Source organism: Schistocerca nitens, chromosome 1 (genome assembly GCF_023898315.1).
Source record: "Schistocerca nitens isolate TAMUIC-IGC-003100 chromosome 1, iqSchNite1.1, whole genome shotgun sequence".
Taxonomy (NCBI): domain Eukaryota; kingdom Metazoa; phylum Arthropoda; class Insecta; order Orthoptera; family Acrididae; genus Schistocerca; species Schistocerca nitens.
This window is the reverse complement of record NC_064614.1, coordinates 73,339,451-73,483,629: the sequence shown is the minus strand read 5'-3', so window position 1 is coordinate 73,483,629 and position 144,179 is coordinate 73,339,451.

The following is a 144,179-nucleotide window of genomic DNA, read 5'->3' as shown; positions in this document are numbered from 1 at the left end:
TGACCCTCAATTATCTTGAATTACTTATCTAACTTGTAAATTACAGTGGCTGATGTGGCTTCCCAATAACTATATAACAGAAAAATCATTGCGTTTCAGATTTTTACTTCAAGTGGCAAATGTGAAAACCATGAGCTTTAATTGACGATCGACACTAGTATTACGCAAAAAGGGGTGTAACAGACGAGACTTCTGCAGTTCTGAGTGAAGCTTTATGTGCTGTTATGCGGCATTGCGTGCGTTCATTACCATGTCAGTGTTCGTCAGGGGGCGGCGGACAGCACAGCTCCGCTCACCTCGCAGTCTCGGAAGTAACTCTCTCCTAACTTCTCCTTACTACAATTTACCGAAGTTGGTTTAAAAAAAAACTATGTGGCTGTGTTTTCATCTGACCAATCAGGGTCTCAATGTTAATCTTAAGCTCCGCCTACAAAAATTCCGTCTATCCAACGAGAAACGTTATACTTTTCGTGGTGGGGCAATGTTTTTGAAGTTTGCAACGTAACAGAGACGCGAAAAAGTATCACGCTAAACCTTGCAGCTGGTGTGGTCCTTTTAGTGTTATCGTAAGATCTATACTGTTCTTCTGGAGGGCTCTATCTTTCAACATGGGCTGAGGGGTGGTCCTGACGTAACAGAGACGCGAAAAAGTTTCACAGTAAAGCTTGCGGCTGGGGTAGCCCCTTTTTGTGTTATCGTAAGATCTATACTGTTCTTCTGGTGGGCTCCAGCTTTTAACATGGGCTGGGGGTGGTCCTAGCGGTTAGCTGGCGAAGTGGGTGTCCGTCCCCTACCGTAGGGACTTCAGCTTAACACGGTTCTGCTCTCGGCTTCTCGTTTCTCCCCTCGGAACTGTGTCTGTCTCACGGTGGGAAGGTATGACATGCATTTAGGCATTCTTGTGTTAGTCTGTGGTACTCCATTTGCTCACTCTTTACTCGTATTACTTTGGTTAAGTTAATGTCACGATTTATTCGGAGCTATGTGACATACTACTGGATTTGCTTATCATGTCAGGCTTTTCATGGAAGGTGTTGGATTTGCCTGACACCTTTCAGTGAGACGGGCGTCCTACAACCAGCATTAACGTTCTATCGCACTCTCACTTGAAAGAACTTTTGCGGGGTTTAACTGTCAGTGCAATATGACAATGGAGGTTTAAGAGAATATCGTACCAGCGGAACACGCTAGCCGCCCCAGAAAACACTCGGGCATGTCATGCCATACTTTCACGGCACAGCAAGCTTCTCGGTCGCGCAAGACCACCAACCAGGCTCCAGTTCCTCCCACCGCCAGCCTTTGATGAATCTACACCCGGCGCACGAGCGTCCCACAACCAGCACTAACGTTCTATCTTACTCTCACTTGAAAGAACTTTTGCGGCGTTTAACTGTCAGTGGAATATGGCTATGGAGGCTTAAGAAAATTCCGTACGAGTGAAACACACTAGCCTCCCCAGAAAACACTCGGGCACGTCGTGCCATACCTCCACGGCACAGCAGGCTTTTCGGCCGCGCAAGATCACCAATCTGTCTCCAGTTGTTCCCACCGCCAACCTTTGAGGAATCTACACCCGGTGCCGACCCAAAGAAGGAAGTGCCCGCTGCTCGAGAGAGTCAGTTCGTCAACCTTTGCGACTTAGAGCCATTCCTCCCAGATACACGAGTAGACCAGCAGACGTCGCTGCGTCCTAAACCTAGCACGAAACGGGAAAGTAGCGCGAATTACCTCTACTGAAATATTGCTGCCGAGCTACACGGCTCAATAAAAAATGTGCAGGTTCCCCACAGAATCAGTGAGGAGAGAAACATGTGGAAAATACGGGTATGAAGAAGGGGCTCGATAATAGGTCACGTGTTGAGATAGCAAGGACTAATTTCCATGATACAAGATGAAATGGAACGATCGTGTGGCGTTTATGACCGAGAGTCCCAACCCATGGAGATCAGGCAACCTGGTGCAAGTTTTATTTCACGTGACGCCACATTTGGTGACTTTTTGCACTGGTGTTGAGGACTGCACAACACTTAGTACACAAATGAAGAAAATTATCCACCCCCCACTGGGAATCGAAGACTGGCCTATTGTATGGTAGACAAACACGTTACCCCTCAGCTAAGCACGTGGAAGTGGCGTTGCAGACGCTGTAGATGGTAAAATTTATAGCGGAAGACGGAAACTTGTTAGGTCCTCGGACTACCGGTTTTGGTCAGCAATGATCATCTTCAGATCTATTTTAAAAACATGTCCTAGTACAACGGATACATAGTGGTATCGGCAAGCAGAAAACAGCTCAGCATTTTCACACATTCATTCCATTTTATTTATGTGTGACGATGCTGTGCTGATTTTGCGTTTACCTTTTGACGGTGGCGCTATGACTCTATTATACTAGGACATGCTTTTAAAACAGATCTGAATAGTATCACTGTGACCTAAACCGTTGGTCTGAGGACTTAACAAGTTTATGATCATAGACGGAAATAAAGGAATTTATTGTATTAGATATTTTGCTTTAGGTATCCTCTAATTGTCTTCTGCACGCATTCATATGTTGCATGCGTTTCGTCTCTCTTTCCTTCCTCTGGAGCTTTTGCACCAATTATAGTGACCAACATCCCAGATATCTTTAACTTAATATTTCTTTTAGGGACTTATACGATAGCAACTATTTCCTATGTCTACCTTTGATCATAACTGCAACTCCAGCTTTTGCTAGTCCAGTTCTACTTACTTCGCTGTACATCGTAATATAAGCATTATTTCTTTATGGCCTTGTACGTTTTTCTTTGTTTCTGTTATTACAGCTATACCAATTCTTGCAGTGCTCAATTCCCTTGCTAGTTGTTGTTCTGTAGAGGTCATTCCATTAACATTCCATGTGGCTTTTTTCAACATTTTCAAACTCATTTTATTCTTAACTTCTTTTCCTAATTTTGGTTGTCATTAAACAGCAGTCTGTTTTTCTTCTTGTTTTTTTGTGAGTAATGTTGTAACTCCTCCGTTACAAGATTCCGACCTGTAGCTAGGTAGCGGGACTGCCACCTTCAGGTGTCCCACAATAATCGCTTTTCTTTAGAGATCGTCTCCCCTTAGATGGTTGCCTTCACTACGGCTAAGGATCCATCTCTTCAGGCTTTGCAGAGTGACCTTCCCTGTTTTTAATCAAGTTTGTCTCCTATAGGAGGGTCGGTTTCCCTACAGCCTAAGAGCCCCTCTTGCCCTCCCGCCCCCCTCCGCCGCCCCCCCTCTACGTTTTGGACTGCTCTTCATCTGCCGAAAGGCCCTGTCTGGCTACTGTAGACCTGCCAAAAGATTTTTCAAAAATATGTTCATTTTGCAGCACACATCTTAATGAAGAGTTTGATATATAAAACATATATGTTCGAGGAAATGTAAGACACGTGAATTGGCCTTAAGCGTGCCAAATTGCAGTGCAACACCCATTCACACAGCATTCTTCTGTCGCACGTCGCTGTGGAATTCAAACGCGTATATTTTGTAATGGAATCCATCAAACCTACATCCAGGACAGTGGAAAGTAAAATGTCCTTGGTGCCTCTCTTGCTCCCAGTTGGCCAGTTTGACATCCTACGATTTCTGGTAACCAGGAGTATAAGAACTCTTCAGAAAATTGGCACTCTTTATTGCCTAGTAGCTAATAACGTTCGCTTTTGGTGAAATAAAATTAAATATAGGAAACATAAAAACTTCGAAGACAAGAGAAAAGCATGACAATACACATTTCTTCAAACCTTAAGTCCCAGCAGGTTTTTCTCTCTAATCTTGATACAGCTTTCCACAGGGTACTTTCCTTCCTGCGAAAGAATATATTACTTCATCAAAGTTAGTCAAACGTTTTGCTACGTGAAAAATCAAAAAGCTGTTAATACGAATAGTACTCAAGACTGGTGTGGTTTCTCGATTTGATTACATATATTTTGTCACTGTCTGCTAGATAAAACGAAACAGGCCTCCCTAATGTAGCAATTGTAAAACTCACCAAATTAGTGATCCTCTTTTGGCACAAATAGTCATTTTTATAACACAACAGAATATAATTTACGAAGTTGCAATATCAAATGCCTGTTACGCTACCACAAGCAAAACGTTTTGTGTTAGGAAATGGTTTCTCATTTCATTCGTACGCTCCAAGAGATCGAAGAGTAGTAATGCGAAATTTTTATATAAATTAGGAATCGTCGTATTCTTCCATATTATTTGTGAGATGTCCACGATTCTTCTCCATCCTCGTCCTGACAAACAGCTTCGTCATCACTAATTCTGTAACTATTCCCGCCATTGTCAACACTTGTTCTTGTGATCTTCAGTCCAGAGACTGGTTGTATGCAGCTCTCCATGCTGCCCTATTCTGTGCAAGCTTCTTCATCTCCGAATAACTACTGCACCTTCATCATTCTGAAAATGTTTAGGGTATTCATGCCTTGGTCTCCTTCTACGATTTTTACCCTCCGTGCTTCCCTCCAATACTAAATTGATGATCCCTTTCTGGCCAGCAGGTGTGGCCGAGCGGCTCTAGGCGCTTCAGTCTTCAACAGCGCGACCTCTACGGTCGCAGGTTCGAATCCTGCCTCGGGCATGGATGTGTGTGATGTCCTTAGGTTAGTTCGGTTTAAGTAGTTTTAAGTTCTAGGGGCCTGAGGACCTCAGATGTTAAGTCCCATAGTGCTCAGACCCATTTGAACCATTTTATCCCCTTCTGCCTCAGAACGTGTCCTACCAACCGATCTCTTCTTCTAGTAAACGTGTGCCACAAATTCCTCTTCTTCCGAATTCTAGTCAATACCTCCTCATTAGTTACGTGACCTACAAATCTAATCTTCAGCATTCTTCTATAGCATCACATTTCGAAAGCTTCTATTCTCTTCTTGTCTAAACCATTTATCGTCTATGTTTCACTTCCATATATGACTACACTCTATACAAACACTTCCAGAAAAGACTTCCTGACACTTAAATCTATAATCGATGTTAACAAATTTCTCTTCTTCAGAATCATTTTCCTTGCCATTGCCAGTCTACATTTTATATCCTTTCTACTTCGACCATCATCAGTTATTTTTCTCCACAAATAGCAAAACTCCTCTACTACTTTAAATGCCTCATGTCCCAATCTAATTCCTTCAGATTCACCCGATTTAATTCGACTACATTCCATTATCCTCGTTTTGCTTTTGTTGATGTTCGCCTTATATCCTCCTTTCAACGCACTGCCCATTCCGTTCAACTGCTCTTCTAGGCCTTTGCTGTCTCCAAATTTTTTATTTCTTCTCCTGGATTTTAATTCCTACTCCATATTTTTCTTTTGTTTCCTTTAGTGCTTGCTCAGAATACAGATTGAATAACATCGGAGATAGGCTACAATCCTGGCTCACTCCCTTCTCAACCACTGCTTCCCTTTCATGTCCATCGATTCTTATAACTGTCATTTGTTTTCTGTACAAATTTTAAACAGCCTATCGTTCCCTCTATTTGACTCCTGCCGCCTTCAGAATTGGAAAGAGAAAATTGTCAAAAGCTAAGTCTACAAATGCTGGAAACGTAGGTTTTCCTTTCCTTAATCTATCTTCTAAGATATGTCATAGGTTCAGTATTACCTCACGTGTTCCATTTCTACAGAATCCAATCTGATCTTCCCCGATGTCGGCTTCTACATTCTACCTTTTCACACCTGTCAACACTTTCTTTCTTTGGGATTGGAATTATTATATTCTTCTTGAAGCCTAAGGCTATTTCGCCTGTCTTATACATCTTGCTCAAAAGATGGCAGAGTTTTGTCAGGCCAGGCTCATCCAAGGCTATCAATAGCTCTCATGGAATGTTGCCTAATCCTGGAGCCTTGTTTCGTCTTAGGTCTTTCAGTGCTCTGTCATACTCTTCATGTAATATCATTTCCCGTTTCATCTTCATCTAAGTCCTCTTCCATCTACATAATATTTCCCTCAGGTACATCGCCCTACTATAGACCGTGTAACCACCCCACAGAAATTTAATAATGAAACCACGAACCATGAACCAAGCGTAACCTCCCCACAGAATTAACAAATAAATGAATTTTTCTAATATTATAACCTCTGAACAAAATTGGCTCCCATTTATAATCTGTGTGCAGAAATGCATTCACATTTAATGTAACCTCAAAATTCTTTTCTCATTTAATGTTAAGTTCGAAACAGAAAAATTCCTAAACATCAAAATAAAAAAAAATTTAGTAACCTGATAAATTTTATGAGGACAGCAGCGCTGTCCTTCGGCCCTGTATTCTAAATAAAAAAAGCAAAAATTCTTACCTCAATAAAAAACAGCAAATATATCTGCTCTTATGTAGAAATTTTTTGACACAGCTTCGTGCAATGCTGGCGTATATTTTTTTTTATTCTTGGAAGGAATGATCACGCATTTGAAATATTCTTTAAATTGAAATGAATGCTTTTCTTTAAAAAAGTTACTTTATATTGTAAAAATTATTATTGGGGCATTTTTTGGAACAAATTAAATGACAATTAACATACATTATTAGATATGCGCAAGGCTGCTTCTTTACCTTCTACAATAATACCCATCCTGCAGAGTCCTGACCAGAGTCGAGCAGAGCACACAGCCGACACGCGCCGACTCCCGCCGACTCACGCAGACTACTCAAGACTACTGTCGACTCGCACAGACAAGCGCAGACTAGCGACAAGCAACAACTAACGACATATTACTCTCTGGTCAGACACTCTGTCATGCCTCGCCCATCACCGGCAACGCATACGTCTTACATAACCCTCCACTGGGGGGGCAAAAATTTGGCAGCGATGGTGAGTCAATTGGACTTGCCATGAGCAAAAAATTTTTCTTAATTAACTAACTTTACAATCACAGAATATATACATATATATAGGTGCAGAACATGAAATAAAATATAGTGTACATGCACTGAGTACAGAACGTATCAGGCAATGACAAAATGTATACACAATGAGTACAAAACATATTAACAAATGGCAAAAGTGCACACGCACTGTAGTAGTGAACATATCAGGAAATCACAAGTATATAGGCAATGAGTACCAATCATATTAACAAATGGCATAAAGTGCACACGCACTGTAAAACTCTTTAGCATTTTTACAACAAATAAACGTATCAAGGAGTGAAATAAAGTGCACACGCACTGTATAAGTCTTTAGCATATTTAGGACAACTGATCTTGTTAACAAATGAAATGAAGTGCACACGCACTGTATATATCTATATCATTTTACAAGAATTTAAACGAATTGTATAAGTGTTTACCATTTTACAAGAACTAGGAAAGGAATGGGAAGGATTGCGTCATGGTTGTAGCACTTTAGGTTGCACGCAGCTGCACTGAAAGTCCATATCTTTCTACAGAAGCACAACACCAAGTGAGACAATCTGAAGTTTTTTTCCTTGAAGTATTAATCAGTGTAGCCAAGACACTGAAATGTCGTAATAATATTCCATGCTATCATTTTGGTAGTACACTAGGCACACCAAACAGTGGGACCATAATAGCATCTCCATCGCTCAAGGTGGTGGACAGCATGTCGTGTCAACACCACGTTCTTGTAAAGTACACCAACGTAGAATTAGTGCAAAAACCAAATATAGTGCTCCATGATCATGAGGATAGACAGGACAAACGGATATTGCAGTAATTTCTGGTAATTAGGTCAGAAGGTGAAGGACATTAAGTTACAGACTAGTCTTCATTGCGAATTACACTAGTCTAACAACTGATTTGAGTAATTGGTGGCACTCATCGCCCAGTTACTGAACATTTCTGTACCATGTATGAAGTATTACAGAATAATGTTCATAAATTATCTGTTTACAGAGAACATTGGCACTCATTGGCCAATTACAAACCATCAGAGGTCATCATTCAAAACAGGAGCTAATGAATGGCATAGTATTAACATAATTCACTTAGTTATAGTAATCATTGGCACTCATTGTCCAGTTACAATACATATAGCAAGTATTGAATAGTACGAAACATTTTTCATCATTCAAGTGACATATGACATATTTAAAATAATTATTGGCACTCATTGACCAGTTACAAACCATCAGAAGTCATCATTCAAAACAGGAGCTAATGAATGGCATAGCATTTATAGAGTATAACAAAAAATATTATTTACAGAAATTATGGGCATAGTATTTATGCATTATTACAAAGCATCATTCAGTATTACTCAGAACTGATCATTCCAGTGACATAGGGCATATTGAAAATGTAACATACTGTAACTATTATTCAATGTCTGTGATTAGAAATCATTATTCAGTATTACTCAGAATTCATCATTCAAATGAGATATTACTCAGAACTGATCATTCCAGTGACATAGGACATACTGAAAATGTAACATACTGTAACTATTATTCAAGATCTGTGACTAGAAAACATTACTCAGAATTACTCAGAACTCCCTTTTTTTTGTGCCAGCAATGCAATGAGTTGAGATCGATAATTAATTACTGGGGCATAACAATATTTGCTTTTGAGTTATTGCTGCAAATGAAGATGTGTAACGTCATTCGTCATGAGTCAGCTGTAGCAAGGTTATGAAACAATTAGAGTATATGTGATCACATTCATAAATGACACAGGTTTAATGACCAACTGCTTATAGCACATTAATTTCATGAATGATTTCTCCTGCAAAAAATACAAAATGGATTATTAAACTGAAAGAAGAAACACATATTATGCTGAAAAGTAGTGAACTTCGAATTAACAGGTAGTGAAATGTGTATAAAATATATTTGTTCTCTAGCTGTCCTTTCCAAAACCTTCAGTCATCATACCATGCGACATAAGACACACTGTCAAAACGAACTGCAACAAATACTTAAAAAACTACATAGTATAAATACATAAACTTCAACATCATCCTCATCTGCAAAGAAAAAACTTCATTATCCATATTATCATAACTCCATTATTATCATCACCTATAAAGAAAAACTTCATTATCCATATTAGCATATTCTTCATCATTATTCATCACCATTCATTGTCATCTGCAAAAAAGTCACTTCATTATTCATTATAAAACTATTCCTTATTTCTAGCATATTTCATTAGTAAAACTAAGATGTGTAGTTCTGTCTGACAGCCTGCATCAATCGCCTCGTATTCTGAAAGAAAAAATTAGTTAAAACTGCTATTCTACTATGTGTATAGCATATTCTTGTTAATGCTTGTTAATTCTGATCCATTTACTCTTCGTGACGAGGTATTGCATCTTCTTTCGTTCATTCCGAAGGTGAAATTCCCATTTATGTTTAATTTATTTCTTTTACACGTTATTGCTTTCTGAAAATGATGAACAAAAATTAATGTCTTGCATTTAAATCATATACCCACTAAATAAAAACTGGTTTATAGTAACATAATTGAGCATACAGCCTAGCATGACAGAAAACGTAATATGTCAAAAAACATAGACAGTGTGCAGGTGCAAAAAATGTACACAGAGTATAACAATGTAGCAGCAAAAAAAAAAAAGTAAAATAGTCACGATGTTGAGATATCATAAGGCAAAAATGTCAAAGTCAACTGGTGTTTGTTATATCTTAAATATTTCATAGTGCATACAAACAAAACAGGAAAACAATCATTCATACATGAAAAATGGAAAATATGCACGGTCTGATATATGACGACAAGAAATGTGACCTTCTTTGTGTTCAGCTTGTATGTTGTGTAGTTAATAGAGGCGAGAATTGTAGACTTTAATGTACAGAGAATTTAATAAAATTAATATGTCACTAGATAGAATTGCATAATTATTCATAAGATACGTAAGTTTATCTGGAAAAATGTGCACGGTCTGATGTGTAACGACAAGAAAAGCGACCTGCTAACCTTACCTTGCCGGGCACTTGCCAAGAAAAAATACGATAATCATCAGTAAGTAGTCACATAAATATAATTGCATAAGTGGTCATAAAATGTGTAAGTTCATCTGGAAAAATATGCACGGTCTGATGTGTAACGACAAGAAGAGCTACCTGCTAATCTTACCTTGCCGGGCACTTGCCAAGAAGAAATACGATAATCATCAGTAAGTGTTCATGTGAATATAATTGCATAAGTGGTCATAAAAAAATTAGGAAATGGCATTACAGTGTGATAAATCATAAAGTATGTTCATTCAATAAAAGCTTTGATGTTGGAGACGTGGTGGTTCCCTTTGGTTTTTCTGGTTCTCAAAGTTTCGACGTGTACTACATTGGGGTGAGGAATGCTGCGAATTCGATATGGACCTGCGTATAGAAGCTCAAATTTACTGCATCTACTCTTTCCTCTGTTGGATAAATAGTGTGACGTATAATATCTTCTGTCCAATGTGAAAGTCACGGCGTGTACAAACCTGTTTTTGCTGTCTTCTCCGGCGCTCTGCGGCACGTTTGAAGTTGTTCAGCGCAATGTCAATTATTTCATGGTGTCGTAGTCGACAAGATGTAGGAAAGGTTACTTATTCTTTAATTTTGTTAGGTGGTTCAACATTTTTCAGTGTAACAGACGGAGATAGCATAGTAGATTCATTTGGTATGGAATTAATGACATCCTGGAATGAGTGTATATATGTGTCCCAATCAATATGTTTTTTATGGCAGTATATTCTACACAGTTTGCCAATTTCTTTCATTAATCGTTCGCAAGGGTTCGAAGAAGCATGGTACCTGGATATATAGATCGGAGAAATGTTTCTAGCTCGCAACATACGTGTCCATATAGCAGATCGAAACTGTGATCCATTGTCGGAAATTACTTTCAACACATGCCCTACATGAAATAAAAAATGTTTTACAAATGCTTTCGAGACAGTTTTAGCAGTAGCTTTGCGTAACGGAGTGAGGGTAACAAATTTTGAAGTGAGTTCAACAGCGACAAAGATGTAGCAAAAACCTCTATTAGTTCTGGGAATCGGACCAAAAATGTCTACAGCGGCCATATGTCTCAATTTCATCTGTACAATAGGATGTAACGGAGGAACATGTGAAGTCGTGTCTGATTTAGCTTTCTGGCAGATTCCACATGACGCTAAAACTCGTCGTATACGTTTCTCCATGTTGGCAAAATAACAGTTCTGTCTCAATATAAGAAAACATTTTCTGGCTCCGTAATGAGCGTAACTTAAATGAGTATACCAGACTAATTTGTTAACAAGTTCGTCAGGAATGCATAATAACCAGTTTTTGCTGTCAGGATGAGAGCGGCGAAACAGAATGTTATTGCGTACAGTGTAATGGTTTCTAATGGTAACATTGTTCCTATCTTGCCTAAGGTGTTTAATTTCTTTCCACACGTTGTCTTTACTCTGCTCTTGTGCTATGTCTTGTAATGACGACGAAATGAAATTTTCAAATGCAACTTGTTGAATGTACATGACGCTGAAATTTGCTTTGCAGAAGTTGGTTGCGATGTCTTGCTGATTGTTGTTAAGAGAACGGAATAGTGCGTCTGCTACAATATTTTGTGTGCCGGTAATGTGAACAATTGAAAAATTAAATTCCTGCAAATAAAGTTTCCATCTACTTAATCTGTCGTGTGTAAATTTAGCCGAAAGTAAAAATTGTATCGCTCTGTGGTCTGTGTAAACGGTAGTATGTCTTCCATAAAGAAAATGCCTAAATCTGGTAAAAGCCCATACAGCACATAATGTTTCAAGTTCTGTAACGGAATAATTGCGTTCAGCAGGTGACAGAATGCGACTTGCAAAAGCGATGTTTTTAATTACTGTACAACCATCTTCTTCAATTTCCTGAAAAATATGTACGCCTAAAGCGGTGTTAGAACTGTCGGTGGCAATGGAAAAATTTCTAGTAAGATCTGAGTGCGATAAAAGTGGTGCATTCAACAAAGCATATTTCAAATAACATTTTCCTGAACTAGATTCTGTGTATCTGAAGTATTGCTTACGTTGCTGGAAGATGCAACCTGTACTGTATCTAGTCAAATTCTATCTGACGTGCTATTATTTTCAGGAGGATGCTGCGGCATTTCCACTATTTGAACTGTTCTGTTATTTCTTCCTGACGTATTACTTTCGGGATGATACCTACTGTCTGGTTCATTCATGATAATATGTTGTTGTGGATAATTCTGCTGATGATAAGACCGACTGTTATTAAACGTACGCTGAAAATTGTGCTCATTATTTTTACGTCTGTCATGATAGTCATTTCTATATGGTGCATAGAGCTAGGAGTTAAAATGACGTGTTTTCTGTACGTACTGATTCCCTTGTTGCTGTGCGTTACTATTTCTTGGGGCCGACGCAATACGTGCACGTGGCGGAACATTAAAGCTTGGTTGACCTTGTGCACTACATTGTTGGTTACGTATGCTAACCGGTTGGTTTTGTTGCTGTTGCGGAGAAAAACCTCTAAAATGTGGTTCCTGTTGCTGATAATTTTACACATACTGATGATTAAATTTTTGTCTGGTATTAAAGTTCTCATGGTTGTCATTTCTGGAGCGTCTAATGATAAATGTCACTTTCGGTAGAACTTGTCGTATCAGGTTTTCTTTACACTTTTCTTAATTCTAGGTAGAGCGATAGTTAAAGAGCTATTCAGATAGATATAAAGGATAGTAGAAGAGAAGGCAGCAGTGCAGAAAACTAAAGATGAAATAGTACTCCTACGGCTCAGAGCCCTGTGCACGATACGGCACATATTCATTAAAGCGTAATGAATCCCCTGAGGTCTCTTACGCGCTACAAACAAATCTTAGCTTCTGCGTTACAGGCAATGCCGGTGAAAATTCGAAAGAAAATTGTAGTATCCAGTCCAAAGCTAGTTTCTGCATTACAGGTAATGGCGGTGAAAGTACAAAAATAAATCGACGTATCCAGTTCAAAGCGTGTACCTGTGCTCTGTCATTTTCAAATACCTTAGATTTTCTCACTGATAGAAAATGTTTGTAATCAAAATTGTCGTCTCTGTATGTCTGAACAGGTTCAGGATTGTGTGAGAATCTATTTGTCTGTGATTGTTCGGAATCTAACTCACGTACTCTCTGTAAATTACCTAAATTATACTGGCTGTGCGAGTCTGACAAATGTTCGCAAAGTCGCGCCTGCTGTGATGTGTTAAACGCTGAAACATTTTTCATCTCTGTTACCTCTTGCTGTAAAGTTGACAATTTTCTACGTAATGTATTATTAGACGAATCTATCTCACTGATCGTCTGCTGTAAATTTTGGAATTCAGGTGTTTGATTAAACGAAATCGGTGAAGTATCGTCTGATTTGCTGTCATTATTACTTTTGGTAACATCAATACGACTGGCCAATTCATCGTATTTTTCAGTCAGTATTTTTACCTGATCATCGTTTTTAGTGTCACAAGCATTAATTTGTTTTTGTATTTTACTTGTGGTTTCGTTCAATTTTTTAATGTCAGCTTTGATGACATCGGGATCCTGAATTAGTTCTAATTGTTCAAGTCTGTCGGTCACTGTCTGAAAGTCTACTGTGTGTCTATCTGTTTTTGATTTAAGATCGGAAATTTCATCACGCAATTCGGTGTTCAACTGTTTGATAGTATTAATTTCGTCTGATACTGTAGCAATATTGTTGTCTACGTATGTTTTTGCTTTCGTAAACAATTTACGTTTATCTTCCTGTCTCTGTGCGGTAATTGTTTCCATGACTTGTCGCTTTACTTTACTTTGTTCCTGTATGAATGTACGGTAACGCATTTCACTATTTTGTAGGTGGTGATTAAAACGTTCGTCAATTTGGCTGTTCTGTTGGTCGAATTTCGCATCTATTTTTGCATCCAGTGTGCGCGAAATTTCTGCTGACATTAATTTAAACTCGTCGCGTAACTGTGTTGTGTTCTCAGAGCATTGTTTAGCGACTGTACTAATTTCGTGTCTAAGTGATTCTGTTGTGGCTGCTTGTATATTACTTAATTCTTGTGCAACAGATCTAATTTGTTCACTACTTTTCCTAGCACAAGCATTAATTTCCTCACGTAATTGTTCTTTAGTATCATCACATTGCGCGGCAACGGCTGTAATCTGTTCACTAAGCTGTCTAGAACTGTTGTCTAGTTTTCCATTAATTTCATTAATTTGTTGGTTGAGATTTTCACAAAGTTGTTGGTGATTGCTGTCTTGCTTGTCATTCGATTGTTTAAGACTTTCAAGAAATTGTTTGTTCTGCTCACTAAGTTGTTTGAAATTGTTGTATTATTTTTCATTAAGTTGTTTGAAATTTTCATTCTGTTGTAGCAATATTGCCATAATTTGATCCAAGCCAATATTACCTACTCTATTCTCTGTGCTGTTTAATGGCGTACCTGCAATTGTCACGTTTTGTGTAACCATTCGGTCATTTTGTGATTCTTGAAAATGTTTGCTAGTCGGATGTGCACTGTTGGTCATTACCTCGGAATCAAATAAATCTGCCGTACTTTGAGTACACTGTTCACTTTCGTTAGAGAAATTTATCTGTTCACAATTCAAACTTTGCAAACCGGGTGTGTTAAGCTGGGCAGCGTTCATTGTAACAGAACGTGCCGCGTCATCAATTGTCGTTAAATTAACAGACGACACAATCGAATTTGTTTGCTCATCGCTAGGATAAAAATCATTACTAGTGGTCAGTACGCACTGATTGTCTGTAAATGGATGACTATCATTAAGACACTGAGTGTCGCAAGTATTATCGGTCAAATTATTCGAGTCGGCTATTTCACTCATTGTACATCGCGATGTACTGTTAACAGTTTTTCGCGGCATTTTTACACAGATCAAAATTATTCACAAATGAAACGAAGACAATGCAAAAATGCAACAAACACAATTACAAGAAAGAGCAATAAATTGCCGATGATCTGTGAAAGAAAAAGTGACAAATTAGTAAATGCGTTGCGCCAGATGCAAACTACATTTAAGTAAATAAGAGCAGATATATGACTACTTCTCAGAAGATTCACAAAGAAATACGATCCTGGCCGGATGTCGCCAAGTGTAACCTCCCCACAGAAAAATAATAATGAAAATAGACCATGAACCATGAACCGAGTGTAACCTTCCCACAAAATTATTTAATTAAATGAATTTTTCTAATATTATAACCTCTGAACAAAATTGGCTCCCATTTATAATCTGTGTGCAGAAATGCATTCACATTTAATGTAACCTCAAAATTCTTTTCTCATTTAATGTTAAGTTCGAAACAGAAAAATTCCTAAACATCAAAATAATAAAAAATTTAGTAACCTGATAAATTTTATGAGGACAGCAGCGCTGCCCTTCGGCCCTGTATTCTGAATAAAAAAAAGCAAAAATTCTTACCTCAATAAAAAAACTGCAAATATATCTGCCCTCATGTGGAAATTTTTTGACACAGCTTCGTGCAATGCTGGCGTATATTTTTTTTTTATTCTTGGAAGGAATGATCATGCATTGGAAATATTCTTTAAATTGAAATGAATGCTTTTCTTTAAAAAAGTTACTTTATATTGTAAAAATTATTATTGGGGCATTTTTTGGAACAAATTAAATGACAATTAACATACATTATTAGATATGCGCAAAGCTGCTTCTTTACCTTCTACAATAATACCCATCCTGCAGAGTCCTGACCAGAGTCCCGAGCAGAGCACACAGCCGACACGCGCCGACTCCCGCCGACTCACGCAAACTACACCAGACTACTGTCGACTCGCGCAGACAAGCGCAGACTAGCGACAAGCAACAACTAACGACATACTACTCTCTGGTCAGAGACTCTGTCATGACTCGCCCATCGTCGGCAACGCATACGTCTTACAATCCTCGATATACTCCTTCTACCTTTGTGCATTCCCTTCTTTGCTTAGGACTGGTTTTCCATCTGAGCTCTTGATATTCATAAAGGTGGTGCTCTTTTCTGCAAATTTCTCTTTAATTTTCCTGTACGCAGTATCTATCTTAGTCGTATATGCCTCTATATCCCTATATTTGTCCTCTTCCCATCCCTGCCTAACTATTCTGCACTTCCTGTCGATCTCATTTTTGAGACATTTGTATTCGTTTTTCCCAGCTGCATTTGCTGCGTTTTTATATCTTCTCATTTCATCAATTAAATTCAATATATCTTTTGTTACGCAAGGATTTCTACTAGCCCTCGTCTGTTTACCTACTTGATCCTCTGATGCCCTCGCTATTTCATCGGTGGTGGTGGTAAGTTCCTACGGGACAAAACCTGCTGATGTCATCGGTTACTAGGCTTACACACTACTTGATCTAACTTAAACTTACGCTAAGGACAACAGACGCATCCATGCCCGAGGGAGGACTCGAGCCTCCAACAGGAGAAGGCCGCGCGAACTGTGGCAAGGGGCCAAGACCACGCGGTTCGTACTCTATGCACGCATTTAAAAATCAACTTAGGATTACAAATCTTTAACATGGAGCAGCTCATCAGCAACTGTGCATTCTTCATGAATTTAGAAAATCAGCCTTGAGTATCCTGTGACATGGCCAACGTTTGGCCCTCAAAACAATTTAATTTTTGTTCTGAAGTAGATACAATTTTTGGCGTCGAAACCTAGGTAAATTAATAAAATTTTACCTTGCAACTGAAGACTGAATATCTTAAATTTTGAAATTATGATTAGTTCAGAAGTCAACTTAGAATGTGTTCAAAAATGTTTTCAAAATCGTATGAATAATCGATAGACCATCGTGTGCTGGATGCAAGCGGCTTCGTGAAAGAAGATTTACTTCCTTCAAGAATATCAATTTGGCGCCCCCTCAAATTCCCGCCCGGGCATATACCCCGTTTACCCCACCACACCCTCCCTCCTTTACATAAGGGCCTGAACGTTAGGTAAAGCAAATAATGTTAAAAAACAACTTGTCGCTGGCTGCTGTTGCTCTGCGGTTCTAGGCGCTTCAGTCTGGAACTGCGCTGCTCCTACGGTCGCAGGTTCGAATCCTGCCTCGGGCATGGATGTGTATGATGTCCTTAGGTAAGTTAGGTTGAAGTAGTTCTAAGTCCTAGGGTACTGATGACCTCAGATGTTAAGTCCCATAGTGCTTAGAACCATTTGAACAACTTGTCACCAAACATCATGGTGTTTTTACGACGTTTGTTGACAAGTGGTTTCACGCATGAAGGTGAAAGACATTGGCATTGATTCAAACAGAGCTTGGATGGCGTGTACAGGTACAGCTGCCCATGCACCTTCAACACGATACCACAGTCCATTAAGAGTAGTGACTGGCGTATTGTGACGAGCCAGTTGCTCGGCCACCATTCACCAGACGTTTTCAGTTGGTAAGAGATCTGGAGAATGTGCTGGCCAGGGCAGCAGTCGAACATTTTCTGTATCCAGAAAGGCCCACACAGGACCTGCAACATGCGGTCGTGCATTAACCTGCTGAAATGTATGGTTTCGCAGGGATCGAATGAAGGGTAGGGCCACGGGTCGTAATATATCTGAAATGTAGCGTCCAATGTTCAAAGTGCCGTCAATGCGAACAAGAGGTGACCGAGACAAGTAACCAATGGCACCCCATACCATGACGCCGGGCGATACGCCAGTGTGGCGATGACGAATACACGCTTCCAATGTGCGTTCACCGCGATGTCGCCAAACACGGATGCGACCATCATGATGCTGTAAACAGAACCTGGATTCATCCGAAAAAATGACGTTTTGCCATTCGTGCACCCAGGTTCGTCGTTGAGTACATCATCGCAGGCGCTCCTGTCTGTGATGCAGCGTCAAGGGTAACCGCAGCCATGGTCTCCGAGCTGATAGTCCCTGCTGCTGCAAACGTCGTCGAAATGTTCGTGCAGATGGTAGTTGTCTTGCAAACGTCCCCATCTGTTGACTCAGGCATCGAGACGTGGCTGCACGATCCGTTACAGCCATGCGGGGTGCCTGTCATCTCGACTGTTACTGATCCGAGGCCGTCGGGATCCAGCACGGAGTTCCGTATTACCCTCATGAACCCACCGATTCCATATTCTGCTGACAGTCAATGGATCTCGACCAACGCGGAGCAGCAATGTCGCGATACGATAAACCGCAATCGCGATAGGTTACAATCCGACCTTTATCAAAGTTGGAAACGTGATGGTACGCATTTCTCTTCCTTACACGAGGCATCACAACAACGTTTCGCCAGCCAACGCCGGTCCACTGCTGTTTGTGTATGAGCAATCGGTTGGAAACTTCCCTCATGTCAGTACGTTGCCACCGGCGCCAACCTGGTGTGAATGCTCTGAAAAGCTAATGATTTGCATATCACAGCATCTTCTTCCTGTCGGTTAAATTTCGCGTCTGTAGCGCGTCATTTTCGTGGTGTAGCAATTTTAATGGTCAGTATATATCCACTTTGCATGTGCGCAAGTCTGCCTGTGTGTGTTTTTGTGTGTTTAGAAACGATGTAACTTCAAACCTACATACTGAAAAACCGGGAAAGAAATGGGACTACAAACGTTGGAATCAGCAGAATGGGAGCATACAGCACGTTTAAAAGAGCAGATATATGGGAACGAGTAGGGGAAAAGAGCAGGACAGCGACACTCACAGGTCTCCCCACGGTGCCGCGACACCTCACCTGTGAAGTGTAAATATGACTACGCCGGACGAAATAATGAGGCACACTCTCGCGAATGGCTACACGCGCATAAAAGAGCAGCAGTCAGCGTCCGCATATAATCTCGTTGTCGGCGGCTGCCGCGGACCCCCCTCCCCCCTCTTCGCCACCCCTGACACACACACACAGTTACGTCATCCGCAAGGGCCGGCGGTAATGACACGCCGTATCGATTGCCCTCGGCGGCTGGTGGCCCGCCGCTGCCACCAGCAGAGCGGCATCAGCAGTCAGCTGCAGCAGCGCCACCGCGGCCGCCGCCCCCACTGAGCGCGCGACTGGCGCCACTGAAATCCGCGGGGGCGTGCTGTGCTAGAGTGTGGCGTGGCGTGGCTGGAGAGTGGCGTGGTGTGGGAAGCAGCGCCACCTGCCGCCGCGGCTCCCCACACCAGCCGTGTTAAATGGCCCGGCCCGATGGCAAATCAGAGCGAGATACGCCCTGCGGTGGCTGCGGCTTCACTGCTTAGCGTGCCATCGACATTAAAGTCAACGGGCCGCAGCGGCACAGTGGTTAAGCAGCGCCACGCGCACTGACGAAAGCCTCGATTCTCATCCTCGCCTTCGTTCCCAGATTGATATCAACTGACAGTATGCTCTTCCTTTCACAGATACACTTCGCGTTTTGGCATCAAAGAACGAACCGTGCTATTAATTCCCCAAACGACCTCTCGCGTAAAAAGTGTAACGGTCTGGTTACATTTGCATTTGTTTATTCCCCCCTCCCCCTAAGATACGAGGGTCGTTCAATAAGTAGTGCCCCACATTTCTTTTTAAAAAGCCATTAATATATACAGGGTGTGGTCCATTGATAGTGAGTGAGCCAAATATCTCACGAAATAAGCGTCAAATGAAAAAGCTACAAAGAACGAAACTTGTCTAGCTTGAAGGGGGAAACCAGATGGCGCTATGATTGGCCCGCTAGATGGCGCTGCCATAGGTCAAACGGTTATCAACTGCGTTTTTTAAAATAGGAACTCCCATTTTTTATTATGTATTGGTGTAGTACGTAAAGAAATATGAATGTTTTAGCTTGACGGTATTTGTTTCGTGATACATTACCCATGTTAAAATGGACCGTTTACCAATTGCGGTAAAGGTCGATATCGTGTTGATGTATGGCTATTGTGATCAAAATGCCCAACGGGCGTGTGCTATGTATGCTGCTCGATACCTTGGACAGCATCATCCAAGTGTCCGGACCGTTCGCCGGATAGTTACGTTATTTAAGGAAACAGAATGTGTTCCGCCACATGTGAAACGTCATTTTATCGATGTCAATTTAAATGGTGCAATGTATGTGTGGTGTGCGTACTGTAAGACCTTCACTACACACACCGAGCGAGGTGGCGCAGTGGTTAGACACTGGACTCGCATTCGGGAGGACGACGGTTCAATCCCGCGTCCGACCATCCTGATTTAGGTTTTCCGTGATTTCCCTAAATCGCTCCAGGCTAATGCCGGGATGGTTCCTTTGAAAGGGCACGGCCGACTTCCTTCCCCATCCTTCCCTAATCCGATGAGACCGATGACCTCGCTGTCTGGTCTCCTTCCCCAAACAACCAATTCACTACACACACCATCAGATTATTTGACTTGTCGCTCTAACGCAGTAGGCAAGTGTCACCAATAGGTCCCGTGGTCTTATCGGGCGTGTTTATCTTCTGCCATTAGGTCAGACGATAGAAATGCCACTTGCACGCTTAGAGTAGCAGATTGACGGTGACCAACTTTAAACAGAACTTGATTAGTTTTCACACACATTTATTAAAATAATAACAAGCATAAAAATTACTTAACTTGGTTCTGGATGCTATTTACAATTGACAATCTGAAGTTCCTTTGGTATTGGTACGTTAATCTTACTCTCACATATATCTCTGATACTTGACAAAAGTGTCTATACATTTATCTTCATGGCTATGTACAGGAATATGGTAATCTTATTGGGCGCAGACTGAAACTTGACTATAGACTGGTACAGACAAATGTAGAACTCGTACAGACTGGTACAGACTGGTGCAGACTGACTAATCGGAGGTCTGTACACTCGTTATAATACCTCGCGCGTTCATGTATCACTGCGCGAGTGTTATGCACGAGGGGAAAGGGTTCTATGTTAGCAGCAATCTCATTGGCTGCGTTACATATCAATATGTGGATCGGCGGAAGCAGAATTTGGTCCGTCTCTATGGCAGCGCCATCTTGTAGTGCGGAGACGGACGAGCGCTGCGCCTGCACTGCTGTGCTTAGCGGCGCGCGCTCTAGTGGGAAGTTGTGTACACGCTGACTACGCGAAACTATGTACACAACATTATGCTGATTTCCTACATAATGTTCCACCGTTGTTACTACAAGATGTTTCACTGCATGACAGAATGGCAATGAACTTCCAACATGATGTATGTCCGGCATATAGCTCGCGTGCGGTTGAAGTGGTATTGAATAGCATATTTCATGACAGGTGGATTGGTCGTCAAAGCACCACACCATGGCCCGCACGTTCCCCGGATTTCTTTCCTTGGGGAAAGTTGAAGGATATTTGCTATCGTTATCCAACATCAACGCCTGACAACATGCGTCAGCGCATTGTCAATGCATGTGCGAACATTACAGAAGGAGAACTACTCGCTGTTGAGAGGAATTGTCGTTACACGTATTGCCAAATGCATTGAGGTTGACGAACATCATCTTGAGCATTTATTGCATTAATGTGGTATTTACAGGTAATCACGCTGTAACAGCATGCGTTCTCAGAAATGATAAGTTCACAAAGGTACATGTATCACATTGGAACAACCGAAATAAAATGTTAAAACGTACCTGCGTTCTGTATTTTCATTTAAAAAACCTACCTGTTACCAACAGTTCAAAAAAAATGGTTCAAATGGCTCGGAGCACTATGGGACTCAACATCTTAGGTCATACGTCCCCTAGAACTTAGAACTACTTAAACCTAACTAACCTAAGGACATCACACACACCCATGCCCGAGGCAGGATTCGAACCTGCGACCGTAGCAGTCCCGCCCCACAGTCATATAAAATTGCGAGCCACATGTTTGTGACTATTACAGGCCATCTATCACAAAGCGAAAAAAGTGGTCCAACTAAAAGATTCATATTTCCTTACGTATTACATGAAAATATAATAAAAATGGGGGTTCCTATTTTTAAAAAATGCAGTTGATATCCGTTTGACCTATAGCAGCGCCATCTAGCGGGCCAACCATAGCGCCATCTGGTTTCCCACTTCAAGATAGACAAGTTTCTCCCACGCCCGGGTTCCCGGGTTCGATTCCCGGCGGGGTCAGGGATTTTCTCTGCCTCGTGATGGCTGGGTGTTGTGTGATGTCCTTAGGTTAATTAGGTTTAAGTAGATCTAAGTTCTAGGGGACTGATGACCATAGATGTTAAGTCCCATAGTGCTCAGAGCCATTTTCTTTTACAAGTTTCGTGCTTTGTAGTTTTTTCATTTGATGCTTATTTTGTGAGATATTTGGCCCGGTCACGATCAATGGACCACCCCGTATAGACAAACGTCTTTGTTAGTGCTTCACATTTGATGTTTGTTTTGTGCGCTATTGAAGTTTCGAACTGTTCTGGTAGATTGTACAGCCGTAGTACAGCGTCAGAATGGCGTCTACATGCGGCACAAGTTACAAGCAGCGTGTTGTTATTGAATTCTCATGTGCAGTAAAAGAAACCATGGGGAACATCCATAAACTTTTGTGTGCAGTGTATGGCGATGCTGCAGTTGACAGGATTACTGTTGGCCGATGGGTAAAGGAAGTAACGGCCTCAGGAAATGCAGAAACAGAGCTCCATGATCAGCCACGCTCGGGACACACAGCCACTGCTTCAGACATGCTGAATCTTGTGGATGCCATTATTCGTGCCGATCGACGCATCACAACCCGCCAATTAGGTCTAAAGTTGTCGGTCAGCATTGGAAGTGAGTCTGCAATGATCGTGAGGTGCCCACGATGGGTTCCACGAATGCTCATAGCGGACCACAAGATTCAAAGAAAGGCCATTTCATCTGAATTGTTGGACCGCTTTGAGACCGACGGAGAGGCATTTCTCTCACGGATCGCTACGGGGGAAGATAGCTGGGTGCACCACTTTGCGCCGGAAACGAAAAGGCAGTCCGTAGAGTGGCATCATCCACATTCCCCACAAAAGAAGAAACTCAAGACAACTCCGTCTGCCAGAAAAGTCATGGTGAAAGTCTTCTGGGATTGTGATGGCGTTATTCTAGTGTATATGATGTCAAGAGTGGCAACCATCAATTCAGAAACATACGTGAAGACTCTGAATAAACTCAAGAACTGTTTCCGACGTGGTCGATCGGACAAGAATCCAGCAGAAATCTTGCTCCAACACTAGTCTGAAAACCCGGAAACACAGCGCCAAATTGGGTTGAACATCATTGCTTCATTCATCCTGCAGTCCAGACATTTCACCCTCCGACTTCCATCTCTTTGGGTCGCTTTAAGGGTTTCTACTGGGAATACACTTTGAAGATGACGAGAGTGTCAGTCATGCAGTGAAAGCATGGCTACGCCTACAGGACAAGGGCTTTTACCAGCAGGAGCAGGGAATGCATGCTCTTCCACAACGTTGGCGTACGGCCTTAGAACGTGATGGAGACTATGAATAAAAATAGGACATGGACAAGACATGTTGGTGTATATTGTCACCAAATTCTGACTCTTAACAAAAACTACGTTCTGAGAAAAAAAAGTGAGGCATTACTTATTAAACGACCCTCGTACCAATTCAGTTCGTGGAACTACACTGGAGTGCGAAACTTAAGGATGAAAGTAACATGTGCTTGGTTTCACTGCGATCTTCGTATCTCGGTGAGATTTGAACCAGACACAGAAACTGCTACAGTGTAGTACAGTAAAGTACAGCACAGTACAGAAGGAAACTGAAAGAAATACGCAATTAGTCGAACAGAAGTTGTAACTTCCCCACTATATTTGTAACCTCCCCACCACATATATGAAATTTATCCCAGATTTACCTCCCATTCTGTAAAAGTCTGAGTATCACCAAAACTGTGTCCCCACAGATTGTTATCCAACTTAAACACATTTGCTAACATCAAAACAGAACGAATTTGAACTGAACTGTAACTGATCTGAATGAAACTTGTCTTTATATTAAATGCACAACTGAGGTAAAACAATTATCTGGCGCTAATCAAAATTTCCACTTACCTCGTATCTTGACAACATTGTTGCAGATTTCTCAAAGCACAACAGCGAACAGCAATGAGGCAGCGCTTAAGCTAGATTTCTGTTTCTAAACAAGATGTCCAAGGTATATTCGAACTGTGAAATGAGATAATGCGTAATGATAAACAGTGGACTAGGTAGAGTAATTATTCCCAAGAAATTATATTCCAAGACAACGATTTTGGAATGAAGTATGTGTTCAAAAAGACAGAGTAAAACTTCAGGTGATCTTTACACAAAACATAAGTCTGAACGATAGTATACTTAACAAAGTGAACAGTGATTTAAAAAGGGTAAAATGTTAACAGAGAATTTCTATAAAAATCAAATAGCTTAATCAGTTAATATGTTAATGCATGACTCAGGGAAGTGGGGTGGCCTTTCTCTCAGCTCTGAGCAAGTGAACAAAGTTAAATTGCTGACAATAATCATTCTGACAAACTAGCTGCGCATTGCTGCAGTCTTACCTCATGCTTCTTCTCTTTAAAAAATAATTACATTATTCAAAATTTATATTCTCTTCTCTTTCTAGTATATACATCTCATTTATCCTTGCTGTTATTTACAATCAGTCTTTCTTCATCTAACAGAATCACAAGTCCACACAGCACTATTAAATACGTCCATCACCTGCCATACACCAACTAAGAATGCATCAGACTGCGCAAAGGCAAAGACTGTCGCACAACATGACCAGATGTCTTCAAATAACAGCCACGGTCTCTATCATGTCATCATATGACAGAATTGCATGACCAGAGATTGCTCAACAATAACGTAACTTGTTCTCTCTTGACGTGCACATTGACAACATACAAAAATCAAAATGACATGCCCACCTTAAAAAGTGACACATTTATTCGAAGACAATAATTACAATAGCTAAAAGTTAAAATAGGTAAAAAGACACTGCCTAGTAGAAACCCTTGCATACAGCAGGAGATAACGAATTTAATTGATGAAACGAATAAATATAAAAATGAAGCACTCAAGAAGAAATACAAAAGTCTGTAAAATGAGATTGATAAAAAGTGGAAAACGGCTAGAGGATAAATGTAGGGATTTAGATACATATTTCACTAGGGGAACGACAGATATCGCCTACAGGAAAATTAAAGTGTCCTTTGGAGGAAAGAGAAGCAGCTCTATGAATATTAAGAGCTCCGATGGAAAACCTGTTCTAAGCAAAGAAGGGAAAGCTGAAAAGTGGACGAATTATATAGAGCGTCAACACAATCGAGATGAAATTGAAGGCAATATTATACAAAGGTAAGGGGACGTAGATGAAGATGGGGGTATCTGATACTGCGACAAGAATTTGAAAGAGCACAGAAAAAGCTGTGTCGAAACATGGACAATGTGGTATACGACATTCTGTCACAACTACTGGGCCTTGGGAGGACTGTCCACGAATAAACTATTCCGTCTGGTGTGCAATATTTTCAAGAAGAATGTAATAATCCTAAATCCAAAGAAATCAGGTGCTGACAGGTGTGAACGCTACTCAGTTATCTGTTAAATAAATCACGGTTGTAAATTTATTACTAAAAATTCTTCAGAGAAGAATGGAAAAGCAGGCAGAAGCGGGTCTCTGAGAAGATCAGTTAAGTTCCAGAGAAATGTAGGAATTCGCAAGGTAGTGTTGACTGTACGACTTCTCATAGAAAATAGGTCAAGGGAAGGCAAAACTACGTTCATAGCATCTTAACACTCAGCAGAAGTTTTGACAGTGTTGACTGGAATACTGTAATTGGAATTATGAAGGCAGCAAGGTAAAAATGTAGGAATCGAAAGGCGATTTACAACTTGCGCAGAAACCAGACAGCAGTTCCAAGAGTTGAGTCACATGAATAGGATGCAGTGGTTGAGAAGGGAGTCATACAGCGTTGAAGCCCTTCCGCAGTGTTACTCAGTCTGTACATTCAGCAAGCAGCAAAGGAAACCAAAGTAAAATTTGGAGTAGGAGTTAACGTTTAGGAAGAGGAAACGAGAACTTTGAGATTTGCGGATGACATTGTACTTTTGTCAGAGAGTGCAAAAGACTTGAGAGAGATGTTGAATGGAATGGAAAGTGTCTTTAAAGGAGGATGTAAGATGAACATTAACCAAAGCAAAGCAGGGGTTATTTAACATAATCAAATAAAATAAGGTTATGCTGAGGGAATTAGATTAGGTAACGAGACAGTAAAAGCAGTAGATGACTTTTGCTATTTGGGCACCACAACAGTTGATGATGGTCAAAGTATAGTGCATATAAAACGTTGATTGGCAACAGTAAGAAAACTGTTTCCGAAGAAGAGAAATTTGCCAACAATGAATTAAGTCTCACCAAGTCTTTTCTACAAGTATTTGTACGAAGTGTAGCCATGTATGGAAGTGAAACATGGACGATAACAGTTGAAAGGAGTATACTAGGGCGCACTTGTATGTGGCACCAGAATAAGTTAAGAATATTAATAAATTAAAATGAAGCTAGTATACTATAACCGATGAATGTCTGTGATGGGCTCGATAATGCGGATCGCTGACAGTGCACAACCGCAGAGCCGAAGATCTCTGATCTGAGATTATCATAGTGTTGGAGTAAGAGAGCGCTGGGGGCACATTTGTAGGTAGCTGTCTGTGAGGGAAAGACGATGGAGTAGAATCTGAGAAGAAAATTTTACGACATTTATTCTATGAAATTTCTATGTAACCAGCTACTTAATTTACGCTACAGATATGTACCAATATTGATGACATAAATTATTTCTTCAGTTTGACATGTTGCATTTCCAAAGTTATACTTAGATCAAAAGTGTTAAAAAATATATATTAACAGCAGTCTATCAGTAAACATTTTTTAACACTTTTCAGCTAAGTATAATTTTTTTTCTACTTTTCAGGAAATATGATACTTGACATTTGTCTTGCAGAAGTCGTTATTTGCATTACCAGTAAATCTCAAGTTACGCTTATTTTGTTTCTACCTACGAGTCCACATACCTACAAAACTCACCAGACCTTTTACTTGTGAGTTAACGAGCATTTCGCTCTCATTTAAGTATATGGCCGAAAGAGTCAGCCTACAGGACTTGTGAAACGAACCCTGTCGTCCAGGACCTCGTACGACGAAGGGTGCAGATTCGCTACGAGATGGGGAGACAAACAGGCGCCTATTGTCTATTGAGACCTAAGCGCTGTAGTGTGCGAGTGAGGCAGACGAGAACCTAGGTCATAGGGAAACACAGTAGAAGCAACTTCTGGCCAAGGAGACGTAGCAGTGTTAAATACGGCGGACGTTAGATCGGCACAAAAGGAAACATTTATGAAAACTATTTAATTCCGTAATAGTACAGGGAATCAAGCCACAGTAAATTTAACTGCCATCCTCCATAAATTTTCGTGGTGATCCCAATACAACTAGAACACTCATCATGTCTATAATACACTCCTGGAAATTGAAATACGAACACCGTGAATTCATTGTCCCAGGAAGGGGAAACTTTATTGACACATTCCTGGGGTCAGATACATCACATGATCACACTGACAGAACCACAGGCACATAGACACAGCCAACAGAGCATGCACAATGTCGGCACTAGTACAGTGTATATCCACCTTTCGCAGCAATGCAGGCTGCTATTCTCCCGTGGAGACTATCGTAGAGATGCTGGATGTAGTCCTGTGGAACGGCTTGCCATGCCATTTCCACCTGGCGCCTCAGTTGGACCAGCGTTCGTGCTGGACGTGCAGACCGCGTGAGACGACGCTTCATCCAGTCCCAAACATGCTCAATGGGGGACAGATCCGGAGATCTTGCTGGCCAGGGTAGTTGACTTACACCTTCTAGAGCACGTTGGGTGGCACGGGATACATGCGGACGTGCATTGTCCTGTTGGAACAGCAAGTTCCCTTGCCGGTCTAGGAATGGTAGAACGATGGGTTCGATAACGGTTTGGATGTACCGTGCATTATTCAGTGTCCCCTCGACGATCACCAGTGGTGTACGGCCAGTGTAGGAGATCGCTCCCCACACCATGATGCCGGGTGTTGGCCCTGTGTGCCTCGGTCGTATGCAGTCCTGATTGTGGCGCTCACCTGCACGGCGCCAAACACGCATACGACCATCATTGGCACCAAGGCAGAAGCGACTCTCATCGCTGAAGACGACACGTCTCCATTCGTCCCTCCATTCACGCCTGTCGCGACACCACTGGAGGCGGGCTGCACGATGTTGGGGCGTGAGCGGAAGACGGCCTAACGGTGTGCGGGACCGTAGCCCAGCTTCATGGAGACGGTTGCGAATGGTCCTCGCCGATACCCCAGGAGCAACAGTGTCCCTAATTTGCTGGGAAGTGGCGGTGCGGTCCCCTACGGCACTGCGTAGGATCCTACGGTCTTGGCGTGCATCCGTGCGTCGCTGGCCATTAGCTGTTATTATGCGCAGTATTAATCGAATCTGAATTTCACAATTGGCGACCTCCCCTCGTTAGTCTCTGCGCGGTGGACAGCCGCGCGCCTGGTGTGAATTCTAACTTTTCGCATAGCTAACGAGGTGCGGTATCGAACTTGTAATTGACGATGAGACTGTGAATGATCGTACTGTGTCAAATAGGTATGCGCTCGAGTGTAACAGTAACTCTAAAAACGACCACTTTCTGAATAAATATCATTCTAACCAAAGCGCAACTGTGTGGCCTACACCATTCATGGGTCGTTAATTTAGTTCCCGATGTGGTTATTACTGTTATTATTTGTTACATTAACTTCGTATTTCGCAAACTTGCCTTTAGCCAGACAATTTAACCAAAGGGTCACAAGTGTCTGATTTAGAGCGTGTAATGCGACACGTGCGGTTCAACCCCTAGATGAGTTTGAGCCAAGACATTTCGACGAAGAGGAACCGCATGTGAGATGTGAGCTGGAACATCTTTGGAATGTTAGCTCGCAATTGGGGGCTCGTTCAGGATAGGAACTTGGAAAGTGTTAAAAAAAATATATTTTTAAAATTCAGTCGTAATGGCACCACGTATGCTACAAGAACATAGGTGACCGATTTCGGTCGTATCTCATGACCATCATCAGACCCATGGCATCCTTCGAAGATGGTAGGTGGAGCACTCTTCTCAGCTGCTGTGACGTCAACCAGGTGACCCAACGAAAACGCAGGAACTGTGTGTAATAATATGCAGATATTCAAAAACCTAACTGCCGTAGCACTCACGTGAAACTAAATAATTCGCCCCTCATCAGGAACTTATAATATTTCACAAATCGGTTTACTTTCCGACGCAAATGGAAACGCGAGAACTGTGGCTATTATACTTTAAATTTGCACGGAGAAACTCAAGAAACTAAACTATTAAAGCACACAGATGACATAATAAAATTCGCTCCTGATTAGGAACTCGTAAATGTCACAAAAGCGGTGACTTCCCTGTTGCTGCATCTGTGTCGGTCCGCTACTACTGCCTGACTCTTTAACTTTAGCATCAATCTGTGAAAACAGCATGGAAAAGCTTCTTGCCCTGTTCCTCCCGCTTTACAAAGCTCTTCATTAATCAAAGTTTTATGTGTGGAGGGGCAAAATATTTTTGCTACTCTCTACCAGAGTACGAGGTGCGGCTAGAAAAAGACCGGACTGATGCTGGAAAAAACATTTATTTACAATTTCATGTTATCTCCTTCAATGTACTCTCCTCCTCGGTCTCTACACCGCTCCATACGAATTTTCCACTGTTCATACCAATGCTGCAGATCATTTTCGGTAAGTCCATACATTACTTCCGTCGCTTTTTCTTTTACTGCTTCAACAGTCTCAAATCTAGTTCCTTTCAAAGCTGACTTGACTTTAGGGATAAGAAAAAAGTCGTGAGTAGGGTGGATGATCTAAGATGGGAATGTTGTGTTTTGCCAAAAACGTCTTCACTGACAACGCACTGTGAGCTGGGGCATTGTCTTGGTGAAGGATCCATGACTTTTTTCTCCACAAATCGTTCCGTTTTCTCCGTACTCGCTCACGTAGGGTAGCCAGGACGCTAATGCAGGAATGCTGATTCACTGTTTGTCCCTCTGGTACCCAATCAATGTGCACAATCCCTTTGATGTCAAAAAAAGAATCATCATTGCCATGAATTTCGATTTTGACATTCGTGCTTTTTTTTGTCGTGGAGAACCAGGAGTTTTCCAATGCATCGATTGGCGTTTAGTTTCGGGATCGTAAGTAAAAAACCACTATTCATCGCAAGTAATAACATTTTGTAAGAAGGTGGGACCACTTTCAATGTTTTCCAGGATGTCAGAACAAATCATTCTTCGGCGTTCCTTCTGTTCAATTGTGAGACACTTTGGAACCATTTTTGTTCATGTTGAAACTTTCATGAAGAATCTGCCTAACACTTTCCTTGTCAACTCCTGTTAACTCAGACACTGCTCTGATTGTGAAACGGCGATCTTGTCGAACAAGTTTACCGATTTTTTCAATGTTTGCATCAGCTTTTGCTGACAATGGTCTGCCAGTGCGAGTGTCATCACTGGTGTCTTCGCGGCCATTTTTAAATCGTTTAAACCACTCAAACACTTGTGTTCGCGATAAACAATCATCGCCGTACACTTGTTGTAACATTACAAACGTTTCACTTGCAGATTTTCCTAGTTTGAAACAAAATTTGATGTTAACACGCTGTTCTTTCTGTACACTCAACATTTTCCGACGCACAGACAAAACGTCAACTACTTAAAACAGACGCCACGGGCAGACTGAGTGCAGGAGGCAGATGAAACTCGAGCAGTAGGCGGAGCGAGAGTCACGTGACAGGCCACGCGACTTTCAGCCTTATTGCATTCGTTTTATTGTTTCACCAGTACTAGTCCGGTTTTTTTCTAGCCACATCTCGTATGATGCTGAACATTTTTCTCCCCACGTCAGAGAGTTTCCCTTGGGCCCCGTAGTGAGGTGGCCTAGACCGACTACATCATTGATGAATGAAACATCATTGCTTTGTGTAGAGCAACTGCATGCCCAGGAATTTTACAGTGACCTTCGAGTCTCACAGGAACGCCACTGAGGTCGGCATACTTAACTGCTATCAGGAGTGATTTTATATTTTCATAGCTTTCTTTCTCGTGGACAGTATACTCTATGGGAACTGAAAGAAGGAAACTCACATTTTGTAATGGTACAGCTTTTAATCTTAGCTTAGAAAAGTCTATGAACGGTCTCATATTCATTGGATTGTACTCGAAATATAAAGCTACCATCAAACCAGTTTTTTTGCAACAGGTAACAAGAGTACTTTACTTTCTAAACTACTGACTCAAATCATTTGCTGAGTCATGTTCACAGACGCTTAGACATTACGCTGTAGATGATTCCGTCCTTGAAGCGTTGATGCCTGAAGCTCTTTCTTAAGGATAAGTCCGAGTTTCTAACTAAATCACTTAGTTCAGCCTGGCTAAACCTTTGCGGCTCACTAGTTTGTTCAGTTTCAGCAAAAGAAAAAAAAAGAAAAAAAACAATATAGTGTGGAGATGAAGAATGATGCGATTTCCACACACAGTCTTCTTCTACATCTGACTGCTTAGTGTACTCTTTTAGATGGAGTGGTAGAGGCAGACCGCCTCCTTGTTTAACTGGTGGTCGAATGATTGATGGGACGTTGGGATATTGTACAGTCTGCTTCGTTCATCTTGACATTTCATGCTAGATATTACACATAGGTTTCCAGCACACGTATGTAGGTGGCCGTGTTGTGACTTGGCCACGTACAACAGCATGAAGCTCGCCCACAGTACCATAAAAACTGTAATTTAATTTACAGTTTCTACTTAAATAGAGATCACAATATCCTGTTTCCATGTGCCATGAACGTGGTTGCTGCCAACGCAGAAACATTTAATAAGCCCTTGTGTGAATCAGCGTGCAAATGGACGTCGACTAGCTCTCTCCGTACCCAAGCGCCTGAGACACTGCTATTGCTAGCTAACTCCGTGACAGACAGCTCGTTGTATCCGATGTGCAAAATAAGTATCTTGTACAGCGATTGCAATGACTGCGAACCACGAACGGAGCAGTTGCGATTTGCCGGAATTCGCCTGTCACTTTAGCGCGCCAATGCACACACCGCATTTGCTGAATACTAGCCCATTCTGACGGCGTCAAAGAGGGCCACACAATAGGAGCGTCGCATACACAAACACACACACACACACACACTCACACACGAAGCTGAAGAGAAAGTACGGTACGATAGCGTTCGGGAACTGGACGGGCAGCATCTGTCGTCACGATAAAACAGCTGCGATTGCGGCCGGCAGAACAATGCAGTAATTACCGGCTGTCCATTGTTCCGCGGGAGTTCAACGCGCCAGACAGACAGAACACGTACCGCGTCACAGCGTGAGCCGGCAGCCAATGCTGATGCGTGGCAGCGATACTGATACCTAGGGAGGGGGTACAGTGGATGGGGTTGAAGGGAGGGGCGGGGAGCCGGGTACAGTCAGCAGAGATGACGCAGAGTCTCTCTCGATATCCGATACCGAGCGCGCGCAGCGATCGAGGTGTGCGGCGGCGCGACCGCGAATTTCCGCCCCGACCGAAGGCCGGCGGCCGCAACTCGTTTCCGGAGTTGGCGCGCGCGCCATTGATCTCCCAGTTCCGGGGGCGGCCTGGCCGGCCGCGGTGGCTGCCGCCGAGCCCGCCGGCGCACGCACAGTGCGGCCGGGGCGGCACTTGCGTTGTCGGCTGGCGGGACGCTGAATAATTTAGGCGTTATTGACGTGCTTATCTGTGCTAAACCGATAAACGCTGCTGCTGCTCCATTTCAGCGCTAACGGCGGCGTCGATTTCGTTCGTACTGACGTTTCCGAACGAGACGGGCACTGCAGAGTTTTGTACTGTTGACACTCGGCTCTTGAATATTATACAGTAGAACTTGAGCGAAGCGGAACGTTTATAACTCGGAAATCTGGGCAAAAAGTACAGATATTTCAGTCCTGACGGATCAGTGCACTGCCTGTCCGCAGCTCGTGGTCCTGCGGTAGCGTTCTCGGTGCCCGCGCACGGGTCTCACCAAACATCTGTCAAGCTCGCAGCCAAAACAGTGTCAAAAGTATGCCCAGTAGTACTATCACTTTTTTAATTAATTTTTTCTCCATTATTTGTACTATACTGAGTAGGAGACAAGCATTACTTAGTGGAAAGTGCCAACTACTCATTATTATTATTATTATTATTATTATTGTGATTCTTGAGTTTCTCCCGGCGTATTTGATAATCAAAATATCCACGGGTGTGCTGCCGGTCTATAGTGTCCAACGGGCACAATATTTCGGCGATCATACATGTCGCCATAATCAGGTGAACTGACGGACTGAGCTCCTGTGAACATGCCGGCACGGAGATCCGTACGCTATGGCTGCTTAGAGGGAACTGGGTTCGGTCACTGCGGCGGCCGATTTAAAACTCTAATACATAGGGCGCGCACTATCTCTGACGCAGAGAGTCTACCCCAGGAATTGGAACATCTGAGAACTGTTTTTCGAAAAAATGGGTACTCAGAGTGGCAGATTCAACGTGCTCTCCGCCCAACCACTGCAGCACAACCTGTTGAGATGGATGAAGTCACGAGGGAGGAGGTAGGCACTGCATTTATTCCATACACAGGCGCACTCTCGGCGAAAATCGCCCGCATTCTGAAGAAACACCGGGTCGGAACTGTGTTTTGTCCTCCAAATAAAACTCGTGCACTGGTGGGGAGCGACAAAGATGACCTCGGTTTGAGGAAGGCCGGCGTGTACCAGATTCCGTGTCAATGTGGCAAGTCGTATATTGGTCAGACGATGCGTACCGTCGAGGATCGATGCCGTGAACACCAGAGGCACACTCGACTGATGTATCCGAGCAAGTCGGCGGTCGCTGAACATTGTTTGTCGGAAAATCACGCCATGGAGTATGACCGCACGAAGATTCTGGTACAGACGTCGAGATACTGGGACTGCGTTGTTAGAGAGGCCATCGAAATTCGCACCAATGACGACCTCATAAACCGTGTCTGTGGCTATAATCTTAGCAAGGCTTGGGAACCAGCGATTGGGTTAATCAAGAGTAAATCGAGCAAACGTATAGTTGTGACGACCACGGCGGACATAGCCATCACACCGACGTCATCTCAGACGCCGTCGTAATCTGTTCCACCGCGTGACCGTGGCGCGGGGCGCGGACGGCGGAGGGAGCGCGCCGCGGGCGGAGGGTATTTAAATCGGCCGCCGCCGCGACCGAACCCAGTTCCCTCTGAGCAGCCATAGCGTACGGATCTCCGTGCCGGCACGTTCACAGGAGCTCAGTCCGTCAGTTCACCTGATGATGGCGACATGTATGATCACCGAAATATTGTGCCCGTTGGACACAATAGACCGGCAGCACACCCGTGGATATTTTGATTATTATTATTGTTTTTAAATGATTTCCTTTACTTTGTGCCTATAAAATTCTACTGTTTACTCACACTCTCCTTTCTGCTTCTCTTATATAATATGACAAAATTTTCTCTCTTCTTCAATTTAGATATAATCTGTAGTATATATAAAAAAGTTTCTTCCACTTCTGCTCCATCTATCATGGTGACGTTTCCCTCATACTGTCCCACTTAACAGTGTAAAATAGAGGAAGAGATCAAACCAGAATACACAATGTGCCTGTGACATCACAAGTGCATCACATACAGACACATGAACTCAAAATCAATGTGTCGATGCTAAATATAAGTGCCTGTCCTTCAATGTCTCCCCCCCCCCCCCCTAAAAAAAGATGACAAATGGCCATGTAAAGGGGTTTAAGGAACAACAATAAGAGAAATCGAAAATATATAAAATGACAGTAATATTAACCAACACTAGGAATATAATAGGTTAATAGAATAAAACGTCTTTTTTTAATGTATCGTTGTTAATGTATTTAAATAAATATATATGGCTACAAAAAAAAAGGTTCGATTCCTGGCGGGGTCAGGGATTTGGTCTGTCTCGTGATGACTGGGTGTTGTGTGTTCTTCGTCATAATTTCATCTTCATTGACTCGCAAGTCGCCGAAGTGGCGTTAACAAAAAGGACTTGCAATACGGCTGCCGAACTTTCCCGCATGGGGCCTCCCGGATAACAATGCCATACGATCATTTTTTTTTTTTTTTCAGTACACTGCCACACGCAAAGTCCTTTGTATAAAGCGTAACGTTCCTAACGGAAACGGAACGAAACTTAAAACAAAACAAAAATAAAAATGGTTCAAATGGCTCTGAGCACTATGGGACTTAACTTCTGAGGTCATCAGTCCCCTAGAGCTTAGAACTACTTAAACGTAACTAACCTAAGGACATCACACACATCCATGCCCGAGGCAGGATTCTAACCTGCGACCGTAGCGGTCGCGCGGTTCCAGACTGTAGCGCCTAGAACCGGTCGGCCACCCCGGCCGGCGAAACTTTTAAGACGTAATTGATAATATATTGTATAATACGGTAAGAAAGCTTATACAGTACCGCTACATTACAGTACATCTGAGTTATTCACATTTATCCAAGGAAACGAAGACTGTACAGCCGACAATGATGTGAAAGAGGTGACTGTTACTCGTTAAACAATATTTTACCAGTGATTGTCAAGCATTCGAAAAATGCATTACCTGCATTATTTTCTGCCAGTCTCAGTTTACTTGTAGTACTTTAAGTGGTAACATAAACTCTCCGTCCGAACAGGCCCAACGGGACCGACCGGCCGCCGTGACATCCTCAGCCCACGCGTCGCCGGATGCGGATATGGAGGGGCATGTGGTCAGCACACAGCTCTCCCGGCCGTATGTCAGTTTTAAGGTGCCTCTTACGTGAGGAAGACATTTTTACCAGTTTTAATGAATTATTGTCCCTTATTGATGTATTCACGATAGTTAGGAAGTGCTGTAGTCCTTAGCCGGCCATGAGTCGGAGAGCATTTCCCACGCTGGCTGGCTAGGTGACGAAGCGACCATATGTCGCGCGTAGTGGGGTGGGGCTCGGCGCTGGACCGTAGCAACAAGCGTCAACCTGGGAAATATACATGACGGGAAGTACCACCATCTTGGCGCCAAAGTCACCGATTTTGTTTATTTATATTTAATATGTTGTATCCACGGACCCAACCAACCAACCAACTGGCGCACGCGCGCCCTGACCGTGACATCGCTGGCCACAGTTCCTATCGCGGCTGTCGGCGTCTCAGGGCGTTACCGCCGACGGAAGCGGTCGCGCCATGGCTGAGCTCGGGTCTATTGTCGATTGTCTATTGCTAGCCTTTCGTGGAGTTTATAGCGGAGCCAATGCAGTGTGATATTTTCTATTGTATTCGACTGGGCTCAGTACCCGGATTACTCTTGGATATTACTTGGACTTGTATTGCTGGTGCACGTTTCGCCCGAAATAAAGATAAGTTATCTCTTCATTCTAGCTGGCGCAATTCTTGTCATTAATTATTTTTCGTCCAACAGACATAGCTACATCCTGGTCAGTACCCGCGCTTTATACAATTTGTGGTGGCTGCCCCAAAAGTACCGCCGAGGACCTTGGGTTTGGGAGCCGTCAAAAAATAATAATTAAAGTCATTTATGACAACATGAATACTAGGAGGAGCCTCTGAATGTTTAAGACTATTCATCATAATTTTGCCTCGTTAAAATTCACACCCGTTCATTAACAAATGCATATCTTAGTAAGTACGAACTCGATCGGAAATCCACGAACTGTGACGAAACTAGTAAGAGATACGGACTGCGCGTCAAAGTCGGCAGTCGGCGTTAAGAGCTCTTCCTGTCTTGTTCGATGGTAGCCATGCTCTCGGTTACGAATAGTTTGTGACATGAGTGTTTCATTATTGATCTAATAGGAATAAAAGTAATATTACGGCAATCTGAATATTAATTTCGAGTAAATAGATACCCCAAAGTTGATCGACAGCAATTTCAGATAATTAGCTTCCACCGACAGAGACATCAAATGCGCCAATGAAGATTCTGCACGGGACGACATTTACGAGAGCTGCACCGCGCACAGGTAGGAGGAAATCCGACGACACGACCCACCAAGGTGGATCAAGGAAGGTCCGACTTACACTCGCAAATTGCGGGTGGAAATGCTGACCAGTTATACTGTAGTCACATATACCACCCACCCTCTACGGACTCGCGATTGAGTAATAACAGTATCAGTTTAGAAGCGAGGGGATCTTGCACAGTTTACGAGGCCGGAGCCGCTACTTCTCAATCAAGTAGCTCCTCAGTTTGCCTCACAAGGGCTTAGTGCACCCCGCTTACCAACAGCACTCGGCAGAGCCGGATGGTCTCCCATCCAAGTGCTAGCCCAGCCCGACAGCGACTTTGGTGATCTAACGGGAACCGGTGTTGCCACTGCGACAAGGTCGTTGCCAAGTGGCAACATGATGCCGAACAAAAAGTACATGTCACTAACACACAAGATTGAGGTTATAGAAGCGAGTGAGAGAGACACGAGCTCTCTATGCGCGAAATAACGTTGCATTTTAAGTGCGGTGAAACAAGGCCAAGAAAACGGGAAACAAAGAATTCAAAAAGACAGTGTGGGAAGGGGTCGTAAGTTCGCGGGCCAAAAAGTTGTAATGTTGCACAGGGAAGCTATCAAATACGCTACAGAGCTTCGTAATACGGAGTTCAAGGGATCCGCCGCGTGGCTCGACAGTTTCAGAGCTAGGCACAACATCGCGTGGATGAAGTGTGTGTAAGGTAAGGATGGGCAGGAAAGTCTAGCAACAGAATGGAATGCAACACTGTACAACGTAGATACATGTTATGACATGAGAGACGTAGGCAGTGCCGATGAAATATGACTGCTTCATCCCACACTGCCTTCAAATCGTCTAACAATCCGAAGTGAAAAGTACTTCGACGGAAAAGTGCAAGGGAAGACTAACTGTACTTGGAAATATGGTAAGTGAAATTGGGAAGCCACTCATGATCGTAAGGGCGACAAGAACGCTTTGTGTCACCAGCTTCCACTCATACGGCCATGCAATAAAAAGGCGTGGATGGTGAGTGGTCTTATGGAAGATGGACTGGGCTCTTTCAGTGCCAAAATGAAAAACGGAAATCGTCAAGTTTCCATTTTAGGGATCACTTTTTGCTAACTCACTCCACTTTTACTTTGACAATAGAGGTAACAGAAATCAGTAGCGTAGAAGATGGTAAGCAAGAAACAAAGGGAGAAGAAGAGGAGAAAAGTGATTTACCAAGAACAATTAATATACCTGAAGAATCTATTCAATCATTAACGATGTTATGAAATTTTCTCAAATGGTTCAAATGGCTCTAAGCACTATGGGACTTAACATCTGACGTCATCAGACCCCTAGACTTAGAACCACTTAAACCTAAGTAATCTAAAGGCATCACACACATCCATGACCGAGGCAGGATTCGAACCTGCGACTGTAGCAGAAGCATGGTTCCGGACTGAAGCGCCTAGAAACGCTCATGAAATTTGCAGCATACACAAATTCTTCCATGCTATTGGAACTATTACATAGTGGAAAAATTGCGTAAAAAAACAAATTTTGAACAGAAAATTCAGACAGATTGCCCTCTCTGATATGTGACGAAAAAGGTGAAATGCAAAGTAAATTGTAAGTAGGCTGTTTAGGTTTTCTTATTGGTAACGCCACGGAGCGCTCTGTATGAAAATCACTGGCTGTGCTGTGTGCAGTCTGTGGCTAGTTTGCATTGTTGTCTGCCATTGCAGTGTTGGGCAGCTGGCTGTGAACAGCGCGTAGCGTTGCGCAGTTGGAGGTGAGCCGCCAGCAATGGTGGATGTGGGGAGAGAGATGGCGGAGTTTTGAAATTTGTAATACTGGATATCATGTACTGCTATGTATATTATGATTTTTCAACACTATTAAGGTAAATACATTGTTTGTTCTCTATCAAAATCTTTCATTTGCTAACTATGCCTATCAGTAGTTAGTGCCTTCAGTAGTTTGAATCTTTTATTTAGCTGGCAGTAGTGGCGCTCGCTGTATTGCAGTAGTTCGAGCAACGAAGATTTTTGTGAGGTAGGTGATTTGTGAAAGGTATAGTTTAATGTTAGTCAGGGCCATTCTTTTGTAGGGATTATTGAAAGTCAGATTGCGTTGCGCTAAAAATATTGTGTGTCAGTTTAGGCACAGTCATGTATAATGTTTCTAAAGGGACGTTTCATATGTCGACCCTGCCAGGATACCTCACTGGAATCTTCTGAATTTTCTTGTAGTTTGTGTAATTGGTTTAGCTTTTGTTTATGGCTAGCGCGTAAGTGTAGAGAGAATCTCCTTTGTAGTTGCAGTCTTTTACTGTTGTACAGTAAAACAGGTATGGCATGCATGTAGATTTGCACCAAGTATTTCGCAGCTGCGCTTGCGATTAACTAGATATTATTTTCAGCGCTATGTTAATGTGTCCTCTTATTTTTGCTCTTCAAATTGTGCTTTTCTATGTTATCGTGTGAAATATTGTGACAATAGTGGCATGTGAAAAACGTAACACTAGTCTCCAAAGTAAACTCAGAAATAATAGTGACGACGAGGGTAGCTTACCAACACCACTGTGTGATGAATTAATAGACATTCAAAGTAGTAGTTTGGTAATTGTGCATAGGAAAATGGAGCGGGCATCAAATAATGGTGTAGACAGTGAAACAGGTACTGAACAGGGAAGCATTATCGATCGATCGGTCGGCAACAGCACGCCTCAGGAATCTGGAATGACAGATCACAATATTGCAAATACTGTAGACTCAGGTTTTGGGTTCTCACCGTTTTCTCAAATGAGTCAAGACACGTTTTCCGCTTGTCAAAATGTGAATGTTGCCGGTGCAAATTCACTGCCGAAAAGCGCTGAGGAACATGTTTCAGACACCAGTGCATTGTTATTACAATTAATGCAACAAATGGGACAAAAGCTTCAAAAGTTAGACACAATGGAACAAAATCAGAGACAAACACAGCAAAAGCTTCAAAAGTTAGACACGATGGAACAAAATCAGAGACAAACACAGCAACAGCTTCAAAAGTTAGACTCATTGTAACAAACTCTTGAACAAACACGTGAAGATTTAACTACTGAGTTACATAACATTGAATCGAAATGTCAAAAAGTCTGTAATGACGTAAAAACTCAAATTTGTGAGCATTTTCAACCTATTTTTTCGCTGCATGAAAATGCATTTCAGAATCACGAAGCTGCCATAAAAGAACTGCAAACTATTGTTCATGAAAATCATGAGACCTTGCAAGCTAAAATTGACTCAGTTGCATCTACCGATTCGGTTACGCAACTTGCAAAAACTCAGGAAAACTTAAAGGACACAGTAGATATTCTGAAAATTGGTTCAGAAAGACACATGGAGGAAATTAGTTCACTATCAGAGAAAGTAGTCGAACTTTCGGATCAGCTAAATAATTTATCTACGAACGTAGATGATAATCTGAATGACACAAAACCGGTAGTCTTTAATGACACAGAAGAGTGCGAACAAATTAGAAAATTCAAACAAAATCAGAATCAAATTAATACGCAACACCAAAGAGAAATCCGGGAAGTACAAGATCAGCTGACACAGGTAATACAAGAATTACGTATTTCAGAGGACACTCGCGCTCCAACACGGGAAGAGGGACGTAGAAATACGGAAAAGCCGCAAAATAATAACACAGGGAGTTTCGGAAATTATGAAAGAAATTGGCAAGGTGCACCGAATTTTGAATTGGAACCGCCGAAACGACGCAACAATGACCAACATGCGACTCGCCGACACGATGATTTTGACAATAAGCTGTTCATTAGTACACGCAAATTTAAAACATTTAAGAATTCTGACAACGACATTCATCCACAAGCATGGCTCCATCAATTCTCTCATTGTTTTCCTCCCAACTGGTCGTTAGAACACAGATTAGAACTTATGTGTGGCTACTTAGAGAATGAACCAGCTGTAAGAACGCGATCGGTCATTCACGATTGTCACAGTGAAGGAGAATTTTATCATGCCTTCCTCTCAGCATATTGGTCTCAAGCTACACAAGACCGAGTAAAACATAGCATCATAATGATGAAACATTTCGAACAATCTGAATTCTCCAGTCTTGTGAAATATTTTGAAGACATGTTGCACAAGAATCAGTACCTGTCAAACCCATACAGCCCCTCAGAACTAATCCGCATTTGCTTAATCAAATTACCTGAACATTTACGACACATTATTTTGGCCGTACGTTGCAAAGACGACATTGAAGCTTTTCAGGGACTCTTACAAGAATTAGAAATTGACACTGACAATCGCGGAACGCGAAAACAGGAACACAACAATTACAGGTCACATCCGTCGCAATTCCGCGATGAAAGAAATAGTAACTGGACACGACAAGGCTATTCTCACAACGCAAATCGTGACCAAAACAGACACCACCCGTATGACAACCGTTGGCAGAGTAGTAATAATTACACGGAAAGATCAACTCTCTGCAGTAGTGACTATCACAGAGACAATCAGAGAAACAGACAATATGGGAACCAAAATAATTATTATCAAGGGAGACAGAATAACGTTAGACGTAACGGTCCAGCGCGCAGTTACGATTCCGGGAGAAATTCTCCACCACTTTACCGACAAGAAAGAAACTACAGGAACTACCGACATGACGACAGACGATATTATCGTAACGACAGACCTGAATTGCATCAGAACTGGCGGGATTTAAACAGGGCAGGGCCTTCTCGACATGGTGAATTTGTAGAAGTTAGGTCTCCAAATCCCAATAACGACGCGCGCAACAAAGAGACAATAGGCAATGACTCATACCGCTGGCAGCCACAAAACGTACTTCTGAAACTGACGACGCAGCTGGCGTAGCTAGTAATTACGTAAAAATGGACGACATTAGGGACATCTTACTCCAGGAACACGACGTAAAACATAACAACATTGCATATCCTGTGATTCACATTACAGTAAATGACGTAAAATTTACGGGAGTACTTGACTCTGGCAGTCCCATTTCAGTAATTAGTGAAACAGCCTTTAGCAAATGCATCAAATCGAATGATTGCTCCACACTTCCTTTACGTAGGATTAAATTATAAGGTGCAATCTTTGGAAAAAGTGTAGATGTACGCCAGCAAACCAACTTACAATTCTTTTGTCAAAGCCACAGCTTCTCTATGAACTTTCTTATTGTTCCATTATTGTCGATGGAAATTATACTGGGAGTAGACTTTTTGAATGAATACAAAGCAATCTTAAACTTTCACGATGCTGAAATAAGTTTAGAGAAAGAAGGTAAGTCAGTAGCTTTGAAATTTGAAGATTGGCTCTCAAACCATGACGAAGAAATTATTCGGCTTTACCTCCTGTTAGACAACAGTTCGGAATTTTCGACGGAACTTGACACTAACAATCACTCTGCAAGTACTGACAGGGATGATATCGACGGCGCATTTGATACTAATGAGTTAATTCAGAATAAAATTCAAACAATTGAGAATTGTAATGACACTGATAGGCAGGACCTTTTTGAGTTTTTACAAGTACATTCCACAGTTTTTACTCACAAAACAGGAACAATCAAGGGATTTCAATAGCAATTTCGTGTTCGTGAGCATACTAAATTTTGTGTTAGACCATACGTAATTACGGCACATTATAGAGACCGTGTTAGAACAGAAATACAATCTATGCTTGACGAGAGCATTATTGAGCCTGCAGTAAGCTCATACAACAATCCATTACATGTTGTTGAGAAGAAAAATGGATCGATCAGGCTTGTCTTAGATTCGAGACAAATCAATACTATCATCATTCCTGAAACAGACAGGCCGCAAACGTTGGAAGAACTTCTTCAAAATTTTAATGGTGTAAAAGTGTTGTCTTCTATTGATCTCAGATCCAGCTTTTATCATATCGAACTTCATCCAGAATGTACAAAATACACAGCTTTCCTTTGTTTCGGCATTTGTTATCAATTTCGGAAACTTCCTTTTGGTTTGAACATTTCTTCGGCAGCGTTCATTCACGGGCTAAATTCCATATTACCTGAGTTCTTAAAAAACGTCACATCACCTTATATGTGGACGATATTCTGATAGCACAAACCTCATGGGAACAACATACTCGCATCCTCAACAGCGTGTTACATATTTTTGCAGAATCTGGAAATACATTTAACTTGGAAAAGTCTGAGTTCGGTAGGACAAAGGTGAAGTTTTTGGGACATATTATTTCTTCTGAAGGGATTCAGCTGGATCCTGAAAAGTTAGAAGTAATCAGAGCCATTCCAGTTCCATCCACAAAAAAACAAGTCCGAAGTTTTCTGGGTCTCGTAAATTTTTACCGTCGTTTTCTGAACATGCAAATTCTAGTTACACCATAACTTTGTTCTCTCACTGGAAAAAATACTATTTGGAACTGGGACGAACAAGCACAGTTGCAATTCAATTCGTTGAAAGAAGCGTTACTTAATGCACCAATACTAGCTCATCCAGATCTGTCACAAGATTTCTGCCTTAGCACGGATTCTTCTAAAGTCGGTCTTGGTGCCCATTTATTTGAAGAAACCACAGAAAATGACAATACTGTTCAGAAAACCATTGCCTTTGCTAGCCGAGTGCTAACAAAATCTGAAAAAAATTATTCCGTTACTGAATTAGAAGCTTTAGCTATCGTTTGGGCATTGAACAAATTCCGTTTCTTTCTTTCTGGTAAGCACGTAAAAGTGTACAGTGATCATCGTGCATTACAATTTTTATGCCTTCAAAATTAAATCATGACAGGTTAAAACGTTGGGCATTGTTTCTGCAAGAATTCCACTTCACAATAGTCTACATTCCCGGCAAGGAGAACATTGTTGCGGACGCACTGTCACGCGCACCAGCTGGGCTTGAGAAAAGTAACACAGAAGGCAACCTCGAGAAAAATTTCAGTATTCTTTACATTCAGAAAGTCGCCTTTGAAAACTTCATCACCACATCTTTAAAGGACATTGCTCATGAACAAGATAAAGATCCGATTTGGAAAGCATTAAAAGCAAATGGCATGAAAAAACACACACACAGATTCGGCATTATTATCTGGTTAGAAACAACATACTGTTCAAACGCTGCACTGTTGATGACAAGCTATGGGTACTTTGCATTCCTGACGATTTTGTTAATAAGCTCATTTGGTACATTCATTTCAGCTGTGCACATTTTGGCCCACGAAAATGTTATCATATTCTTCGAACGACTTGTTATTTTAACAATACGGAAAAGAGAATTCGAAGAGTCTTGTCTATTTGTAAACTTTGTCAAAAGGCGAAACCATCTACTGTCTCACATCGTGCTCCGTTGTATCTCCTTTGTAGAAAGCATCGTAAATAGGGCACCCTCAAACTTGAAAACATATGATTATACTGTGGAGCTTTTAATTTATGATATTTACTAAAATGCCTAATGAAATGATGAGAAACATTTTCCATCTATTGTCTTTGTAGTTGAGAGCTTGCTCATTTTGTTTAATATCTAGTTTCTAGCTGCACTACAGCATTGGTTAAAATAAAATTTTATAGATGTACTAATATAGATTTTTTATGCCTACAGATCCAGTAAATAGTAACTTTATGATGTACTAAAAAGAAAACGAAGGAGCACAAAAAAAAACATTTCCCTTCAGAGGAATTGCATACAGAATTTTCTTTTCAAGTACTTGGTAATTTCTTTTGTAGAATAAGTTGTGGTGTACCAATTTAATTACATAGACAATACGATGTGAATATACATTTCCCTTGTCTGCATTGTTGTCTTTAGTGTAATATTCTTTCTGATTGAGCTTTGTCATGTTTAGATATAAATTATTGCATTTGCTGCTGCTGTGTGCCAGGCATAGTGCTACAGAATTTCGCTTTACATTACTCTGTTAAGCCAGTTTTACTACTGATTTATTTTTCTTGTTTGCAGCTCATTGCGTTATATTGGTTGTAATATTGCAATTGCTTTGCCAATTTCCATTTCTTTTTGTCATTGCTGTTTGTGTTAACTGTCTTGTGCTGTTGCATTGCCTCGTCCCTTAGTTTAGAATCTGAGCTCAGTAGATTTAAGTTAGCTTAAGATGGGGTGGGCCATATAAGAGAACAAGTTGTGATGAATTGGAAGAAATACATTGAGAAGCTATAAGAAAATGGTTTGGCCAAAACAGTATTTTGAAAGAGGATATGAACCAAAAAAGTAGGGTTTAGGGACAACAGGTTTAGGTAGGATTTTCTTGGAAATAAATGATGAAGTAAGATAATGGAAAATAAATAATGAGGTAAGAAATATGTGAACATATATATACAGATAGCATGCTTGAATAGGATTTTTTTTGGTGGAAACAAATGTGGAAATAAGACGAAAAATCTATGGAATGAAGTTTTGGGTTGGACTGCAGTACCAAATGTTACACTGAAAACAAACCCTGTCCTTTCCTTTTGTGTTATCCCACTATGTGTTTGTGTACCCTCGTGTATTTGGTTTCTTCCTGTCTCTGTGTAGTTTCATAGAATTTTTTCTTCTTCTAATACTAAGCTACATTCACTATGATGAGGAATACTGTTATCCTCAAATATAATTGGCATTAATAATATGTTATTTACCTTGTAAATAAGCTTAGACATTATTTATTCTGTTTTGTTTTAATGCTTATGTGTAAAGTTGATGTTTCAAAAGTTATTCCGATCTTTTATGTATTTACTTATCTCATAATTCCTGTAACACTGATGTATATGTTTATTTCTATTATTTTGTAAAGCCTGTATTACTACAAATGTTATCTGTATTATTATGTTTTAATGATGTATTTTGTACCTTTGTTATTGTATTCTTATGTTATAAAATTGTAATTGACAGCAGTTCATCAAATTAAGTAACTTGTAAGTTCCATTTCACTGCACACATTTCTGTTGGTCATACTATATGGTCAATATGTGAGACGTAGGGACTGTTAGTGTTTGCACGTGTGTTAATAATTCAGCAAGGGACTGGATAACAGCATTGCTGGTTCTAAGGACAATTCCAAAAACTTTGTGAGTGCACAAGACTCTTCAGTGGTGATTGTGCACCTGCACAGTCACAACAGATGGCTGCTGGCCATCTCTACAAGGACTGAAGTGGGTCTGCACCTTCGATGACTCACCAATACCATTATCTTTACAAGGACTACAGTGGGTCTGCATCTTTGATGACTCACCAATACCATTATTTCTACAAAGACCGCAGTGGGTTGCACCTCTGATGGCCCACCAATACCGTAATCTCTAACAAGACTACAGTGGAATGCTCTGTGATGACCTACCTGCCAATATTCTTCAAAACTTCGATTGATTCTGCTGTGGGTTTGCTCTGTTGTGGCGCATTACCTGTCTGCATGTCAAGAGTCAGCACTGTCTTTCCGTCGGAAGGACAACACTACTTCTTCAAGACTGCATGGAAATCCACTACTTCCGTGTGCATTGTATTTTACTGCTCAGACTTTGAGAAAACAAACTGTAGTTTTACTGCGATGAATGATCAGGACTGTGTTTATGGACTGTGAGAAAATTTTAGCTATTGACCAACATTGTATTAATAAGTGTGTGCATTTGATATCTTTCTTACTGTAATTATGAAATTTTTTTTTCAAATCTGTATTGGCCAGTGCCCAAAACAATTTGTAAACTTTTTTGTGAGGAGCATGGGGGCTATGTAAGTAGGCTGTTTAGGTTTTCTTATTGGTAACGCCACGGAGCGCTCTGTATGAAAATCACTGGCTGTGCTGGGTGCAGTCTGTGGCTAGTTTGCATTGTTGTCTGCCATTGCAGTGTTGGGCAGCTGGATGTTAACAGCGCGTAGCGTTTTGCAGTTGGAGGTGAGCCGCCAGCAGTGGTGGATGTGGGGAGAGAGATGGCGGAGTTTTGAAATTTGTAATACTGGATATCATGAACTGCTATGTATATTATGATTTTTCAACACTATTAAGGTAAATACATTGTTTGTTCTCTATCAAAATCTTTCATTTGCTAACTATGCCTATCAGTAGTTAGTGCCTTCAGTAGTTTGAATCTTTTATTTAGCTGGCAGTAGTGGCGCTCGCTGTATTGCAGTAGTTCGAGCAACGAAGATTTTTGTGAGGTAAGTGATTTGTGAAAGGTATAGTTTAATGTTAGTCAGGGCCATTCTTTTGTAGGGATTATTGAAAGTCAGATTGCGTTGCGCTAAAAATATTGTGTGTCAGTTTAAACACAGTCATGTATAATTTTTGTAAGGGGACGTTTCAAAATGAATACAGGAGTTATATATATATATATATATATATATATATATATATATATATATATATATATATATATATATTTTACACTAATACACGAATTTAAAGTTACAGTTAAAATACAGACAGGGCGTATATGTACCAATTAGAGTAATAGCCTAGTGTTCTCCTGTAAACTATACAGTAAATGAACATCAATCAACTATACAGGACTAAAGGAACGTAATTACTTACGTAATAAGAAATTCATATTTTTGTGCATGACATTTTACAAATTTTATGTAGCTTACTATGTTTTGTGTATTCCAGATCTTTGTCCAACTTAGAAAGTTGTTTCAGCCCCATGCCATTTCGCTTTGAGCGAGTGCTACTGCACTTTTCACTCGCGCAATGAATCAAGTGCTCTCGACGGATCTGTCCTTGCGCCGTCTGGGGCGAATTTAAGATACTATTTTAATGTGATATGACCACAGTAAAAGACGCAGCTGTCCTATGTCTACAATTTTTAGAATTTTCATTGTCAAAAAGTATTTCATTTTAAAAACTATTTTGACTTACATGATCATGGTCATATATGCCTAGAAATGACTAAACGAATGCACATGATTATGAATGGAATCATTATACTAAGGTGATAAAAGTCATTCGTTAGCAATCTGCACATATACAGATAGCGGAAGGATCGCGTATACAATATACAAAAGGATAGTACACTATTGCTGTCGTCATTTGTACTTGGGTGACTCATGTGAAATAGTTTCCGACGTGATTACGGCCGCACAATTGTAGCTAACAGACTTTGAACGGGAACGGTAGTCGGAACTAGACGCAGGGGACATCAGTTTCGGAAATCGTTAAGGAATTCAGTATTCCGAGATCAATTGTGTCGAGAGTTTCTCGAGGAGACGAAATAACCTCCCACTGCGGACAGTGGCAGGTGGCCTTCACTTAAAAGACTGGGATCAGTGGCGTTTGCGTAGAGTTGTCAGCGTTTACAGAAAAGCTTACTGTGTGAAATAGTCTCAGAAATCAATGTGTAATGTACGACGAACATTACCGTTAGGGCAGTGATAGTGCTGCGAAATTGGTGTTAGCAGGCTGTGGCAGCAGACGACCGATGCAAGTCCTTTGCTAATAGCGCGACATCGCCTCAGCGCCTCTCCTGGACTCATGACCATATAGGGTGGACTCTAGACGACTGTAAAATCGTGACGTCGTCATATGAGTCCCAGTTTCCGTTTGTTAGAGCTGATGTTAGGGTTCGAGTGTAGCGTCGAGTCGACGAATCCATGGATCCAAGTTATCAACATGGCACTGTGCAAGCAGGTGGTGGCTCTATAGTTTTGTGGGCTGTTTACTTGGAATGGACCACGTCCTCAGCTCCAACTGAACCGATTATTGACCGACTGTAAATGGTTATGTTCGGCTACTTGGAGACCATTTACAGCCAAACAACGATGAAATTTTTATGGATGACAAAGCTGCGTGTTGGGACACAACTGTTCGAGATTGGTTTGGAGAACATTATGGAGAATTCGAGTGAATTATTTGGCTAGGCAGATCGCCCAGCATGAATCCATCAGACATTAATGGGATGTAATCGAGAGGTGAATTTTGTGCACCAAATCCTGCAACACTTTCGGAATTATGGGTGGTTATAGAGGCACCACAGATGAAAATGTCTGCAGTGGATTTCCAATGGCTTGTTGAGTTCATGTCAAGTCGAGTTGCTGTGATACGCAAGGCAAAAGAAGGTACGTATTGGCATTAGTACGTATCCAGTGGCTTTTATCACCACAGTGTATAATATTTAATCATGGAGTCCCTGCTGCTGAGTGTTCCTTCCGAATTTTGGATACTACATTAATGTGATATAATTGTACAGGGTCGAGTGATTATACCAGTTAAGTTAGTTAAAAGTAGGAGTTTTACAGTAATGAAGTTAATTAGAATGGCAAGGAATACTGGGAGCCAGAAGTCATGTGTGTGTTATATTCTGTTGCACAGTTTACTGGTATAATACTGTGATGTAAGTGGATCGACGGAGCGCCGAGTTAAGCAACATGAAGGGATATGCTGTGGCATCGGCCATCGGAGGACGTGACAAGAGGTACCTTGCTGCATGCTAGCGTGTCTACATCGAGGGCACTAATCGGGTCAGTCACGCAGCAACACCAGAATATTCCACCAACCTAGTGGGGAAGAAGAACTGCAGACGTCAGTGGCAGAAAGCCATACACAGGGTGAGTTACCTAACGTACCGCTGGATATATTTCGTAAACCACATCGAATACTGACGAACCGATTCCACAGACCGAACGTGAAGAGAGGGGCTAGTGTAATTGTTTAATACAAACCATACAAAAATGCACGGAAGTATGTTTTTTAACACAAACCTACGTTTTTTTTAATGGAACCACGTTAGTTTTGTTAGCACATCTGAACATATAAACAAATACGTAATCAGTGCCGTTTGTTGCATTGTAAAATGTTAATTACATCCGGAGATATTGTAACCTAAAGTTGACGCTTGAAACCTCCGACGTTCAGTTGCGTGTTGTAACAAACACGGGCCACGGTCGGCGAGCAGTGCCATGCGCATACTGCATCGTGTGTCGCTACATCAGCAATTACATGGTGATGATTTTAATCATCGAGTGCAATTCTGTCAATGGGCATTAACAGAGAATGCGTTGCAGTTCTACCTGTTTACCGATGAAGCGGGTTTCACAAACCATGGGGCAGTGAATCTACGGAACATGCATTACTGGTCCGTGGACAATCCTCGCTGGCTCAGACAGGTAGAGCGACAGCGACCGTGGACTGTAAATGTATGAATCATGAATCATTGGCGACCACCTCATTGGTTCTCACTTCATTGCAGGGGCCCAAACAGCTGCAACATACATCGCGTTTCTACAGAATGATCTGCCAACGTTGCTCGAAAATGTCCCACTGGAAACGCGTCGACGTATATGGTATCAGCATGATGGTGCACCTGCACATTCCGCAATTAACACTAGGCTGACCCTTGACAGGATGTTCGACAGGCGTTTCATAGGACGTGGAGGACGCATAAATTGGCCAGCCCGTTCCCTTGATCTTACACCTCTGGACTTCTTTCTGTGGGGTACGTTAAAGGAGAATGTGTACCGTGATCTGCCTACAACCCCAGAGGATATGAAACAACGTATTGTGGCAGCCTGCGGCGACATTACACCGGATGTACTGCGGCGTGTACGACATTCATTACGATAGAGACTGCAATTGTGTGCAGCAAATGATGGCCACCACATTGAACATCTATTGGCCTGACATGTCGGGACACACTCTATTCCACTCCGTAATTGAAAACGGAAACAACGCGTGTACGTGTACCTCACCCCTCTTGGTAATGTACATGTGCGTCAGTGAAAAAGACCAATAAAAAGGTGTTAGCATGTGGACGTAATGTGCTGTTCCAGTCTCTTCTGTACCTAAGGTCCATCACCGTTCCTTTGGATCCCTACGTAATTCGGTGTTCTCCGATAGACACGATCGAACAGCGAAGGAGTGGTACTCAAGCGTCAACTTTAGGTTACAATATCTCCGGATGTAATTAACATTTTACAATTCAACAAACGGCACTGATTACGTATTTGTTTATATGTTCAGATGTGCTACCAAAACTAACGTGGTTCCATTTAAAAAAATGGAGGATTGTGTTAAAAAACATACTTCCGTGCATTTTTAATGGTTTGTATTAACCAATTACTCTAGCCCCTCTCCTCACGTTCGGTCTGTGGAACCGATTCGTCAGTATTTGATGTGGTTTACGAAATATATCCAGCGGTAATGTTAGGTGACTCACCCTGTATAAGGACAAGCAGCCAGCTCGTCATCATCGTCCATCGTGAGGAGTTGGAGTGACGCAGAGCCTGTGTCACATGGCGCCCCCACCATTTCAGAGTTGTCGCCACAGTCATCGTAGTAGTCATCGTCGTGATGCTGGTCGTCGCCTCGGAGGCGCCGGAGTGACGCCGCCACCACAACTATCGCCGTACGCCGTCAACAGGCAGCTGCCTGCCATGGGAGTCACCGCTTGGGGTATGTTGTGGTAACGCACTGTCGACATTGTCGTGGGACGCTGCCTCCACAAACGCCACGACTGGACCGTTGCCAGGGTGCCTATTCTGTATCTTTCCGCCATTATGCCGATCGTTTCGGTACTGAAGAGCACCGAACGGTCAAGTACGCGAACTAGAGCACCTGCATTATTCAACATGCATTTCGGAAGTGATACCGTTCGGGTCTAGAGAACCGAAGCGCTGTTATCGGTGCGCGTCGCGCAAGCCAATCAAAAGCAAGCGGCCGCAGATCCGCGCATTCGCACTGCAGCGCGCACAGCGCCACAAACGCAAAGCGGCTAGCAGACGACACAGGCGCGCTATTCTTCGAAGTTCCGAAAACTGCGTTTACATTGCCATAACGCATGACGCCGCATTCCATCCAGCTGACATGCCCGCCTTCATCGCTCTTGCCTCCTTCTTAACACTATCAGGCGCAGTATATCGATTTCCATGACTCTCAGCTGAAATGAAATCCCATTGTCGATGCAATAAGCGTTTTGTGAAACTTTCTCGTAAATCCATGCTATAGAAGTTTTTTTTAGTTTTTCGTATGTGCCTTAAATGTTTGAACAATAAATATTTTTTAGATAAAATTAGAGTTTCATCTCACCCCTTATGTCGTTCTCCGCATGCTGTGCTTGCATTGAATCAAAAGGTACATTACAGTAAAGTTCCCATGAGTAAAGCTAATAATTTCATTTATCAGAGTAAAATACTCTATATGCCATTACGCAGTTGGCAAATTATTCAGATCAGGACAGAATTTTCATTAAGTAACAAACAGGGCCAAAATGAGTAAAGTTATCTAGAATGACAATTTTATGCCATTGCACTACGGCTGAGTTGAATACATGTTTTATTATCAGCTAAACGGGAAGGAGTGCACGAGTTAAGTCCACAGAGGCAGTCAGATGCAGGTTGGTGACTTTCATTTATTTTTACCACTAAACTTTCATGCAGTCAGATATGTATTTTGAGTATTAATTTTCCAGCAATATTTTCATGGAGTCAGATAAAGTTAAGTTCAGTTAAGTACGCAGTCAGATGCAAGTTTTATTAAAGACTAAAGCAGTCACATGCAATTCAGTCTAGTTTAAATAGAGAATTTTTATTAACAACACTTTCACTTGGCGACATCCTCTGTGGTGACGTTCCTTGACATATTTTTTCCGTAACTGTGGACTTTGTTTTCGAGCATTCTTTTTTGCTACCATTGTTTCAGATGTGCGCTGCCTTGCTAGTTGCGTAATATTGCTTTGGCGGCTATGCTCGTGTGCTACAATTGCTAGTAGCGTATTATTGTGTTTGCTCCTACGCTTGTGAACATTCATTTCAGCTTGCTTTCTGCATTTTTACAGATTTTGTTTGTCCATCCTAAATAATGTTTCTTCTTTTTGTCTGTAAAATACCATCTTGTAACTTACGTCCATTTTAAAATTGTTGTTAGCCATATTGTCTCTTTCAAGATGGCTGAAACAAATAGACAGGGCGATAAAGTAAAACTACGCAGTTCCTCAAAATCGTGTAAGCTACAACAACCAGACAATGACCCAGTTTTGCCCCTTAATCTTCCTACGTCACAAACTGATTAGGAAGTTGTGAATAAAACTGCAGCTAATAATGATGCAACAGACTCACAAATTTCCGAATCTGTTCCTCTTCTGCGTTCGGATTATCAGAACACAGTAAGCCATGTAGAAACAGTTTCCAATGATTCGTTTTTGCTTAATCAACCTGCACAAAACAATGTAGTTGGCTCCAACAATCAATTACACAGAACTTGGGAAGGAAAACATAGGTACAAAGAAGGTAGCTGCGAAGAAAATATGGGTAACAGAAGAAATACTTCAGTTGATTGATGAAAGGAGGAAGTACAAACATGTCCCGGGAAAATCAGGAATACAGAAATACAAGTCGCTGAGGAATGAAATAAATAGGAAGTGCAGGGAAGCTAAGACGAAATGGCTGCAGGAAAAATGTGAAGACATCGAACAAGATATGATTGTCGGAAGGACAGACTCAGCATACAGGAAAGTCAAAACAACCTTTGGTGACATTAAAAGCAGCGGTGGTAACATTAAGAGTGCAACGGGAATTCCACTGTTAAATGCAGAGGAGAGAGCAGATAGGTGGAAAGAATACATTGAAAGCCTCTATGAGGGTGAAGATTTGTCTGATGTGATAGAAGAAGAAACAGGAGTCGATTTAGAAGAGAAAGGGGATCCAGTATTAGAATCGGAATTTAAAAGAGCTTTGGAGGACTTACGGTCAAATAAGGCAGAAGGGATAGATAACATTCCATCAGAATTTCTAAAATCATTGGGGGAAGTGGCAACAAAACGACTATTCACGTTGTTGTGTAGAGTATATGAGTCTGGCGACATACCATCTGACTTTCGGAAAAACATCATCCACACAATTACGAAAACGGCAAGAGCTAACAAGTGTGAGAATTATCGCACAATCAGCTTAACAGCTCATGCATCGAAGCTGCTTACAAGAATAATATACAGAAGAATGGAAAAGAAAATTGAGAATGCGCTAGGTGACGATCAGTTTGGCTTTAGGAAAAGTAAAGGGACGAGAGAGGCAATTCAGACGTCACGGCTACTAATGGAAGCAAGGCTAAAGAAAAAGACACTTTCATAGGATTTGTCGACCGGAAAAAAGCGTTCGACAATATAAAATGGTGCAAGCTGTTCGAGATTTTGAAAAAAGTACGGGTAAGCTATAGGGAGAGACGGGTCATATACAATATGTACAACAACCAAGAGGGAATAATAAGAGTGGACGATTAAGAACGAAGTGCTCGTATTAAGAAGGGTGTAAGACAAGGCTGTCGCCTTTCGCCCCTACTATTCAATCTGTACATCGAGGAAGCAATGATGGAAATAAAAGAAAGGTTCAGGAGTGGAATTAAAATACAAGGTGAAAGGATATCAATGATACGATTCGCTGATGACGTTGCTATCTTGAGTGAAAGTGAAGAAGAATTAAATGATCTGCTTACCGAATGAACAGTCTAATGAGTACACAGTTTGGTTTCAGAGTAAATCGGAGAAAGACGAAGGTAATGAGAAGTAGTAGAAATGAGAACAGCGAGAAACTTAACATCAGGATTGATGGTCACGAAGTTAGTGAAGTTAAGGAATTCTGCTACCTAGGCAGTAAAATAACCAATAACGGACGGAGCAAGGAGGACACCAAAAGCAGACTCGCTATGGCAAAAAAGGCATTTCTGGCCAAGAGAAGTCTACTAATATCAAATACCGGCTTTAATTTGAGGAAGAAATTTCTGAGGACGTACGTCTGGAGTACAGCATTGTATGGTAGTGAAACATGGACTGTGGGAAAACCGGAACAGAAGAGAATCGAAGCATTTGAGATGTGGTGCCATAGACGAATATTGAAAATTAGGTGGACTGATAAGGTAAGGAATGAGGAGGTTCTACGCAGAATCGGAGAGGAAAGGAATATGTGGAAAACACTGATAAGGAGAAGGGACAGGATGGTAGGACATCTGCTAAAACATGAGGGAATTGCTTCCATGGTACTAGAGGGAGCTGTAGAGGGCAAAAACTGTAGAGGAAGACAGAGATTGGAATACGTCAAGCAAATAATTGAGGACGTAGGTTGCAAGTGCTACTCTGAGATGAAGAGGTTAGCACAGGAAAGGAATTCGTGGCGGGCCGCATCAAACCAGTCAGTAGACTGATGACCAAAAAAAAAACAGGAACGTGACGCTAAGAGTGAAGAACAGAACGCAAAGCGTGGCAATCAATTTGCGCAATTCCGTGCAGATATTGCGGAACATAACAAAATATTAACGGGACGATTACACGCCTTGTCTGCTGATAGTGCTAAGCGTGCTCAGGAATTGACACACACTATTGCAACATACAAGGAAGCAAATGACAGGAAATTACAGGATATCATTGAAACACATAACCGTGACATAACTGACCTTACGAACAGCATCAATGCAGTACTTCCAACAGAGGTTATTGACAAGTTGCAAAAAACTTCTGCTACTCATTCAGAGCAAATACAGGTCTTACAGTCATGTACAGAATCCCTGACATCTGACGTCACTCAACTTGAAACTAAGGTCAGTGAACAGGGTGAACAATTCCAATCACAGTTAGAAAACATAACCGAAAGAATAGCTGCTTTGGAAAAGCACGCAGACAATGAATCAGACGATATAACCCCAGTTCATTTTTCAGAAACAACTGAATACCAAGCCCTGGCCAAATTTAAGAGCAAACAAGTCACTATTAACGAACAGCAAAACAGAGAACTCAGCTCAATTCGGAATACACTTTCTGATATTCAGCAACAATTGCAGGACGACAGTGCGCCTCGTAATTTTGTCCCAGAACACCAGGGAAATGATGGTGCTTATCTACAACAACAGCCCCCCTACGTATCTTTACAGGCTCCATTTTCACAGGATTACCCTCAACAAGGTAATAACTTCCCAGGCAGTTTTTCCCTACCCCATGATGTTTCTTCCTTTCCCCGCCAGGACAATGTCGATTATAAACACTTCCTTCCAATTAAGAAATTCAAAACGTTCCGGAATAATCCGAACGATTTACATCCGCTTGATTGGATTCAGCAATTTACTTTTGCGTTTCCTCGGAATTGGCCAGTACCACATAAGTTGGAACTTGTTTGTAGTTTCTTGGAGGGTGAACCTGCAACGAGAATGCGACACGTTGCACGACAATGCTTGTCTTTCCAATCATTCCAACAACCATTTTTGGATGCTTACTGGAATCCCACTTCACAGCGTCCTGTAAAAGATCAGTTGTTAAATACGCCACCTTTCCATAGTTCACAATTCCGCACTTTGACGCAGTATTTTGATTACATGATCCAACAAAACCAACATCTCACAGAACCTTACAGCCCGTCTGGTATCATTCAGCTCTGTATCTCAAAATTACCAAGATCACTGCGAGTTCCGTTGCTGACAGAGAGTCGCACGGAAAACTTGAACACTTTCCGTGACGTCTTACAGCTTCTTGAACTAGTCGAAACTCATGATTCGCGATCTAGTGAACACTCTTTCGCTGAAACGCAACATAATAGAGACAATCGTTTCCGTAATAACAGTAGGCAGTTTCCTAATAACAGACCCCAATATGGAAATGCAAGACAGTTTCTTCCACATTCCCAGTATCAGCAGAATGATGTGAATGCCTATTCATCAATGAATCAAAATTATCACACCTCTCCGTCAATGTCATTGAGGCAATGATACCCCACAAGATAATCGGCGGTACGGTAATAGTCAGAGAGCCTGGGATAATCAGCGGAATAATTCCAACTCTGCTTTCGTACCAACCAAAATCCCGGTTCCACCCCAGACCAGATATCAACAATTCATCCGGTCAAACAGTACCGTTAGTAGAGGTTCGTCCACCAGACCCACGTAATAATGCAGATACGCAGCGTGAGACAGAATACCAACAATAGCAATTAACTGCTCCGCCTACTGAATGCTCTCTGCAGAGCGGGCGGTGCCATGATTCTTCAGAAAATTTAACGTCACACGTTATCCGTTGTGACGATATACGAGAGGATCTTCTGCTGGAAAAAACCGAATTGCGACCTATTGTTCATCATCCGGTCATTCATATTTCGATTGGCACACAAAAATTCTCTGCTGTACTTGATTCGGGCTCTCCCGTTTCTGTTATCAATGAAGCCGCCTTTCAAAAATGCGCTGCTATTTCTACCATTCCAACACTTCCGCTTACGCATACCAAAATCAGTGGTGCTGTTCCTGGCAAGAGTATAGATATCAGACAACAATGTTATCTGGAATTTCACGTTGACGTCCATCGGCCTGCGTCGTGCGCCTTTCTTTTACAGTGCTCGAACATTCCGACCGTATACAAACTTCAAATAACACCACCTCTGTTTTGTTCTGGCAATATGATAAAGACAAGAGTTCAGAGACATCTTTTTCTGGAGACACCTTTTTTAATGTTACCTGTTTTCTTCCCTGAGATTTACAGATTTCTTACGTATTGTAATGAACTGAGATTTTTCTGTGCATTACCAATAAACTACGTTATTGCTTTCTGTGGGACTCATTTCATGCTGGCGTTCGAAGTTGACGTTACAGTGGAGTATTTTGGTCATCATTCATCAATTTGATGTTGATACTTACTACGTGATAATTTTGCTCTTATTATTATTTTTTTTGGTCGCTCACCACTGTTACTTTGCGATGATTACATGGAATTCTTACATAATGACACCGCTTGTATGAAGATTTTGTCGTAACGAAGGCTACTTTGTACGTTGATGTTGAGCTAGTGGTAACAATCTTCCTGAAGTTTACCTAGGGTCTTAGTGCTTAAGGTTGTATTACGTGTATTGAATATGAGTATTGACTATGAGGACATGAAGATGAGACTAATGTTCTCGAAGAATTTTAGGTATTTGAAGAAAATGAGGGTTCACAAGAGCTTTTAAGATAATATTGGAAGTTTATGTGGAGAATGAGGTATTGTTAGATTGAAGTTGCATTTTTTTTTTTTTTTTTTTTTTTTTTTGAGACTTTGGTATCTTGGAGGCTACAAGTGATGATTAGCAAATACTGCATGCTGAAGTTACGACGACAGAAATATGAAGTGTGAGCGATGTGGTTTTGCATTTACTAGGAATGTCAGAAATGGTTATATGACGAGTTTCAGGTTTCACTTTCATACTATTTCACAGTAAATTTCTTTTCACAGCTTTTATGAACAAGTATCAACGATTTTATGATGTACCAAGTTTACCAGAATCTACCTCTGTCAGAATATTTTCATTTTACGTTGCCAGTACAGATGGTGTATTAATGTTCTCGTTGCCATGGGCAATAGAATATTCAGGTATTTTCATGATGAGTACAATACGAATAATATGTCCACACATGGTTTATGCTATTATCCAGTTTCTCTTTACGGCAGTAACTTTTATTTTAACCCTTGTCTTTGAGAATAAGACCATTCGCGTTTCTGAAAACTTAGCATTTTGTGTGTCCAATTTTAAACCGCTTATTAATACTCAACTATTTTTCAGATGCCATTAATGCAATAATGTGATAACTTGGGATTACTAGGGGCTAATTGGAATTGTTTTTGGACTCATTATTGAGGATCTACTGAGGACTTAAGTCATGACATGCTACAGCATTTTTTTTATTAATCCTTTTTTTCATACCTACAGCACCAAAAGTATTACACTTACTGCCTTTTACGATGTCTCTGTACTACCTTATATGTTGCTTCTTCTCTTATCATGTGTTTTTCACACCAAGATATAAACAGTTATCTCATTGCTTATCATGTGTGTTATGTGCGACTTTCTGTGTTTCTGCACTTTTATTTTTTTTTTGTAAGATTACCCATTTCAGGATTAGAGTAATGTTATGTCTTACGCTTTCTGCTGAAATCTCGTTGTGTTGGCCTGCTAATATTACTTTATGCTTTCTGTTGAAATTTTGTTATGTGTTGGCCTGCTAATTTTGCCTTATGCTTTCTGCTGCAATTTTGTTCTGTGTTGGCCTGATATTTTTGCTTTATTATCTGCAATATGCTTTCTGCTGAAATTTTGTTCTGTGTTGGCATGCTAATTTGCTTTATTATCTGACGTTAACTTCTTGCATTTCATTACAGCTATTTTCATACTTTGTCTACATATTTATTATTCGTATTTGTGCTACACTGCTTCTGGATCTTTTAATCAATGCATTTGCCTTTGTACTTTGTGATGTTGATTATGTGGCCACATACTATGCATATATGCTTCTATTTATGCACACTTCTGTTTTGTCACACTGCTACTTGCTGACACATGACAGTACCTCTCCTTGACTGAGCTCAGTGTGTTGTCCATTCCTAATGCCTTTTCCCTAAGTGTGTTATTTTCATGCTATATCAATGTAAGATTACTGTGTTTTTATTTCCTTGATACTCATGTCTTTTGGTGCACCATAACTACCATTATTTTCAGCTACAGTAATTAGTAAGCTCTTTATTGTCTCTGTGTGTTACTTATATAACTAACTTTGCTTTTTTTCTCACACATGATTTCCATGATTGACACGATTTTAACATTAACACGTGATAACACATTACCCATTTGTTCTACACAACAGGACTAAATGGGGTAGAGGGACGGTTGTTCTTTAACTGACACACCGTGTGGCGTTGGTGCCCCGTATTCTTGAGCTCTGTAGAATTCATTCTTCCTTTCTGAGTTCTCAGTCTACTCTTCTTTCTGTTCTAAATATTTTTTCTGTTGTTTTTGTCAGATATCTGTGTACCAGTTCTCTGTTAAGTAAAATCACTATTTGTAATGCCCCATGTCATTGTACTTAGGATTTAAAATGCACGATTTAAAGGACCAACTATATGAATAAAAAAAAACGGGACTGTTTGTAATGCCCCATTTCATGGTACTAAGGATTTAATATGCAAGGCTTCGAGAATTACGTTTACGTTAAAAAGGAAAGGAAGCTTTTCAATACCAATTTGTAGGATCGAATTGATGTTTCCTAATGTGAGACGTTTGGGAGTGTTTGAATATTTTATTGAAATACCTATGTGAAGACTATTTAATAATGTACATTAATGGTAAAAAGAAAGGAAGCTTTTGAATACAAATTTTTGGGATAGAATTGATCTTACTGTTTCATAACGAGAGGTTTATATTGTATGATGTAAATGGAATGTTTAATTTATCTGATGTGACTATGAAGTCAAATTACTGAGTATGACTTTACCTAAACTTGTACTGTTGAATCTTGTAAGGAATTTCTTCATGAACATTGATTACTGCTGCAACTGAGCAGCATGATGTTTCTAAATTTGACATAACTAGTATGTAAGGAGATTGTATGAAATTTGTTAATCATTGCTGCAATCGGGCAGCATGACTTTCTTGCACTTCAGTTGACATTGTATGTAAGAAGATTAGGTACAATTTATTCCCACTATATTTGTGCAGGATCACTTTACTGCACTTTATCAAAAAATAGTATGCAAGCATGTTTTACTACCTTTTAAAGGGAATTTTTTTGTACATAGATTTTATTCAACTCAAGACTATTCTTGCTAGAGAGTTGGTAACATTAGTGTTATCTTATAGATATGTAACACATTTTTATGCAGTAAATGCACTGCAGACAATTATTGTAAATTATTTTAAATATTAATTTCTTGTTACCTTAAAGATATATAACACATTCTTTATGCAGCAAATGACCACTGCATACACTTCTTGTATATTAGTTTAAATATTAATTTCTTGTTAACTTAAATGTGGATAACACATTTTGCAGTAAATGTCCACTGCCTATTGTATATTGCTTTTAACATTATAACAGACACTGAATTGTCACCTGAAAGACTACTAGATGTAAGTTTAAGAGAATGTGACAAAAGCCAGTGTGGGCTACCTGTTCATGTCAAATGTCTACTATAAGTAATTGAAGTTAACGATGTTAAGAGTACGTCAGTGTGGACTGCCACCTGACATAACATGCCTTCTATGACTGATAATTGTAACTGAATGTCAGTAGGTATTCTCATCTGACTTGACATATATTTCACACTCGATACTACCATGGCTCAGGGTTTGTTAGAGTACGTCAGTGTGGTCTGCCACCTGACATAACATGCCTTCTATGACTGATAATTGTAACTGAATGTCAGTAGGTGTTCTCATCTGACTTGACATATATTTCACACTCGATACTACCATGGCTCAGGGTTTGTAATCACCTGAGACCTCAGTTACAGGGTGAGTTATCCCCTGATTTAACAGGTAATCGGTTGCTCAGTGTGTCCCATCACCTGATGCCCACTATCCTTCACATTTCTTGTACTACAGATCACTAATGGGGTCAGTGTGTTCTATCACCTGACGTGACAAGATAGTACAATGTGCATTAGTAGTGGTTCAGTGTGTCCTATCACCTGAATTCTTCTCATTTCTTGTACTACAGCTCACTATTGGGGTCAGTGTGTTCCAGTGTGAATACAGGGTTGTCGTAGCGAGACTGAATATTGTAACCACCAAAAACTCCAAAAATAAACGAAAAATAACCTATTCAAAAAATCACATAAAAATTCACTTGACGGATTGGATGGTAGGACATGTTCTGAGGCATCAAGGGATCACCAATTTAGTATTGGAGGGCAGCTTGGAGGGTAAAAATCGTAGAGGGAGACCAAGACATGAATACACTAAGCAGATTGCACAGGATAGAGTAGCATGGAGAGCTGCATCAAACCAGTCTCAGGACTGAAGACAACAACAACAACTGCTTCCAGTTGCTGACTTATATACTGTAGCTAAATGATAAAGGATATTTCTTTGTGTGCATTTGCAGCACATTATACTTGCCTATATTGAGATTCAATTGGCACTCCCTGCATCATGCAATTCGTTGCAGATCCTCCTGCATTTCAGTACAATTTTCCATTGTTACAACCTCTCGATATACTACTTCCGATGTTATCCACAAGGTCATTTATGTATATTGTGAATAGCAACGGTCCTACGGCACTCCCCTGCGGCACTCCTGAAATCACTCTTACTTCGGAAGACTTGAGAATGACATACTGCGTTCTGTTATCTAGCAACTCTTCAATTCAATCACACAATTGGTCTGATAGTCCATATGCTCTTTTATTTTGTTCATTAAACGACCGTGGGGAACTGTATCAAACGCCTTGCGGAAGTCAAGAAACAGGGCATCTATCTGGGTACCCCTGTCTATGGCCCTCTGGGTCTCGTGGACGAATAGCGCGAGCTGGGTTTCACACGACCGTCTTTTTCGAAACCCATGCTGATTCCTACAGAGTAGATTTCTAGTCTCCAGAAAAGTCATTATACTTGAACATAATACGTGTTCCAAAATTCTACAACTGATCGACGTTAGAGATATAGGTCTATAGTTCTGCCCACCTATTCGACGTCCCTTCTTGAAAATGGAGTAGACCTGTGCCCTTTTCCAATCCTTTGGAACGCTACGCTCTTCTAGAGACCTACGGTACACCGCAGCAAGAAGGAGGCAAGTTCCTTCGCGTACTCTGTGTAAAATCGAACTGGTATTCTATCAGGTCCAGCGGCCTTTCCTCTTTCTAGCGAATTTAATTGTTTTTCTATCTCACTGTCATCTATTTCGATATCTACCATTTTGTCATCTGTGCGACAGTCTAGATAAGGAACTACAGTAAAGTCTTCCTCTGTGAAACAGCTTTGGAAAAAGACATTTAGTATTTCGGCCTTTAGTCTGTCATACTCTGTTTCAGGACCATTGTGGTCACAGAGTGTCTGGACTTTTGTTTTGATCCACCTAACGCTTTGACATTAGATCAAAATTTCTTAGGATTTTCTGCCAAGTCAGTACATACAATTTTACTTCCGAATTCATTGAACGCCTCTCGCATAGCCCTCTTCACACTACATTTCGCTTCGTGTAATTTTTGTTTGTCTGCTAGGCTTTGGCTATATTTATGTTTGCTGTGAAGTTCCCTTTGCTTCTGCAGCAGTTTTCTAACTCAGTTGTTGTACCACGGTGGCTCTTTTCCATCTCTTACGATCTTGCTTGGCAAATACTGCCTATAACAGTTTCCACAACAAAACTTTTTCTCGAAACCTGGCAGAAAATCCAAAGGTGTTCTGGTCGTAAGTGAAATATATTAGCGGCAAGAAACAATCAATGCCTTCTATGTGCGATAGCAATGGAGGTCCTATCGAAGACAGTGCTGCCAAAGCAGTGTTACTAAATACAGACTTCCGAAATGCCTTCACAAAAGACGAAGTAAATATTCCAGAATTCGAATCAAGAACAGCTGCCAACATGAGGAACGTAGAAGTAAATATCGTCAGAGCAGTGAAGCCACTTAAATCACTTAATAAAAGCAAGTCTTCTGGTCCAGATTGTTTGCCAATTAGGTTCCTTTCAGAGTACGCTGATGCATGAGATCCATACTTAACAATCATATACAACAGTTTTGTCGATGAAAGATCAGTATCCAAAGACTAGAAAGTTGCACAGGTCACACCGATATTCAAGAAAGGTAGTAGGACTAATCCCCTTAATTACAGGCCCATATCATTAATATTGATATGCAGCAGGATTCTGGAAGATATATTGTGTTCGAAGATTATGAATTAACTCGAAGAAAACGGTATATTGGCAGACAGTTAACATGGGTTTAGAAAACATCGTTCTTTTGAAACACAACTAGCTCTTTCTTCGCATGAAGTGTTGAGTGCTATTGACAAAGAATTTCAGATTGATTTCGTATCTCTGGATTTCAGGAAGGTTTTTGACACAGTACCACATAAGTGGCTTGTAGTGAAATTGCGTGCTTATGGAATATCGTCTCAGTTATGTGGCTGGATTTGTGACTTCCTGTCAGAGGTCACAGTTCGTAGTAATTGACGGAAAGTCATCGAGTAAAAGAGAAGTGATTTCTAGCACTCCCCAAGGTAGTGCTATAGGGCCTTTGCTGTTCCTTATCTACATAAACTATTTGGGAGACAATCTGAACAGCCGTCTTCGGTTGTTTGCAGATGACGCTGTCGTTTATCGACTAATAAATTCATCAGAAGATCAAAACAAGCTGCAAAACGATTTAGAAAAGATATCTGAATGGTGCAAAAAGTGACAGTTGACCCTAAAAAACGACAAGTGTGAGGTCATCCACATGAGTGGTAAAAGGAACTCTTTGAACTTCGGTTACACGATAAATCAGTCAAATCTAAAGGCCGTAAATTCTATTAAGTACCTAGGAATTACAATTACGAACAACTTAAATTGGAAGGAACACATAGAAAATGTTGCGGGGAAGGCTAACTAAGGACTGCGTCTTATTGGCAGGACACTTAGAAAATGTAACAGATCTACTAAGGAGACTGCCTGCACTACGCTTGTCCGTCCTCTTTTAGAATACAGCTGCGCGGTGTAGGATCCTTACCAGATAGGACTGATGGAGTACATCGAAAAAGTTCAAAGAAAGGCAGTACGCTTTGGATTATCGCGAAATATGGAGAGAGTAAGAATGGAAAAGAAAATTGAGAATGCGCTAGGTGACAATCAGTTTGGCTTTAGGAAAAGTAAAGGGACGAGAGAGCCAATTCTGACGTTACGGCTAATAATGGAAGCAAGGCTAAAGAAAAATCAAGACACTTTCATAGGATTTGTCGACCTGCAAAAAAGCGTTCGACAATATAAAATGGTGCAAACTGTTCGAGATTCTGAAAAAAATGGGGGTAAGCTATAGGGAGAGACGGGTCATATACAATATGTACAACAACCAAGAGGGAATAATAAGAGTGGACGATCAAGAACGAAGTGCTCGTATTAAGAAGGGTGTAAGACAAGGCTGTAGCCTTTCGCCCCTACTATTCAATCTGTACATCGAGGAAGCAATGATGGAAATATAAGAAAGGTTCAGGAGTGGAATTAAAATACAAGGTGAAAGGATATCAATGATACGATTCGCTGATGACATTGCTATCCTGAGTGAAAATGAAGAAGAATTAAATGATCTGCTGAACGGAATGAACAGTCTAATGAGTACACAGTATGGTTTCAGAGTAAATCGGAGAAAGACGAAGGTAATGAGAAGTAGTAGAAATGAGAACAGCGAGAAACTTAACATCAGGATTGATGGTCACGAAGTCAATGAAGTTAAGGAATTCTGTTACCTAGGCAGTAAAATAACCAATGACGGACGGAGCAAGGAGGACATGAAAAGCAGACTCGCTATGGCAAAAAAGGCATTTCTGGCCAAGAGAAGTCTACTAATATCAAATACCGGCCTTAATTTGAGGAAGAAATTTCTGAGGATGTACGTCTGGAGTACAGCATTGTATGGTAGTGAAACATGGACTGTGGGAAAACCGGAACAGAAGAGAATCGAAGCATTTGAGATGTGGTGCTATAGAGGAATGTTGAAAATTAGATGGACTGATAAGGTAAGGAATGAGGAGGTTCTACGCAGAATCGGAGAGGAAAGGAAAATGTGGAAAACACTGATAAGGAGAAGGGACAGGATGATAGGAGATCTGCTAAGACATGAGGGAATGACTTCCATGGTACTAGAGGGAGCTGTAGAGGGCAAAAACTGTAGAGGAAGACAGAGATTGGAATACGTCAAGCAAATAATTGAGGACGTAGGTTGCAAGTGCTACTCTGAGATAAAGAGGTTAGCACAGGAAAGGAATTCGTGGCGGTCCGCATCAAACCAGTCAGTAGACTGATGACCAAAAAAAAAATGGAGAGAGTGTCACAGAAATGATACAGGATTTTGGCTGGAAATCATTAAAAGAAAGCAGTTTTTCGTTGCGACGGAATCTTCTCACGACATTCCAATCACAAAGTTTCTCCTCCGAATGCGAAAATGTTGTGTTGACAGCGACCTACACAGGAGGAGCGATCACCACGATAAAATAAGGGAAATCAGAGCTCGTACGGAAAGATATAGGTGTTCATTCCTTCCGCGCGTTATACGAGATAGGAATAATAGAGAGTTGTGAAGGTGGTTCGATGAACCCTCTGCCAGGCAATTGAATGTGATTTGCAGAGTGTCCATGTAGATGTAGACGTGAGTGAGTCCACCGTCTCTGAAGCTGTATCATTCCGTCCAGGACACCATTTCTGTTCTTCTGTCGGAGGGCTCGGGCAACGGTGGTAGAAAGCTCTTCGAGGGGAAGTAAACGACATTCGCGGCTAGGTGTTATCAACTTCGGTAAGAAGTCGAAGTCTGGTTGTCTCCTGTTCGGGCTGTAGGGAGGACGCGTCAACACTTTCCGACCGTATTCACACAGTTTTTGGGTTACAACGTTCTATATATGCGTGCGATGCGTGCGAGCATTATCGTGGAGAATGAGTTGACCAGCCTCGAGCAATTAGGTCGGACTTGGTGTATTTTTCTGCGCAGGTTTTGCATGGAGTTACGGTAATACACTGCTCTGACACTTGTTCCACATGGGGTTCTATGTGTCAAGATGATACCATGGTGATTACGAGCAAAAATTGTTATTTGCCTCATCTTTGATTGAGCACGACGAAATTTTTTTGGACGTGGAGAATCTGAAGCTTTCCACTCATTGGACTGTGATTTTAACTGCGGTTCAAGTGACTAATCCACTCCTCAACAACAGCGACAGTCCGACAAAAGAATCCTTAATCTTCACAGTCGGTTCCCTGTTTGAGCAAGGTTGCAATGTTCAGGCGTTTCTGCTTATCTTCAAGAGTCGTGTGAGACCCATCTGACGGAAATTTTTCTCCTCTTCAAGTGATTTGTCAAAATACAGAATACTGGTGATCATACAATGTAAACTTTCACTGCCGGTATTGACTTCACTTAAAACTTCCGGGCTGATAGGCCGGGGCAGTTCGCCGCTTTACCTCCGATGATGTCTCCCGCAGTCGGAGACGAAACGTTAGGAGACAGTTTTATACTTCGACCACGGCCTATCAGCCCGGAAGTTTTAAGTGAAGACAGAATACTGGTGTTGGAGGAATTCCCGTGGCTTCAGAGAGTTCCTTACAGGTCACGCTGTGATGTTCTTCAAGAGGATCTGCCACAAGTTTCGCACTTCGTTCATCTGTTGACGTTTTTCGCTTTCCAGGTCTTCTTTATCGTCTATGCTCACACTATCGGCCGGCCGTGGTGGCCAAGCGGTTGAAGGCGCTACAGTCTGGAACCGCGCGACCGCTACGGTCGCAGGTTCGAATCCTGCCTCGGGCATGGATGTGTGTGATGTCCTTAGGCTAGTTAGGTTTAAGTAGTTCTAGGGGACTGATGACCTTAGAAGTTAAGTCCCATAGTGCTCAGAGCCATTTTTTTTCACACTATCGGCACGAAAACGATTAACTCCACGTGAAACTGTATTACTGTCCACTATAAGCTCACCAAAAACTTCACTTAACCTACTGTGAATTTCTGATGAGTTTTTGCTACTTAAAGTTTCAATCTCGCTGTACGACCTCTGTCGTTCAACAGTCACATTACCAGAGACCCCTGCAGGGTCCATTTCTGCTTCTCGCCAATTTTATGTTAGAGTGCACAGCAAAATAACAAAAACACCTGCTTCTTCCTCAAGCTCCCAATTAAATCTGAAATAATTTTCACTGTTTTTTCATCAGACGCACGTCAGTAATACCAACCTGTGCATTATTTATGAAATGTCCTCATAGAACAGGTTTTCGGTAGCGTGAATAGATCGGACATCTGAAACCAAAAGCTTTGTCTGAACCATTTTCTTGTCTCACCAGTAATATATCTTGTTGATGACTTAGGTAAGTGGGACTCTACGCGTGTATTGCAGCTCAATGTCACGCTGTCAGAGTAGATCTTCTACAGGTCGTTTTGCATATCGCTACAGTTTTCCGGCGTAGCGATACTCTTATTGAGTAGTACAATCCGCGACCAGCTTGGAGTAGATTCATAGGTTATCCATGAAGTCATTTGTAGAGTTTGAATTGTTAATCCTCAGGGAGATGACAGGAACGATCATTCGAAGCAAAGAAGTTCGGTAAAAATTGGCTCAAAAATGCCTCACTTAAGAGCCATGAGCATTTGTTGATCTTCGTTGTTGTGAAACACACCTGTCCTCCTGAAAAGGTGCTCTTAGCTCTTGGAGTATGCATTTTGGAGGCCACGTTTACTAGACACCTTCTTGTTGTTTTGGTCCATACCGCCACCTCCCAAAATATGGAAAGCCAAGAGAACACAGTAGAACAGTTACACTTCACAGAATCGAAAAGGATGTGCTCCTAGCTTTTAAGGTACGCTTTTTCCCTTTGAATGATAATTCCTGTCATTTACCTGAATACTTGCCGAAACGCACCATAGAATACTCCGTTGGGGTACACAAGAAATTTGTTTGACATGTGACAATACCTTCTCGTTAAGAGCGTCATATAGAGGTCGATTTTCTAGGAGCATTCAAATCAAATCAGCACTTTTATCCGACGCTCCGTAAGCTCGTGTTTTTCACTACCTCACAAAGCGAAACTGTGCGTAAATCTTTCCAGATGTCAAGGAACACGCCATAAATCTGGGCGCCACATTTACTGCCATCTGGAAGCGGGATGAAGAGAGTTTTCGAAATAGCGTTGATGTGATAGCCATGTTGATTTCTACAAAATGTCTCCAAAATTTTCATGAGTGTTGCCTGTCGTAAACAAAGGGGATTCACTGCGCTGGCGAGTACTTTTTAACGTCGAAGCTGAACAAATTAATGAGCCGTCGACAGTCCATGGACGCTGCACGAAAGCCCGCCGGTAAAGCAAATAAACAGGCCATTTTATTACGGCTACAGGCAGCTATTCAGAATAGTGCTAATTGAATACCTTTCCAGCAAACAAGACAGAGGCCCTTCGCTGGATTCGTGTAGCCGGTGGGCGTTGGCAACAAAAGGTTGCCCTTTGGCCTTGTGCGCGGGCTGACATTAGCATGCTTTCCGCGGACTGAACGTGTTTAATTACGGAGTGCGTGGCAGCGTATTGGAATAACACTGGCGCCAGCCGTCAACTGGCGCTGCGTGAATAAAGTGGCGACGCGTCACTGCCGGCATGCAGAGCGGCGCGAAATTCTATTCTCCGAGCAGCAACGCCAGCCAGGTGAACGACAACGGTATTACGAGAGACACGTTTTCAGTCGTATACTGTTACTGGCATATGACGTAGCAGTGATGGAAGGATATCAGCATATCATTAAGTTGCTTATTCTGAATGAAATATTTTCAACATTTCACGGCCCTGTCAACAACTGTATAAATATTAATTTTAATAACCAACAGCCTCAGTTGCAATGTTTACCTAGATTTACCTAGGTTTCAGTCGGCATAACCCAACCTTCTTCAGAATAAAAGTAACTACCGTTTGTCCATAGTGGACATCGTCAAGCTAAAATGACAAATCCATAAATTATCGTCAGACTGTAAAAACTTATCTGAAACTGCCTCTGCCCCACTTCGCGACCGCGATGCGGCAGCCACGAGTGCTGTACTGGAACTGACCGTAGCGTCATGAGGCCCGCCTAGGCTTGAACGCCTCAGGTCCATCTTCGGAACTAATGGCTATGGGAAGCAGATGATAGACAGCACCATGTCAACAAGGGAGAAGACTAATAGGGAAGAGGAGAAGGAGGCACAGAGCATTGCTGTGTTACCATATGTACAAGGGGTCACCGAACGTATTGGCAAAATTCTACGAAAAGCCGACATGAAACCAATTTTCCGAAGCAGAAACAAAATATCAGACATGCTCGGTTCTACCAAGGATGCAGTTGACAAACTACACACAGCTGGCGTGTATGAAATTGGTTGTGCGTGTGGATTAGTCTACATAGGTGAGACGGGACGTCCGATTAGCACAAGGCTCTCGGAACATGAAAGATATATCCGCCTGAAACAACACACTAAGTCAGCAGTGGCGGAACACCGAGACGAGTGCGGGAAACCAATATTTTTTCAAGAAGCCCGCGTCCTGGCGAAACAGCCTCTCACTTTCAAAAGAAAGATTAGAGAGGCAATAGAAATAGCCAAAAGACCCGCCAACATGAATAGAGAGGACGGGTACAAGCTTCCGAGGTCTTGGCTGCCTGCAATAGCAGGGCTACGGGGCGGCGGCAGAGCCGAGGCGGCCCATGCAGACACGCGGAGAGCCGCAGTAGTGGTCGCGAGCACACAAAGCAATGGCACGCCGCAGCCGGCTTCTGGACAGCATGGAAACAGTGTGACGTCACAGCCATCACCTGTTCGCTATTCGTCCGTCTCCTCCAATGGGGTGCATTAATATAAAGACCAATAGAAAACAGCTATTTCAGCCAATGACAGATAATAAAGGAAACACCAATAAAGCATACCTTTCACCCCCCCTCCTCCTCCTTTTACAGCCAATCAAGTAACGACACGGTTTTCTCGTGCAGCTATTTAAGGAACGAAGTGTGTTCATTTAGCAGTTAACGTAAGGCCCTGATGAAGGCTAGCTGCAACGTTGGCCGAAACGTTGGCGCATTTTAAATTATGACGATGCGGTCTGATACCCTGAAGAATTTTATAGAAGACAAACCTTGTACCTGCTCATAAACTGAGTGATAGTTACTTGTTGGGACAGGACGCGAACCTAACTCCTGACCTTAAATTCACTAGTAAAGTGAAATAAAAGGTACAGCTGAGAAAAAGGACGTGTATGTTTTCCTGTACAGAACGTACTTACAAGGGAACCTCCCCAACACCCCCCCCCCTTAGATTTAGTTATAAGTTGGCACAGTGGATAGGCCTTGAAAAACTGATCACAGAGCAATCGAGAAAACAGGAAGAAGTTGCGTGGAACTATGAAAAAAATAAGAAAAATATACAAACTGAGTAGTCCTTGCGCAAGATATGCAACATCAAGGATAGAGTGAGCTCAGGAGCACCGTGATCCCGTGGTTAGCGCGAGCAGCTACGGAACGGTAGGTCCTTGGTGTAAGTCTTCCCTTGTGTGAAAAGTTTGATTTTTTATTTTCAGACAATTATTATCTGTCCGTGATCGTGTGTCAATTATCAAAGTTCAGGCACTCACATATAATCAAATTCGCTCTCCAAAATTCCAGGATATGTTCAGATTTGCTTGGACATATACAGGATTTGACGGTCTACACACGGAAAAATTTGAAAACGTTAAAAACATATGTTTTGACAGAGCACAGGGAAAACTGTTAGACTGTGAAACTGTTGCATTCATTTGTTGCAGTTTATGTGACAAACTCTTATGTTTTCATCACTTTTTTGGGAGTGATTATCACATCCACAAGAAAACCTAAATCGGGTAAGGTAGAAGAATCTTTTTACCCATTCGCCAAGTGTACAAGTTAGGTGGGTCGACAACATATTCCTGTCATGTGACGTACATGCCGTCATCAGTGTCGTATAGAATATATCGGACCTGTTTTCCTGTGGAGGAATCGGTTGACCTATGACCTTGCGATCAAATGTTTTTTGTTCCCATTGGAGAGGCACGTCCTTTCGTCTACTAATGGCACGGTTTTGGGGTGCGGTGGCAAAACACAGACGCTAAACTTATTACAGTGAACAGAGACGTCAATGAACGAACGGACAGATCATAACTTTGCGAAAATAAAGTAAGTAAACTTTTCACTCGAGGGAAAACTTGAACGAAGGACCTCTCGATCCGCAGCTGCTCACGCTAACCACAGGACCACGGCACTTCCGAGCTTACTCTCTCCTTGATGTTGCCTATGTTGCGCATGGACTACTCAGTTTGCATATTTTGCTTATATTTTTCATAGTTCCACACAACTTCTTCCTGTTTTCTCGATTGATCTGTGCTCAATTTTTCAAGGTCTATCCACTGTGCCAACTTATAACTAAATCTGAGGGGGGTGCGATGGGGAGGGTCCCTTGTTAGATCGACTGTCTTAACAATTATGAAGTATTCGTTGGTCATGATATGAGGAAGACATTACGTACTTACAACGTATGGCCTGTCTAGTAAAATTTTGTGCTTAAGCACGAAGTTTAATCACCTAAAAAGAACTTTGGATTGGGAAGGATAATATAAAGCCAACATCGTCATTATTATGACAAGCTCTAAACATTTCTTGAGACGTAAATGTTAAGCACTAGCTTAGCTATGGTTACAACGCATGAACATCCTATTGACTTAGCACACAAATGCTCATGATTGAACTTATGAACAAGTCTATATCTAATCTGTAACATCCGGCAACACGGGCCATATAAAATAGATGGTCATTATTCAAGATTAGTATATTTGACCTGAAATGGTCTAGAATCAAGTCAAAAACTAATTCACGTGCCTGATTGAGCTTCTTTGCGAAGTTATGGTTATGAGTTGCAGACACTAAAGTAGGGGATAATGTGGCGGCAATGAGGTACTCAATTTGCCTTACGGAGGTGATCCACACACATACTGTAAAAACTTTGTGTGGACCACTGCCATCATAATTCGGGCCTGGTGACCACTGCCACTGAACTTAGGAAATGACAGCGGAATTATGTTTAAAGCTAAAGTGTGACTTGGCGAACATCGCTCTGTTCATCACACTTAAAATAATTGACCGACAAAGGTCAATATGTACTTGAAGAACTAGTCTAAACTATGGGATGATAACGGGAAAATGGTTAAATTATGATGTGATTTGCCGGCAACGCTCCAAGGACACCTTTAAACGTCACTGAGTAAGATCAATTCAAACTGATCCGGTCAGTCTTAACCAGAACTTCGTATCCAGTAGATTGTGGCAAGGTGACGTTACCCCCCCCCCCCCCCCCCGTGATACTTATATGGATATGACTGCCATTAACTATGTTAATAAAAAGTTATATATGACTAGGTAATGGTATCACTGCTTTCAAATACATATAGTATTGACCACAATCGGTCATATTAAAGGATTATGTGGTAGCACCTATATTCTGTAATAGGGTAGTGACTTGGTGATCGTCATTCCGGTTACTACACGTACTTGTTGGGTTATCCCGACTGAAACCTAAGTAAATCTAGGTGAACATTGCAACTCAGGCCGTTGGTTATTAAAATTAAAATTAATATTCTGAATTACTTCAGTACTGCAGCTAACATGTTTCATCCTTAACCCTTTTACTGCCATCGGAACGTATGGATCCCACAGTAGTTTATCAGACCACTATTGAGTGTTATTGCTGTTATCAGTGTCCGACTGCTAAATGGAAGCCTGCTAATGGTTGAAAGAATTATCTCAATTACAGATTGGACCTGTAGGTTGCGCTGCTTTCGTGTTTCATTGTTAACCCTCGTCCCCGTATTGTCACATCGAATTAATTTGCACGTGCAAACAGGCAACCCAATAACACAAGAACGAAGCAAATATTGACCGTCTGTATTGTGAGCTACAAACTTGTAGAGATTATCTACCTACTGAGTTTTTTGTCAGGCAGAGGTTGGTAAACACGCCAGTCCAAAGTGGATAGAACGCTATGATTGACGAAATAGATATTTCAGTTAGTTTTCTTTTTCTCGTGACTACGGGGGGTTTTGGATGCAATGCCTCTTAAGTGAGTGTTCCGCTCCTTCACTGCTTTCACCCATCGTCCGGGCACTGTGTTGCGAGGAATTCCAAGCTGGGTGGCGGCTCTGAAGTTCTTCGGCGACGTTTTTTCTTTTTCTTTTTGTTGCCTCATCAGATTTCTGACTGGTTTGATGTGGCTCCTGTAATGACACATTCCGACGCAGAGACATACAATACCTTAAAGGCTGCGCCAAAGATTAAATTGAGAGGCATGTAGATTATGGTTCAAATGGCTCTGAGCACTATGGGACTTAACATCTATGGTCATCAGTCCCCTAGAACTTAGAACTACTTAAACCTAACTAACCTAAGGACAGCACACAACACCCAGTCATCACGAGGCACAGAAAATCCCTGAGCCCGCCGGCAATCGAACCCGGGAACCCGGGCGCGGGAAGCGAGAACGCTACCGCACGACCACGAGCTGCGGACGCATGTAGATTATAATCTTCGTAATGTTCACATTGGATTCTCTTTTGTTTCATACTCCAAGAAGGAGCTAAGAGTCACTTTCGATTGTTGCCTTGTGGAGGATGGACGTGATTGTTGGAGTGTGCGGAAAGGCAGCCATATAGCATGTAATTATGGTTTGTGCGACGAGCACAGCAAGTCTTATTGTCTTGTGAATAAAAAAATAGTGAGAAGTATTTAAAGTGTGGAACATTGTATTTCCTTGGGTTCCACCGTCTTCGTGAAGTGAACCGATGCCGACTCAGGAAGATACACACGGTCAACAAAGAGAAGAACACCGATGGCGACTAATGAATTAATACTGTGGCAGAAAGACGAATTTTACGTCTAAGGTGAGAACTCTGAATAAATCAACAATGACGTAGAATTCAAAAATGTAATTAATCGGAATGGTACATTATATTACAGGCATATTTCACGCAGCACTGAATTTGTCCGCATTCAAGCCGGTCAATGCAGTCCGTAAAAAAGCCCTTCAAATATTCTAAAGTTACAGTTCCATGACCGTAATTTTTCCTCTTTTAAAAAAAACCAATAAATTTAATTTTTTTTATTTATTTCGCCACACTGGCGACCGCTGACAGGGACAGTGCTGGTGGAACAAAGAGTAAGTACTTGACTGTTGTACTACAAATGTACTTGTACTAATTACTGTTTCTCTGTTACATGACGCGCATGGAAAATGACGAATAAGGTGAAACAATATTAACTGTGTAAACGGATGGCACAATAACCAGAAGGAACAAGGACAAGGATTTACAAAACTAACGTAATTGTGATTGACGCAACTCAGCCGGAATTAAGGTAGGAAAGCGCAAACGCATGCAGCGGCTGCACCTTGGCTTAGCTCCACTTAAAGCAGGACCTTTTCCTTTCCATATTAAAATCCTGGTAGTGTTTGTGGCAATACACAATTACACTTTGATAATTACTTTTTATGTTCAACAATCGCAGAATTAGAAGACGTAGTGCGCCATCTTGTAAATTTCCGACGCGCAACAAATAACAATCGCGAGATATTTTTATTAATTCAAGTGCGAGAGAATTTAAAGATTTAGATTAACAGTAAAGTACAGATAAAAATAATATCTCCACATTGGAATCGGAGAATTTTAATTTGACAAATGTTCATGGACGCGTCACCGATTCTGACAATAGTGACGTAAATGATGACGCAATTAGTTTTTCAGCACAACATAATGTAGAAGTAAATACAATTCAATTGCACTCCACAGGGATTACCAATAACGAACCACTTGCAAATGAAACCTTGTACACAGTCGATGAAGCATCGATTACCAGATCAGATGAAAATATTTCGCGTGAAATCAGTGAACATAGCCCGGTTTCGATTCAATCAGACCGTGGTAGAGAAACAATGGCTACAAATAATGGCATAAATACAAACACACAAGCTTCGTCAGTTACGCTTGAGGCATTATATACTCTGATGTCAAACGTGAGCGAGCAATTACCTGATTTAAAGATCAGTCACAACACAACGAATACAAAACTGGCGAATCTAGAAATCAGCCACAACGTGACAAACACAAAATTGTCAAACATGGAAATTGGGTTCCAACAGCAGTTTTCAAGTGTAAATACGCAATTTGAAAATATGCACAAACATTTCGATCAACGATTAAATAAACTCACAAATGACGTCGATCAAAAGATCGAAGACTAAGTCATCAAAACAGTCAATAGTGTATACAATGTATTAACCAATGATTTAGAAAAGAAATTGTCAGCTCTTACAAACAAACAAGAACAGGAACTGTCAGAAATCGTAGAAACACACAATCAAACACATACGGTACAAAATTAAATTTAACTAGAGTACAGTCCGCATGTGAAGAAATACCTGACCAAGTTAATAAAGTTAACGAAGAAGTTGGTCTTCTGAAACAGGAGACTGGACGTATCAAGGCGGACATTATCAAAATAAATGAAACTTTAGAAACCGTTAATGTAAATGAATCAATAATTGACCGGGAAACAAAACCTTTGAAAAATTAGGTAATGAAATCAAAGTAGCCGAGGACAGAATGCAGCTCGTGGTCGTGGGGTAGCGTTCTCGCTTCCCGCGCCCGGGTTCCCGGGTTCGTTTCCCGGCGGGGTCAGGGATTTTCTCTGCCTCGTGATGACTGGGTGTTGTGTGATGTCCTTAGGTTAGTTGGGTTTAAGTAGTTATAAGTTCTAGGGGACTGATGACCATAGATGTGAAGTCCCATATTGCTCAGAGCCATTTGAGGACAGAATACGTAAGGAAATTGCGGGTAGACTGAATGTTTCAAATGATTTGCCTACTTCAAGCAACAGGCAGCCTGACACTTATTCACCCGTGCCAGATTACGATGTCAATAACGCAGAACATCCCGCGCCCAGTCCGGCGTATGTGCACGCACCGGCGCAGGCAAACAATGGCTATTCGCCAAACGCAGTGCTGCAACAGGCAGTAGGCGTGTCGCCTTGCATCTCGACGATTCTAGTCGATGAGAGCCTGTTGAAACATAGACAGTTTCCAGTTTTCTCCACAGAATCCAGAAAAACTCATCCAGTCGTATTCGTAAGAGCATTTAAACATGTCTTCCCAAGAAACTGGACTGAGGCACAGAAGATTAGATATGCTTCACACGAGGCGACGCACTTTTGTGGGCCACAGTGCGTCACCTACGAACAATTTGAACGGGCTTTCTTGGAGAAATAATGGTCTGCTGGGGTCCAAGAAAGACTGCGACGTGAGGTATTCAACCCACAACCGTTCAACCTCAAAAACGGCGGCTTGAGAAAGTATTTCGAAAAGTATTTGAATAAGACGCTCTGTTGGAACAATCCAATACTGCACGTAGATGTTCTCAAAATTCTGAAAAACAGACTACCAGCGAACTTACGCGAAAAATTGGTAACCATACCGGAGAACGACCTGGAATACTTTCTTTCCGGGCTTGACTCAATTGATCTAATATACGAAGAAGAGCCCCCCTCCATGAACCATGGACCTTGCCGTTGGTGGGGAGGCTTGCGTGCCTCAGCGATACAGATAGCCGTACCGTAGGTGCAACCACAACGGAGGGGTATCTGTAGAGAGGCCAGACAAACGTGTGGTTCCTGAAGAGGGGCAGCAGCCTTTTCAGTAGTTGCAAGGGCAACAGTCTGGATGATTGACTGATCTGGCCGTGTAACAATAACCAAAACGGCCTTGCTGTGCTGGTACTGCGAACGGCCGAAAGCAAGGGGTACTACAGCCGTAATTTTTCCCGAGGGCATGCAGCTTTACTGTATGATTAAATGATGATGGCGTCCTCTTGGGTAAAATATTCCGGAGGTAAAATAGTCCCCCATTCGGATCTTCGGGCGGGGACTACTCATGAGGATGTCGTTATCGGGAGAAAGAAAACTGGCGTTCTACGGATCGGAGCGTGGAATGTCAGATCCCTTAATCGGGCAGGTAGGTTAGAAAATTTAAAAAGGGAAATGGATAGGTTGAAGTTAGATATAGTGGGAATTAGTGAAGTTCGGTGGCAGGAGGAACAAGACTTCTGGTCGGGTGACTACAGGGTTATAAACACAAAATCAAATAGGGGTAATGCAGGAGTAGGTGTAATAATGAATAGGAAAATAGGAATGTGGGTAAGCTACTACAAACAGCATAGTGAACGCATTATTATGGCCAAGATAGATACGAAGCCCACACCTACTACAGTATTACAAATTTATATGCCAACTAGCTCTGCAGATGACGAAGAAATTGAAGAAATGTATGATGAAATAAAAGACATTATTCAGATTGTGAAGGGAGACGAAAATTTAATAGTCATGGGTGACTGGAATTCGAGTGTAAGAAAAGGGAGAGAAGGAAACATAGTAGGTGAATATGGATTGGGGCTAAGAAATGAAAGAGGAAGCCGCCTGGTAGAATTTTGCACAGATCACAACATAATCATAGCTAACACTTGGTTTAAGAAGGTTGTATACATGGAAGAACCCTGGAGATACTAAAAGGTATCAGATAGATTATATAATGGTAAGACAGAGATTTAGGAACCAGGTTTTAAATTGTAAGACATTTCCAGGGGCAGATGTGGACTCTGACCACAATCTATTGGTTATGACCTGTAGATTAAAACTGAAGAAACTGCAAAAAGGTGGGAATTTAAGGAGATGGGACCTGGATAAACTGAAAGAACCAGAGGTTGTACAGAGTTTCAGGAAGAGCATAAGGGAACAATTGAAAGGAATGGGGGAAAGAACTACAGTAGAAGAGGAATGGGTAGCTTTGAGGGATGAAGTAGCGAAGGCAGCAGAGGATCAAGTAGGTAAAAAGACGAGGGCTAGTAGAAATTGGGTAACAGAAGAAATATTGAATTTAATTGATGAAAGGAGAAAATATAAAAATGTAGTAAATGAGGCAGGCAAAAAGGAATACAAAATGGCTAAGCAGGGATGGCTAGAGGACAAATGTAAGGATGTAGAGGCCTATCTCACTAGGGGTAAGATAGATACTGCCTACAGGAAAATTAAAGAGACCTTTGGAGATAAGAGAACGACTTGTATGAATATCAAGAGCTCAGATGGAAACCCAGTTCTAAGTAAAGAAGGGAAAGCAGAAAGGTGGAAGGAGTATATAGAGGGTTTATAAAAGGGCGATGTACTAGAAAGACAATTTGATGGAAATGGAAGAGGATGTAGATGAAGATAAAATGGGAGATATGATACTGCGTGATGGGTTTGACAGAGCACTGCAAGACCTGAGTCGAAACAAGGCCCCCGGAGTAGACAACATTCCATTGGAACTACTGACGGCCTTGGGAGAGCCAGTCCTGACAAAACTCTACCATCTGGTGAGCAAGATGTATGAAACAGGCGAAATACCCTCAGACTTCAAGAAGAATATAATAATTCCAATACCAAAGAAAGCAGGTGTTGACAGATATGAAAATTACCGAACTATCAGTTTAATAAGTCACAGCTGCAAAATACTAACGCGAATTCTTTACAGACGAATGGAAAAACTAGTAGAAGCCAACCTCGGGGAAGATCAGTTTGGATTCCGTAGAAACACTGGAACAAGTGAGGCAATATTGACCTTACGACTTATCTTAGAAGAAAGATTAAGGAAAGGCAAACTTACGTTTCTAGCATTGGTAGACTTAGAAAAAGCTTTTGACAATGTTGACTGGAATACTCTCTTTCAAATTCTAAAAGTGGCAGGGGTAAAATACAGGGAGCGAAAGGCTATTTACAATTTGTACAGAAACCAGATGGCAGTTATAAGAGTCGAGGGACATGAAAGGGAAGCAGTGGTTGGGAAGGGAGTGAGACAGGGTTGTAGCCTCTCCCCGATGTTGTTCAATCTGTATATTGAGCAAGCAGTAAAGGAAACAAAAGAAAAATTCGGAGTAGATATTAAAATTCATGGAGAAGAAATAAAAACTTTGAGGTTCGCCGATGACATTGTAATTCTGTCAGAGACAGCAAAGGACTTGGAAGAGCAGTTGAATGGAATGGACAGTGTCTTGAAAGGAGGATATAAGATGAACATCAACAAAAGCAAAACAAGGATAATGGAATGTAGTCTAATTCAGGTGATGCTGAGGGATTTAGATTAGGAAATGAGACACTTAAAGTAGTAAAGGAGTTTTGCTATTTGGGGAGCAAAATAACTGATGATGGTCGAAGTAGAGAGGATATAAAATGTAGACTGGCAATGGCAAGGAAATCGTTTCTGAAGAAGAGAAATTTGTTAACATCGAGTGTAGATTTAAGTGTCAGGAAGTCATTTCTGAAAGTATTTGTATGGAGTGTAGCCATGTATGGAAGTGAAACATGGACGATAAATAGTTTGGACAAGAAGAGAATAGAAGCTTTCGAAATGTGGTGCTACAGAAGAATGCTGAATATTAGATGGGTAGATCACATAACTAATGAGGAAGTATTGAATAGGACTGGGGAGAAGAGAAGTTAGTGGCACAACTTGACCAGAAGAAGGGATCGGTTGGTAGGACATGTTCTGAGGCATCAAGGGATCACCAATTTAGTATTGGAGGGCAGCGTGGAGGGTAAAAATCGTAGAGGGAGACCAAGAGATGAATACACTAAGTAGATTCAGAAGGATGTAGGTTGCAGTAGGTACTGGGAGATGAAAAAGCTTGCACAGGATAGAGTAGCATGGAGAGCTGCATCAAACCAGTCTCAGGACTGAAGACCACAACAACAACGAAGAAGAGCCGAGCACAAGTAATCGGAATAAACATTACGGAACCAATCAAAACAACGGTAACGAATATCATTTTAATGGCAGTGGACAAAACCCACACAGTTGGCATCCGCATGCGACAGGGCCAAATAATGGAAACTGGAATTACGGAAATCGGAGGAATTCGGCGCCACAGAGACGTGGAGACCGAAGATATAATACAGATTACGGTCCACGCCGGTATGGAAATGACAGAAATCACGTGAACGATTGGTCAGGCCCACGTGATGAAAGGCGGCACACAAATGAAAATTACAATAGTTACGGTAATAGGAATGGCCGACCAAGGAGAAACAGCGACGACCGGCCGCAAGCAAATGTTGCACGCAGCGGTCCGGAAACTAATTGGCGACAGAATAACCACTCAATACACTTCGTAGAGGTAACGGACAATAATGAAGCAACGCCGTTGTCTCCCCCGGTGAACAACAATCGGTCGCAATGAGCCCCCACCGGCCGACCGATTTGACAACAGGGGGCACAAACAAGCACACATTACATCTTAAACAATTATTTTTAAGATATGATCAGGATGCTACCGTAGAAGATGATCTATGTGAAGAAGAGATGAAAGCACCGGACAAGGTAAGTGACCTCGTGCAAGCTGTAATAACAGCAAAGATAGGAACTATAATTACCAACGTAATTTTAGATACAGGCGCATCTACGAATATTATTTCTAACAGTTTATTTAAAGAAGTTTCGAAAGCATTAAAAGTACCGGTGTTGCCAACGGGAAGTTGTAAAATCTTGAGAGCTGTAGTAACAAGCCAAAAAGTATTAAGTGGCAGTTGTTGTATGATGGCCATTTCATTATAATAGACAAACCTCACCCAGGATGTTATCTGTTAACACACGAACGGGCAAGGTGAAAGGGTTATACCCCCACAAGGATATCAAGGAATTTTTTCATTAAAGGTTATATGTTATTTTAGCAAAATTGAAATTATACAACCTTGGATCACGTAGTAAAATTGCTGTCATTAACCTAGGAACCTTGCGAACACGAACAAAAAAGGACAGTCAGTTAGTGAAAAACACGCATTAAACTAGAAAACATAACTTAAGTTTCAATTAAACATCGAAACTAGTAACCAACTGGGGGCGTATGCCAGCTTAAAAACGCATAGTTAACCACACCTAATGAAACATGTGTTACTGTGAGTCTTAACACTATAAGTCTAACTCAGTTATTTAAGAGAGAGGAACAATGCCAAAGTAACGCGAAGGCCAGAGTTTGTTCGCTTGAGACGAGCAACAAGCCACGCGTCGAAGTTGCAATCCAACGCTCAGCTGATGAGCACGCGATAGCTGCATGGCAAGACGAGGGCATTGGCCGCGCTGTAGGCAGCGAGCCGGGGAGAAATCTTCCCCCTTCCCTGTCCGATCAGCTGAGTGTATACAAAGAGCGAAGGCGCATGTGCGCACGAGTCCAGACGACACGTCACTCATGTTACACGATGGCGGCTATCACGAATAATGTTCACCAACAATGCAGAGTTTTCCCCGCGCCTACAGTCCAGTCGTGGTACGTAAGCGCGCATGCGCGGAACGTTTAAAAGTTTTGAGACCATGGTTACTATGAGAGACAGAGACGAAAGTCATTCAAAAACAAGAAAGAAAAGGGTACACAAGTCTTGTAAATAGTAGCTTAGAAAATTTAATTATAAGCTGGTATTACGTAATAAAAGTGAACATACAAGTACATACTGGTCATGGACGGTATTGTAATATTATATTATATTGAGTAAAATCTTAGCTTGTACGGAAGGACAAAGAAAACAGCTCAATAGAAAAAAAAATAATGCAGATCTATAACCGGAAGAAAGGCTACGTACACGAGAACAACACACAATTACATATAGGGAAAAAACAGCAAAGAGGAAAGAAAAGAGATAACGCATACATTTACATTACACAGTAGCGAGCGATTTTCAGAATGAACAACAAGGCAAACGTGTTAATTTTTGTGACTAAGGAAGAGAATGACACAAGCTTTAAAATAGGAAAATAATAAACAGATCTACGCAACGTGAGTAAGAACTGAATCGCCCTCAAAACAAATACCTGGGGTTTATAGAGAGAGAGACACATTAACGTTAGGAAACACCTACAGCACTCAGCAAACAACTTTATAGAATATATAAGCTATACACGAGGGTACATGTACGAAAGCGAAAGTTAAAGTGTAAAGGAGGAAAACATGGAATGATTGATTGCGTATCAATGGACCGTAAGGCAGTTATGTATGTAAGAAGACATATTTAGTTGTAAGTATTATTAGTATGAGGGGATGATCCTCAGCGCACCCTGAATTATTTTGGAATATTGAGGGAATGGCGCAGGGTACCGAAAAAGGGGCCCACCAGCAAAGTGTATATTATATTATAGTGGTAGATATTTTTTGTGTGTATAAACGTGTGTGTGAATGTGTGAAGGGCGAAAGAAGCTCTGTACATGTACGGAACCTAAACAACATAGAAGTGTATAAGGAAAATTTAACTCTAAGACAACCTCGTATAAACAGGTATACCTAACGTCAAGAAACAACTTAATTAAAACCGTAAGACTCTACGAGTTTACGAGAAAATACGAAAAACCTGATACAAAGTGCAACATTAGCGATGTTTCACTCATGTATGCAGAAGGAAGGTATGGATTACTTTACACACTTGAAACATGAAATGATAAATCATGTCAAAATTATATCTCTCATACATATAACGATTTACAGTCACAAAGAATGAAAATGATAACGACCTGTAAGCAAAGGAATCGTCTATAAAATGAATTATGAACAAAAACGTCATACAGAATTTCATGCTGCACTGAAGCTATGAAAGTCTGATTATTCGTGTACATAGATTTTCATGACAACCGATGCATTAAAATGTCTGTATTTTTTCTCCCATGATAACACAAGACACCTACAAGCGCACTTTAATTGAAGATGATACACGCACACAAGGGCGTTCCGCTATTATGAAACACTGTACATATTAATAGTAGCTACACCCTGAACTTAAAGATTTTATGTTTAAATGTCTATGTTAATGTAGGAAATTTTATTAGAGGTAATGATTTACAAGCACACCAGAACGTGCTTAAGCACAAAACACTGTACATATTAGGGATATGCTACATATAAATTATTATTTCGTGCATTTTCAAATTTTATACGTAAAAACCGTAGCATACACGTAGTATTTGCCATTACACTAAGTAGAAGGTAGAAAATTCCCTTCCCAAGCTGCAGTGGAGCGGCTACAGGTGTGTTCTCTGCATCTGAGGCATGTCGTTGCGTATGAATAATACGTAACGAAGGTAAACCTTAACTTACACTTGAGTTCAAGAATGAAAACAAAGGACTTGTTCCTTCTAACAGATTAATGGAAAAAGGTGTGTTTGTCAGTAAAGTCCAAGACGAAGAAGCCCCTATGAGCGGTCAAAAATTTTTTTTCAATTTTCGTCGATAGTTTTTTCCTGTAATTAATGTAACCAATGTATTGTATGTGTTATATGTTATTCCACCGTATGTGATGTATTTTGTATTTCATGCCAAGTCCTGTGACTTACAAATTTGTGAATACTTATGTACATTGACCTGAAGTATTGAGGGGATTGTATCTCGGTACAATAGGTAAAAGGGGTTAATGCGAAGAAAAAAGTGTAGTGAAAAAGGAAGTTTCGATCGCAATACTCGTGGTTAAAGTGGTGTGTGTAGAAATTAAAATTGTGCAAAGTAGTGCTACGTTGCAAGTGTAAGCGAGCCTAAACAAGTGACATCGAAAATTGAAGCTTGTATCGTCAAACGACCCATGGCGTCACAATAGGAAAGGACAATGCCAAACAAGTTTGACATGGTACGCTCCTTACCTGGAGCTGCATCGAAGGGATCGTCCTCCGCCTCGCACATAGTGTGGTGTGTTCTTCAGGGCACATATTCCAATGTACCTCGTCGTATCCAGTCTAAGTACTGGAAGGAACTACAAAAAGCACACGCGTACTGAGGTTCGGAAGTCTCGACGGTGTTGTGTCTAGTTCATACAGCATGGACACAATGAGGTAGCTAGGTGCACGCTAAACTAACGCAGACGGGCTTGAAGTACTGGAACAGGAGACTTATTAATGCACTAAAGAAAAGTACGTAGTTTTATAATACTTAACTTTATTCTCTTGTTGGAATACATCTCTCTTGAATATTAGTAAGCTATAAGCACTGATACAAATGGCGCCTTGCTAGGTCGTAGCTATGGACTAAGCTGAAGGCTATTCTATCTGTCTCTCGGCAAATGAGAGGAAGGCGTCGTACTTCTGGTCGCAAGCAATGTCGTCCGTACAACTGGGGGGAGGTCTAGTCCGTGTCTTGTGACCTGCCATGTGGTGGCGCTAGGTTTGCGATCACCCAGTGGCGACACGCGGGTCCGACATGTACTACAGGACCGCGGCCGATTTAAGTTACCACCTAGCAAGTGTGGTGTCTAGCGGTGACACCACATTCCTCCCCCGCAAATCGGCGAACGGTCGTGAGATAAGGCTTCCGCCCGCCGTGGGGAGGACCCCAAGTTGACGTATGCGATGAGGTGGGGAGCCTAACAACAGGCGAGGCTGTGCCACCCGCACCCGGCCATTCGGTCCGAGGGGAGCTAGGAAACGCCTGCAAACCTAGCGCCACCACATGGCAGGTCACAAGACACGGACTAGACCTCCCCCCAGTTGTACGGACGACATTGCTTGCGACCAGAAGTACGACGCCTTCCTCTCATTTGCCGAGAGACAGATAGAATAGCCTTCAGCTTAGTCCATAGCTGCGACCTAGCAAGGCGCCATTTGTATCAGTGCTTATAGCTTACTAATATTCAAGAGAGATGTATTCCAACAAGAGAATAAAGTTAAGTATTATAAAACTACGTACTTTTCTTTAGTGCATTAATAAGTCTCCTGTTCCAGTACTTCAAGCCCGTCTGCGTTAGTTTAGCGTGCACCTAGCTACCTCATTGTGTCTATGCTGTATGAACTAGACACAACATTATTTGGCGACGAGGATGGGATGTTTGTATTAATTCGTTTGTGTAATGGCTTCGCCACAATCTCCAGATGTACTGTCCGAATTTTTTCGCTTGCAGAATCAGCAGACGCAGGCGTTATTGGAAGCCCTTGGACAGCTCGTCCAGGGTCAACGTGCGCTACAAACCGATGCGGCAGCCGCCGCTTCTTCGCTACCGCTGCCTCCAAACGCTGTTGCACCTCCGTTTCGTAGTTTCGACGCAGCTCAAGAGTCGTGGACTGAGTGGTCCCGACAATTTGCCTTCCATCTAGCAGCCTACAGAATTCAAGGTAATGAGCGGCAGCCGTTTTTGCTTTCTTGTGTCGGTGTGTCTACCTACCGTGTGATTGTGAAATTGTTTCCCCGACGCGACGTAGCAACTCTGTCCTACGAAGAAATTTTGTCTGCTTTAGATGCCTATTTCAAAGAAACAGTAAATGTAGTTGCAAAAAGGTATACGTTCTTTCGTACAAAACGTACGGCCGGTCAGACTAATAGGGAGTGGGTAGCAACTTTGCAAGGACTTACTAGGGAGTGTGCCTTTGAATGTGACTGTGGCCTTCCTTATTCAGATACTATGGTGCGTGATGCAATAGCACAGAACGTGTCTGATGTTCGCATAAGGGAACAGATTTTGAAACTAGTAAATCCCTCCCTTCAACAAGTGATAGACATATTGGACAGGCAAGACACACTTGACTTTGCTCAGGACTCATTTGCAACTTCGCCAGCAGTGTGTCACATTACCCGGCCTGCCGGGCCCGCTGCACGGGACGCTACGCGGCCCTCGCGCCTGTCGGCACAGCGGCAGCCTGGCTTGCAAACACGTGCGCCGCGTAAGCAAGCAAATGCAGTGAAATCATGCCCGCGGTGTGCAACTAGACATTTGCGTGAAAATTGCCCGTCACGCCAAGCTATTTGTTTTTACTGTCAAAAGAAAGGACATGTACAAAGTGTTTGCCAGAAAAAGCTTAGATCAGACAATCACAATAATTCCAGGCCCTTTGCTTCGCGCCGGAATCGAACCCAAGACAATCAGGCTCGTGGACCTTCGCCCATGGACATTCATGTAGTTCAGACGGTACCCGCACGGTGTATATTCAGTGCACTGGCGCATTCAACCAACGTCGCCCGCTAACGGACGACCAAACAATCAGGCGCGCGTATCACCCGCCCATATTCAATACTGGGGCTAGCGAACAAAGCTCGTGACCCCAGAATAAATACAGAAAGCAACACAAGGACTTAATTTTCACCTCTGATGTGGAAGGAAACAATTGTAAATAATGTTGTATTCGTTGTATATTTTATTGTACGAACTTTACCACATGATGTCGTTTTCCTAGTATTAACCAAAACTTTGTATATTAGGATTAAGGTTTGTAAATATTAGTATAAGTATACCAAAAAACTGACACACACTCAGTAATACCAAAGAATTCACAGTGCCATGAAAATGAGACAGTAAAAATGAAGTTTGTAAATAAAAGACCCCCAAACCTAACAATTACAAGGTCGACAACTGTATCCTGTCAACCAAATAAAATTTTCTAGTGACAGTATACAGTATGGGGCAGTTGTAATGAAACATTCCGACGCAGAGACAACAACACCTTAAAGGCTGCGCCAAAGATTAAATTGAGAGGCATGTAGATTATAATCTTCGTAATGTTCACATTGGATTCACTTTTGTTTCATACTCCAAGAAGGAGCTAAGAGGCACTTCCGATTGTTGCCTTGTGGAGGATGGACGTGATTTTTGGAGTTTGCGGAAAGGCAGCCATATAGTTAGTAATTATGGTTTGTGTGACGAGCACAGCAAGTCTTATTGCCTTGTGAATAAAAAAAATAGTGAGAAGTATCTAATTTTTACGAGATTTATTTAAAGTGCGGAACATTGTATTTCCTTGCGTTCCACCGTATTCGTGAAGTGAACCGATGCCGACTCAGGAAGATACACACGGTCAACAAAGAGAAGAACATCGATGGCGACTAATGAATTAATGCTGTGGCAGAAAGACGAATTTTACGTCTAAGGTGAGAACTCTGAATAAATCAACAATGCCATAGAATTCAAAAATGTAATTAATCGGAACGGTAATTTTTTTTCTTTTTTTCTTGGTCATCAGTCTACTGACTGGTTTGATGCGGCCGGCCACGAATTCCTTTCCTGTGCTAACCTCTTCATCTCAGAGTAGGACTTGCAACCTACGTCCTCAATTATTTGCTTGACGTATTCTAATCTCTGTCTTCCTCTACAGTTTTTGCCCTCTACAGCTCCCTCTAGTACCATGGAAGTCATTCCCTCATGTCTTAGCAGATGTCCTATTATCCTGTCCCTTCTCCTTATCAGTGTTTTCCACATATTCCTTTCCTCTCCGATTCTGCGTAGAACCTCCTCATTCCTTACCTTATCAGTCCACCTAATTTTCAATATTCGTCTATAGCACCACATCTCAAATGCTTCGATTCTCTTCTGTTCCGGTTTTCCCACAGTCCATGTTTCACTACCATACAATGCTCTACTCCAGACATACATCCTCAGAAATTTCTTCCTCAAATTAAGGCCGATATTTGATATTAGTAGACTTCTCTTGGCCAGAAATGCCTTTTTGGCCATAGTGAGTCTGCCTTTGATGTCCTCCTTGCTCCGTCCGTCATTGGTTATTTTACTGCCTAGGTAGCAAAATTCCTTAACTTCACTGACTTCGTGACCATCAATCCTGATGTTAAGTTTCTCGCTGTTCTCATTTCTACTACTTCTCATTACCTTCGTCTTTCTCCGATTTACTTTGAAACCATACTGTGTACTCATTAGACTGTTCATTCCGTTCAGCAGATCATTTAATTCTTCTTCACTTTCACTCAGGATAGCAATGTCATCAGCGAATCGTATCATTGATATCCTTTCACCTTGTATTTTAATTCCACTCCTGAACCTTTCTTTTATTTCCATCATTGCTTCCTCGATGTACAGATTGAAGAGTAGGGGCGAAAGGTTACAGCCTTGTCTTACACCCTTCTTAATGCGAGCACTTCGTTCTTGATCGTCCACTCTTATTATTCCCTCTTGGTTGTTGTACATATTGTATATGACCCGTCTCTCCCTATATCGTACCCCTACTTTTTTCAGAATCTCGAACAGCTTGCACCATTCTATATTGTCGAACGCTTTTTTGCAGGTCGACAAATCCTATGAAAGTGTCTTGATTTTTCTTTAGCCTTGCTTCCATTAGTAGCCGTAACGTCAGAATTGCCTCTCTCGTCCCTTTACTTTTCCTAAAGCCAAACTGATCGTCGCCTAGCGCATTCTCAATTTTCTTTTCCATTCTTCTGTATGTTATTCTTGTAAGCAGCTTCGATGCATGAGCTGTTAAGCTGATTGTGCGATAAATCTCACACTTGTCAGCTCTTGCCGTCTTCGGAATTGTGTGGATGATGCTTTTCCGAAAGTCAGATGGTATGTCGCCAGACTCATATATTCTACACATCAACGTGAATAGTCGTTTTGTTGCCACTGCCCCCAATGATTTTAGAAATTCTGATAGAATGTTATCTATCCCTTCTGCCTTATTTGACCGTAAGTCCTCCAAAGCTCTTTTAAATTCCGATTCTAATACTGGATCCCTTATCTCATCTAAATCGACACCTGTTTCTTCTTCTATCACATCAGATAAATCTTCACCCTCATAGAGGCTTTCAATGTATTCTTTCCTCCTATTTGCTCTCTCCTCTGTATTTAACAGTGGAATTCCCGTTGCACTCTTAATGTTATCACCGCTGCTTTTAATGTCACCAAAGGTTGTTTTGACTTTCCTGTATGCTGAGTCTGTCCATCCGATAATCATATCTTTTTCGACGGCTTCACATTTTTCCTGCAGCCATTTCGCCTTAGCTTCCCTGCACCTCTTATTTATTTCATTCCTCAGCGACTTGTACTTCTGTATTCCTGATTTTCCCGTAACATGTTTGTACTTCCTCCTTTCATCAATCAACTGAAGTATTTCTTCTGTTACCCATGGTTTCTTCGCAGCTACCTTCTTTCTTCTGTGATGGCCCTTTTTAGAGATGTCCATTCCTCTTCAACTGTACTGCCTACTGCGCTATTCCTTATTGCTGTATCTGTAGCATTAGAGAACTTCAAACGTATCTAGTCATTCCTTAGTACTTTCGTATCCCACTTCTTTGCGTATTGATTCTTCCTGACTAATGTCTTGAACTTCAGCCTACACTTCATCACTACTATATTGTGATCTGAGTCTATATCTGCTCCTGGGTACGCCTTACAATCCAGTATCTGATTTCGGAATCTCTGTCTGACCATGATGTAATCTAATTGAAATCTTCCCGTATCTCCCGGCCTTTTCCAAGTATACCTCCTCCTCTTGTGATTCTTGAACAGGGTATTCGCTATTACTAGCTGAAACTTGTTACAGAACTGAATTAGTCTTTCTCCCCTTTCATTCCTCGTCCCAAGCCCATATTCTCCTGTAACCTTTTCTTCTACTACTTCCCCTACAACTGCATTCCAGTCGCCCATCACTATTAGATTTTCGTCCCCCTTTACATACTGCATTACCCTTTCAATATCCTCATGCACTTTCTCTATCTGTTCTTCTTCAGCTTGCGACGTCGGCATGTATACCTGAACTATCGCTGTCGGTGTTGGTCTGCTGTCGATTCTTATTATAACAACCCGGTCACTGAACTGTTCACAGTAACACACCCTCTGCCCTACCTTCCTATTCATAACGAATCCTGCACCTGTTATAATATTTTCTGCTGCTGTTGATATTACCCGATACTCATCTGACCAGAAATCCTTGTCTTCCTTCCACTTCACTTCACTGACCCCTACTATATCTAGATTGAGCATTTGCATTTCCCTTTTCAGATTTTCTAGTTTCCCTACCACGTTCAAGCTTCTGACATTCCACGCCCCGACTCGTAGAACGTTATCCCTTCGTTGATTATTCAGTCTTTTTCTCATGGTAACCTCCCCCTTGGCAGTCCCCTCCCGGAGATCCGAATGGGGGACTATTCCGGAATCTTTTGCCAATGGGGAGATCATCATGACACATCTTCAATTACAGGCCACATGTCCTGTGGATACACGTTACGTGTCTTTAATGCAGTGGTTTCCATTGCCTTCTGCATCCTCATGTCGTTGATCATTGCTGATTCTTCCGCTTTAGGGGCAATTTCCCACCCCTAGGACAAGAGAGTACCCTGAACCTCTATCCGCTCCTCCGCCCTTTTTGACAAGGCCGTTGGCAGAATGAGGCTGACTTCTTATGCCGGAAGTCTTCGGCCGCCAATGCTGATTATTTATCAAAATTTAGGCAGTGTCGGGGATCGAACCCGGGACCGAATAAGTTTTGATTATGAATCAAAAACGCTACCCCTATACCACCCTTCAAAAATTGTAAAGTTACAGTTCCGTGTCCGTAATTTTTCGTCTTTTCAAAAAATCAATAAATTTTTTTTTTTTATTTATTTCGCCACACTCCCCACGAATTCCTGTCCTGTGCCTATCTTTTCATCTCTGGGTAGGCTGTCTTCCCCTTCAAATCGCTTAAGGAGTTTAGGATGAATGACTGCTTGAATGACTCAGCGCGTGCTGTGATTAAACTAAACTTGTCTTCATGGTGCCTATGGGAGCGATACGTATGGGGCTGAAGAATATCTCCAGATTTAATAAAGGTCCTGGAAACCCTGTAACGAGACTTTCAGTAGATAATTGGCATCTCTCTTGAAGCGTCTGCCAGTTTAGGGTTGTCATTGTTTCCGTTACACTGCCGCGTGAATCAGACAAACTTGTGCCTACTTGTGTTACCCTTCTTTTTACACGTTCAGTATCCGTGTATAGCGATATCTACTTTGTCTCCTAATATGTAATTCAGATTTAGTTCGTTTTGTGCGCGAATTACTCAATGAAAAAGCAAGAAATTACACGAAAATATTGGTTGTCTCGTAAGCGTATACGACCAAATATAAAAGTACTGTGATGTGGTTGTGAATTCCACGATTTTACCGCAAGCTAATGGGTTGAAACGATAGGTATTCTATTTTTATTTCGATTTAATATTTGAAAACAGTTCTCAAACAGGCATCCAAAATTGCAGGCGTCCTGTGCTGCGTGACAGTGAACCAGTAAGAACTCAAACGTTATTTTTTGAATACCTATCTTAGAGGCCTAAGCTAGCTCGTAAGTGTGCATTTAACATCTCTTCCTTCTAGGTAAAAAGTTGGTGAACAACAGAGTGGTAGCAGATTCCGAGATAACAATGCGCATGATGAGCTCTAAAGTGCTTCTGCTAATAACCAGTTACTTTGACCAACATCTAAAGTGAATACCATAATGAGAAAGTACATTATCCTAGATTCACACAGTGTTAGTCGTATTCTTGACTTTCAGTGGCTACGATCATTCCTACTACACTCCTGGAAATGGAAAAAAGAACACATTGACACCGGTGTGTCAGACCCACCATACTTGCTCCGGACACTGCGAGAGGGCTGTACAAGCAATGATCACACGCACGGCACAGCGGACACACCAGGAACCGCGGTGTTGGCCGTCGAATGGCGCTAACTGCGCAGCATTTGTGCACCGCCGCCGTCAGTGTCAGCCAGTTTGCCGTGGCATACGGAGCTCCATCGTAGTCTTTAACACTGGTAGCATGCCGCGACAGCGTGGACGTGAACCGTATGTGCAGTTGACGGACTTTGAGCGAGGGCGTATAGTGGGCATGCGGGAGGCCGGGTGGACGTACCGCCGAATTGCTCAACACGTGGGGCGTGAGGTCTCCACAGTACATCGATGTTGTCGCCAGTGGTCGGCGGAAGGTGCACGTGCCCGTCGACCTGGGACGGACCGCAGCGACGCACGGATGCACGCCAAGACCGTAGGATCCTACGCAGTGCCGTAGGGGACCGCACCGCCACTTCCCAGCAAATTAGGGACACTGTTGCTCCTGGGGTATCGGCGAGGACCATTCGCAACCGTCTCCATGAAGCTGGGCTACGGTCCCGCACACCGTTAGGCCGTCTTCCGCTCACGCCCCAACATCGTGCAGCCCGCCTCCAGTGGTGTCGCGACAGGCGTGAATGGAGGGACGAATGGAGACGTGTCGTCTTCAGCGATGAGAGTCGCTTCTGCCTTGGTGCCAGTGATGGTCGTATGCGTGTTTGGCGCCGTGCAGGTGAGCGCCACAATCAGGACTGCATACGACCGAGGCACACAGGGCCAACACCCGGCATCATGGTGTGGGGAGCGATCTCTTACACCACTGGTGATCGTCGAGGGGACACTGAATAGTGCACGGTACATCCAAACCGTCATCGAACCCATCGTTCTACCATTCCTAGACCGGCAAGGGAACTTGCTGTTCCAACAGGACAATGCACGTCCGCATGTATCCCGTGCCACCCAACGTGCTCTAGAAGGTGTAAGTCAACTACCCTGGCCAGCAAGATCTCCGGATCTGTCCCTCATTGAGCATGTTTGGGACTGGATGAAGAGTCGTCTCACGCGGTGTGCACGTCCAGCACGAACGCTGGTCCAACTGAGGCGCCAGGTGGAAATGGCATGGCAAGCCGTTCCACAGGACTACATCCAGCATCTCTACGATCGTCTCCATGGGAGAATAGCAGCCTGCATTGCTGCGAAAGGTGGATATACACTGTACTAGTGCCGACATTGTGCATGCTCTGTTGCCTGTGTCTATGTGCCTGTGGTTCTGTCAGTGTGATCACGTGATGTATCTGACCCCAGGAATGTGTCAATAAAGTTTCCCCTTCCTGGGACAATGAATTCACGATGTTCTTATTGCTACACCACGAAGATGATGTGCTACAGGCGCGAAATTTAGCCGACTGGAAGAAGTTGCTGTGATATGCAAATCATTAGCTTTTTAGAGCATTCACACAAGGATGGCGCCGGTGGTGACACCTACAACGTGCTGACATGAGGAACACCGATTTCTCATATACAAACAGCAGTTGACCGTCGTTCCCTGGTGAAACGTTGTAGTGACGCCTCGTGTAAGAAGGAGAAATGCGTACCATCACGTTTCCGACTTTGATAAATGTCGGATTGTAGCCTATCGCGATCGCGGTTTATCGTATCGCGACATTCCTGCTCGCGTTGGTCGAGTTCAAATGCCTGTTAGCAGAATATGGAATCGGTGGGTTCAGGAGGGTTTATACGGAACGCCGTGCTGGATCCAAACGGCCTCGCATCACTAGCAGTCGAGATGACAGGCATCTTATCCCCATGGCTGAAACGGATCGAGCAGCCACGTCTCGATCCCTGAGTCAACAGATGGGGACGTTTGCAAGACAACAACCATCTGCACGAACAGTTCGACGACGTTTGCAGCAGCATGGACTATCAGCTCGGAGACCATGGTTGCGGTGACCCTTGACACTCCATCACAGACAGGAGCGCCTGCGATGGTGTACTCAACAACGAACCTGGGTGCACGAATGGCAAATCTTCATTTTTTCGGATGAATCCAGGTTTTGTTAACAGCATCATGATAGTCGTTTCCTTGTTTGGCGACATCGCGGTAAACGCACATTGGAAGCGTGTATTCGTCATCGCCATACTGGCGTATCACCCGGCGTGATGGTATGGGGTGCCATTGGTTACACGTCTGGGTCACCTCTTGGTCGCATTGACGGCACTTTGAACAGTGGACGTTACATTTCAGATGTGTTACGACCCGTGGCTCCACCCTTCATTCGATCCCTGCGAAATCCTACATATCAGCAGGATAATGCGCGACCGCATGTGGCAGGTCCTGTACGGGCCTTTCTGGATACAGAAAATGTTCGACTGCTGCCCTGGCAAGCACATTCTCCAGATCCCTCACCGATTAAAAACGTCTAGTCAATGGTGGCCGAGCTACTGGCTCGTCAGAATACGCCAGTCACTACTCTTGATGAACTGTGGTATCGTGTTGAAACTGCATGGGCAGCTGTACCTGTACACTCCATCCAAGTTCTGTTTGACTCAATGCCCAAGCGTATCAAGACCGTTATTACGGCCAGAGGTGGTTGTTCTGGATGTTGATTTCTCAGGATCTATGCATCCAAACTGTGTGAAAATGTAATCACACGTCAGTTCTAGTATAATATATTTGTCCAACGAATTCCCGTTTACCATCTTCTTTTCTTCTTGGTGTAGCAATTTTAATAGCTAGCAGTGTAGATCCGATTAACACCTAAAAACAACCCGTCAGGTTTCTACAAATTTACCAAGGAATCTTAAGCCCTTCATATACATATGAATCATTACAAGTTCATCAAGTTACCTTTCACTAGAAATGTGATAGCACTCAGCAACTGTGATAAGACTTTCAAATGATGGAGCACATCAGTCAGTCGTTCTCTTTCAGATTTTATTATGCAAATCTAGATTTCGGCTAGTTCCTAGCCATTATCAATGCTCTATTTCGTCATATCAATGCATGTCCTAGTCTGTCAGTCTTGAAGGAATGGTGACAGAAACCCGAACAACAGGGGACAGACATACTGGAACATGCATTGATACCAATACATTGATATCAATGCATGCCCTAGTACATCAGTCTTGAATGAAATGTGACAGAAGCCTGAAAAGAGGGGATAGACGTACTGAAACAAAAATTAATCCTATGAAATAGTGCATTGGTAATTGCTAGGCACTAGCTGAAATCTAGATTTGCCTGAAAGAAAAGGACGATTGATTGCTGTGCTTTATTATTTGATAGTCATTACAATTTGCCCATACCCATACTGTACATTGAAGCAAAAGCAAATCAACTTTCAAAAATACAAAAGATCAAACAACAATGCGACAGTGCAGTTAAGCAACATCATTTAAGAACACACGCACAAATGTGTGACTCTAGGAAATAGAAAACGAGATCATTAAACAACATCGTACCACTGATCTTTTTTTGTGGAAAGCTTGTAAAGTATGGATAATGCTGGCAGGGTCGCCATATGAAGGCTGACCCTATGCTCTGAATTGATTTTACCTTCTACACCCATCTCTTGTTGTCAGGTATAACTCATGTGCGCCATGTTCACCACCCTGTGTGCCAGTCTGATGAAATACATATCACACAACGTAAATGACCAGTAACGTACCTGATATCATGTACCATGCCAGGGATAGAAATGGCCGGGGACCCTTAAGATTAGTAGCTTCTTGACCATTCGCCCTGTCCACACCACGTACTTGATACTCCCGCGGCGGTCGTATTATTTCAGCTCCACACTGCTGCTAGCTTGCCTGAAATAATGTGTCTAAATATGCAAGCTGGTTTAGGGAAGCCACCCAACATTAAACACAACACTGTCTCACGTCTGGTATGAACAACTTTATCCTGAGACGATATTAAATTGCAGGTTGCACTATTTACACTCCAAGTCGTAAGTACTGATGCCAGTTAACATTCTTGATGATTGTCTGTCCACAATATCACTTGGACGGGCGTACGCATTACTGACATGACGCGGGTGATTGTCGATGATGCGGAAGCCGAATGATGGAACGAAAGTTCTTACGCTCGTCAAGCATACACAGATATCTGGTACCAGTCCTCCTTGACACTTGTAATAATATAACACTGTTCATGATGTTAAATTTTTAGTTCTCAGTTCTCACTTGTAAGAGCGTGCGCATAACCGTCGCGATTGTTGACGATGCGGAACGCGATGACCGAACACACGTTCTCTCTAACGCCACAGGACACTGGCACTTGATTGCATTCCTTTGTGGTAACTGTTTTTACTGATTCACATTACTTCATTCTCAGAGTGGAACACGGCGCGGATGATTGATGTTGTACGGTACGACGGATACTCAAATACGTTATCGGTGACACTGCCCATATTTAATTACTTCCTTAAGCACTTTTCTCCGAATCCAATTCCATATCTCATTACTTCACTGTAAGAGCACTTGTAGCAACACCCGAACTTCCTTAAAAATGCCTTTCACATACAGAGCTACCCACAGCACAACTTAACAGCTCCGTGTCTCGTGCTCGACTCTGCAGAACGCAGCCGCTCGCAAAGATATTTCGCAACCAAAACGAGCGATACGACAATATGCTTCCAAGCAGATCTACTTCTGATGCACAGTGCATGGGGGCTTAATTATTAAATGAAAATATAATAATTTTAGTAGCTGTGTGTCCGGTTACGAAGTCTCTTGACCGCTTGGCCCTGAGTAGTATTAGTACGCAATCTGACTGCATAAAATAACAATAAAGAATGAAAGGAAATTTTCGTTAACACAATTGATTAATTAAGTTCAAAAATGGCTCTGAGCACTATGGGACTCAACATCTTAGGTCATAAGTCCCCTAGAACTTAGAACTACTTAAACCTAACTAACCTAAGGACATCACACACACCCATGCCCGAGGCAGGATTCGAACCTGCGACCGTAGCAGTCCCGCGGCTCCGGACTGCAGCGCCAGAACCGCTAGACCACCGCGGCCGGCCGATTAATTAAGTCCCCAGCAACTATAAAAGCTACGAAACAACAAGCACAAGTGTAACTGTTCTGTGTTTGGAAGTGTGATTCAACGTACACGTATCTGCCACGGTTCTTCCTCAATACGACGAGATATTTTAAACACCATTTACAATGAAGTAATAAAAAAAGCCAGAAATACTATAATTGCACATAGAAACCAGAATTACAGACTAATACATGAACACGAGCCAGATGCTTTGTTGGCTGAACCTGTGACCAAGAGGCATGGTTATTTAGGAAATTTGAAATAAAAAAATTTTGTTACCTCCATATACACTCCTGGAAATTGAAATAAGAACTCCGTGAATTCATTGTCCCAGGAAGGGGAAACTTTATTGACACATTCCTGGGGTCAGATACATCACATGATCACACTGACAGAACCACAGGCACATAGACACAGGCAACAGAGCATGCACAATGTCGGCACTAGTACAGTGTATATCCACCTTTCGCAGCAATGCAGGCTGCTATTCTCCCATGGAGACGATCGTAGAGATGCTGGATGTAGTCCTGTGGAACGGCTTGCCATGCCATTTCCACCTGGCGCCTCAGTTGGACCAGCGTTCGTGCTGGACGTGCAGACCGCGTGAGACGACGCTTCATCCAGTCCCAAACATGCTCAATGGGGGACAGATCCGGAGATCTTGCTGGCCAGGGTAGTTGACTTACACCTTCTAGAGCACGTTGGGTGGCACGGGATACATGCGGACGTGCATTGTCCTGTTGGAACAGCAAGTTCCCTTGCCGGTCTAGGAATGGTACAACGATGGGTTCGATGACGGTTTGGATGCACCGTGCACTATTCAGTGTCCCCTCGACGACCACCAGTGGTGTATGGCCAGTGTAGGAGATCGCTCCCCACACCATGATGCCGGGTGTTGGCCCTGTGTGCCTCGGTCGTATGCAGTCCTGATTGTGGCGCTCACCTGCACGGCGCCAAACACGCATACGACCATCATTGGCACCAAGGCAGAAGCGACTCTCATCGCTGAAGACGACACGTCTCCATTCGTCCCTCCATTCACGCCTGTCGCGACACCACTGGAGGCGGGCTGCACGATGTTGGGGCGTGAGCGGAAGACGGCCTAACGGTGTGCGGGACCGTAGCCCAGCTTCATGGAGACGGTTGCGAATGGTCCTCGCCGATACCCCAGGAGCAACAGTGTCCCTAATTTGCTGGGAAGTGGCGGTGCGGTCCCCTACGGCACTGCGTAGGATCCTACGGTCTTGGCGTGCATCCGTGCGTCGCTGCGGTCCGGTCCCAGGTCGACGGGCACGTGCACCTTCCGCCGACCACTGGCGACAACATCGATGTACTGTGGAGACCTCACGCCCCACGTGTTGAGCAATTCGGCGGTACGTCCACCCGGCCTCCCGCATCCCCACTATACGCCCTCGCTCAAAGTCCGTCAACTGCACATACGGTTCACGTCCACGCTGTCGCGGCATGCTACCAGTGTTAAAGACTGCGATGGAGCTCCGTATGCCACGGCAAACTGGCTGACACTGACGGCGGCGGTGCACAAATGCTGCGCAGCTAGCGCCATTCGACGGCCAACACCGCGGTTCCTGGTGTGTCCGCTGTGCCGTGCGTGTGATCATTGCTTGTACAGCCCTCTCGCAGTGTCCGGAGCAAGTATGGTGGGTCTGACACACCGGTGTCAATGTGTTCTTTTTTCCATTTCCAGGAGTGTATATTGACGAAAAATACACTGTCATCATTGCAACATCTTCCATCTATACATTACATAAACCGAACAGCATCAACTCTCTCGCCCAACAGACAATAACTGCACACGACATGCTCTCAACTAGTACAGATCTCGACATTCTCTCAACAAGCACTTCCCACGACAACCTCTGAACTACAACTGCCCAGTGGAGGCGGCGGAAATACTCTTTGGCGCAATCTCTGGCGCTGTGACTCAGTGTAGCCACCTTTCATATGCCCCTCCTCCACGAGCTAGAATTTGATGGTATTTTTGCCAGCATTGGTGGTGAAAATACCACCAAATTCGTCGAAAAAATACAGACAAAAATAAAAGATAATATTAATAAGTAAATATCACATAACTAAATAAATTTTGGCTTTGCACTGACCCTTCAATAACCTAATATATAAAATACAGTAAGGAATACAAATGCTTGATACATGTGATTTTACATATTAGTTTACACAAGTATCATTTGTTAAACAATGTGGTTAAACAATTCAATCAATACCGTCAGCAATCACGAATACGTGCAGGTAAGAGTCTCATAACATTTCATAAACAGTAAATACACAAAAAAATCAGTTTATACAAATATTCACATAAAATCTTTTCGATAGTTCAATAAACAGGTAGCACTCCTCAGAGTAGTTGATAGTTCCAACAGTTGCACCCGGCAATGGTCAACAGGTGCAAATAGCAGTCTCATAACATTTCATCAGCAGGTATTTAAACAGCTCCAACAGTGGCAATCAGCACTAGCGAGCAGGCGCAGGCACCAACAAGTGACATTATCTCAGTAGAAGCAGTTCCATCAGTGACACCCAGCAATGTTGAGCAGGTGCAGACACCAACAAGTAACATCATTTCAGTAGAAGCAGTTCCATCAGTGGCGCCCAGCAATGGCGAGCAGGCGCAGACACCAACACGTGATATCATTTCAGTAGAAGCAGTTCCAACAGTGGCACCCAGCAATGCTGAGCAGGTGCAGACACCAACAAGTGACATCATCAATAGTAGCAGGTCCATCAGTGGCACCCAGCAATGTTGAACAGGTGCAGACACCAACAAGTGACATTATCTCAGTAGAAGCAGTTCCATCAGTGGCACCCAGTAATGTTGAACAGGTGCAGACAACAACAAGTGACATTATCTCAGTAGAAGCAGTTCCATCAGTGGCACCCAGTAATGTTGAACAGGTGCAGACAACAACAAGTGACATTATCTCAGTAGAAGCAGTGCCATCAGTGGCACCCAGCAATGTCGAACAGGTGCAGACACCAACAAGTGACATTATCTCAGTAGAAGCAGTTCCATCAGTGGCACCCAGTAATGTTGAACAGGTGCAGACACCAACAAGTGACATCATTTCAGTAGAAGCAGTTCCATCAGTGGCACCCAGCAATGTTCAACAGGTGCAGGTAACAGTCCATAATATTTACTATCACTAATTAGACAGTTCATCAGAGTTCATCAGCAGAAATTTATTTATTTATTTATTTATTTATGCATTTATTTTACCTGGCAAGATTAGGGCCTTCAGGCCCTCTCTTACACCTAACCAGGCATACTCAGATTCAACAAATTTCAGTTTCTACAAAACATTAAGGACATATAACATGTTATACAGCATTTATGTTAAAGAAAAAAAATAGAGATTATAAACGTAGTACAATGATAATTATAACAATCAAAAAATAATTATAACAATCTAGAATAATAATAATAATAATAATAGTAGTGACTATGTATATGAAAGTAAACATATTTTTCTTTTATGAATGTCAGTCCTATTGCTAGTTGGGAATTTTCTCGTTATATTCTTGCAGCTTGTGAGCTATTCTCATCAAGCAGAGTCGTAAGACGATAGAATGGGGTGAAAGAGATATAGAAGAGGTAGATAGGTTAGAGGAAGAGAAATAGAGTGGTAAAATTCGAAGCTATGATGGAGAGGAGAAAGAAAGAGATGAGAGGGGCACAACAATGGTGGCTATACCGTCCCTAATATGTATGTCTTGAGTTCCCTCTTGAATGTTGAGTTAAACATTTCCAAGTGGCACCCATCAATGATGATAGGTTCAAACATGAACAACAGTTTGAATGCACACACAATTGCGTTTACAAAATTACACTCCTGGAAATTGAAATAAGAACACCGTGAATTCATTGTCCCAGGAAGGGGAAACTTTATTGACACATTCCTGGGGTCAGATACATCACATGATCACACTGACAGAACCACAGGCACATAGACACAGGCAACAGAGCATGCACAATGTCGGCACTAGTACAGTGTATATCCACCTTTCGCAGCAATGCAGGCTGCTATTCTCCCATGGAGACGATCGTAGAGATGCTGGATGTAGTCCTGTGGAACGGCTTGCCACGCCATTTCCACCTGGCGCCTCTGTTGGACCAGCGTTCGTGCTGGACGTGCAGACCGCGTGAGACGACGCTTCATCCAGTCCTAAACATGCTCAATGGGGGACAGATCCGGAGATCTTGCTGGCCAGGGTAGTTGACTTACACCTTCTAGAGCACGTTGGGTGGCACGGGATACATGCGGACGTGCATTGTCCTGTTGGAACAGCAAGTTCCCTTGCCGGTCTAGGAATGGTAGAACGATGGGTTCGATGACGGTTTGGATGTACCGTGCACTATTCAGTGTCCCCTCCTCGATCACCAGTGGTGTACGGCCAGTGTAGGAGATCGCTCCCCACACCATGATGCCGGGTGTTGGCCCTGTGTGCCTCGGTCGTATGCAGTCCTGATTGTGGCGCTCACCTGCACGGCGCCAAACACGCATACGACCATCATTGGCACCAAGGCAGAAGCGACTCTCATCGCTGAAGACGACACGTCTCCATTCGTCCCTCCATTCACGCCTGTCGCGACACCACTGGAGGCGGGCTGCACGATGTTGGGGCGTGAGCGGAAGACGGCCTAACGGTGTGCGGGACCGTAGCCCAGCTTCATGGAGACGGTTGCGAATGGTCGTCGCCGATACCCCAGGAGCAACAGTGTCCCTAATTTGCTGGGAAGTGGCGGTGCGGTCCCCTACAGCACTGCGTAGGATCCTACGGTCTTGGCGTGCATCCGTGCGTCGCTGCGGTCCGGTCCCAGGTCGACGGTCACGTGCACCTTCCGCCGACCACTGGCGACAACATCGATGTACTGTGGAGACCTCACGCCCCACGTGTTGAGCAATTAGGCGGTACGTCCACCTGGCCTCCCGCATGCCCACTATACGCCCTCGCTCAAAGTCCGTCAGCTGCACATACGGTTCACGTCCACGCTGTCGCGGCATGCTACCAGTGTTAAAGACTGCGATGGAGCTCCATATGCCACGGCAAACTGGCTGACACTGACGGCGGCGGTGCACAAATGCTGCGCAGCTAGCGCCATTCGACGGCCAACACCGCGGTTCCTGGTGTGTCCGCTGTGCCGTGCGTGTGATCATTGCTTGTACAGCCCTCTCGCAGTGTCCGGAGCAAGTATGGTGGGTCTGACACACCGGTATCAATGTGTTCTTTTTTCCATTTCCAGGAGTGTATTATCAATGCTCTTACACTAAACATACAAATTATAATCAACACACAAATAATATCAGATAATTGTCATGTTAACTATTACAAATACACAAATCTCAGTAAACATATAATATTTATGGGTGTCAGTGCAAGCCACAACAAACAAGTAAAATAATATTTAGGAGATAGGTCGGTACCAATTACTTGGGATTAGGAATGGAAAACACACAAAACACACTCACTCATCTTTCATCCACATATTAAGTACTAGTGTGTAATTGAATAGTGTTAACTGTGTAAATGCAATTCTGTCAAAATTTGATGTTCAACATGTGTAACAAGTAGTAGTGGTAACAGTGTATAACAATCAATAATACACTCCTGGAAATTGAAATAAGAACACCGTGAATTCATTGTCCCAGGAAGGGGAAACTTTATTGACACATTCCTGGGGTCAGATACATCACATGATCACACTGACAGAACCACAGGCACATAGACACAGGCAACAGAGCATGCACAATGTCGGCACTAGTACAGTGTATATCCACCTTTCGCAGCAATGCAGGCTGCTATTCTCCCATGGAGACGATCGTAGAGATGCTGGATGTAGTCCTGTGGAACGGCTTGCCATGCCATTTCCACCTGGCGCCTCAGTTGGACCAGCGTTCGTGCTGGACGTGGAGACCGCGTAAGACGACGCTTCATCCAGTCCCAAACATGCTCAATGGGGGACAGATCCGGAGATCCTGCTGGCCAGGGTAGTTGACTTACACCTTCTAGAGCACGTTGGGTGGCACGGGATACATGCGGACGTGCATTGTCCTGTTGGAACAGCAAGTTCCCTTGCCGGTCTAGGAATGGTAGAACGATGAGTTCGATGACGGTTTGGATGTACCGTGCACTATTCAGTGTCCCCTCGACGATCACCAGTGGTGTACGGCCAGTGTAGGAGATCGCTCCCCGCACCATGATGCCGGGTGTTGGCCCTGTGTGCCTCGGTCGTATGCAGTCCTGATTGTGGCGCTCACCTGCACGGCGCCAAACACGCATACGACCATCATTGGCACCAAGGCAGAAGCGACTCTCATCGCTGAAGACGACACGTCTCCATTCGTCCCTCCATTCACGCCTGTCGCGACACCACTGGAGGCGGGCTGCACGATGTTGGGGCGTGAGCGGAAGACGGCCTAACGGTGTGCGGGACCGTAGCCCAGCTTCATGGAGACGGTTGCGAATGGTCCTCGCCGATACTCCAGGAGCAACAGTGTCCCTAATTTGCTGGGAAGTGGCGGTGCGGTCCCCTACGGCACTGCGTAGGATCCTACGGTCTTGGCGTGCATCCGTGCGTCGCTGCGGTCCGGTCCCAGGTCGACGGGCACGTGCACCTTCCGCCGACCACTGGCGACAACATCGATGTACTGTGGAGACCTCACGCCCCACGTGTTGAGCAATTCGGCGGTACGTCCACCCGGCCTCCCGCATGCCCACTATACACCCTCGCTCAAAGTCCGTCAACTGCGCATACGGTTCACGTCCACGCTGTCGCGGCGTGCTACCAGTGTTAAAAACTGCGATGGAGCTCCGTATGCCACGGCAAACTGGCTGACACTGACGGCGGCGGTGCACAAATGCTGCGCAGCTAGCGCCATTCGGCGGCCAACACCGCGGTTCCTGGTGTGTCCGCTGTGCCGTGCGTGTGATCATTGCTTGTACAGCCCTCTCGCAGTATCGGGAGCAAGTATGGTGGGTCTGACACAACGGTGTCAATGTGTTCTTTTTTCCATTTCCAGGAGTGTAGTAAGTCAACGTCATAGTCATCATGTCAAGACCAATGTTTGCCAAGCCAAATAAAAATGTACGGTTGCTGAACAACTATCAGTGTGCCAAGATATGCAAATACTTCTTCTCTCCAAAAAAAAAAATGTATATACTGCTTATTGATTTAACAGAGCGTGTGTGTAGACGATCTTCCTTCCATTTGAGTGTTCTAGTCAGCCATCTTCATCCTCCTTGTTCCATATAAACCAACAAAAAAAATATGCTCCCCCTTACTTTACCTCTTATCCATCAAAACTCCAATAATCATCAGCATCACATAATCTTAATACTTCAAGTATACCTCATACATCGATACATTTAAACCTTATCATCAATATCATTTACCTTACCTCTTGTCCACCAAAACTCCAATAATCATCAACTTCACACAATCTCAATACCTCAATAATACCTCTTCAATACGTCGATACATATAAACCTTATCACCAATATCATTTCACTTCCATAACAACTCTTTCCTCTAGTCAGTATCCTCGAACAAGTACAGATAAAATCCTAGTGCAAACTTCAATTCATCATCCCATACAATCCGAAGACACAATGTCCACACACAACCTCTGTGTGATCCACCTGACCCAAATCGTCTACTCATTATGAATTATAAAATACATTTTGGTTACCTTGTCCATCATTAAATAAAAGAAATGCATACATGACCTCTAACAGCCTTTAGTTCGAATAACTCTCAGTAAGTAAGTAGGAGTATGGAGTGTGGATCATCGTAATATTTCACAGTGTGTACACCACTTCAAGAATCATGGCAAAACAGAAGCAAAAATATGGAATATTTCTTGTGTCAAGTGTCACTTGCTATTTCAATTGCTCACGAAGAATGCAGTGTAATAACTGTCAATGGTCTAAACCTAGTGTTGTTATTTCATGTCGTTAGCTTCCTTTCTATTAGCATAAATTTATACACCTTCCATAAAACCTCCAGCTCATGTGACTTCAATGAGGTTTTTTTGTACCAATGTCGTTCGTAGAATTATAGCAGTTCATTTCCTTATCTTAAAATATAAAGTACTGCACGTAAGCAAAACATGCAATAGCGAGTAAATGTACCAGTAGAGAACAGAATGTCAACAAATGGATGTAGCAAAATCCCTACAACGAGGCTCTGCCAAGCGAACAGTCTATAATTAATACCATAGTGTGACCTAAACTCCATGTTCGTACACCGTATATCAGTATTTCTATGTACCAAATTAAAGAGTAGTTATGACAACAAAATAAAAATGTGTAAATATGCAATCTATATGCAAAGCAGCAAATATATATCTTACATGATAAACAGGTCATTAGCATCATATCAGCATAAGCAAATAAAAGTCAATATGTAATCTTAATAAGTAAACATGAAGGTGCGCGCAGATAAATCACAAAGTATGACTTACATACATAACCATATCAGCACGACTAATCAGGTGACGATTATAATTTAAAAAAATAAGCACAGAAGTTTTTAGTTTATTACTTTCTTCTTCGAAATTACATTCTTCCTGAAATTTTCTCGATAGTAAGTCCTCTTAACGTCGGACACACACAGAATTTACCTGAAGTTCTTTAATATTTTACACAACGATATCCTGAAGAAGACTAAATGTTAATAACATTATTTATCAAGTCACTATAGCTTTATACTGAATTTAATCGGAGGAATTAGACTGTGTATTTGTTTACCGCTGTGAGTGCATTCGCATTGAGCTCTCGATCAGCTGTAGATACGCGTGACGTAGGAAGTAATTGTTTGCGGTCAACGACTACCTTGTGCGGCGCGCAGACTTGACTGTTGCTTTGAGTATGTGCCGCCGCCAGAACACGGCGCGGTATCCTTGTATTCTCTGCGTGTTTACGTATACTTATTAGTTTCTCAAAAGTATGTCATTCCACAAAAATTTCAACGTTCGATATATGATGCATAACCTTAGAGCGCCGAGATTTAAGAGTTTGTACTTCGACAGTGTTATGAATAATTTTGCGAACTCTATATGGACCGTTATAAAGCAGAAAAAAATTTGCGACACAAGCCTTTTCCTTTCTGAGACAAACGATGAGACTTAATTAACACCTTTTGACCAACTGACAAGGTTTTTAAACGACCAGGACGTTTAGCTGATTTCTCTCTTCTAACAGCCGCAGATGCAATATTTTTGTAGAGCCAGGTTGACAACTTCAGAATGCCGCAGTTTCCGCGTAGGCGGAAAAGTAACTATTTCAGAAAAGCGATTTGTCGGTGTTTTATTTTTTAATATCAATATAGGCGGTAAAGAAGTTGAAACATTAGGGAGTTCATTCAGAATGCTTTGAAAAGTATGAAGATACTGATTCCACGTTCTATGATTCTGATGAAAAAAATGTATTGATTTCCTTCATCCATCTCTCTGAAGCGTTAGATTGAGGGTGAAAAAGTGAAATGAAAATTGGTTTAAACTTACGACGCCGTAGAGTACGAAGCCAAATCTTAGAGCGAAACTGTGATCCATTATCTGATATAACCTTATCAACATGACCCATTTCCTTAAGAAAATGTTTGATGAAAGCATTAGATACTGAACGAGCTGTTGCTTTGCGTAAAGGTGTAAAACACATATATTTTGATGTCAATTCCACTGCTACCAAAATGAACGCAAAACCATTAGTAGAACGAACCACTGGACCGAACAAATCGACTGCAGCCATCTCCTCTAATTTCGCTGGAATGATATTAAACAACGGTGCTCTGTGAGAAATAGTTGGCGGCCTAGCCTTTTGACATAATTTGCATTTGGCAAGAACAGATCGAATACGTTTTTCCATATTACTGAAGTAGCTATTTTCTCTTAATTTATGAAAGCATTTTCTGGGACCAAAGTGTGCATAACTGAAATGAGTATACCAAATCAATTTATTAACCCACTCATCAGGAATGCAAACTAACCAAACAGAGTTGTCAACCGATTTTCGTTTAAAAATAATATCATTGCGAAATAATAATACTGTCTAATCACTACGCTTTCCTTTTTCATAAGGCTGGTATCTATTGTCCTGTCTGTTTCGTCTGTGATTTTTAAAATTACCGCTATAACGTCCGTTCCGATCATTATCCCTTTTCTCTGAAAATCTATTGTGATTACCGTTACTGAAAAAATTACAAGAAGTTCCTTCGTCGTTGTCATACTCATGTTCTTCTAGCAATGTCTTTAAAGATTCAATGTCGTCTTTACATCTTCCGGCTAAAGAACTATTATCACTCATCTTAGTGCCACTGAGATCAGAAGCAATTAAGTGTGCAAGGATGCATGTACCCCATGATATGTAATCTTGTATCAATTATACAGGTAGATGCCTGGTAAAGTTAAAGGAAAACAATTACTGGTAATGGTTACTGATATGTACCTGTCAATGGAAAACATTTGGAAATGTGCTTGATCAAAACCCTTACAGACTATGTGGAACACACAGTAGTACACATACACAATAAGACTGTGTAACATCATGTCCCGCATCTGGTAGCAACCAATATAATGTTTATGTTATCTACTTTAGAACTATTCACAAATCACCAACAATAGGGAAGAACCTAGACTCAAAAATATCTGAGTGGTCTGCGTCGCTCTGGAATTACAAACATCTTCAGAAGGGGAAAATTCATACATTACTACAACAAAATCCATTGTATGTAAAATGAAGTAGTTAACATTCCATTAAATATAGCCATAAATTAAGGAAAATGTCGTGTAGTCACTATAGGTCATCATGGTACAACTGAGTAAAACTGTTAGGTTTAGCTCGGTTTACTTTGATCATTAAAATGTTTCATAGGAAATTTTTCAAAATTCTTGGTACATGAAGAGCACGGTATACAAATAAATGAAAAGCCTGAAATAAATGAATATACCAGAATCTCAAAAGCATAATAATGCATGTTTGAGCGCAACTGGTGGGGGTGTCTGTGTAACCCTGTAACACCATAGATCTAATGCTGTATTGATTTATTTTGACTTTTGTTTGATGTTTAATGTCATAACGTTAAGTATCTGTAAGTCTTTTGATTGCTTTGATAGCACAAGAGTGTTCGTTTTTTTTCTTTGTAAAAACATAGATGTAATGATTTGATTCTATGCAATGTAGTGTATCTGTCATTTAAATTCTTTGTCTCACTTGGAGGGAACAAAACTTACTGTATATAATTTCAATTTCTGTGTGAATAATTTTTTGTAGAAATGTCAATATACGAAAATGTTGTGTTTTATTTAATATGTTTGGTTGCTGTTATGTAAACTGCTGACCTTCACTTAGGGTTCACAGTTAGTTTGTATGTAAAAGGTGTTGTGGTTCCCCTCCAGAACAGAACTTAGTAGTGTGCACAAATTGTGGTTGTCATGGATAGAAAGGTCGAACCAAGAGTCAGTTGGGGATGAGCTACCTAACTTTCAACTGCTCATGTAAAAGTTGTGTATTGTGCTGATTCCGAGAGGGGCTTTTCCTGACGCTTTCCAATGCCTCGGATGGATGGATAAAGAGCTGGGACTATTCTGGAATTTATCATCGCTACCAAGAAATGACAGAGTCCAGCAATTTTACCTGCAAATCCACCTACCAACAAGCACTCGCCACCACATTGCGCAAACACTGTAATGGCACAGAAAAACTATAGTAATGTACAGTGAAGGATCAGCACATTGGATGTTTTAGTGTGCTCAAATATAAGGTAATTTATAACTGGATTTATGTACCTACCTTGATTTTTTCCTTATCACAACACCTCTCAGGTCCCTCTCTGTTTGAACTATGATTACTGCGTGTCCTTGTTGTGGAAAAAATAAAAGCCTCAAAGCCCAACAGTCAATTAAATAACATTGTTTGATCTTTGGTAAGAAGGGAGTATTCAGATTTACCGTGGATTTGGTGAAATTATGGGAGATAGTAAATGTAGCTTTGTGAAAGCCTCCCAGTGATTGAAACAGTCGAATTTAAAGTTTTGTGGATTTTCAAAGTTACTCATTTAATCATTGACTTGAGAGTAGAAGACTGTAGTAATAATGACAATTTGCTGTTACTTTTTAAAAATTAAAAGTTCTTAAAACTGAGTCTTGTAAAGTTTTGCTTAGTTAAAGATCATAGTGCTGCCTGTTGTAAATTTGAAAAGGTGAGCCAATATATTTACAAATTTGTCAATACTGTGTCTCACTGCAGTCTTCTTCTTCTTAAGTTGCCAATCCTAAGATTGATTTGCAGCAGCTCTCCATTCAGTGCGATTGTCGGCCAGCCTCTTCAATTCCGTGAAACTTCCGCATCCTAGGTCCTGCATTATCTGGCTTATGTACTTTCTTCTAGGTCTGCCTCTTGCCCTTTTGCCCTCCACAGGGCCTTCCGTTATAGTGTGGAGAAGACTTTCCTGTCTCAGAATGTGTCCCATCCATATATCTCTCCTCTTCTTGACCGTCTTCCAAAGAACTGGAACTTCCTCCGCTCTCTGCAGGACTTCTTCATTTGTCATCCTGGCCGTCCATGGAATTTTTAACATCCTTCGCAGACACCACATTTCGAATCCTTCAATCCTTCTTCTTTCGTCCTCTCCAAGTGTCCAGGTTTCGCTGCCGTAGAGAAGCACACTCCCAACAAAGGTCTTTATTAACCGCTTCCTTAACGACAGACTTATCATATTAGATGTGAGGATTCCTTTCCTTTTATAGAATGCAATCTTTGCCTGATTTATTCTACTTATTACATCTTTCCTACTACGACCGTCTGATGTTATTCTGCTTCCTAAGTAGACAAAGTCTTGTATTTCTTTCAGCTTCCCTCCATTCAGCCTTATATTCGTAATTGCTTGATTATTTTGTTTGCTTGCAGCTAAGATTTTTGTTTTTGACTTATTAATTTTCATGTTGTACCGTGTAGCAAGAGTGTTTTCCATTTCCTCCAACACTACATGTAATTCTTCCTCATTTTCCGCTAGGACAGCAATGTCATCCGCAAAACGCAGCATATCAACTATTTTTCCCTGGATCCTGATTCCATTAGCTTGTCCTAACTTTTCTCTGACCTCGTCTATTGCTTTCTGTATGTACATATTAAAGAGGACAGGGGAGAGTGCACATCCCTGTCTCACCCCCTGTTTAATTTTTGCTTGTTGTTGATGTTCCCCACATCTCACTATTGCCACCTCTTCTTTGTATATGTTCCATATCGTTCTCCTGTCCTTGTACTTAGCTCCAGTTTCCCTCAATATCTGGAATAGTTTTTTCCATTCAACCTTATCAAAGGCTTTTTCGAGGTCAATAAATGCTATGTAGGTGTCCTTTCCTTTTTCCATTCTTTTTTCTATTATCAGCCTTAGGGCCATAATGGCTTCTCGCGTACCTCTCCCTCTTCTAAAGCCAAACTGGTCTTCTGTGAGCATGCATTCCACGTTCCCTTCAATTCTTCTGAGGAGGATGGTCGTCAAAATTTTTGATGCATGTGATGTTAGGCTGAGGGTTCTGTATTGTGCACACGATTTTGCTGGCATTTTCTTTGGTAATGGAACAATAATACACTTTTTAAAGTCCTCAGGCAGCTCTCCAGTATCATATATTTGGCAGATTAATTTATACAATTTATCTTTTATTTCTGTTCCAGCTGCTTTGATGATTTCTGCAGGCAATGAGTCAATTCCTGGTGCTATTCCGTGCTTAAGTGCCTGTAGTGCCTGATCAAATTCAGACCTTAGTATGTTGTCTCCTAGTTCGTCTTTATCTACATCGTCCTCACTTTCAATCATGTCATCTTGTACGTTGCCTCCATATAATTTCTCTAGGTATTCCTTCCACGTAAGTGCTATATCTTCATGATTATACACCATCTTATTATCCTCTCTTATTAGGGCATTGCATCTAATCCTTTGTCCTCCTGAGAAGAAGCGTTTCACTGTTTTGTATGCTAATTCAAGGTTTCCTTTCTTCAGAAGGTCTTCTACTTCTTTGCATCTGTCTTCAAGGAATCTTTCTTTTACTTGCTTCAACTTCCTGTTGATTTTGTTCCTAAGCACTCGGTATGCCGTTTTCCCTTCTTCCGTTTCATTATTTTTGAGCTTCCTTCTTTCCTCAAACATAAGTATTATTTCATCAGTTATCCACTCCTTCCTCTTTTCAGGTTTTTGTTTTCCAATTATCTCTTCAGCTGCTTTTATTAGGCCATCCCTCATATTTTCCCAATGTTGTTCTACATTCTCTATAGGATGCTGTTGTATTAGATCCTTAGCCCTTTCTTGGAACTCCTTCTGCGTCTCACGGTTTCCAAGCTTCCCTATATCCAGTTTTCCATTTCCTATTTTCTTCCTTATGCATTTGAACTTGAGTCGGCATTCCGCAACAACCATGTTGTGATCACTCACAATATCTGGGCTTGCGTATGCTCTAGAGTCTTTTAGTTGATTTCTAAATCTATTTTTGACTAGAATGTAATCAATTTGGTATCGTTCTCTATCCCCTGGTGACTTCCAGGTGTATCTTCTACGGGGGTGATGTTGAAACCACGTGTTCGATATTATCAGTTGATTCCTGTTACAAAATTCTATAAGTCGGTCTCCTCTATCATTCCTCTTACAAGGCCGTAGCGTCCAACAGCTGGCTGTACCTCTTTATCTCCTACTATTGCGTTCCAGTCTCCCATGATTACCAAATTTGTTTCTCCTTTGATTCCTCTCAAGGCTCCATTTAACTCTTCATATACAGCTTCAACTTCCACATCCTCCTGGTTTGTGGTAGGCATATAGACCTGTATCACAACCGTCTCTGTAGGTTTGGTATCCAGACTGACAAGTATTATCCTGAAACTTCCTGGCAGATTAAAACTGTGTGCCCGACCGAGACTCGAACTCGGGACCTTTGCCTTTCGCGGGCAAGTGCTCTACCACTGAGCTACCGAAGCACACACACGACCGGTACTCACAGCTTTACTTCTGCCAGTACCTCGTCTCCTACCTTCCAAACTTTAAAGAAGCTCTCCTGCGAACCTTGCAGAACTAGCACTCCTGAAAGAAAGGATATTGCGGAGACATGGCTTAGCCACAGCCTGGGGGATGTTTCCAGAATGTGAGTACCGGTCGTGAGTCGTGCTTCGGTAGCTCAGTGGTAGAGCACTTGCCCGCGAAAGGCAAAGGTCCCGAGTTCGAGTCTCGGTCGGGCACACAGTTTTAATCTGCCAGGATGTTTCATATCAGCGCACACTCCGCTGCAGAGTCAAAATCTCATTCTGGAAACATCCCCCAGTCTGTGGCTAAGCCATGTCTCCGCAATATCCTTTCTTTCAGGAGTGCTAGTTCTGCAAGGTTCGCAGGAGAGCTTCTGTAAAGTTTGGAAGGTAGGAGACGAGGTACTGGCAGAAGTAAAGCTGTGAGTACCGGTCATGAGTCGTGCTTCGGTAGCTCAGTGGTAGAGCACTTGCCCGCGAAAGGCAAAGGTCCCGAGTTCGAGTCTCGGTCGGGCACACAGTTTTAATCTGCCAGGAAGTTTCATATCAGCGCACACTCCGCTGCAGAGTGAAAATCTCATTCTGGAAACATCCCCCAGGCTGTGGCTAAGCCATGTCTCCGCAATATCCTTTCTTTCAGGAGTGCTAGTTCTGCAAGTTTCGCAGGAGAGCTTCTGTAAAGTTTGGAAGGTAGGAGACGAGGTACTGGCAGAAGTAAAGCTGTGAGTACCGGTCGTGAGTCGTGCTTCGGTAGCTCAGTGGTAGAGCACTTGCCCGCGAAAGGCAAAGGTCCCGAGTTCGAGTCTCGGTCGGGCACACAGTTTAAATCTGCCAGGAAGTTTCATATCAGCGCACACTCCGCTGCAGAGTGAAAATCTCATTCTGGAAACATCCCCCAGGCTGTGGCTAAGCCATGTCTCCGCAATATCCTTTCTTTCAGGAGTGCTAGTTCTGCAAGTTTCGCAGGAGAGCTTCTGTAAAGTTTGGAAGGTAGGAGACGAGGTACTGGCAGAAGTAAAGCTGTGAGTACCGGTCGTGAGTCGTGCTTCGGTAGCTCAGTGGTAGAGCACTTGCCCGCGAAACGCAAAGGTCCCGAGTTCGAGTCTCGGTCGGGCACACAGTTTAAATCTGCCAGGAAGTTTCATATCAGCGCACACTCCGCTGCAGAGTGAAAATCTCATTCTGGAAACATCCCCCAGGCTGTGGCTAAGCCATGTCTCCGCAATATCCTTTCTTTCAGGAGTGCTAGTTCTGCAAGTTTCGCAGGAGAGCTTCTGTAAAGTTTGGAAGGTAGGAGACGAGGTACTGGCAGAAGTAAAGCTGTGAGTACCGGTCGTGAGTCGTGCTTCGGTAGCTCAGTGGTAGAGCACTTGCCCGCGAAACGCAAAGGTCCCGAGTTCGAGTCTCGGTCGGGCACACAGTTTAAATCTGCCAGGAAGTTTCATATCAGCGCACACTCCGCTGCAGAGTGAAAATCTCATTCTGGAAACATCCCCCAGGCTGTGGCTAAGCCATGTCTCCGCAATATCCTTTCTTTCAGGAGTGCTAGTTCTGCAAGGTTCGCAGGAGAGCTTCTGTAAAGTTTGGAAGGTAGGAGACGAGGTACTGGCAGAAGTAAAGCTGTGAGTACCGGTCGTGAGTCGTGCTTCGGTAGCTCAGTGGTAGAGCACTTGCCCGCGAAAGGCAAAGGTCCCGAGTTCGAGTCTCGGTCGGGCACACAGTTTTAATCTGCCAGGAAGTTTCATATCAGCGCACACTCCGCTGCAGAGTGAAAATCTCATTCTGGAAACATCCCCCAGGCTGTGGCTAAGCCATGTCTCCGCAATATCCTTTCTTTCAGGATGCTAGTTCTGCAAGGTTCGCAGGAGAGCTTCTGTAAAGTTTGGAAGGTAGGAGACGAGGTACTGGCAGAAGTAAAGCTGTGAGTACCGGTCGTGAGTCGTGCTTCGGTAGCTCAGTGGTAGAGCACTTGCCCGCGAAAGGCAAAGGTCCCGAGTTCGAGTCTCGGTCGGGCACACAGTTTTAATCTGCCAGGAAGTTTCATATCAGCGCACACTCCGCGGCAGAGTGAAAATCTCATTCTGGAAACATCCCCCAGGCTGTGGCTAAGCCATGTCTCCGCAATATCCTTTCTTTCAGGATGCTAGTTCTGCAAGGTTCGCAGGAGAGCTTCTGTAAAGTTTGGAAGGTAGGAGACGAGGTAATGGCAGAAGTAAAGCTGTGAGTACCGGTCGTGAGTCGTGCTTCGGTAGCTCAGTGGTAGAGCACTTGCCCGCGAAAGGCAAAGGTCCCGAGTTCGAGTCTCGGTCGGGCACACAGTTTTAATCTGCCAGGAAGTTTCATATCAGCGCACACTCCGCGGCAGAGTGAAAATCTCATTCTGGAAACATCCCCCAGGCTGTGGCTAAGCCATGTCTCCGCAATATCCTTTCTTTCAGGATGCTAGTTCTGCAAGGTTCGCAGGAGAGCTTCTGTAAAGTTTGGAAGGTAGGAGACGAGGTAATGGCAGAAGTAAAGCTGTGAGTACCGGTCGTGAGTCGTGCTTCGGTAGCTCAGTGGTAGAGCACTTGCCCGCGAAAGGCAAAGGTCCCGAGTTCGAGTCTCGGTCGGGCACACAGTTTTAATCTGCCAGGAAGTTTCATATCAGCGCACACTCCGCTGCAGAGTGAAAATCTCATTCTGGAAAGCATTATCCTTCCTCCATATTGTATATATCCCTTCACTCTCTGCCCCAATTTTCGACTCATAACTATTCCAACCCCACCTGCTCCAGGTCTATCTTCTATCGTTCCTGTGTGAATTATCCTGTACTCATCGCTCCAGAAATCTCCGCAGTTAGGCCATCTCATTTCAGACACTCCTAGTATATCCAACTTCATTTTCTTCATTTCTTGCTTAAGGTTTTCGAGCTTCCCCATCTGCAGTAAGGTGCGGACGTTCCACGTTCCTATTCTACTATAGCTCTTTTTATTTCCTTTCTTCCTATGAACTGTTGAAACGAGATCTCTGGTAGTCCCCTCCCGGAGATCCGAATGAGGGGCTATTACTCCGGATTGCATTTTTACTAGAGCTTGTTTCATATTCATATTATGGTTGCTGATACTTGAGAAATCTAATTAGATCTTTAATGAAGTGGTTTCTCCTTGCCTTCTTCATCCTATGCCGTTGGCCATCATGTGGCTCTTCCGCCTTTAGGGACAGTTTCCCATCCCAAGGACAAGAGGGTGCCCTGCCTCTACCTGCTCATCCGCCCTCCTAGGAGGCCGTTGCGCTTGGTAGAGGGTGTCTCCTTATTCCGGGAGATACTCGGTCGCCATATCCTCGTTAGTGGTAACAGGGTGTACCGTGCAGCAATTCTTAGCTGCAACTCGTGAAGGTGAGGTTGGCATTTGTATGGAGAGGCTGTTTGAGACGCATCACATACCTTACACCCCAGTAAAAGTCGTGAACTGCATTTGTGGGAAGTTATATACTCATGTTTGCTAAGTGCTTGTCTCTCTTGCGTATTGGCAGTCATATTAATGGTGTAACAGGATCCACAGTTTGTCTATTGTGCTCATGCTAGATAAAGATTAATAGAAAGACCACTATCTATGAAAATAGAAACTTCCTTATTCAAAAGATAGTGAGAAGTAATTTGTTAGTGAACTCCATTTAATTGTCATTCTAAGTAGAAAGGTGTTTAGTAGTTAGAGGTTTAATCTATGCACAATAACTAATTATGCTGTGAACCATATCCATATTTCATGTCAGATAGGAATTTGTCTGAAAGGTAATATTAAACCTATGTCTAATTTACGATTCTACAGTGAATAGTAATAGTAACATTATTGAGATCATTCAGTTTGACTAAGTCCTCAAGGTAATAGTGTGTTTTGTTATCTGTTATACTTATGCAAATAGTTTTTTCTGCTCTGTCAGCTCCAACCTTAACGTGAATATACTGTATGCAGGTGCCAGGGTTAATTGCACTCTCGTGTGACAAAGTATAGGCTGTGTTTGCCCATTGAAGTTACTTATTTTCAGTTTCTTGAACAAGAATGTTACTCATTCTTGTGCCTAATTATGTTGGCGACCGTTTTTATTATCATTTGAGCGCTGTGGATAGGTAGATTATTGTTTGTTCCTGTTTAAATATTTACGTAATTCTGACTTCCACTTTCAATAAGCCACCTCCATTAGTTACATCACGGTCAACACAACAAAATTCCTTTCAGAGGGTAACACTGCTCTGTTGCTTTATACCATAATTGCTGTAACAAGATAGTTCCATTTTACGATCTGCATCCAACTTTAAGGTTGTGGTATAACAGTAGCACATGGCAGCGTTATAACCCATCTACCTTCAAATGCAGTAATGTGGCTAAACTAAGGTACACGATAGACAATGGAATAAAGAATACATAAGCCGCCAATGCATTTACAGCAAGCAACTTATTAATCAGGTGAACATGTGAGGTTAATATAATAAATTTTCAGTGATAATTTCAATGGCATTTTTATTTTTCAAATTCTTTTGTTCATTTGAGATACCCTCCAGTGTAATTTAAAATCACTAAGGTCTCAATTTTCTCCAGTAAACCCCTGTAATATCCTTTAACTTATGTAACATTTTCAGATTCCTTTCATGTGGGCTATATTATGTTTGGAAGCCTTCAGATGCATACTTTAACCAGAGTTACTGGGATTGTGGGTCATGTGGAAACCTGGTCTTAACCTGTCTTCCCGTTGGTATATAGAATTAGAAACTGCTCCTTTGAATACTGATATCTTAATTGATCTACCTCTTACAAAAGCATTTTCATTATTTTGTGTCTGAAAGTCAATTAAGACATTAGTTGCTTTAAAAATTTTGCATATTTGCTCTTAAATGTTTTAAACTATGGAAAAGGGACATATTTGTCCTTATATTTTGTGTACTTTTTGAGAGTGTAATTTCTCTAGGCTTCATGGTGTGCTTCATCATAACATTCCTTTCTATTAGTCTGTGCATTACTGATACTTACATATTTTATTAGATCTGTGTGTTCAACTGTTCATCTGTCATAGGGATTTTTAGTAATATTTCAGTCACTGAGATGAAATAAGTAAGTTTGTACTGGATTAGTTCACAAGAAGATTCAGAAATAGCCATGACATTTGCAGTTGATATGCCATAAACGATGAATGATGTTTCTTACTGGTTATAGCGATTGTCAGATCCAAGAAGTTAATTTTAAAATCTCTTTCTGTTACTAGCGTGAACTTCAGTTTTCGATGTACATAATCAAACTGTGCTAATACGTTCTGAATCACCTCTTCTTTACCATTTAATAACATAATTGCGTCATCAACATAAATTCTCTAACAAATCTTTTCTTGACAATTTCAGGAATATGCTGACCTTCTTCTCTATAGATTCCATAAAAAATATTAGTTACAATTCCAACCAGACAGCAACCCATGGCTAGCCCAACATGTTGTCTGCAACAATAGTTGTCAAATGAAAAATATTTTTGTGAAAGGCTAACGATTACAGGTTCATTATTACAAGTTTACAGATCATTGGTAGTGCTTCTAAAAAGTTCAGTACATGCAGTTACTGGAAAATTTGTCTGGAGGTTCATCACATCTAAAGAAGCAAGCATAACTCCATCGGGGACAGTAACATGTTTTACATTTTCTATACATACACAAGTGTTTTCAAGAGTATGAGAAGTTTTAAAGACATATTGGTCTTTAATGAGTGAGTCTAGCTTTTGAGTCAATCGATAAGCAGGAACGTTATATGATTTACAGGTGGTCAGATTGGGATGTTTTCCTTGTGGCTCTAGGGTTGCATCCATACTTCGGGCGCTACTGGACTCATCACTACCAAGTGTTTCTTTCCTCTTTTGTTTAACAGGAAAGATCAGTTCTTCACAAAAGTATGGACTTTGTCTTGAACCGTATGTGTTTGATCCCTATCTAGTCTGGTAATGTCATTTCTATGAAAGAGTGGGCAATTTTATTAACGTGAACTTCTGAATACATACGAGTTTTGACTGCCTTTCTCTGCTTACAGCAGTAAACGATCACTGTCCTCGAGTTCCTTTTCATAGTTTTACCTGCTGCTTGTCCTGTCCTGTAGCAACCTTATCTACTGCTGATCTGTTACTATGTATCCGTCTATTACATTTAGTCGTTTACATTTAATAATTTACATTAATCATCAACGTATGTTTATAGGCCACTGACCTATTCACATGGACAAATGCGACTGTTTATGGGTCACATAACTCGTGTAACGTATTTATGGTCTAGCCTGCTCTGGAGGTTAAACCTCCAGCCTTTATGCAAGAAGCAAACTTCATGTGTACAAAACACTTTGTTAGTCATATTAACTAACTTGTCTACAATACAAAATTAGGAACAATTTGATGCACACAGGTTTCTCTATCGTGTTCCACAATTAATCTAATAACCTTGCACTTTGTCAATCTACTATCTACCTTCCATGGGAGACATAATTAGTAACCGAATAGATGATGCGAATCATGGTCAATTAGTTTTGTCTTTTGGAGATGAATCAGATACGTTTTCCTTTATAATATGGTTAATGACCTGTTTTTCCCTTAACTTTTGTCTCAAACATTTTTCTCACCATAAAATGTCACATTCCTAGCGACATTATTGCTGGTTTTGGTCTTCACTGTTGCGAAATTTGGAACAACCACGTTTGCAATTTATTCTTTAATAAAAAATGGCTCTGAGCAATATGGGACTTAACATCTGTGGTCATCAGTCCCCTAGAACTTAGAACTACGTAAACCTAACTAACCTAAGGACATCACACACATCCATGCCCGAGGCAGGGTTCGAACCTGCGACCGTAGCAGTCACGCGGTTCCCGACTGAGCGCCTAGAACCGCGAGACCACCGCAGCCGGCTCTTTAATAAAATAAATGGAATGTGTGCACTTCATAAATTTTAGTTTACAACGTTGATATGAGAAAGTCACGTTACATTCTTCCTGAGGCAACTGTAACAGAGCCCTTCATAGATGACTCTCTGCATCTGTTAGATCATTTGAAAAATCCATACTTGAGCCATCAGCTGTACAATTGTATGTGTATTCCGCACCAGTTTCGGTTACTACAATCACCTTCACAAGAAAAAGCTGTAGGACATGAAAAGACGAGTATAAAATATACACAACCATAATGGAAAATGGAGGAATTGAAAACAGTATTTTTAAAACCACAATACTCACACAGTATTTGCCAATAGATCAAACATACGTTTTCATATGCAGAACATACGTAACTGTCATAACAGTCTGCCTTAACGCAGCACTTATAAACGTGCTGTGCCTTAGCTCAATTACAGTAGTGCACATTTGGTGATAACTCAACACTTAATCACTGACACATTATAACTGTCAAATGTTCAGAGACTACATGACCACCAAAGGCATCAAGTCGAAAAACGTATGAAGTATGAATACCTAAATGGTCACGAATGTACTTTGGTGTAATAAAAAACACTAACAGAAATACAGAATAATATGGCATCCTTTCTCTGAAAAGGAACATGAACATATGAACTGTTAAAACGCTATATATAGACTTAAGTGTTATAGAAATTAAAAAGAAGATATTTATCTGAAGAAAGAAGTAAATCTACGAGAGTGTAAAGGAGTAGAGCACTAAAAGCTGTTATACTATGTGATCATTGCAGATGAAGTTATTGTGTATGTAGACCGAAGAAGGCAATAAAATTAAATCATTGAAACCAGGCAAACAAGCCAACTTTCTGTAAAAACCATTCATACCGTCCACCCTTAAAATTAAGGTAACTGACAAATCTCACTACGTTACTTTCTGGCCCTTGTGGGAATCTTGAGTTGAAAGTAAAAACTCAACTGAATGATCTCAGTTTAACATATACAGGCAAGTGGTGATACCACTGAATACAGTAAATACCCTGCCAAATAAAAGTTATCCCAAAGGATGTAAATCTTAGACCCTGCCATGTAACGTCTAATAAAGATTCGTGGTAGATTCCGTAAATATCATTAATCAGATGACGTATGCACATCAGACCTAGATCTTGGACGACAGACTGCATGAACGCTACAACCCAGCTGACAGACAGTATAAAACCTATACATCGAGTAATGGATGGTGTACATCCCAAGTACACTATGATCCATAACTTGAATCAAATGTCTAGAATTTAAATAGTAAGTGACTGTTTACATTATATTTGGACCTCCGGTGATGGGTAATATGTCAATTCATGGATAGCCACATCATGGCAACAGGTATGTGAAACTTGGTCCTCATGTAATATGTGTTGCTACCCTTAAGGGGCTCCGGAACGCCCTGTACTTGCAATGTTAAAATAACGCTTATAAATTACATCTTTCCTCACAAAGTATTTGAGGTAGGAAGTTGAACTTTTTACAAATTATTTATTGGAATATGGGCTACAACTTAACACAGGGATTTTACAAAATTTTAGTTCAGTTATTAAAGATGATTTTTTTTTTTCAATTGTAATGAAAAATCACAACATTTTTTTGCAATTTTTTATTTATATATTCAAAAATATACAGTTTTTTGGAAAAAGGCTGTGTTAAATTATGCAGAAGGTACTGTGTAACATTTACTGAAAGTTTGAAACAAATATGTTTGGAAGATCCTTAGAAAACATGTAATTAGTATGAGAAAATAAAAGTTTTGGGAATCGAGCGACAAAGATTGGATTAACTTTTTAGTGCATTTCAGGTCCATAGGATGGATTATCTTCATCCTCTGCACACTCCTCCTCCAGCTTCCTCTTGTTCCTCCTCCTGTTTACTCTTGCTTGTATTTCTAGACTCTTTACAGCCCTGTCTGCAGCCCGAAGGCGTTCCTTGTCTAAAGCAAGCATCGCTCGTACCATGTTAGAACCTATCTTCATTCCCATATTTCTAAATATCTTTAGCTTTCCAACATTTCTCCTTTTCTTAAAAGCCTTCAGAGGATTTCTAATAACTTTACTTTTACTCATTATTATACTTCAACAAAACAGAGACTCAAGAAACAGAATTAATTACGAATATTTTCGAGATAACGACAGAGTAAATAAACATGAAACAATCGACAATCACACCAGCGATATATATTGAACCATCACAGGTTAGCCACAACACATACTTTATCTCACATCACTAAAATGTACCTGATGAACACGGACGTTAATAATAACACCATTTGACAGCAGTTTAACAGCGCCACAGTGGGTCACGCCCATGTAGAACACATTTCGAAACGTCCCCTTTTTGAACAATTATACAAGACTGTCCTTAAACTGACACACAATATTTTTTTTAACGCAACGCAATCTGACTTTAAATAATCTCTACAAGAGAATGGCCCTGACTAACATTAACCTGTACTTTTCACAAATCACTTACCTCACAAAAATCTTGGTTACTCCCACTACTGCAATACAGCTAGCGCCACTACTGCCAGCTAAATAAAAGATTCAAACTATGGAAGGCACTAACTACTGATAGGGATAGTTAGCAAATGAAGGATATTAATAGAGAACAAACGTTGTATTTACCTTAATAGTCATCATATATATATATATATATAGCAGTTCATGACAAATTTCAAAACTCCGCCATCTCTCTCCCCACATCCACCACTGCTGGCGGCTCACCTCCAACTGCCCAACGCTACGCACTGTTCACAGCCAGCTGCCTAGCACTACAATAGCGAGTATTACAACAATGCAAAGCAGCCACAGACTGCACACAGCACAGCCAGTGATTTTCATACAGAGGTGGCGTTACCAATAAAAAAACCTAAACAGCCTACTTACATAGCCCCCATGCTCCCCACAAAAAAATTTTACAAATTGGTTTGGGCAGTGGCCAATACAGATTTGAAAAAATTTTTCATAATTACAATAACAAAGAAATCAAATGCACACACTTATTGATACAATGTTGGTCAAAAGCTAAAATTTTCTCACAGTCCATAAAGACAGTCCTGATCATTCATCATATTGCAGTGTTTTTCTCAAAGTCTGAGCAGTAAAAGAAAATGCACACGGAAGTAGTGGATTTCCATGCAGTCTTGAAGAAGTAGCGTTGTCCTTCCAACGGAAAGACAGTGCTGACTCTTGACATGCTGACAGGTAATGGGCCACAACAGAGCAAACCCACAGTGGAGTCAGTCGAAGTTTTGAAGAGTATTGGTGGGTAGGTCATCACAGAGCAGACCCACTGTAGTCCTGGTAGAGATTACGGTATTGGTGGGCCACCAGAGGTGCAGAGCCACTGCAGTCCTTGTAGAAATAATGGTATTGATGGATCATCAGTAGACCCACTGTAGTCCTTGTAGAGATAATGGTACTGGTGGGTCATCAAAGATGCAGACCCACTGTAGTCCTTGTAGAGATGGCCAGCAGCCATCTGTTGTGACTGTGCAGGTGCACAATCACCATTGAAGAGTCTTGCGGATAATATAGCAAGTCCATAACCACCACTTGTGCACTCACAAAGTTTTTGGAATTGTCCTTAGAACCAGCAATGCTGTTATCCAGTCCCTTGCTGAATTATTAACACACGTGCAAACACTAACAGTCCCTACTTCTCACATATTGAGCATATACTATGACCAACAGAAACGTGTGCAGTGAAATGGAACTTACAAGTTACTTAATTTGATGACCTGGTGTCAATTACAATTTTATAACATAAGAATACAACTACAAAGGTACAAAATACATCATTAAAGAACATAACAATACAGATAACATTTGTAGTACAGGCTTTACAAAAGAATCAAAATAACATATACAACAGTGTTACAGGAATTATGACATAAGTAAATACATAAAAGATCAGAATAACTTTTGAAACATCAACTTTACACATGAGCATTAAAACAAAACAGAATAAATAATGTCTAAACATCTTTACAAAGAAAATAACATATTATCAGAAAAATTCTACAACATAACTCTTATTAGCTAAACACATTAAGACAGGAAAAACACAAATACACATAGTGTAATAACACAAAAATACAGGACAGGGTTTGTTTTCAGTGTGATATTTGGTGCTGCAGTCCAACCCAAAACTTCATTCCATAGATCTTTCGTCTTATTTCCACATTTGTTTCCACCAAAAAATCCTATTCAAGCATGCTTTCTGTATATATATGTTCACATATATTATTTATTTTCCATTATCTTACTTCATCATTTATTTCCAAGAAAATCCTACCTAAACCTGATGTCCCTAAACCCTACTTTTTTTTGGTTCATATCCTCTTTCAAAATACTGTTTTGGCCAAACCATTTTCTTATAGATTTTCAATGTATTTCTTCCAATTCATCACAACTTGTTCTCTTATATAGTCTACCCCCTCTTAAGCTAACTTAAATCTACTGAGCTCAGATGCTAAACTAAGGAACGAGGCAATGCAGCAGCAGAAAACAATTAACACAAACAGCAATGATAAAAAATACAAAAGGCAAAGCAAGCAGCATAAATTACAACTAATATAAGGCAATGAGCAGCAAACAAGAAAAATAAATCAGTAGTAAAACTAGCTTAACAGAATAATACAAAGTGAAATTTAGTAGCACTATGCATGGCAAACAGCAGCAGCAAATGCTATAATTAATACCTAAGCATGGCAAAGATCAAGCAGAAAAAAATAGTACACTAAAGACAACAATGCATATAAGGGAAATGTCTATTCACATCTTAATGACTGTGTAATTAAAGTGGTGCACCACAACAACTTATTGTAAAAAAATATTACCATATACTTGAAAAGAAAATAATGTGTGCAGTTACTGTTACTAGTCCCTTCTTATTGTTCTTTCCTTTCCAAGTGCTCCTTTTTTTTAAGAGTGTTGATTACAAAATTATTATTTAATAGATCTGTTGACAGAAAGTGTTCACATTAGCAAATGCATTTTATTTTATAAAAGCAATGCTGCAACACAGCTCTAAACTAGATATCAAATGAAATAAGCAACTATGAAAAGCGAAGCATAAAAATATCATTCAATAGTCATGTGACATTTCATAAGCTAGTAGAAATTCTCTCAATTCTCATAGAAAGATGCTTGTCATAATCAGGTGTGCAGATGTAAAATATTTCTCGACATTTCATTAGGCATTTCAGTAAATATTGTAAATTAAGAGCTCCACAGTGTAATCATACGTTTTCAAGTTCGACCGTGTCGTTTTTGCGATGCTTTCTACAAAGAAACGTCAGTAGCGAGGATAATGGCTTCCCCTTTTTTTTCTACCTGTGCCGCTGAAAAGGGCTCACAATAATGGCTTTTTTTTCAGGCGTCTGGCACACCTGGCCGCTCAGCTGGGTGCCCACGACGCATTACGTGCAGGTGGTCACTGAACTTTCTTACCGAAATATTTACGACACCCGTTTCCGCTACAGTGACAGTCTCATATAAAAATATTTCACAGGTCAAGAATTTGGGTTACAAATCTGTAGAAACAAAATCCTATAAATATAACAGCGTCCAAAAAATTTTCGCCAGCATTGTGATACATTCACGCATATACACACATTTCATAACTCTTAAAGTACGATTCTTGTTTTCCAACAACCTTCTTCACAAACCATAGTCCCTAACTTCTATTCATTATTCATATACATATAAACACGTAATCACATTCCTTATATAGCATCAGCTTATTGATCATAAACATACCTCAATAGCATAATACACATCGTCATCGTAATAATAACATCATAACACCTCAGTCAAATCTTGAAAACGTCGTAGCTTTCTGCAATAATTAAGAAACCAAAAAAAATTATCTGCTCATTTCAATAGTGTCATCTACCTCAAACGTACTTTAAAAATCATGATCCCATACCAAATACATCATTCAAAGCTCTCATAGTATCACAATGGTTCCGAAAAAATATGAACAGTTCACAAAGTACAGACAAAATACAATTTCATAAGTGTTAAATTACCCAACTGTGAAATTGCGTAAACATGTGTCACTGATGTAGTAAAAAATATGTTTATCTCTCTGTTAAATGATCAGATAGCTGTGTAATTATGTGTTAGAGAAATATGGTACCGATGTGTAAAGTTGTGTAAGCAAATACCATATTAGCTAGGGCTCCTTGTGCTTGCCACACACATGGTACACAAAGTAGGCGTGTACCCCCCTGAGGATAAATGAATAATACCCTCAGGTGTTACAGATTACAGCAATGGAATGAAATGTATCACGGAATACCTTTGTATCATTGTACTTCAAATATCTTTAAAAATAAATGTTTTAAGTACAAAATTAATCACTCAAATGCGTGTACTGTAGCGCTAAACTGTGCGTCTTGTTGTAAGATAATCTCTGTGGAAGTGTCGTAGTTATCGTCCTCCGAAAGCTAAGTTCTGCAGAAGTCAATGTACTTACCTCACGATACACAAAAATGAAATGCTTTGCGAATAGATATCTTATATTACGCTTATTGTTATGATGAAGAAAGTACTGTACTGTAACGTATTGTTGTGCCACGAAAAAGGCTGTCTCATTGTTGCTATACCACAAAAGTTACTACTAAAACATGGTTTTCTTTCCAAAAGAATTCAGAAAACTGTGCAGATATAAAACAGATACAGCGCAAAAGCAACATTGTAAATTGTCACTCATTAGTAGCGTCGTGATAAAATCGTGTAGCTGTCACATAAACTAACCTCTGTGTCATCTGGTATCTCACAGAAAGTACTTTAAACCCAGAATGTATTTTCAAGTAAACAAAAATGTTGCATTAAAATCTCATTTACCAGTATGTGTCCTATGTAAGCCTGATAGTCGTTACGTAATCATGCAGCTAACAAGCAAGAATGTACAAATACAACACTGTGTCGTCTGTTCACTATAACAATGCATTCTTAATTTCTGTTTAAATAAGTTCTCTTGATTCTTAACTGGATATTTAACTTCAAAACATTGTTGCATGTTAACAGTTTCTTAAGTCTGACTGTGGTGTCACAGCCAGACACCACACGTGCTAGGTGGTAGCTTAAATCGGCCGCGGTCCTGTAGTACATGTCGGACCCGTGTGTCGCCACTGTGTGATCGCAAACCTAGCGCCACCACAAGGCAGGTCTCGAGAGACTGACTCGAACTCAGCCCAGTTGTATGGACGACAGAGCTAGCGACTAGACGTACTAAGCCTTTCTCTCTCATTAGCCGAGAGACAGAATAGCCTTCAGCTAAGTTAATGGCTACGAACTAGCAAGGCGCCATTAGCCTTACAGTGATTGTAATTAGAGTCTCACTTGTGTTCACCATAGAGATGTACAAGAAGAAATTAAAGATAAGTATATGAGAAGCTCCGTTCTTTTCTTCATAGCATTAATTACGTATCCTGTTCCAGTACTTCACGCCCGTCTGCGTTAGTCAGCGTGCCTTTTTAAGCCACCTCTATCTACGAGGGCTATTCTGAAAGTAAGGTCCGATCGGTCACGAAATGGAAACGACTATGAAAATCCGATAAAGCTTTGCACAGATGTGTTGGGTAGTGTCTCTAGTATAACCCCAGTTAGCATCACGTCGCTCTTCTCATTTCTGAGCTCGCAGTGAGTGCGTAAAGATGTCTAGAAAATAGTGTCTGCCGCCAAGTACGGGGGCCTGGTGAGAAATTTCCCCTGAAGCTATGCAGCTAACATTACATAACTGTCGTGCTGTTTCGTCTTCAAGACAATTCTCAGCCGCATTCTGCAGGGGCAATGAAGATGCTCCTGCATCGTTTTCAAATGGAAATGTGAGATTACCCACAATACTGCCCGTAATTGTCTCCCTCTGAGTTTCAGCTCAGGTCACATGAACCGCTGGTTATGAAGACAACATTTCGACACAAGACAACGAGCCGTAGGCCAGCGTAGAGAATTGGCGGAGAGCACTGGCGGCTGCCTTCTATAGCGAGGGTATGGGAAAGTTGGTACAACGCTACGATACACGTCTAAGTCGGGTCGGCGACTATGGAGATAAGTAGCTGCAAGGTGTATCTAACTGTTGCAAATAAAACATTTTTGATTTTTACCGTGGTTTCCATTTCGCGACCTATCGGACCTTACTTTCGGAATAGCCCTCGTACAAGGTGTTGGCCCAGCTGCCGACACATCACTGACAAAGCTTACTAGCAATGTAAAGTGAAAAGTTATATGGCAAAGGCAAAGTTAAGAAGCAGATTATCTCTCAATAAATGGTTTCACATGTGAAATGTGGTGTAACTCTTTGCTCTTCCTAGTACGCAGAGTTTCAACTTTAACGCGATTATCATGTAGTATACGTCGGTAAAGAATACTGGAATTTTTCTCAAGGTTAGCGTCTATGTTATTTTTCCTTGAGCCAGCGGGCGGACGTGGCTGCCTCCGGTGCGAGTCATTGTCTGTTTCTTTGTTGGCGCGCGTCGTTACTGGGATTAGGAGACCTAACTTCTACAAATTCGCCTTGCCGAGAGGGCCCTGCCCTGTTTAAATCCCGCCAGTTCTGATGCAATTCAGGTCTGTCGTTACGAATATATCGTCTGTCGTCATGTCGGTAGGTTCCGTAGTTTCTTCCTTGTCCGTCACGTGGTGGAGAATTTCTCCCTGAATCGTAAGTGCGCGCTGGACCGTTGCGTCTAAAGTTATTCTGTCTCCCGTAATAATAATTATTTTGGTTCCCATATTGTCTGTTTCTCTGATTGTCTCTGTAATAGTCATTACTGCGGAGAGGTGATCTTTCCCTGTAATTATTACTACTCTGCCAACGGTTGTCATACGGGTGGTGTCTGTTTTGGTCACGATTTACGTTATAAGAATAGCCTTGTCGTGTATTATTTCTGTCATCGCGGAATTGTGACAGATGTGACCTGTAATTGTTGTGTTCCTGTTCTCGCGTTCCGCGATTGTCAGTGTCAATTTCCAGTTCTTGTAACAGTCCCTGAAAAGCTTCAATGTCGTCTTTGCAACGTCCTGCCAAAATAATATGTCGTAAATGTTCAGGCAGTTTGATTAAGCAAATTCGGATGAGTTCTGAGGGGCTGTATGGGTTTGAAAGATACTGATCCTTATGCAACACGTCTTCAAAGTATTTCATAATACTGGAAAATTCAGATTGTTCGAAACGTTTCATCATTATGATGCTATGTTTTACTTGGTCTTGTGTGGCTTGAGACCAATATGCTGAGAGGAAGGCATGGTAAAATTCTCCTTCACTGTGGCAATCGTGAATGACCGATCGCATTCTTACAGCTGGTTCATTCTCTAAGTAGCCACACATAAATTCTAATCTGTGTTCTAATGACCAGTTGGGAGGAAAACAATGAGAGAATTGATGGAGCCACGCATGTGGATGAATGTCGTTGGCAGAATTCTTAAACGTTTTGAATTTACGTGTAGTAATGAACAGCTTATAGTCAAAATCATCATGTCGGCGAGTCGCATATCGGTCATTGTTGGGTCGTGTCGGCCGTTCCATCCCAAAATTCGGTGCACATTGCCAGTTTCTTTCATAACTTCCGAAATGCCCTGTGTTATTATTTTGCGTCTTTTCCGTATTTCTAAGTCCCTCTTCCCGTGTTGGGGCGCGAGTGTCCTCTGAAATACGTAATTCTTGTATTACCTGTGTCAGCTGATCTTGTACTTCGCGGATTTCTCTTTGGTGTTGCGTATTAATTTGATTCAGATTTTGTTTCAGTTTCCTAATTTGTTCGCTCTCTTCTGTGTCATTAAAGACTACCGGTTGTGTGTCATTCAGATTATCATCTACCTTCGTAGATAAGTTAGTGAACTGATCCGAAAGTTCGGCTACTTTCTCCGATAGTTAACACATTTCCTCAGTGTGTTTTTCTGAACCAAGTTTCAGAGTATCTACTGTGTCCTTTAAGTTTTCCTGAGTTTTTGCAAGTTGCGTAACCGAATCGGTAGATGTAACTGAGTCAAATTTAGCTTGCAAGGTCTCATGATTTTCGTGAACATTAGTTTGCAGTTCTTTTATGGCTGCTTCGTGATTCTGTAGTGCATTTTCATGCCGCGAAAAAATAGGTTGGAAATGCTCACAAATTTGTGTTTTTACGTCATTACAGACTTTTTGACATTTCGATTCAATGTTATGTAACTCAGTAGTTAAATCTTCACGTGTTTGTTCAAGAGTTTGTTCCAATGAGTCTAACTTTTGAAGCTTTTGCTGTGTTTGTCTCTGATTTTGTTCCATTGTGTCTAACTGTTGCTGTGTTTGTCTCTGATTTTGTTCCATTGTGTCTAACTTTTTGAGATTTTGTTCCACTGTGTCTAACTTTTTTAAGATTTTGCCCATTTGTCTCTGATTTTGTTCCATTTGTTGCATTAATTGCAATAATAATGTATTAGTGTCTGGAATCTGTTTCTCTATGCTTTTTGGCAGTGCATTTTCACCGGCAACATTCACATTTTGACAAGCAGAAAATGTGTCTTGACTCATTTGAGAAAACGGTGATGACCCAGAACCTGAATCTACAGTATTTGCGAAATTGTGTCCTGTCATTTCGGATTCCTGAGGCGAGCTGTTGCCGACCGACCGATCGATAATGCTTCCCTGCTCACTAATTGTTTCACTGTCTACGCCATTGTTTGCCGCCCGCTCCATTTCCCTATGCACAGTTACCAAATTATTACTTTGAATATCAGTTAATTCATTACTCGGTGGCGCTAACACACTGCTTTCGTCTTCGCTGTCATTTCTCAGTTTACTTTGGAGCCTAGTGTTACGTTTTTCACACGCCATTATTGTCACAATATTTCACACGATAACACAGAAAAGCACAATTTGAAGAGCAAAAATAAGAGAACACATTAACATAGCACTGAAAATAATATGTAGTTAATTGCAGCTGCGAAATACTTGGTGCAAATCTACATGCATGCCACAACTGTTTTACTGTACAACAATGAAAGACTGCAACTACAAAGGAGATTTTCTCTACAATTACGCGCTAGCAATAAACAAAAGCTACACTAATTACACAAACTACAAGAAAAAAAATCAGAAGATTCCAGTGAGGTATCCTCGGCTAAGGGTCGACATATGAAACTTCCCCTTTGAACAATTTTACACGACTGTCCTTAAACTGACACACAATATTTTTTTTAGCGCAACGCAATCTGACTTTAAATAATCTCTACAAGAGAATGGCCCTGACTAACATTAACCTGTACTTTTCACAAATCACTTACCTCACAAAAATCTTGGTTACTCCCACTACTGCAATACAGCTAGCGCCACTACTGCCAGCTAAATAAAAGATTCAAACTATGGAAGGCACTAACTACTGATAGGGATAGTTAGCAAATGAAAGATATTAATAGAGAACAAACGTTGTATTTACCTTAATAGTCATCATATATATACACTCCTGGAAATTGAAATAAGAACACCGTGAATTCATTGTCCCACGAAGGGGAAACTTTATTGACACATTCCTCGGGTCAGATACATCACATGATCACACTGACAGAACCACAGGCACATAGACACAGGCAACAGAGCATGCACAATGTCGGCACTAGTACAGTGTATATCCACCTTTCGCAGCAATGCAGGCTGCTATTCTCCCATGGAGACGATCGTAGAGATGCTGGATGTAGTCCTGTGGAACGGCTTGCCATGCCATTTCCACCTGGCGCCTCAGTTGGACCAGCGTTCGTGCTGGACGTGCAGACCGCGTGAGACGACGCTTCATCCAGTCCCAAACATGCTCAATGGGGGACAGATCCGGAGATCTTGCTGGCCAGGGTAGTTGACTTACACCTTCTAGAGCACGTTGGGTGGCACGGGATACATGCGGACGTGCATTGTCCTGTTGGAACAGCAAGTTCCCTTGCCGGTCTAGGAATGGTAGAACGATGGGTTCGATGACGGTTTGGATGTACCGTGCACTATTCAGTGTCCCCTCGACGATCACCAGTGGTGTACGGCCAGTGTAGGAGATCGCTCCCCACACCATGATGCCGGGTGTTAGCCCTGTGTGCCTCGGTCGTATGCAGTCCTGATTGTGGCGCTCACCTGCACGGCGCCAAACACGCATACGACCATCATTGGCACCAAGGCAGAAGCGTCTCTCATCGCTGAAGACGACACGTCTCCATTCGTCCCTCCATTCACGCCTGTCGCGACACCACTGGAGGCGGGCTGCACGATGTTGGGGCGTGAGCGGAAGACGGCCTAACGGTGTGCGGGACCATAGCCCAGCTTCATGGAGACGGTTGCGAATGGTCCTCGCCGATACCCCAGGAGCAACAGTGTCCCTAATTTGCTGGGAAGTGGCGGTGCGGTCCCCTACGGCACTGCGTAGGATCCTACGGTCTTGGCGTGCATCCGTGCGTCGCTGCGGTCCGGTCCCAGGTCGACGGGCACGTGCACCTTCCGCCGACCACTGGCGACAACATCGATGTACTGTGGAGACCTCACGCCCCACGCGTTGAGCAATTCGGCGGTACGTCCACCCGGCCTCCCGCATGCCCACTATACACCCTCGCTCAAAGTCCGTCAACTGCACATACGGTTCACGTCCACGCTGTCGCGGCATGCTACCAGTGTTAAAGACTGCGATGGAGCTCTGTATGCCACGGCAAACTGGCTGACACTGACGGCGGCGGTGCACAAATGCTGCGCAGCTAGCGCCATTCGACGGCCAACACCGCGGGTCCTGGTGTGTCCGCTGTGCCGTGCGTGTGATCATTACTTGTACAGCCCTCTCGCAGTGTCCGGAGCAAGTATGGTTGGTCTGACACACCAGTGTCAATGTGTTCTTTTTTCCATTTCCAGGAGTATATATATATATATATATATATATATATATATATATATATATATATATATATAGCAGTTCATGACAAATTTCAAAACTCTGCCATCTCTCTCCCCACATCCACCACTGCTGGCGGCTCACCTCCAACTGCGCAACGCTACGCGCTGTTCACAGCCAGCTGCCTAGCACTACAATGGCGAGTATTACAACAATGCAAAGCAGCCACAGACTGCACACAGCACAGCCAGTGATTTTCATACAGAGGTGGCGTTACCAATAAAAAAACCTAAACAGCCTACTTACACATACTTTATCTCACATCACTAAAATGTACCTGATGAACACGGACGTTAATAATAACACCATTTGACAGCAGTTTAACAGCGCCACAGTGGGTCACGCCCATGTAGAACACATTTCAAAAAAAATTTAAAAATAGTTGTAGTCTTCGGAATTGAATAAATTATATATCTATTAAAAGGTAATAGTGTGCAGATTCAGAAAACGCAAAAAAGTAAAAATTGAACTTTTCATGATTTTGAGCCTTTCCGGAGCCCCTTAAGTAACAAATGAATGTGCCTTGAGTATCTGCCTCTAAAACATGAGCCTTAATTGACTAGTTAATAGTGGCAGAACCTAGGTGGTGAAGTAACATGTTTTTCTATTTGTGCCATCGTTATTTTGAGAAGAAATGACTGTCAAGAACATGTATGAAACTTACATCTTAAACATTAAATACATAAAGCCACAAATAAAAGTTTCCTTCTTTTTAATTTCTGTAACACCAAAGTCAAGATACCAGATTATTACAGGTTATGTATTTATGTTGTTCATAGACAGGCATCATGTTACAACTGAATTTCTCTTGGTGTATTCTTTGCCTACGTCAAAGAACATCTGTAACCCTTTAGGTATTCATACTCTGTATGTTTCAACACGATCCCATTGACGCCCAGGGGGCTCGCCACTCTTTGGCTGGTTCGTGCTTGGTTACCACAGGGCCCCAGCCTTTGCAGCATTTGTTCGCTTTAGTGCTGCATGTCTATCCTTTTGCTATTCCTTTTTCCCTCCCTTGGGGAACATGGCTGGGGTATTATTGGGAAAACTATGCATTCTGGCACTGACATGCGAACAGTCTCCCCTTTGTTTTTCTCTCCCTTTTCCTTTCTTTGTTTTCCTTCTTCTCTCGTTCCTCTGGTTCGACGTTTGAGGATCCTCTTTTTTCTTCTTCCTCCTTTTGCGCTCCTAAAGGCCGGCCCACGCGCCTGGCGCGTATCAGGTGACTGAGTAACGCGTAATTTCCAGCTCTGGGTCGACTGATAGCGTATGCACGTGCCCCCTGGTACAGGCTAGGCCCAGGGAGGGGTGATTGCCTGATCTGCCTTCCCAAATTGCCGTGTTGTCCCTCCGTCATGTGTTCTGAAGGTGTGACCTGAGGTGTGAACAATCACCTAAGGCGGGTGCACCCCCATGTGAATTAGCCCTCAGTTGGAAGGTGCGCACCATTGGAGACATTGGAAATAATAGGGGATTTACTTGCGATGAGTCAATCAATCATCATCCAACTCAACTTCTACCAAAAGTAGATGCTAATGATTCAAAGACCCTTCCCTGTGGACCACGGTGCCTCATGATTTCACGTACTGAAGACGATCAGTCGTTCGTTACGGTAAATCCGTTTATTATCCAAAGAGGTGTAGTGTAATTGCTGACCCTGTGAAGTCCTGCTCTCGTTTACAGAATTCCACTTTGATTTTGGAGACCACTTCCGATTCTCAAGCAAAACAACTGCTTGCAGCCTCGCTTCTCCATTGTTTCTCAGTTCATGTCGAGGCCCATAGAACTTTGAATTCTTCCCACGGTGTAATTTACATCAGGCAGCTCGACTGTCTAACTAAGGCCGAAATACAATCTTACCTCTCCGATCAGGGTGTCATTGCTGTTCATTGTGGAATGAAAAAATAGATTCCTCCTTAGTGCCCACCTGCACTCTCTTTCTCACCTTTGATAGGGTGGTGCTTCTGTCCAAGCTCAAAGCAGGCTACGAAATTATCACCATCCAGCCATGCATTCCAAACCCGATGCGCTGCTACCAGTGTCATCGTTTTAACCACACTGGAATGTCTCGTCGACACCCAGCCAAATGTGTCACCTATGGTAGGGATGCACATGAGGGCGATTGTCCACCTCCTTCAGCCCGCTGTATGAACTGCAATTGCAGCTATACCACCTCCGCTAGGGAGTGTCCAGTGTATCTTGATGAGCAGGCTGTTCAAGAGATCTGGGTGAAGGAAAAAGTGCCTTATCCAGTTGCTCGCAAGTTACTGGCTAGTCGCAAACCCTGTATTCTCCCATATGGTACCTATAGTTCTTGTTACTCCTCGCTCCATGAAGAACGTGTCCACGCAAACATGCGACCTCCAATTCAGCTCTGATGTCGTGAAATCGCCATCGCCCTGTCCAGCTATGCAACAAGTTGTCAAACTCTCGCCTCAAGGGGCGAAACCACCAGTTACACAACTGGTAGGCTGGAAAGGGCAGAAGGAGTACTCCTGTAAAGATTTCCACCATCCCTCCAGCCAAACAACAACCGAGTATTCATCTACCAGGAAAGGCTCAAAGAAATCCTCCAAAGGCAAACAGTCTTCTACTTCGCCACCTAGAAGATCCTCTTCAATGGTGTTGGCCCGTGATACATTGGCCTGGCCAGCCTCCGTGTCGCTGGTGCGCACTAACAACCGTTCTTCGGCGTTGGACTCCTCAGACTGACCGCATAAGCAAGCTGATGCTTCCATGGACCCCATGGAACAGGATCCTTCTCCTTCTGTGTCCTGTAGCAGCGCCTCTTCCTAGCCGCTGAAGTGACACCCCCATGGCTCTTCATCATCTCTCTGCTCCAATGAAACGTTCGCGGCTTTCGGTCCCACAAAGAGCATTTATGGCTGCTCTTAGCGCCCCAGCGTCCCTTTTTACTCCGCCTTCAGGAAACGAAACTGCGCCATCACGATTACTTTGAGCTTTCATGTTTCTTATTTTCCCCCTGAGGTCGGCATTCCCTCTCATGGGGCGTCATGTTTCTCATACTGGATGACATTCAGTGACAACCCATCTCGCTGACTACCAATCTTCAAGCTGTGACAGTTCGCCTTTTCCTTCCGTACCTGACTTTCTCCCTCTGCACAATATGTGTACCTCCATCATTCGCTGTCACCAGGACCGACTTACTTCAGCTTATTGGACAGCTATCTTCCCCATTTTTGCTACTCGGTGACATTAATGCACATCATCCCCTTTGCTGGTCTCCCAGGACCTGTCAGGGAGGTGCCCTCTTGGCTGACCTTCTTAACCAACTTAACCTCTTCTGCCTTGATACTGGAGCACCCACTTTCCTTTCCGACTCCTCGCACGCCTATTCCCATTTGGACCTATCCTTCTGCACTGCCCAGCTTGCCCATCGTCTTGAGTGCTCCGTTCTTTCTGACACCTACACCAGCGACCATTTTCCATGTGCTATCTGTTTGCTGACCCCTACCCCATCCGCTTGCACGCCTAAATGGCAGCTTCCTAGGGCTGACTGGCAGCTTTACACCTCCCTGGCGACCTTCAAGGAACAACATTTCCCCAGTTGTGATGACCAGGTCGAATATCTCACAAACGTTATCCTTACTGCTACAGAACGTTCCATCCCCCGCACTTCTTCTCTACCACGTAGTCTCCCAAACCCTTCGTGGACTGAGGCATGCCGTGACGCAATTCGCGCACGCATACACGCTCTCCACCTTACTCTGGCAAACTGTGTTCATTATAAACAGAAGCGTGCAAAGTGTCCTCGCGTTCTTAGAGATTGCAAAAGAGCTATCTGAATTTCATTCACTAGTTCTTTTAACAGTGCTACACCTTCCTCTGTCGTGTGGACCAACCTCCGATGGCTCTCTGGAACCAAGATCCATTCCCCAATTTCCGGCCTGACAGTCGCTGACGATGTCATCGTGACCCCTGGCTATCTCCAACACTTTGAGCCGCCTTTCTGCTGAAGTTTCGAGCTCTTCCCACTATCACCCTGCCTTCCTCCATCGGAAACGAGCGGAGGAGGCTCGGGCGATGCTCTTCTCCGAATCGTGAGTGCTACAATGCCGTTTTTACAATGAGGGAGCTAGATCATGCCCTCAGTTCATCCCAATCCTCCGCCCCAGCACCAGACACCATCCACATACAGGTGTTACAGGGCCTTTCTCTTGTAGGCAAGCACTTTCTGCTTCACATGTACATCTGCAATTGGGCAGAGGACACATTTCCTGGGCGCTGGCGTGAAGCCACCGTCATACCATACCTCAGCCCCGTAAGGACAAATACCTAGCTACCGCCCGATCTCCAGCTGCATTTTCAACGTCATGGAACGTGTGACTCACAGCCGGCTGGTGTGGTGACTCGAGTCTCGACATTTGATAACGAAAGCAAAGTGTGGATTTCGAGCACGACGTTCTACAGTTGACCATCTCGTTACTTTGTCTACCCACGTCTTGAATGGTTTTCTGCGGAAATCCCAGACTGTGGCCGTGTTTTTCGATTTGGAGAAAGCCTATGACACCTCCCGGAGAACTGGTATCCTCCGTACTCTTTACATGTGGGGCTTCCGTGGGCGCCTGCCCTGTTCCCTTCAGGAATTTTTAAGAGACAGATTTTTCAAGGTGCGTGTTGGTTCTGCAATGTCGGACACCTTTATCCAGGAATATGGTGTGGCTCAGGGTTTCGTCCTGAATATCGTCCTCTTTGCTATCGCCATTAACCCTATAACTGCCTGTCTCCCACTGGGCACCTCTGGCTCTCTTTTTGTAGACGATTTTGTCATATATTGCAGTTCTCCAATGACCTGTCTCACTGAGAGGCGTCTTCAGCGCTGTCTTGATCGTCTTTACTCCTGGAGCATCGACAATGGCTTTCACTTTTCCCCTGACAAAAGCGTCTGAGAGGATTTCTGGTGGCGCAAATGGTTTCTCCCACCAACTATGCATCTTGGGCCTGTTGCCCTTCCGTTCGTTGTAACTGGGGCTCATGCTCATGCTCGATAGGAAACCGTCTTGGTCATCCCATGTGTCTTACCTGGCAGCCCGCTGTATGTGGTCCCTCAATCTCCAACGTGTCCTCAATGGTACTTCCTGGGGTGACGATCGAACCATCCTCCTCCGTTTGTACCAGTCGCTTGTCCATTCGAAACTCGACTATGGGCGCTTTGTTTATGTATCTGCAAGCCCATACCTCTGACGCCGTCTCAACACCCTCCACCATCATGGCATCCTCTTGGCCATGAGCGCCTTTTACACCAGCCTGGTTGAGAGTCTGTATGCTGAAACTGCTGATCTATCACTGTCCTACTGCTGTGACTTCTCCTCAGCAGGTATGCATGCCGTTTGTCTGACATACGTGGTCACCCCTCCTATGCCTCCTTCGATGATTCCTTTGATCGTCAGTATGGGGCTTGCCCCTCTTCTCTGTCACCTCCTGGAGTCTGCTTTCGCCATTTGCTACGGCAGCTTAACTTCACACTACCTGCAACTTTCCCCACGGGTGTGAACCCTTCACCACTTTGGCTTCGTGAAGGGCCCATGTAAACCTTTGCCTTCATCGCTTCCTAAGGACACTACTCCCACCTGGGTCTGTCGCCTCCAGTTCCATGATCTTCGCGTGGAACTTCGCGATAGTACCTTTGTATTCACTGATGGCTCTCGGACTGAGTCTGGGGTTGGATGTGCCTTCGTGATTGGCACCCATGTCTTTGGATATCAGCTTCTGGTACACTCCTCAGTATTTACAGCCGAGCTCTTCGGCTTGTATCAGGCCTCGGAGTACATTCAGCGACCCGGCCTTTCCAATAGTGTTCTCCGCTCAGACTCACTCAGTGCTCTCTAAAGTCTATGTGGACTGTGCACTATCCATCCCTCAGTGCAGAAGGTTCAGGAAAACTGTCACTTGCTCACTCTTCGTGGAGCCAGTGTCATGTTTCTGTGGGTCCCTGGCCATGTCGGTCTGCCAGGAAAAGAGGCTGCTGACGCTGCTGCCAAGGCTGCAATCCTCGTACCTCCTCCTGCGGGTACCTATACTCCCGCTGATGATCTCTGCGTTGCCGTCTATCAGGAGGTGATATCCCTTTGGCAACGCCAATGGTCCTCCCTTCACGGGAATAAGCCTCGGCTTATCAAGCCTCTCCCAGCGCCTTGGATGACCTCCTCTCGGCTCTCCTTCGGGGAGGAGATTAACTCGGTTGCGTATAGGGCACTGCCTTTTCAGCCATCGTCATTTGTTAAGTGGCGCTACCCCACCATTTCTTACACACTGCTTCCAAATTTGAACTGTCCGCCACTTCGGCCGGCCGTAGTGGCCAAGCGGTTAAAGGCGCTACAGTCTGGAACCGCGCGGCCGCTACGGTCGCAGGTTCGAATCCTGCCTCGGGCATGGATGTGTGTGATGTCGTTAGGTTAGTTAGGTTTACGTAGTTCTAAGTTCTAGGGGACTGATGACCTTAGAAGTTAAGTCCCATAGTGCTCAGAGCCATTTTTTTGTCCGCCACTTCCTGCTGGAATGCCTTTTTTTAACAATTTACGTTGCAGCTTGGATTTGCCGTCCGATTTATCAGCCGTTTCAGTGAATGACGCACGGGTTGTCGACCGCGTTTTACTTTTTATTCACCGAAGTAACGCAGCGAAGGCCATTTAATTTTTAATTTTGGACCTCATTTTTTGTATGGTGTTGTTTTAGCCCTTTTCCCACGTGCCTGTTTTCAGCTGTCTCCTATTCTGTCCACTGGGACTGTCGTATAGTTGTTCAACTCCTGTGTTCGTGTTCTATAGTTTTGACTCGGGCGCCTAAGACCCCAGTTACTTTTTGCGCCCTAAAGCCAAACAAACCAAACAAACAACGATGCCGTTGACGATCATGTAGCCTATGTAAACTTGACACATAACAGGTCAATTATTAAGTGTGGAGTTATCAACAAGTGTGCAGTACCATACTTCTGCTCAGGCACAGCGCATTTACATGGACTGTGTATATGCGTACTGTTATGACGATTATACAGTGGTGCAAATAATCTCTACATCAAAAAATAATTAATCTAGAGTACTGAAGTTTGTTCAATAGATTTTTATACGTAACATATTTAAGTGATTAACACTGAAAGATCACAGGTCTATGCAAGCGCGAAATAAGTTTTTTTTTTTTTTTTTTTTTTTTTTCATCAGTCTACTGACTGGTTTGATGCGACCCGCCACGAATTCCTTTCCTGTGCTAACCTCTTCATCTCAGAGTAGCACTTGCAACCTACGTCCTCAATTATTTGCTTGACGTATTCCAATCTTTCTCTTCCTCTACAGTTTTTTCCCTCTACAGCTCCCTCTAGTACCATGGAAGTCATTCCCTCATGTCTTAGCAGATGTCCTATCATCCTGTTCCTTCTCCTTATCACTGTTTTCCACATATTCCTTTCCTCTCCGATTCTGCGTAGAACCTCCTCATTCCTTACCTTATCAGTCCACCTAATTTTCAACATTCGTCTATAGCACCACATCTCAAATGCTTCGATTCTCTTCTGTTCCGGTTTTCCCACAGTCCATGTTTCACTACCATACAATGCTGTACTCCAGACGTACATCCTCAGAAATTTCTTCCTCAAATTAGGGCCGGTATTTGATATTAGTAGACTTCTCTTGGCCAGAAATGCCTTTGTTGCCATAGCGAGTCTGCTTTTGATGTCCTCCTTGGTCCGTCCGTCATTGGTTATTTTACTGCCTAGGTAACAGAATTCCTTAACTTCATTGACTTCGTGACCATCAATCCTGATGTTAAGTTTCTCGCTGTTCTCATTTCTACTACGTCTCATTACCTTCGTCTTTCTCCGATTTACTCTCAAACCATACTGTGTACTCATTAGATTGTTCATACCGTTCAGCAGATCATTTAATTCTTCTTCACTTTCACTCAGGATAGCAATGTCATCAGCGAATCGTATCATTGATATCCTTTCACCTTGTATTTTAATTCCACTCCTGAACCTTTCTTTTATTTCCATCATTGCTTCCTCGATGTACAGATTGAAGAGTAGGGGTGAAAGGCTGCAGCCTTGTCTTACACCCTTCTTAATACGAGCACTTCGTTCTTGATCGTCCACTCTTATTATTCCGTCTTGGTTGTTGTACATATTGTATATGACCCGTCTCTCCCTATAGCTTACCCCTACTTTTTTCAGAATCTCGAACAGCTTGCACCATTTTATATTGTCGAATGCTTTTTCCAGGTCGACAAATCCTATGAAAGTGTCTTGATTTTTCTTTAGCCTTGCTTCCATTATTAGCCGTAACGTCAGAATTGCCTCTCTAGTCCCTTTACTTTTCCTAAAGCCAAACTGATCGTCACCTAGCGCATTCTCAATTTTCTTTTCCATTCTTCTGTATATTATTCTTGTAAGCAGCTTCGATGCATGAGTTGTTAAGCTGATTGTGCGATAATTCTCGCACTTGTCAGTTCTTGCCGTCTTCGGAATTGTGTGGATGATGCTTTTCCGAAAGTCAGATGGTATATCGCCAGACTCATATATTCTACACACCAACGTGAATAGTCGTTTTGTTGCCACTTCCTCCAATGATTTAAGAAATTCTGATGGAATGGTATCCATCCCTTCTGCCTTATTTGACCGTAAGTCCTCCAAAGCTCTTTTAAATTCCGATTCTAATACTGGATCCCCTATCTCTTCTAAATCGACTCCTGTTTCTTCTTCTATCACATCAGACAAATCTTCACCCTCATAGAGGCTTTCAATGTATTCTTTCCACCTATCTGCTCTCGCCTCTGCATTTAACAGTGGAATTTCCGTTGCACTCTTAATGTTACCACCGTTGCTTTTAATGTCACCAAAGGTTGTTTTGACTTTCCTGTATGCTGAGTCTGTCCTTCCGACAATCATAACTTTTTCGATGTCTTCACATTTTTCCTGCAGCCATTTCGTCTTAGCTTCCCTGCACTTCCTATTTATTTCATTCCTCAGCGACTTGTATTTCTGTATTCCTGATTTTCCTGGAACATGTTTGTACTTCCTCCTTACATCAATCAACTGAAGTATTTCTTCTGTTACCCGTGGTTTCTTCGCAGCTACCTTCTTTGTACCTATGTTTTCCTTCCCAACTTATGTGATGGCCCTTTTTAGAGATGTCGATTCCTCTTCAACTGTACTGCCTACTGCGCTATTCTTTATTGCTGTATCTATAGCGTTAGAGAACTTCAAACGTATCTCGTCATTCCTTAGTACTTCCGTATCCCACTTCTTTGCGTATTGATTCTTCCTGACTAATGTCTTGAACTTCAGCCTAATCTTTAACACTACTATATTGTGATCTGAGTCTATATCTGCTCCTGGGTACGCTATACAATCCAGTATCTGATTTCGGAATCTCTGTCTGACCATGATGTAATCTAATTGAAATCTTCCCGTATCTCCCGGCCATTTCCAAGTATACCTCTTCCTCTTGTGATTCTTGAACAGGGTATTCGCTATTACTAGCTGAAACTTGTTACAGAACTCAATTAGTCTTTCTCCTCTTTCATTCCTCGTCCCAAGCCCATATTCTCCTGTAACCTTTTCTTCTACTCCTTCCCCTACAACTGCGTTCCACTCCCCCTTTGCATACTGCATTACCCTTTCAATATCCTCATACACTTTCTCCATCTGTTCATTTTCAGCTTGCGTCGTCGGCATGTGTACCTGAACTATCGTTGTCGGTGTTGGTCTGCTGTCGATTCTTATTAGAACAACCCAGTCACTGAACTGTTCACAGTAACACACCCTCTGCCCTACCTTCCTATTCGTAACGAATCCTACACCTGTTATACCATTTTCTGCTGCTGTTGATATTACCCGATACTCATCTGACCAGAAATCCTTGTCTTCCTTACACTTCACTTCACGGACCCCTATTATATCTAGATTGAGCATTTGCATTTCCCTTTTCAGATTTTCTAGTTTCCCTACCACGTTCAAGCTTCTGACATTCCACGCCCCGACTCGTAGAACATTATCCTTTCGTTATTTATTCAATCTTTTTCTCATGGTAACCTCCCCCTTGGCAATCTCCTCCCGGAGATCCGAACGGGGGACTATTCCGGAATCTTTTGCCCATGGAGAGATCATCATGACACTTCTTCAAATACAGGCCACATGTCCTGTGGATACACGTTACGTGTCTTTTATGCAGTGGTTTCCATTGCCTTCTGCATCCTCATGTCGTTGACCATTGCTGATTATTCCGCCTTTAGCGGCAATTTCCCACCCCTAGGACACGAGAGTGCCCTGAACGTCTATCCGCTCCTCCGCCATCTTTGACAAGGCCGTTGGCAGAATGAGGCTGACTTCTTATGCCGGAAGTCTTCGGCGCCAATGCTGATTATTTATCAAAATTTAGGCAGTGGCGGGGATCGAATCCGAGACCGAAAACGTTTTGATTATGAATCAAAGACGCTACCCCTTTTTTTTTTTTAATCTCATTTTGTTCGCTTTTGTTCGTTGCATCTGCTCGGGGCGGACGTCTTAAGACATCCATTTATGTTCGTTGTTGATCGATTGACTCAGTTTTTTTTATTACAGAGGGTACGTAACCCTCTGACCGAAGACGCTGAGCTACCGTGCCGGCTGCCCTTAGACCACGGGTACAGTAATAGTATACATGAAATGCTAGTGCATTAATAATCTGCGTAACCACCAGAATGTTGAATGCAACATGCAAACGTGCATACATAATGTTGTACAGATGCCGTATATCAGTTTCCGGGATGGAGTTATCTGCTTGTTGCACTTCGTTGGTCAACACAGTGATAATTAATGCTGGTTGTGATTGACACTGGACTTGTCGTCCGATGATGTCCCATATGTGCTCGATTACATACACATCTGGTGGTCGAGGAGTGCAAGACAACATGTCGCCACCCTGTAAACCATATTGGGTTACAATAGCGGTATGTGGGCGAGCGCTATCCTGCTCGAAAGCAACCCCTAAAACGCTGTTTATGGATGGCAGTGCAACAGGTCGAATCACCAGACTGGCGTACAATTTGCAGACAGGGTGCGTTGGATAACCACGAGAATGCTCCTGGTGCCGTACGAAATCGCACCCTAGACCATAACTCCAGGTGTATGTCCAGTGTGTCTAGCACGCAGACAGGTTGATTGCAGGTCCTTTACTGGTCTGATTCTAACCGACACACGGCCATCATCGGCACAAAGGAAAAACCAGCTCTCATCGGGAAACACAGCAGACCTCCAACCTAACTTCTAATCAGCTATCGTTGACAGCAATGACATCACAAATGGCTGTGGTTTGGGGTGGAGTGCACGTGATAAGGTTTCTGGCTGGGATCTATCCTTGAAGTACCCGATTTGTAACAGTCCGTCGTGTCACTCTAGCGCCAACAGATGCTCAAATTTGTGCTGCAGATGCAGTACGATGTGCAAGAGCCACACTCCGAACACTATGGCATTAGCTATCTGTACTGCCACGTGACCGTACGGAGCCTGATCTTCTTGCGACCGTACGTTCTCGACGCCACCGCTGTCAGTGGTCATGTTCAGTACTTACAGTGACTACATATCTGCCAAGTCTTTCTGCAATATCGCAGAAGGAACATGCAGTTTCACGTAGCCCTGTTACATGCCCTCGTTCAGACACAGACACAAACATTTGATAATAGCGTCTTTGTCGCTTAAAAGGCATACTTGACTAACATCATCTCAGTACGTCCAATCTAAAGGGTAAGTAAAGCTTACGACCGTTACAGCGTGTATTTAAAGCAAATAACATTTGATCTTCATAGTGACGTTGTTAGCGCCACTTATTTATGACTGGAGCGAAACTGGAACAGATATCGTCTTTCAAAAGAAGAAACAAAGTTATCAACTTTCGTTTATGTTGCATAATTCATTTTTGGTGCTGTGATTCCTTTTCTCCCTCAATGTATAAGTCCTATATTTGTTTGAATCACATACGCCAAAAATGTACACAACTGACCATTAAAATTGCTACACCACGAAGATGACGTGTTACAGACGCGAAATTTAACCGACAGGTAGAAGATGCTGTGATATGCAAATGATGAGCTTTTCAGAGCGTTCACACAAGGTTGGCGCCGGTGGCGACACCTACAACGTGCTGACATGAAGAAAGTTTCCAACCGATTTCTCATACACAAACAGCAGTTGACAAGCGTTGCCTGGTGAAACGTTGTTGTGATGCCTCGTGTAAGGAGGTGAAATCCGTGCCATCACGTTTCCGACTTTGATAAAGCTCGGATTGTAGCCTATCGCAATTGCGGTTTATTGCATCGCGACATTGCTGCTCGCGTTGGTCGAGATCCAATGACTGTTAGGAGAATATGGAATCGGTGGGTTCAGGAGGGTAATAAGAAACGCCGTGCTGGATCCCAACGGCCTCGTATCACTACCAGTCGAGATGACAGGCATCTTAACCGTATGGTTGTAACGGATTGTGCAGCCACGTCTCGATCCCTAACAGATTGGGACGTTTCCCTGATCACAACCATCTGCACGAACAGTTTGACGTCGTT